Below are 144179 nucleotides of genomic sequence, written 5' to 3' on the forward strand. Positions count from 1 at the left end.
GGGACAGGAGAGTTGGGAGTGTTCTTCTCACAAGTGCACAATTACGCCTTTCACTGGACAGGTTCCTCAGCCTGCCTCTGCAGAGGGGGTTAAACACTCAGAGGAGCCATATGACTACTCAGACTCTGACTCTAGCAGCTCGGAGGACTATTGTTACTATCAGCGGCCCTACTGCGGGGCCTGTCATCACCCCTATGACTCCACAGACAGCCTCACCTCAGGGACCTCTGACAGTGAGGATGAGGACTTCTGCCACTCAGGACATCCTGTTGTGAACTTTAAAGTCGACCTTAAACCAACCTTTGTCTGAACAGACTGCACATACACTTTGTATTTGACGTGATGCTCTTGGTTTTGTTTGGATCTAATTAAATTATTTAGATATACAATATCTGTATTTTTTTTAAAGAAGGCTTTTATGCTCAGCAGGGCTGCATTTATTTGAAAAATATTTGAAAAATTATTAGAATGATTTCTGAAGGATCACGTGACACTGAAGACTGGAGTAATGATGCTGAAAATTCAGATTTGCATCACAGGAATACACTACATTTTAATATATATTAAAATAGAAAACAGTTATTTAAAAAAACTACTTTATAAAACATTACATGTACTAATTGTACATTAAAAATGCACTTCATACAGACTTGAATACACCTCTTATATGATCGATGTTTTATGTAAAACATGTTTAATAAAACTTACTTAGATATTTTTAACACTGTCTAAAATCAAAAATATCTTTTTTTTAAGTCATTTAAAAGTAGTTAAGTGGTATAATATATTATTATTTCTTAGCTAAATCATAAAAATAGTAAAAGATATAACAGAGACAAACTCTGTCAAGGTCAGTATTTATTTTTTAGATTTTTTAGTTCAGGTTTTCAGGCATCAAATTGAATCTGGAATACTGAAAAAATGTTTTACAAATGTGGAAATACATTCCGTTTACTTGATGATAAGGACAATTTTTAGAGATTTTTAGTCATAAAATTTATATTATGAAAAGGAAAATCTAAATTGAACAATAATGTACTGGGTCTCTTCTCTGATTAGCATAACTAATGAGCCATTTGAGTGAGTGGAGAGGGAAGATTTTGGTCTTTCCTGTGTCTGTTAAACAAAAAGGTATTTGTTTACACAAATTATTTCTTCTAGAAAGCTATTATTACACAGTTTTAGGAAAACCCATACACTTTTTATACATTTCAAAAATGTAATTCAAAAAATGTTAAAAATGTTATGACTGATTTTTACCATCCTATTTAGGTTAATTAATTTAGAAACACTGTGCAATTTAAAAGAGAGAATAGATAAGGAGGAAATATTCCATTGCAAATATTGTCAAAAAATAAATAAAATCAATCAGCTGTGAAGTTAGCTTTTAGTGTGTTTTGCATTGCATTTGAATTCTTATTACATTCCTTGATCATTTAAAATTGCTCTTATTTTAAAATATGCTAACGTAGAAATTAAATTTCTTTCCAATTGATAAACCTTTCTCTTACAATATTAAAATGCTTTATTTTGTGCTACAACATTACACAGTCGTCGCTTTGGTTAAATAAGTCTGTTTATAGTATTTATTTTTGCCTAGTCCTTTTTGTGTGTGAGTGCGTAGAGTTTTTTTTTAATAGATGATAATGTTTTATGTTTACCAAGACTTGATATATATTTCTTTATCTCCTTATTTATCTAATTTAAACTCTTAGGAGGCAATGTGACTGAAGAACTTGATCTGCATCATGTTATTTGTTCAAACAGTGTTTTTGAAACTGAATTATTTTTTGCATATATTGCATTTATGTAAATATTTTAGTGTGTGTGAATGTGTTTATATCTCTGTGTCCTTTTTGTAAACATGTTTTCTCTATGAACCTCCGTTTGTTATTGAATCTTTCTTAGCAAGGAATGAACATCTACAAACAAATGCATGAACATGATTGCATACGCATACTAAAAGACTGAATGGTGATGAGATGTGTGTTTATCATTGTTTGTGCCTGTGAATAAATGTGTGTACAACTGTATACATGTGTGCAAACACACATCCACTCATGCCCAAGGAAGTATTTGCATTAAGGAAAAAAGGAAACCGCAACTTGCATTACTTGCATCACTTGTTCTATTGCAGATGGAGGGCTATTTGTAAAACATCATTGTAAAATGTGCTCAAAGGAGCAAGAACAGTGTGGTAGCAGAAAAGAAGCACAGACATTGTGAAACATTCAGGATGTATGGTTGCACTGTAAATCTAAACCACAATAATGGTGATGGCTGGGGGAAAGGAAGAATCTGCCTATCTACAAAATGTAAATAAGCAATTATGTTGTATACTGTGTTATGCAAGCCCACTGCAGGAATGTGCAGTCATTCTTAGCTGAAATATGCCTATGTTATGTACATCATCCTTGCATTTGGATAGTTATACTTCTCTGCTATTTTAAGCAAAACGTGTTATGTCTAATGAAAACCTTCAGACACTTTGCTAATGCATAAGACTGCATTTAAGCTATCAGAATCAAAAAGAAAAAAAAATGGCAGAGAAGGTATTTAACAACACCCCAGTAAATAGTTTTACTGATTGTTCTTAATACGTCACAGGTCAAAGAATACACTGGTCAAAGGACAAAGTCAACGTGGTAGGATAGTTGCTCATCAAAGTCAGTGTTTACTATAAAAGTATAATGGAATGAACAAACTCATCTATTGATAAACTATTAATTTAAGTGTTTAAAACTGCCTCACATCTATCATCAACCTTCTAGTAATGTCATAGTTTGAACTGATGTTATAGTTCACCTAAAAATGAAATTTCTATCCATAATTAAGCATAAACGGTTCAACTGTAATTTTATGAAGCTATGAGAATATTTTTTGTGCGCAAGGAAAACAAAAATAATGACTTTATTTAACAATTTCTTCAGTCTTCTCTTCACAGACTGAAGAAACTGTTGAATGAAGCCATTATTTTTGTTTTCTTTGCACGCAAAAAGTAAATGGACACAAAGGTACACAGAGAAGACAATGTTGAATAAAGTTGTTTTTGTTTTCTTTGCACACAAAAAATATTCTTATAGATTCATAACATTACGGTTGAACCACTGATGTCACATGGACTGTTTTAATGATGTCCTTACTACCTTTCTGGGCCTTGGACGTGTCCTTCGAGTTGATGTCTGTGCAGGGTCGGAAAGCTCTCGGATTTCATCAAAAATATCTTAATTTGTGTTTTGTAGATGAACGAAGGTCTTACAGGTTTGGAACGACATGAGGAAGAGTAATTAATGACGGAATTTTCATTTTTGGGTGAACTGACCCTTTATAATGAAAATGGAACTGCTTGTAAGTAAAAGGTAGACACTTGCAAATGACATAGCAGTTTTGTTTTAACTAGGGAAGTTATAAGGTCACAGTAATTCTGCTGTCTTAGCATCACCTCTCTTTTCAGCACAAGATGCACATTCACTGCCAATCTAACTGAGATTTGCTGACCGAAGAATACCTATTGGATAAAAAGGAGTATACCTTGAATGCAAATACTTTTGTCTTTTGGATTTCAAAATTGTTTAGTTAGATAGTAAAACAGTGTTGCAAAAGATAGGCTATAAGGTTAGGCTAATAAGTGTTAAAGTCCATGTGAACCGTAACTTGCTACGATTCAGTATTGTTTTGATTGTATTCATCTTGTTAATTCTCCTGTGTAAATACAAAAGTTAAAATTCGTTCAGTTCATGGTTCAGCTTAAATCTTATTAATAACTTAGAACATGTATCTTCATTTTTACAGTTCAGAAAGCACATTACATTGCGCTGACAAGCTAATAAACTAATTAGAATCAAAAATGAACGGAAGACATATGTGACCCTGGACCACAAAACCAGTCTTATGTTGCACGGGTATATTTGTAGCAATACCCCAAAATACATTGGATGGGTCAAATTTATCTATTTTTCTTTTATGCCATTAGGATATTAAGTAAAGATCATGTTCCATGAAGATATTTTGTAAATTGCCCACCGTAAATACATCAAAATTAAATTTTTGATTAGTGATATGCATTGCTCAGAACTCATTTGGACAAATTTAAAGGTGATTTTCTCAATATTTACATTTTTTTGCACCACCAGATTCCAGATTTTCAAATAGTTGTATCTCAGCGAAATATTGTCCTATCCTAACAAACCATACATCAACGGAAATTGTTATTATTCTGCTTTCAGATTATGTATAAATCTCAATGTTGAGAAATTTACACTTATGACTGGTTTTGTGGTCCAGGGTCACATATGTGAGTGATTTGTAAATTACACTGTACCAATGGCAAAGCGTCAGGTCACAGAGTAGATCACAGGAGCTCAGCTGACTAGCAACAGTGCAGCTTGGTTACTTTTGCGCCGTTGATGCTTCTTCGCGATTGGTCCGTTTGTTTTCCTCAGTTGCTCTTATTGGGTGAGTTACAATCAGTCTTTCCAAGCACCCGCCCACTTTTGACTTCCGCGCGTCATCCGCGGTTGCAGAACACTGACAGATTGGCAAATTACACCATGTGTTCTGCGGACACACGCATTCGATTGGCTGAGTGTCTCGCCGTCGCCCCGCCCATCTACATGGAAAGGCGCCGGATTGGCTGGCTCCGACCTCCCCAGGCCTTCCTGCGCGTTCACATTTTCCGATTCTCGACGCAGGGATGTGGCGTAACCCCATCTGTGCTCTCGTTCAACCCTATTACAACTATCGCGCACATTACGCCGTGTACGTTCTTCGCTCGGAGTGACAAAGAGAACGAGCACAGACCGACGGCGAAGAAATAAAAAAGGAAATTTCTGAATTACCGTGGGGATTCTGATCACCGTTTCCTTTCGGAACCGCACGTTTGGCTCGTTTCTTGAACTCCCCGTGTACATACTGGATTTCTTATTTGGTCATCCGTGTGCATGGAGTTAAGTGGGTCGGAGCGGCCGAGGATATCTGTCTTGAAATTGGGCAATTGGAAAATTCTCATTCGTATCGTTGGTTAGAGCAAGGAAGCCGCCATGGCTGGTGCTACTGGATCGCTGAGTCTCCACCTCAGTATATGAGAGATACTGAATGGTGATGAAAAACCGCTCGAAATTGTCAGCGTTGTGAGGGTATTTTAGACACGGACTGTGTTCTTTGTGTAAATCTCTGTTCCAGTCAGAGAGAAAGAAAGAGACGAGGATCGGTGGGTTTTGTTCGAGGGAAACTGGGAAAGGGCCGATTTTAATGAGCACCTTAACGTTAATTGACGACCGAATTTGTCTGAGCTTTCATCGCCGAAGACGATACGAATAGTCAGAAAAACGTTCCTGAGGAAAATGATCTGAAAGCGACTGCGAGACCCTTGAGAGCTCACTGAAGAAAAAGATCGCGAGGGGACCCCGGACAGCCGAGTTGCTTTCGCCCATTTTCCTTATTATTTAAGTCGGAGACAAACTGCTTCTCGTGGGTCGAAACGGATTCGTTCAAGACAAACAAGCGTATTTTGCTCTGAGAGACGCGTGGGATTTCGGATTGGAAAATGTCCGGTCGGCCTAGAACCACCTCCTTCGCAGAAAGCTGCAAGCCAGTGCCGCAGCCGTCGGCATTCGGCAGCATGAAAGTCAGCAGTAAGTATCATTTTCGGACACCGGGAAATCTGCTTTCGGTGCTTTGGCGAGGCTGCTCGTGCCGCTGACCTTACCTGGTCGCTTTAACAACCTAGAATGGCGCATCTGTGATGCGAGTCAGGCACATGAGCTGAGATTTGAGTGCCTTCAAGTGTCACCTTTGGGTGAAATATGACGTGCCCCATTTTAAGTCTCTCAGCGTGCTTTATCCCACAGCTGAATCGATGTTAAGGCACTGCCATGGGCATGACTGACACTGGTTCAGGCCAGGTTGGTGGCGAGGGTACTTTTTCTCTCCGTTTTAATGTAAAGAAGGCATTGGTAGTCCAGAAGACTGAATCAGTCTGGAGATGAACAGCCACTGAGTCAAGGCTGTAGTTCGCTCTCTGACAGCAGCTTTTTTAAAAATTACCATGTTTTATATCAGGTACTTTTTATTCTTAGTTATCCAATAGTTATAATACAGACATTTTTTATTTGGTACTACAGGCTTATTTTAAATAGTGGCTAGCATGTTTTAATGTTTCTAGTATTTTAGACTAGTGACTTTTTCAATTTCTCCAATTAGTTATTTATTACATTGTACTAGTAATTATTCCTTGGCTACTAATGACAGGTAACAAATGGTAAATTTTGTAATTAATACTGTGGTTTAGTTGTGACTATTCACATCCAACTACTGTGTATCACTTTATTATATGTATTTATTATATCTGTTTATGAGACAGTAGTAACTATCATTAATGCCAGTAATAATTCTTATCTAGATTATTTTCTCCTCATATATAATGACTAATGAGAAATGCTGCTTTATCGTTCGTTTTTAATCTTGACTGGAAGATGTAGAAACTGTGTAATATAGGTCTAATTAATAGATGATAGTGTCTGTTTAAGCTATCGTTATAAGACCTGGAAAAGATACTAGATTTAAGTAGTTACAAGTAACTAAATAATACCAGTACCGGAATCTTATGTCACAATATGAGTAATTTTATTTTACACTAACAATATATATTATGATATGTTTTTTTAGTAGTATTTGCTTTAAAATAAGTTTTTAAAATGTTAAAAAGTCCACTTCAGTAGAACATCACATGAACGTAACCTAGACAAAGAATAATCTGAAATTGCTATCATTTGACAAATTTCTACAGGGCTATCATGTCTGCTGGTGTCATGCCCACCCTAAATACTTAGTATATAGTTATTAGTAAATCTGAAATAGAAATACATACCAGTCAGAGGTAAACAGTTGATAGTTTACACACCAATCCTAATAAAATTCAACTGGGAAAAAAAGGGATATGACAATTAGCAAAGGAAAAATAATTAATGAATAGGTATCAGTTACTGATTAAATAGATGCTAGCCATAATTGTAACAAGTAGTAGTATCTAATAAATAGTTACTAGGCATTATTGGAATTCTTTCTTGTAATTGGAAAAAGTAGAAGTAAAATATATGCTAGTTATATTAAAAGAATAAGTTTTGAAATGGCTTTCCATACACATCTTGTGATATGTCCCAAACTTTTTTGAAAATAAAACTCAAATTGTTTTGGGCTCTCCTGATTCTGTGGCTCTCTACAAGGGTTCATACCTTTCACCCCATTAGCTACGGCAAGCAGTGATCTATCCTTGATCCACCCTTTGTAACAAAAGCCATCACATGGTCACATCTTGTGTTTGTATTAATCATAATATGATTTTAAAGTGTATTTATTTCGCTGCGGAGACCCAGCGCACTCCTATTCACCCTTAACCAATTCTCCGTTCCATTACCTGTCTTGTACAATGTTTGAACTTTTTATTACTAAAGCGCCAGTTATTATATAAAATGTTTAGATAAAAGTGCTTTAAAAATGTCCAGACTGATAACACTGGAAGTTTCTTTTTAAATCAGGTTGAATTAAGTAGTGGTTCTTTAGCCAACCTCCTAAAACTACACACTTGACCCAAAAATGTTCACAAGCAGGAATCATCAGTAACATATAAATAGCTAATTTTAGTTTACCTCAACAGCCATTTCAGCCATAATGTGATGGATGTTGTTGTTATGGTGCTACAGCTGTGCCATCTGTTTTCAGACAGATGTCTTTTTGTACCCTCCTCTGTCATAGTAATAGAGATAGGAATGTGCCCATTCAGACATATTTTCTCAGACGTTATTGCTGTATGTCCAGCGTTACAACTTTTTTTGGTTCATTCACACTGCAACAATAGCAAGTTATTTTGGGATATAATGTAGTATTGTGTTGTTCACTCAAAGTCAACATGAAGTCAAAATCAACTCTATTCACTTTCTAAATGCATGTTCCTGATCTTATTGTGAAAGAGTCATTTGATAAATATTATTCCATAATCCATTTGTCTTGGCAATCTTTTATCAAAACGTAATTATGTGCTCTGCCCGTAAAACATCTTTACCTCTTAACTCCTCCCTGTAAATGTAGTGCCTACTTTTCCTGATCCAATCAACTATGGATTTTTTTTTTTTTTTTTGAGACTATTTTTTTTCACTTGGAAAGTCAGATTATGTAAAATTATTGTTGTGAACATTTCATATTGACTTTAAAGTACGAGATCAAATAATAGACTACTTCTCCAAAGTTCAAGGAACAAATTTAGTCAGACTTTCATCACTTGATTTTTATTTTTGCCTTTGTCATCTTTATTTTTCAATCTCATTTTGTGCTTATACGTTTAGTTCTTCATTGATTTTTATTGGGCCAATTGATTGGATTTGTGCACCTCGGAGTTTATTTATTTTTTTGCTGTCCAAAGCAGCATCCCACAGCAGGATAAAATGCTCTCTCTTCCGCCTCTCTCTGTGGATTCGGTTAGGTGGGTGTCACCTTTCACCCCACTCCATTATCATCTAGCTCTGTCAGCTTCTGAGGATGTGTTGAAGCTTTCCTGCACCCTCAGCACAACTCCTTGTATCTTTGCATGTGTACATCCATACTGTCTTTTGCAATCACAAGTAGCATTCAACAGTAACTGATAGACTGGAGGCACCATTGCTTCAGCAGCAGTTCAGAGAATGGAAACTTTGGTCTTCCCCAGTCCCCCCGACATATGTCGACATATTAAAATAACTCCAGAGATATATGACTTAAAGACCCCATAAAATCAAAAATTCTTGTCCAGGTCTGTTAGCTTTATACATTAGAGGTAGAGCAGTGCTCATAACAGCTTTTAGAAGGCAGTATTGTCCCTTTTTTTTCATTGGCATGATTATTAACACAGGGTGTTAAACAAAAGTCACACTAAGACATTATTGAAACAGGAGAGGACTTTATTTTTGTTCTGTCCTTCCTGTTTTAAAAGGAAATAGGTTAGCGCTGTACAGAAAATTGTGTATGCCAAACCGTTCATTGTGCGTATTGACTTACATTGTAACAAATAATAATGCATTTATTATTGCAAAATGCATACGGTACCTTAAAAGTTTGGTTGAGTAAAAAAACTGTAAATAATGTTGACTTTTAAATTCAAGTTGTGAAGTAGAAATCCCAAATTAGGTTTTTACAGTATGTTGCGTTGTATTTCAACAGGAAATTCATGTACATTGTTGAGCTCCTGCCACAATGTATGGAGCGCTTATGCGGGACCTAATGTTAGCTCTTTGTTCCTCAGAAGGAGTAAACCAGTGAAATGTGCTATTTTTGGTTGATTGACAGCGTGCTTCAGGAAGTTTACTGCAGTTCCCTTTGATGACACACCATTCATTCAGAAAAGCCACAGAAGTTCTCACAGCTTACATGATTAGCTTAGCCTTTGTCTCACACATCACAGGAGATCTTGTCTCTCAATCTTGTGAAACTGTCAACAGGAAGTAACTGTGCCTTACAGTCGGAGCAGTACTAAGTGTGATGCAAGGAAGCTTTTTTTTTAAAGTGCAGATATCAAAAACAAATATGAGCGGTTACACAATCCTAAGTAAATGGTGTAAAGATCAGGCTGCTTTTTAGTTTAGTACCTTAATTAAAAGTTAGCTTTATCTCCTTTGAGAACTGTACACCTTTATGTTAAACACCTAATTATGAAAGAGGACAGTTTAATAGCTTCTGGATTCATAATTTTGATTAATGATGTGAACAGTGCTGATGTGCTGATCATCATGTTAATGTTATGGCCAATAACTGATAAATAGAAAAAAAAATTATATAGTGTTATATATAAATTATTATAAATTATATAGTTGTCTAAATTAGTTAAAAATAAAATAGTAAATTTAGAAGTAACAACATTATTCCTAAATGAGAAGTTCACGTTCATTTTGAGCTTTAATAATGATTTATAAGGGTGGAAATCTTTAGGTAACTGCCTATTTTATATCGATTCTTGCGGTCACAATTCAATTTTTTGATTTTTAATCACAATTCAGTTTCTCATCACATTTTTGGTGCACAATGGACATCAAATTCACAAGTCTATCTATAGAAAATAAAAAATATTTAACATTTCCTATTACTAGGTATGTGCCTGAATCCGAATACTGTGTTTGAAAAGGGAATAATTACGAAAGGGAAAATATATATTTTCATGCTTTCTCTTGCAATTACATCGTTGGGTAATTATACTGTATAGCTATAATTAGCACGCATCAGGGAGCCGTTATTAATATGCTCGCTTTTTACTTTCGCCTACGAAATTTGCGATCGCATATAGGCTACTCTGTGTATACACGGAGCGTATGTTAGTCAGTGGTGTTCAGGATCTGCAAATCATTTGCCAGCGTCCTATCAGTCATCTCTCCTTACTCTGTTTATGTGGTAAATGGAATTTTATGTAATGTAATGTAATGGGCAACCGCTAGCAGGCAGCTAACCATGTCTCTTTAGTGGCTGCATAGAACACATTGTTCATTTTCTTTGCCTTTGCGGATTCGGGCACATCTGTACTTCCCATAATAACAAAAGATCAATAATTACTTGCCCTCGCTGAAAATGGGGCAGGATGTATTTGTTTTTCCTCCTCTACTGCTGTTGCTGTTTTGTTTTGACAACATCATGTTATTTTTATATTAACTAGAAGATCGATTTTTGAAATTTATGAATCGATGCAAATCGCTGGAAGACTGAATCGTGATTCAAATGTGAATTGTTTTTCCCCCACCCCTATTGATTTAACCATAGACTGTATAAAAAAAAAAAGATGGACGATGTGTCTAGAGAGTATATTTACTAAAGAAAAGTGTAGCCAAAACATTGCTGTATGGCTGCTGTCATCTTGCAAAAATGGCGTAATTTAGAGCTAGTCTGCCTAGTAGTGATCATGAAGTTCAGCCGCGATCAAAGTCCCATCCAAACTCCCGCAGACCAATTGCAAGATCACAACCATGACCACACCCCATGTTTATAAAATCAAATAACTCCCTAAAAGCGAACTTATTAGAAAGACAAACATTTGATCATAAACTTAATAAGAACTACCTAAAATGATGGAAGTAATCTTTAGGAAAAAAATTTTGAAGTGTAATTTGCTTAATGCTTTTCATAATAATTTGCTGTTTCACTGTGACACCTTGCTGGTCAAAATAGAGTAAATGCAAAAAAAAAAAAAAAAAAAAAAAAGCAATTTACTAATAATTGAATACCTTTAAATATTATGTGTAGGTAAAGTGTGTTCTTTTATCAATTTTCAGGGCTTCTTTTGTTTGTTCTATGGATGGCTTAGGTAAACAGGCCAATTAAAAACTATTAAAAGACTATTAGTAGAAAACTATTAGCCAATAATATTTGATCCTTCAGTTGTCTTATTGAAACGTCTACAAATTTATAATCTCACCCGAGATCAGATAGAAACTAGTGTTGTACAAAGTACAGACTTTGGTACCAGTCGATACTGAAATTTTAAAAACGTCCATTTCCCCGCTAACATTTGAACACTTTTGAGTGGATTCTTATGGCTCAGTATGGTACGCATTTATTTCTATTTCCATTTTTAGATATGAAGGGTACCAAAATAGCAAACCGTACTGCAGCACTTTTTTTGGTACCCTTCCATTGAGATAACTAGCACAGCAAAGTGTACCGAAAGGGCGGAGCTAAACCCACTGCAGAATGTTGATTGGTTGACTAGAATCGTCACAAGGGGATAAAGTGTCTCCTTCAATCGTTCCGCTATGCCGTTCATGCATGTTGGGCTTATTTACATCAGAGTGTGCAGACACAAAAAATATAACAGTGTATTCTGTAATTTCATATTTTCGCACAGACATTTCTCAGTGTCTGTTCTTGTGGACTTGTGAAACGTCATTGCCCAAAAACCCACATAATTTTCAAAATATTATGGTTATTGTGTCATGAAATGTGGTTTTAAGAGTTTTTCAGGCGAGAATGTAGTTGTTTAAAATGCAAATCTGCGGTTTATTTATAAAGATAAATATGAATATTTAAAAAAAATTGCAGTGCCGATTTCGGAGATTTGAGCTCCAGGCAATCACTCAGCTATTCCTACTGACTTCTGACGTCTTTGTAGTGATTAAACATGAGATACAATTTGTTTTGAGTATATCTAACAGGCAATCGTTGGTCTCATGAATCTATTAGTTGTTCCTGGTCATATCGTTTTGGCTAAGCACAAAGTTATGTTAACTTTATGTATTTTGAACTTTATCGTAATGCAGTGCTGACTTTGTAGTATACGTTTGACTAAATTATTTGCTTTTCTCTTTATTTCCTCTTATGTAAACCTTTAATACATCGTACTTACACTTTTATAATGGCCATTATTGTTCAAATGACATTTAACAAAAAGAGGCAGAGTTGTGCTTTATGTAAATTTTGGGAAACAGCTACAGTCGCAGTTTATTGCCGATCGCTACTTTCCGGCATACACTACGCCTATCAAGTAAATGCACTGTTGGTGGTGGAAATGCAAGCTGGATCTGGGTGTTCGGTCCCGAATCATACCGTACCATACCGTTCTGTACTGTACTGATCCATACCGCTCTGCAGAAACAAGCCATTAAACATCGCTGATTGGCAGTTGTGTTCATGTGCTCAACAGATAACACTGTGATTGGCTACAATGATCATCGCTTCACGCTCTTCACCGAGGCCTCACACAGAAGCACATGGGAGCATTTGAAAGACGCGTCTATCAGTGGATCGCTAATATATCCGCACATAGACGGAGCCGCTGACAGACACCTGCTTTCAAACGCTCCCGTGTGAGCGCTCGGTGAAGAGCGTGTTTAAGAATCCACCAAAATGTTAGCAGGAAATTGACATTTTTAAAATTTCAGTACCAGTGGTGAACCATTAAAATTTTAAAACACTTCGAAAGAGTAATGATGTAACAAAGCCTTGTTTACTGAAATCACATGACTTTGGCAGTTTGATACATGCTCCGAACCAGTGATTCAAAACAAAAGATTCCTAAAGGTTTTGAAGCTTCATGCAGCAGTGTTTCGAAAGCCCCATCGCTAACTTGGCTCAGGTGCGGCTCACTTGGATTTAACATTAAACAGTGTTATCAATTTTTTTTTTTTTTGATTAGGGGTAAAGAGTTTGATTAGGGGTAAAGAGTTCTTAGTCCAGACATAATGTAGCTTTCAATTGACTGGGTGGTCTGAAATGGAATTGACCCCTATTCTGCAAATTGCTACACGTAATGATAAGACAACTGGGGGGTGTACGGAAATTTCTATCAGCTGTTCCTTGCACACTGTATTCCTCTTGGTTGCATTTTCCTTTCCTGTAAAGTACTACACTGAGAGATTCGTAAAACCTCACAGTTGAACTAATTCCAGAAAGTATAATTTGCTAAGCAGTCTTTGCAGGATTTTTTTTGAGTAAGATTGAGTAAGGTCCCTCTAGGTATATTCTGTTGAGCGTATCAGGAAAGCGACTCAAGAAATACCAGGCTCCCACAGGACCATTTTACAGACTGCTTAAAGGCAAAAAGGGAAAATGCTGAGTGTAAATGCTACGTTACAGATATTCAGGCTCTCACACTCTTTTCTTAAACAGTTTGTTCCTTCTGTTAATTTACCCTATTCCTGGTCAACAATCATTCATGCTCATGTTAAAAAATACACAAATACAATTCCTATGTAGGTTAGTAGCCCAAAAGCTTAGCAGGTGCTGCAGATCCATACTCTTTGTTTTCTTGTTAGGTCTTATCTGAGGAAGTCTATTGATGTGTGACTTTGTCACCTTAGTAACAGAAATTAGAGTGGATTCCATTCGGCAGAGGTCTTGAAGACGAGAAAAGCCAGACGCCACATGCCAGCGATGATGTCGTCATACATCTGGTGTCAGTCTCAACAGACGTGCTCCAACAGGTTTTACGCAGGGTTTCTGTTTGGACAGATACACTGAAACCAAATGCTTCTCTCATTGACAATAAATTGTGGTTGTAGTAGGTTTGGAAGAAGGAAACCCGTGAGTCAGATATTACCTAGGGAGAGGAGAAGGGTGTGTTCTTCAAAAAGATGGACGTGGCAGTACTTTAGGCTGCGATGATGATATGGTAGGATATATTTCAAGGTAGGTTCAGACCAGGTCTCACAGTTCGATATTTCAGAGTTATACCCCTTCTTGCACACACACAAAATACTTTAGATGCACTGTCTTAATTTTTGTTTTTCCAATGAAGCGACCCTTATGCAAAACTTTAAGGGAACTCTGCTTAGTATGTGTTGTGTTCTTTTCTCCTGCACATGAAGAGATTTGCTCACGGCTTGTCTCCTTTACAAGCGTGCACACATGTGTGTGACTTGGCAGCTGATCTGAGGAGACTGCATTAGTGGTCGGCCGTAGCAGCTGGTTCTGAAGTGGGACGTGTGATTCTTCAGACCGCCTCCCCAACCCCCTCTTCTCAGTTTGTTTTCCGGAAAAGGCAGCTGTCCAGAGACAATGAGATCCTTGTTTAGCATTTAAAAGCCAGTGCACCGACCATATTATTGTGTAAATGGACGCAACGTTAATTTTACAGCATAAAGCCAAGCGTTTGGTGATTGTCTTTTTGGGTGTCTCTTTTTATCATGTTTGTGATTGATGGTTGTGTTCAATCACAAGAACATAGCAGGATCTAGTAAAGAATACTGTAAAACTAGTAAAGGCCTCAGAAGACATATGGCCTCAGGTAGCATTGTTCATCCTTCACAGTTAGGGTTGGCTATTATAGCTAAAATAAGTAATGTTGGGATAATTTTATGCATTTGCTCTGAAATGGTTTAAAACTATGTATTTTTTTAGATTATAAACCACAGGGCAACAGTCAGGAGCATTTTTGAATGATTAAATGAATTATTGATTCATTGAAACTGGCGGTTTGAGCTTGTTAACATAAACAAATGGAACTCCTAACATGTTTTTGCCACTCAAAAATGGTCAATCTCTGACACAAAACCAATTAAATGATCATCTTTAAGAAATCTTTGCACATTTATGTTGTATATTCAGAATATCAGTACATTTGGTATATCCGGAGTTTCTGTTTTACACCAATAATGTGTACTTGTAGCCAAAGTTTAAGCCACCTGCTTAGGATCACAGCCATTTCAGGCGAAATCTTCATCCAGGGGCCCCTTGCCGCTTTCCTATACCATGAGTTCAGAGAGAGTTGGGGGATGGGAGCTGAGAAGAAAAGGGGAAGAGGGAGCCATAAGCAGCGCCAGGGTGTGGCTCACTAAGCTGTACATATATAGTATGTGCTCTATATTGATTATTCTCCACACCCATTCTCTTTCCACACTTCTTTTATTTTCAATTTATGAACAACATTTTAAAATGCCATTCAGGCATGAAATGGTAGCTTTTTTTAAATATATAAAAGCATATGCAGGTGATAGAATAGCAAGATTTGAATGGTGTACAAGGTCATGTGATGCAACAGTACTGTATACTCCTACCAACGACAGTTTGTGTTGATGACCAGACCAGATAGCCTTCATTTCCAGGAAACTGTATGCTCTTTCTGAAAAAAAAAACTGTATGAAGATAACATATCTTAAGTTCAGAAAAGCATGCATTGTCCAGATATTATATAATATCACAAGTCAAGTGCACTTGCTGAAAACTAGCTAGCAGTAGATTTGAAGGACAGATATACAGTAATTTAGAGATACTAAACCTAATGCATTGCTCTTGAGCACATTTTGATGTTTGCTGAACACCTCAATGACCCTAATAAATGGATAATTCACACAACAATGGAAAATGCATTCTTGTGTACTCATCTCATCTATTGATATTTTATTTAGTTGCATCTGTGAGATGCAAAAGCAAATGTCATAATATTTGAGCTCATTTTATCCATACAGCAAAACTGGATGGAGACTTTTACTGTCAGAGGACTACAAATTATGCACTACAAATGTGCCGTATTCTATGTTTTCTTAAATCAACTTTCCACTCCCCTACTTGGCACAAGCTGATTGGTTCATGTTGCATACACAGCCAGTGAGCTTTCTGCTTTACATTTAAATGGCTGGTTAGCATCCACTAGAGCATTTTGCAGTGAGTTTTCAGAGTTACTCTGAAACCCTCCACCTCCCCAGCTCCACTGTATAGATCTGCTAGGGTTTATATATATATGCGACTTGTGCAGCAGCAGAATTCCGGTGTATGTATTGGCAGTAGCAAGTTCCTTGCTTTGCAGCAGCAGCAGTAATCTACAACAGCAGCAATGACCAACAGCAGATCTATGCTGCCAAGACCAAACACATTTGCATTGTTATATCTGTCATGGTAGAAATGCTGTTCTTTTAAATTTTCAAGTCAACAATGATTCTTGAAATAAAATGTACTATGATTTCCACAAATTATAAGGCGTCACAGCTGTTCCAACAATAGCTGCATTTCCATTACCTTTCGAATTGCGCAAATTGAAATTGTTAATTGAAAATAAGCCCAATAGAAAGATGTCAGTTTCGCAGAAACTCCCATATATTGCATAAAAGTTTTACGCTCGCATGAGGTGGTTTTTCAGGCAATTCGAAAAAGGAATTTTTCGCAAAACTGCAAAAGAAACAGGTCATCGTGCGTACATAAAAGTCACATGATCATTCATTAATGTACTATAACCTCAAAAATACACCTCGTAAGTGTCCATTAAAGCTTGAATAACCCCTGATTTCCATTGCACAAGTTTGCGGAGCTGATCGCGGCCACTCTAGTCAGTGCTTGTGTTTATATCGGGTGCGCTGTGGCTCGTTTTAGTTTCAGAAGCATCCTAGAATCAGCTCTCCACGCCACTTCTGTAAAGACAAATGCCTACATCTTCTACAATTGAAGTTTATGGCTAGTGCGGTGGTTTCAACATACGTAAACCTAAAAACATCCATCGTCATGACAAAAAAGGAATCTTTAGTTGCATAACGTTGGATAATGGAATCACTGTCATTTTGCAACTTTTTCTTGACATTTATAAAACGTTGCAAAAGTTTTGTGCAAATCTGTAATGGAAACGCACCTTTTGACAATATGAAATGTTTCTTGAGCAGCAAATCAGCATATTAGAATGATTTCTGATGGATCATGTGACACTGAAGGCTGGAGTAATGATGCTGAAAATTCTAATACAAACTGTCCATTTAAATGCAGTGGCCAAAACAGGTCCAGATCAGATTTGGGGTGTGTAGTATGTGCTTGATCCCAGCAGGGCCGTTTATCGTTGGGGATGACACTAATGCATGTCACGCATGAATGGCTGGTGATGGAACAGAATGCACTGAGAGCAAGTTACTATGCCAGAGAGATGTCACTGAATTTTTTGGGAAGATAAAGTCTTTGTGCAAGTCCAGGTTTTCAGTAATGTTGACTGCCATGTATATGAGAAGATAAAACAGCTCCTACTGCTGCCTGGAGATAAAAAGTGACGTCAGGAAATGATCTGACTTTGATCATAGATTTCTGGTTAAAGAGAAGTGAGATGTTTTTTTCTCATCATTGATGTTCTTATCACTGATGTTTCAGTCTTATCACAGAATGTGTTTCCCAAATGTCAATAAAGTGTGAGTGTTTCAGGGCTCCATAGAGGAATGAAATCATAGAGGAACATCTGTTGCATTTTGAAACCTAATTATTGCATAGATTGGCCTGTCGAAAGTCAATAACTTCAAGCGTACAGCAGTGTTATGTGCCTCAGTTATAGCGAAGCAGGTTATTGTTTTACATTTTGCAAACCTCACAAGATTTTGGCTTGTTCTGTATGTGGTCGTAGTTCTTGACTCCAAGTTGTGAGAGAAGTGGCACTTCAGTTACCGCTTACTTGATCTCAGCAGCTACACGGGAAGCATTTGGAAGTGTTTGACACCTGTGTAAACTTGTCTGTTGTCCCTTTAGCCTTTGTTATCTGTGTACACACCATAACTCTTAACATTTGGCATGGGGTCATAGGAACATCCTCATGTTTAGCGATGCTGTCTCTTCTCATTCGGCCTAATTCTGTTGGGAATATGAAGAGTCATGTAAAAATGGAGGACGTTTTGTCTCACAGAGATGGACCAGTTGATAAAATCTGCATTTCCAGCTCAGATTTTCAGCAGCAACCCAAATTATGGGCCAGTACATTCCACACATTTTCTCTTTCTCTCTCACTTCCCCCACCCACAATTCCCTGAATGACTTGAAAACCTTGGTACCCATTTTGAGATCTCTGCAATTTCCTTTGTAAAATGAAAAAAGACTTTGTAGGAGGTTGAATACGTTTTTCTCTTATGAAACAGTGGACAGACATAAAAAGATGAATGGAAAAACAAGGAATAGATTTTTTTTATTTTTTTTTTTTTGGACTGATGAGTATGATTGCACCTTTCACTTGAATTTAAGAATTGTACTTAATTCTCAAACATATGCTTATAATGTGATTCTTATATATATATGTAACTAGGGCTGCACCCTAATAGTCATCTAACCGCTAGTCGTCGAGAAAAGGCTTGGTCGACCAAAATTGTATTAGTTGCTGAAAAAAAAATTTCCACAGGAAGTGGTAAAGTCACGCAGTCCATGACGGACAGATCGTTAACGGCTGGTCTGTGTGGTTATATAGTACATCGGGCAGGACATCCAAACGCTCACCTATTATTCATCAACCTCAAATATGGCTTTTTATCTGAAAGATGTAGTAGCAACTTTACATGGCCGCTCAATCTAATGTTAACCTAGAAAAATGTGCACTATTGAAGAGTCTATTCAGAGTGTGGAAGCTGAATAATAGCACGCTCACTGCATGACAGATGAAGGTGCTGGTGCAGTCACTTGCTCTTAAAATACTCCTTCATTTTTGGTCATACAGAAAAAAGTAAGATATCTTTAGAATCTGTAAAGACTATACGTTTATTTGTGGGCACTCAGAATAACAACGAAACATTGCGCTTTTGTGAAATAATGAAAGCAGATAGGATGCGCTTTCTGCTGTCTCGCTGTCTGTGAACTTGAGAACTTCGAAGCTCTGTGTATTCTTGCCTTACAGACATGACAACTGAATCTATAGAGAGTGAAATGTCTACTTTCAAATGTACCAGTTCAAATAGAAAACAAATATTCTCAGACTATGTAATCTGTATTAAATATTCATACTGGTGTACTATTGTGGAGATGACAAGTCAGTGTCGCCGACTTTATCTCTTAAGCCGAAAACAAAGAAATCAGTTACTAAAACGTTAATGCAGTCTCCTTGCTGTTTTTCCCTGACACATTCATAATTATATTTGCAGGTGTGTTGTGACAAGCTTTTTTTGCGTGCGCTTCAGCTATGCAGGCAATTAAAGACTCATTACTATGATTTATATGGTTTATTAATAAACGTGCGACTAATAGTTGACTAATGTTTAAAATAAATGACTACTAGTAGAACATAAAAATCTTTTGTTGAAGGCAGCCTTATATGTAATATACAATATTCTGAAAGCTCACATATTGTGCACAGATCTTTGACTTTTGTCCTTGGCTTGGTGAGTTTAAAGTGATAGTTCACCAAAAATCAAGTCATCATCTACATTAGCTTATATCACTCCAAAACCAAATAATGTTTTTTGTTTATTTTTACAAATGCTGTTTAAGAGACATTACTCCAGTGGAAATTAAAGGGATAGATTATCTAAAAATGAAAATTCTGTAATTAATTACTCTCATGTTGTTCCAAACCTGTAAGACCTTTGTTCATCTTCAGAACTCAATTAAGATATTTTTGATGAAATCTGAGGGCTGAAGTTTTTAATTATCAATAATTAAATGCACATGTGAAACCTGAGCATGTGCGGTTTGTAAAATCATGGAGTTGATTCAGAATTGCAATTGATATATTGGCCCATCTTCACAATACACAGTATGTACCATTGGCTGTATGAATTGGCCTATTAATTTAGTCTTGTTACTTTCTGGACTGTGTTGTGATTTTGGAACGTTAAGCATTGCAGATGTCATTGTTTCCATTGCAAGCAGTGCTCTAAATTTAATCTTTTAAATCATTCATTATTTCACCACGTTAACTGAGATCCTCAGTTTTTGTGCCAGATAAATGCTGTTTTAATTGCAAAAGTAAATTATATCATCTGATTCATCTGATAGTTATGTATTTCTAAAGATATTGCCTGCTTACGTAGCTTCAATGTAGCTAGCTGCTTTGTTTCTGACTACCTTTTCAGTAGCTTGACTGAAATTGCTTTTAGCTTTACAAGATGAACTAAAAAAGTAGCTTCCCCAAACTTTACTGATGGTAAGAAGATTTTATGATGTTTACCTGCAGTACAGGTCTTGCGTTGCACGTTTTATGTTGGAGGTACAGCAGTGTGTTATTTAATAAAGAGCAGAGTCTGCGTTCCACTTACCTGATCTTTTCCATTCTGACACATTTCTCTCTTATCTGCTCAGAGCTGATTTATACACACACACATGCATGCAAACACACATTACTACACATCTTCAGCAGGGATAAAAAGTTGATTGCCACTGTTTAGTTTATCATGCCTTGAAGCAATGTTTACTTACGCTTGAGAGAAATTCAGATTGAGTTGCCAATCAAGTCTACGCTTTTCGTGTGGAAAGTCTTCCATATTTTTCATTCCTTTACACACTCTCAGATATATAAACAACACTAGCATACAAAGTGACACTATTACATACTGACATTGGTATTTAATAAAAACAACAAGATATGCATTGCAAATATTTCTAGTAGATATTAACAGTTGCTTCAGAATTTTAGAACCAACCCTGATTAGGGAACAAGAGGCTCTGACAAACACTGTAATCATATGTCTTCCCTTTAGCTCTGATTGTGGGTTCTGCTGTTTTGCTTTTTGTTCTTCATGGTAATTTTGGCTCATGGAGGTAGTGGAGCGTCCTGGACCTCTTCCCTGAACCGCTGCAGTTTCCTGTCTCGCTCTTATGTGTCTTTGTCTTTCGTCACGTGTTGAAATGTGACCATTGGATGACCCTGGTAGCAGAGACAGCCAATTTGAATTGTATAGTGTGTGTGTGTGGGTTTTACGTGAGAAGAAAGAAAGAGACGGAACAACTAGAGTTCAAGAATAATCTGCCGGTGTCTGGACAGACAGGGGGGCCAGAGGTTAGACAACTGTGTGTGTGGTTCATACGGATACTTGTCACGCACAGTATGGAGCATGGCATTAGTGAGCTGGTACAGATCAAAGTTTTGCGTGCGTTTGTGTGTGTGTTTGTCCTGTATCCCGCTGTTTCTCTGTGTGTCATTGCCCTGCAGTTAGACACCGGCTGTCTGTTAAACATCAACCAGAAATCTCACATCAACCCAGAGCCAAAAAGGGGCCTTCAACACAACATGCTCTAGAGCAACAAAGCAACCGGAAGTCATTGATTTTCCAATGATGGATGCAGATTTTCAACAGTGACTGTATGATTTTAAGATCCATCTTTTCACACTGTGGACAACTGAGGGACTCATATGCAACTATTACAGATGGTTCAAATGCTCACTGATGCTTTGGAAGGAAAAACGATGCATTAGGAGCAGAGGGGTGAAAACTGTATTTGAAGATGAAGGAAGATCAATTTGAACTTATTTTGTCTTCTGGGAAAAATGTAAGTATCTTCTGTAGCTTCTGAAGGGCGTTTTTCCTTCTGGAGCATCAGTGAGCGTTTGAACCTTCTGTAATAGTTGCATATGAGTCTCTCAGTTGTCCTCAGTGTGAAAAGATGGATCTCAAAATCACACAGTCATTGTTGGAAAGCATTCAAATACACAAAATGCTGAAAAACTAAATTTGTGGGACCTGAAGGATTTTTCTGAAGAACAGCAGGTAGTTTAGCTATTCAGGACAAACATGGGATTCATGAACAACTATCACTAAACAAAACAACACAGCTGTGGATCATTCAGGTAACACAGTATTAAGAATCAAGTGTATGTAAACTTTTGAACGGGGTCATTTTTATAAATTCAACTATTATTTTCTCTTGTGGACTATATGTAAACGTCTTTTATGTTAATTAAATTATTCAGGTCAGTACTAAATACAAAATTACATGCATTTTGTATGATCCCTCTTATTTTAGTAAAATGAACATTTTTAATGATTCTGACGGTGGTGTAAACTTTTGACTTCATATATAACTAACATCATATAAACACAGACGATCTTCTCTATAGTTTTAACGAAGGCAGAGGGAAAGAGCTTTAAACAAAATGGCAAGTCTCCTACATTTTACCACATCTTGAACTGTTTGAACAGCACTGGCAGATTGAAACACACACAGAGAAACTTAGGAATCTCTTGGTCTGGAAGTCACATGCGTGAAGGCTAGTCACAACAGCTCACTTCTGTCAAGTGGAAGAGGTGTTTTAAAAGGACTGAACATCCAAAACCCACTGAAAGTGCCACAACTGACAAATCAGTGTCGATATGAAAACTCAGTATGAAGGCAAGAAAAAACATACAAATAGCGACTTACCAAAATGCAACAAAAACACACTGGCATTCTGGTTACTTGGGCAGCCAGAACTAGGAATACAAGAACCAGTATAGCCCACAAATTTAGCAGTGTGAATGGGACTGATAAAATTTATCACCCTGCAAGAGAGATTTGGGTCATCTGGCAAACAGGTGGACAACTCACAGAATTAAGTGTGCTCAACACACAAACCCTCATATAATTCTGAATTCGCCTACAGCAAGTCCCAGACACTAAGACACGCATGATCATGAATTCACCCACATGCCATACGCAGACACTGTCTTCCGTTCTCTGCCCGATCTGGGTTTATTTATAGAGCAGGATTAAACATTAGCTGCAGTGGAGTGATGCAGACATGCCAGCGCCCTCAGTGAGAGATGCTGAGCTCTGATTGGCCCACTTGTAGTGAGGTCCTGAGTGATGACAAAGGCCAACAGACTACTGCCAAATTCACTAAAAACATGTCAGTTGAAAGAGTTACGTAAGGGGTAATGCACAGTCAGCTGCTCATTATGACCGAATAAACTGACGAAGGGTGATCAGGACCCTAATGAAGCATAGAGTCTTGTGTCATCCTGAAGGAGGTTATTGGGTATACAAGAGTTTGTTTTAAAAACTAGCTTGAAGGTATAGTATAATTCTGTCATTAATTACTCACCCTCATGTCGTTCCAAACCCGTAGGTCCTTCATTCATCTTCGAAACACAAATATATAAAGATATTTTTGATGAAATCTGAGAGCTTTCTGACCCTGCGTAGACAGCAGCGCAACTACCATGTTCAAGGCCCAGAAAGGTAGTAAGGACATCAATAAAATACTCCATGTGACATCAGTGGTTCAACCGTAATGTTATGAAGCTATGAGAATACTTTTTGTGTGCAAAGAAAACAAAAATAGCGACTCAACAATGTCTTCTCTGGGTACCTTTGTGTCCATTTGTTGTTCCTTTTTTACCTGCTGAGAGAAAAATGAAAAGAACAGTTGTGTTTGAATGCTATATTGAATACCAAAATTGAAGTTAGAACTGGACGCACATACACACAAAAACATTTTCAGTATGAATATGTGTACCGTTACACCTTACCATGCATAAATATCACACATTTACTTGTGCACAGTTTGGATGTGTGTCTGTGACTCTGATCTGTAATGTTAGAGAATTAGCATCTCTGTGTGGCTTTTTAAAAACTGTTTAATTGGCCTTTCCAGGTTTTTTGATCACAATATAAAAGTACCTCCGACGCTTTGATAAGGCAGATCTACTCTGTGATAAACAAAACAAAGCCTCTTCACATTTACAACAGTGTTTTGCCCATCAAATGTTTGTGTTCACTGTGAAACCAGTGCAGAAGAGATTTCTTCAAAACACACTCTTGACTTGAAATATAGTGGTGTGCTGAATATAGTGATCAAACAGATTGCTTGAACACAGAGTGAGATCGACATGTAAGTGCTATACGATTCTCTCTGTGAGCACAGGTAAAGACACGGATCATGGAGTAAACTCAGAAATATATATCATCCACAGTTCCTCATAGATTTTAAACTCCTACTCTTGACTACTAGGTGTTTGTAATCTGGTGTGTGTGCACATGTGAATTGATTTCTGGGTGTGTGTTCATTCATGTTCACTCTCAAAAGGGCCTTCCTCTCTTTGTGTCCTTTAGTTTTTTACTTCTCTAGCGCTCTGAACATCACATACCTCTGAGGTAACATCTAAACATGCCCCGCCACAGCCGGGAGCGATAAAGAGTTTACGTCAATGGAAAACGGGAGAGGAGAAGTGACTGAACGGATCACTTTACAGTCACTGATTGTTTAACCCATCGGTGGTACCATTTGTCACCAGAAGGGGTATAAGAAGAGATATTGATGTATTTCATCAACTGTAAAAGAAAGTACAGGCTATTTTGATTTCATGTGAATATTTTTATCAACATATTGTTTTGTTCACATGTTTTCTTTATTGTTGGCCATTTCTGGTGGGGTTTAACTGACCAGCTGAGCAAAAGTTTTCATTAATTACAGTCTTGACCAAGACTAAGGTGTATATTTTCACAATTTTTGTGATTTCAAAGATATTCGGTTGGTAAAATATATGTATACATTAACTTGTAAGTAGGGAATCATTTCTTTTTTTAGTAACACTTTACAATAAGTTACAATTAGTTAACATGAACTAAGAATGAACAATACAGCATTTATTAAATCTTAGCTTATGTTAATATCAGCATTTACTAATGCATTATTAAACATATCACAAGTTGTGTTTGTTAACATTAGATAATGCACTGTGAACTAACATAAACAATAAACGACTGTATTTTTATGACCGAACATTACCAAAGATTAATAAATAGTGCAATAAATGTATTGTTCATTGTTCGTTCATGTTAGTTAATACATTAACTAATGTTAACAAATGACACCTTATTGTAAAGCGTTACCTTTTTTGTTTTTGAAAGATATCTCTTATGCTCACCAATATCTTTGATCACAAATACGGTAAAACAAAAAAAAAAAACAGTAATATTATTATAATTTAAAACTGTTTTCTGTTTGCATATATATTTAAAGACATAATTTATTCCTGTGATGCAAAGCTGAATTTTCAGCATCACTTCTCCAGTCTTCAGAGTCACATGATCCTTCAGAAATTATTCTCATTTGCTGATTCTTAGTATTTACTGCAGTCTGCTTTTTTGTAAATATATTAAATTAAATTCCTCTGTTAAAAACAAGTACTGGTGTGTCAAAGCGCTGACTAAATTGGTCATTGTTACACATAGTGAATCTAGTTTCCTCTGTATTCAGGGAGAGGAATGGATATTTGAAGTGGTTTCTTGTCCTCTTGAATAAAGGGAAACCCCATGAACCAGTTTGACGAGATGTTTGTTCTGAGATCACGTTCGGCTTTAGCAGACGCTTCACGTCAGAATGTTGAATGGATAACATGAAAATTGTGTAATGAAGATCGTCTTACGTCCAGATCTTGAATCCTACATTAGACATTCCAGCAGATCCTCATTCCCACTTGTGCTGGCGTTCGCTCATGGCCATTTTATGGTGTTATTTTTGGAGTGTGTGAATGTCACCCTTGACACACTCTCCGCGTGCGTGTGTATTCGTGCAGATGAGTGGGTGAGTCTTTAGCAAGTGGGCCACAACATCTCTCAGGCTCAGAGACGTTTCAGTTGCCATGGAGATGGAGGGAAAGGGTCTGGATATCGGCACTGATTTCCTGGTATGACTTGAAATACAAGCTATCCTTTATATTTAATCATTTGGGAATATTTCAGTTAAGCTCAGTGTAAGTATGATATTAAAGGGAAAGTTCACTTTGAAGCTGCATTTAAACTACATTTTGGAAGTTCGAGCTCACAGGCACCAAATCAGTCCACTATATGGAGAGAAATCCTGAAATATTTTTATCAAAAAACTTAATTTCTTATTGACTGAAGAAAGAAAGACATGAACATCTTGGATAACAAGGGGGTTAGTAAATTGTCTGTAAATGTTTGTTCTGGAAGTGAACTAATCCTTTAAAGCATGATCACAAAAACCGGGATTCACTTTATTTTCACTTTCAGGCATATCTAAGTAATTTTGGGTATTACAAATTATCAGCTATGCACAGAAACTCTAATATATCCTATAAATAGCTTCATAACATTACAGTTGAACCATGGATGTCACATGGACTATTTTAACGATGTCCTTACTACCTTTCTGGGCCTTGAATGTGTCAGTTGCATTGCTGTCTATGAAGTCAGAAAGCTCAACATATCTACATTTTAGTTCTGAAGATGAATGAAGGTCTTACAGGTTTGGAACAACATGAGGGTGAGGAATTAATGACAGAATTGGGTGAACTGTCGCTTTAATGTAAATCGAATGTTTGGTCTTTGGGGACTAGATCTGCTGAGTCGCTTCTTCTAAATGTTGGGATCACAAAATTAAAAGAAAAGGTCGCTGCTCCTAAAGATAGGTAGATCCCCTGTAGCAGATCTAGGCAGGTGGTGCTGGGGAGGTGGTGGGATAAGATGAGGACACGCATGGCGTGCAGACATAGCATTCATTGAATTTGTCCTGGGTATATAGGTAAACGGTAAAGAGTATGTGAATCCGATTGGCTGAGAACACTGAACTGAATTAACCAATTAGAATGCAAGTAGTTTTATGGCTGAATTATATGTATACTGTATATACTAATGAGATGAGCTGACATTCACAGAATTCAGGTCTTTGTTCTTTGTGCATGAGCCGGCAGTCAGGATTCACTGACTCAGCCAAAGCTGCAGATTGACAGGCATGCTACAAATAATGATTAATGAGAATCTGCTGAAAAAAGTTATTGATTAAAAAAAACGATCGTGGGATTTTAAAACTCAATATTGGAAGGTTTAAACAAAGATCACAGTTAATCGGAAAATCGATGTCTTTGCCCAGCCCTAGCAGCATATCAATGCGGTTGGCATTGCCTGTCAGAGTCTCAGGTGGTGAGGGAGGAAATGTGGCTTGAGCTCCACTCTAGACTTGATTCTGTTCTTTAAAAAACACACTGCCACAACACAGTCTGACACTAACTGCAGATTTGGGAAATGATATGGAGGCCTGATTTGAGGCTTGTGGAGAAGTTGTTCGGTGGGGTTTATGTGGGTATGAGTGGGTTGAAGAGGCCCAAGACAATCGGAGGCTGTGCAGTTAACCTTTAACAGAATTAACAGGGACTTTGAACTGGAACTCAAAGAAGCTAATCCAGATAGTCACAACCATCTACTAATACTGGACCAGATCCCTCAATCGCATACATACATCATTGTACACACATGATTTGATTTTGTCCTAGGGACACAAGTGAGTCATTTTACATTAATTTTTATAATGGGAATCTGTTGACACATTTTTACCATTGCATAGTATATTCAGCCGAGTCCTAACTGTATTGTAAGAGGCAATGCATATAGTAAATATTTTTATAACTTCTTTAAATCTGTCCCTAATGTTCTAGATGAAGATAAACTAACGGCATTATGTTTTGGCCCACTGCACTCATTTCTCGGGTTTATTACCCTTCACAGCTCTGAACGAAAGAATAGTCACTCTGAAAACCTCACCACATCATGCTGAGGATTATATTTCACGTGCTATGTTTGCATTGTAAGCAATATAATCACTTTCATCCTAAGTCACCTGCTGAAGTAATCCTCCCAAGCGCCAAATATGCACTTTCTTTTATGCCGCTTTGGTGAGAACACATCTGCCAAGAAAAGTAATGTAAAATGCATAAGCTCAAGGTAGATTTTCTTTCAAGTTTTGCCTGTTAGCGTGTCCCAGTTTGGTCCTGATTTACAGAACAGCTCTGTTGGCCATTTAGATAAGCTGCCTTGGTTTTTCAATTAAAGGAATGGTTCACTCAGAAGATAAATTCTGTCATTTACTCTCCAAATGTGTGTGACTTTCATTCATCTGTGGAATACAAAAGAAGATGTTGAAGAATATCTTGGCCACTTTTTGTAGCATAATGAATGTTTGGTGAATGATACATTCATGAATTGAACTGACACAGCTCAAATAAGTGGCCCATAATGCAGTGGTTAAAAGGTTAGTTCACTTCCAGAATAAAAATTTCGGGATAATTTACACACCCCCATGTCAATCAAGATGTTCATGTCTTTCTTTTTTATCAGCTGGAAAGAAATTAAGGTTTTTGAGGAAAACATTCCAGGATTTTTCTCCATGTAGTGGATTTTAATGGTGGCCAGCGGGTTGAAGGTCCAAATTGCAGTTTCAGTCCAGCTTCAAAAGGCTCTACACGATCCCAGCCAAGGAATAAGGGTCTTACCTAGTGAAACAATCTGCCGTTTTCTTAAAAAAAAAAAAGTTTATATAATTTTTAACCACAAATGCTGATCTTTCACTAGCTCTGTAATGTGCGTCTATGATTTTATGCATTAAGTAATCACGTTTGGAAAGGTCATGTGCAGTTTGTTCTTCGTCTGTGTACTTCTGTTCCAAAAAAAGGTAGGGTAGGGTGAAAAACTTCTAAATGTTCTGACATCATTGTTTTAACCTTTTTTTGTAAAGGGTGTTTGACTTTCTTTGCACATTCGCTTTGTAAACACTGGGTCTGTACTTTCCCCACGTCATGTGTGACCGAGCATTTGTGGTTAAAAAGTATATAAATGTTTTGTTTTTTTGAAAATGACTGATTGTTTTACTAGATAAGACCCTTATTCCTCAGCTGGGGTCATGAAGAGCCCTTTGAAGCTGCATTGACACTGCAACTTGGACCTTCAACCCATTGACCCCCTTTGAAGTTCACTATATAGAGAAAAATCCTGGAATGTTTTCGTTAAAAACCTTAATTTCTTTTCGACTAAAAAAGGAAGTTCCTAGATAGTCCTAGACATTAAAAATTCAGGAGCTCTTAATGGAACTAAATGTCATGAAAATCATTCAGATTTAATGTTCCTTTCTTTTTCTTCTTTTTTTTTTTTTTTTTTTAATAAGTTTTTTAATAAGAAAATGGTTCTTGATTCTCAGCCTTAGTAATTAGGATGCAATGTGTAATGCTCAGGAAGTTGTTACTATTGAGACTTCATTGTGCTTTCCGGTTGCCTTTTTATTACCTGTTTGCAACTTCAGTCTCTAAGCCCCGTCTCTCTTTTTATCTGTCTGTAGGAGATAAAGATGGCAGTAAAGTGACCACAGTGGTGGCGACCCCTGGACAGGGACCTGACCGGCCGCAGGAGGTCAGCTACACTGACACCAAGGTCATCGGGAATGGCTCTTTTGGCGTGGTCTATCAGGCCAAACTCTGTGACTCAGGAGAACTGGTGGCCATTAAGAAAGTCCTTCAGGACAAGCGATTTAAGGTAAGACTGAGACATTCATCCCTTCTCGGTCCCTTGGCTGTATATAATGCTTTGGAGCTCAGATTTTTTTCTTAAGACCAGCTCAGGCTCTCTCATCAGAGTGCTTTTGACTCTGTTCCTATATCCCTATTTTTTTTAATGTCTGTTCTTTGAACAATTCCTTTATTTCTGTTCTTCAGTGTTACAGCTATCCTTTTATCTTTCATCTCTGTTATCTTACATTTGATCTCATTCCTTATTGTTTAACTTTTCTCTTAAATCTGTTTTAGCTGAACTCCATACTGATGTGCTCATACAGGCGTAATAAGTGAAATACTGTTTCCTAACCAGATACAATGCTAAGTTGTAGCGACATTTGCCTATCCACTCTGAACATGAAACTGCTGCTTGACAAGACACAACAACAGCAATTCGGAAGATATCCAGTGTTCAGTATATAGTTATGAGAAGCAGGGTTTTGAATTAAATTTCACAGCTGTTAGGCGATAAACATATACTGCCATACTGAAATTATGTTAGAGAAACCATATTAGTGACAGTCCTGCATTCGATGAGTAGACTTTGCTGTTTAATCTGGAGTAGAAGTGCACCTAAGTAAGAATGAAGGGTTAGATGACAGGCGTCATCGCTTTCACATATTGCAGCAGAAAAGTATGATTGACAGGAGAAGGATGTCACCCTTCCTGTGAGAGCGACACATAAATGCTGTTGTGCTGAGAGTGACTGTAAGATCCGATGGTGGTGTAAATGAAATCTAGGTCACTCACGTCAACGAGCGATTTTTGCTAGTGTGAAAAAGTTGACCTCGTCTCGCTGTGACAGCGACCAGCGTGGATGAGCCATGTCCGTCAGAGCTGCAGAGCATCCATGTGGTGTGTGTGAGACAGGATATGGTCACATATGAAGGACAGCGACCTGACAGAGATATTGACAATGTGTTCTGGTGTGTGTTTTGTCTGTGAAGCTGTAAGCCCTTTCCATTGTCAGTTTGTCGGGTCTCCTAGGCTGATAGAGGCTTTCTGTATAGGCATCATTTTAAGTCATCATTGGCATGTTTTCAACTGGAAGTTTGTTTCAAACTGTACAGGCATGATTATGCTGCCTTCTGGGCAAATTCTTTGTATTTTGAAGTAGAAGGCCTGTAAAAAAAATCTATTCAAGATAACAGATTAACCTAGTGAAATGTCAATTCTAAATTTGTAGTTCATTCAGTAGTAAGAAGTATGGTCCCATTTTATATTAGGTGTTCTTAACTAATATGTACTTGCTTCAGAAAGTAAGTGCAATGTACTTATTGTGTTCATATTGTATTACAAAGCACTTTTGCTGCTATTGAGGTGGGATACGGGTAAGGTTAGGCACAGTTTTGGTGGTATGCTGGGTTAAACACAGCCCAGCTCGGGTTATTTGGCAACCCAGCACTGGTTGAGTTAAATGTTTTTACCAAACATGCTGGGTTTTATTTAAGTCAACTATTGTTTAAAAATGATTATATTGCCAGTGTAGGGGAGTAACTATTTGCTTGTAACGGAATTATGTAATTTAGTTTCAATTAGTTACAGTTACTGAGAAAACATGTGTAATTAAATTACAGTTACTTTTGAAAATGTTAATGATTACAAAGGGGGTTACATCTGAATTTTTTTCACACACACCCACATACAGATTTAATTGACTTTTTCAAAATTGCATTGACTGCTCTAAAATTAAACACCAATGTTTCAGGAGTTTAGGACACAGAATAGGACACATGCTTATTCTTAACTGTTTTATTTCCTATTTGGGTTTATGCATACTTTATTTTTTTAAGATTGATTTTTTTTTCCCCCAAGGCATTGTTAGATGCCAGTGTTTCCTGTCATAATTAGGCAAACATTCGATTTCGAAACCAGTGTCATAGCTGTTAAACTATTTCTTGTTATGATTTCAAATCTGTATTTAACCTCAGAATGATCTCAAAGTAAATAAGAAATGTTAAGCCTGAATTTGTGGTGGCTGTGCTTTAACTTAAATTATTACACGGCTCTGTAGAATGCTTGATTCTGATTGGTCAGTCATGACATTCCAAGGTATGTTATTCCCTGATAACAACTGGTGAAACCTAAAAACTTCATCCGGGCAACTTAAGCCGGCGCTATATATAGTTTTTCTTGGTGGAAGCTTTGCGTTTGGTTAGCTAATAAAGTATTAAAACTCAATTCAATATTATGTGTACAATTTCTTAATTCTGTCAACTTGTCACTCGCTAGCAACTGATTTCTTCATGGAATCTTTTTGCGTTCAAATATTTCAACTCAGATCAGTGTTTTGTGTCTAATTATTTACTTTTGTGGCAAGCAGCTGTGTAATAAGTGGGATAATGTATATTCAGCCAGTTGTTATTGCAAAATAAAGATTTATATTATCCCTTACTTATTATAATCTTAATTCAAGTGATAAAGTCTGACAGTAATCATTGTTGAGCTACTGTAAGGTTAACTGGTGCCTGGTTTGAATCTTTTAAAATGGTTAACAGTTGAAAAAATTAGAAATTTACAAAAGTACATCACTGTACATCACAATATTGAAGTTGGTCGCAAGTTCCAGTTCACGCAAACATGCTAACACCAATCTCTGTTGAAATCAGTCGCAAGCCAAAAAACAATAGGTCATGCTCACTAATATTTACCAAGCAAAGTTTGGTAAACTTATCTTGAGAGACTAAAGAGTTTTTTTTAGAGAGTTTTTTTTCTCTAAGCTGCCACCTGTTGTTTCGGAAAATAGTGCAAAACATGTCAAGTATAAACACCCCTTGAACGCTGTGAGGTGCGTGCGTCATCTATGAAGCTGCACGTGATACTCGTGCTGTTATTTCTGTCATTTCTTTCCATCTTCCTTTCAATGGAGTTTGCTCCCTCTCCTGCTCAAAGCTCTTCCGAGAGAGGATCTGTATGTGTGAAGTGTGTCAGTATCTGTAGGAGTGTTTATCTGTATGACCTTCACCCTGCAACAAAAACACACATGTATATACATGATATTAGCATGTGAGAACAGTCCTACTATTCATTATCCCACAAGCACAAACTTCTTACTTTGACGTCAGTGGATATTTGCGTTATTAGCATATGTATAAAATAAAGAAAACATCCATATGCTGATTTTTTCAGCAGAAGCCAGTAATCAACACTGTTTTTAGGTTACGCAAATGCTTTTGTGATGTAATAGTGCAGCTGAAGTGATGTAATAGGGGCTTTTCAGAGGAATCAATCATTTTCCATGAAGTGATTGTGTTCTTGGCCATGTGTGCTTGAAGCAAAGGTACTGTTTGCTTTCTCCTCATCCAACTACAACTGTAATAGAGAGATGCGCCATAAACAGTAGCTAAAATATTCTATTTTTCTATCTGTTTATTTTAGCCATGATATTTTTCAGCCTCTCATTAAGATGGCATGACAAGACACGGGATGCCACAAAACGTACACTGAAAGATGTGAAAATGAACAAAGCGCGATCTGTGAGATCACAGAATAAGAACTGTTGAACTGTTGAGAGAGGTCATCATTTAGTTGATTGGAGCCCAGTGTGACAGACGCTGGCTGTAGTGGATGAAGTTGTGTGTGTAAATGGAGCGGCCTGATGAGAGTGACTGTATGCAGAGTTGGCAGTGACTAGTGTGTTCACAAATTACCACCCACCATGTGATTGTGAAGGAGTTACAGGCTAACAGAGTCACACACACACACAAGAACAAAGTTTGATTCCACACCCCTTTCTCTGTCCCCCCAGGTTGCTTTTCACAACTTCACTGTCGCAATGCCAGAATTCAGTATCAGTAATTTCACAATTATTTATACTATAGCAAAAACAAATATTATACTCACAACTTTAAATTTTACATCTTAAAAAATTATATTACTATAAAGTTTACAATAAATTTAGAACATGCATTCTCATATTTTCCTATTTATGTTTACATTGCTTCAGTCAATTTTCAAGTAGAAAGTAACTGATAACTACAAAAATGAAAGAATTAAATTAAGAGCACTTTCTTGTCAATAATATACAGCAGCAAGTCAATTAGGCTGCAATTACGGTAAATTGTATGACTACTACTGGTGTAACAGTACACAGATGTCATGGTTCGGTATGTACCTCAGCTTGAGGGTCACGGTTCGGTACAAAAGAAAAAAACAAATGTACTATGCTAGGTTTCTTTTCATTTATTTTAAACAGACAGTTAGTACAAATTACAATTTGTTCCACCTACATGTGAAAATACTAAATATTATATCAAATGAATGTCATATATAGGCTATAAAATCTGCAGTACATATATACATAAAAGGAATAAATACTTGAAATATTTTTAATTTAGCTAACTTATAGACAAGGGGAAAAAAACGGTGCGAACTGTAATGTAGCTTATATTTGCTGAGTTTCAGTTCAGTTTTGTGACAGAAAGGAAACTCAAATGACAGAAAGCGACATCCTATTTGTTTTTTAAGTTGATTTTGCTGGTATGAGGAAAGCTGAACAAACACAAAACATATCAGTTCCAGGCTTCTAGCATTGCTTACTTGACAGCGCAGTTGGTACTTTATCCAAGTAAAATACAGTGAACCAAAAGTCAGCTTGCGCACCTCACTGTGTCACCGTTAGAATGCAACTGAAGTTTAAAGCCTATAATTAACATAATAAGTTTAGCATTTGGATGCATCGCAAATATGGAAATGTTAGGGAATATTTGGATTTGTGCCGAATGAGAGAGTCGCGGGGAAGCAACAAGTTTATGTATGTGCGATCTCCGACAATGCGATCTCCGACTTCTCTCTCTCTCTCTGCGTGCATTTGTGTGCATCAGTTAAAGCAGCGCATTAATATAGAACAGTGATAGAACGGTAAACTGACTTGGAACTACCTGTGCATTAAACAGTTTTACTGTACAGACAGACCATGGAATAATCACGATTCATCGCATACAAAATAAAAGTTTGAGTTTACCTAATATATGTGTGTGGACTGTGTGTAATTATTATGTATATATAAATACACACAAATGAATGTATATATTTAAGAGAAATATGTTATTTATGTACAAAATATTTTATTTATATATAAATTATATAATAGTTATAATACATATACTTGTAAATATTTCTTAAATATATACATGAATGTGTTTGTATTTATATATACATAATAATTACACAGTACACACACATATATTAGGCAAACTCAAACTTTTGTTTTGTATGCGATTAATCTCGATTAATTGTTTGACAGCCTTAGTGGACACAGCCATCCTACAATGATAAAAATCCATGCACTCTTTTTTTTAATCCACGAAAAGTCATTTTGATTTTCTGAGCAGTGTGACATCATACTGATCAAGCCCTACCCACGACCTCTGACAGACTGTCCCATATTAGCATATTTCTGCCCTTAACTAGTCATATGCTGTCTGGCATATTCTCTGTGCTCATAGTGGCAACTCTCATAAGCAAAGCAGGTGTTTTGTAGTTAGATGTAAAAGTGAACATAAGAGTCTTCATTTTCTCCTGACAACCGAATTCGCAACCGAATACACAAAAAACGGAAGATAGGGGCGGGGTAAGCAGTAGCTCATTATCATTTGAAGAGACATGCACCAAAACGGGTCGTTGTGAACAGAGCTTTTTTTGACAAGGTAAAAAGGGTGTGGTTTTATATGACCATTGAGGAATTTTAACCAAAGTTTTTGCAGACATTTAATGAAGACCCTAAAGAATCAAACCAACTTGTGAAAAGTGACCACTATAACCAAGACCACCTTTTCAAGTAGACTTAGTTTTGTCAGTTTGCTTCACACCAAACAAACCAAACTCTAAGGTCAAACAGACACTGAATGTATTTGCCCTGCTATTTTCCAAAGTGACCGTGACCCTGACTAAACAAATCCTCAGAAGCCTTAAAGTTGTATCAGATATGAAGTCTTCCTGTATTTAATGCCCCGGCGTCATCTTCTTCTGCTCTCATTGTAAACAGAGGAAGCTTCTCTCTCAGGCACACACCATGTGGGTGGTTCTTTAAATAAAATTGTTGATTAGCCAGTTTCTCTCATGGAAGCCAGATGACACTGGTTGTTATGGTTACGGGCCATTTCAGTAGCTCTATTTTGGTCTATTATTCTGGTCAGATGTGGGTCAGAAACTGACCCAAGTCCTCTGAGCGAGGAACTCTCGAGGACTTTATTTGTTGCTATGTGTGTGTTTTATTTGAATGGCACTTCACATATATCAGTCGTTCTTACAGTTCTATTTCAGCAGGTTATTATTGGAATACATTAATGAATAAATGTAGAATGAATTTTTTCTCTACTGTTTTATCAAGTTGCCTAATTTTAAAACTTGAGTCTTATTTCACTTCTTTCTTGTTTTTGTTAAATCACAAGCCTTCAAAGGGACATCAATGATCCCATATGGCATCTTTGCAGTTTTTACACTTTTTCTGTAATGAGCGTATCTGATTTAAATACGGTAAAATGTGTTAAACTGAGCTCAGATTACTGCTATTGCTGAGTACTGTGCTCTACTAGCAGCTGAAAGTGTTAATAACTTATCAGACTGATTTCTTGTTTGTGTTTTCTTGCAGAACCGTGAGCTTCAGATCATGAGAAAACTGGACCACTGCAACATTGTGCGTCTGCGTTACTTCTTCTACTCCAGTGGAGATAAGGCAAGTGTCTCTGTTATATCGCTTCATCTTATGTTTAATCTCACAGTACATCACGGCATGTTTTTATGCCGTTATGCTGCCCTTTTCAGTGCTGTTTGTCTGAACTAGAACATTGCGAATATATAGTAAATATTAACAGTGTACTTGCAGTGAATTTTTTTGTGATATAAAATTAAGCGACATCATGTTGCAATAATTTTAGAGTGACTTTTTTTTTTTTTTAGCTGTGAATTTTTTTCTTAAAAACATGATGAGCGATGTTCCAACTGCAAAATCCAACTCTGATTTGAACAATGACAAAAAAAAAAAAAAAGTTTATGTGAACTGTTTTAAGTTCACTTAAATTAGAAGTTATTTTTTGAAGTCTAATAAATGTTCAGATTGATAGCTCTTAATTGTACTGTAATGTTGAATGGCTATAGTCAGTGGTTAAATATTAGTAAAAAAAAAAATTCTAGAGACATCAGTAATAATGGTATCAGTGATAAAAAAAAAAGATGCCATTAAACAAATATATATACACTACCGTTCAAAAGTTTGGGGTCAGTAAGACTTGTAATAGTCTTTAAAGAAGTCTCTTATGCTTATCAAGGCTGCATTTATTTGATTAAAAATATAGAAAAAAAACAGTAATATTGCAAAATGTTTTTACAATATAAAATAATGTTTTTTATTTTAACATATTTTAAAATGGAATTTATTCCTGTGATGAAAAGCTGAATTTTTATCAGCTGTTACTCCAGTCTTAAGTGTCACATGATCCTTCAGAAATCATTCTAATATGCAGATTTATTAGAATGATCAGTGTTGGATAATATCAACAGTTGTGCTGCCAAATTTTTTTGGAACCTGTGATTTTTTTTTTTCAGGATTCTTTCATGAATAACAAGTTCAAAAATACAGTGTTTATTCAAAATATAAATATTTTATAACAATGTAAATTATTTATTATTAACTTTTAATAAACTTTTAAACTTTTGAACGGTAGTGTATATATATATAAAAAAAAAAATATATATATATATATATATATATATATATATATATATATATATGTTTTTTCTACATTAATTTAAACATTTAATGTGAAATTATTGCAATATAAAAGTATATTTAAAAACTTTAATGTTAGAAGGGATTAATCGCGATTAATTTTAGAAAAAATGTGTGATTAATTAGATTTTTTTAATTGATTGACAGCACTAATAAAAATATACATTTAAAAGAATGGGAGAACCATTTTAATTAGATTTTACTGTATTTTGAGTATTTCAATAGATATTTTCAGTGTACTTTTAGAGAAAATGCATAAATATCAAAATATAAACACTACCGTTCAAAAGTTTGCGGTCAGTAATTTTAAAAATGTTTTTTAAAGAAATCTCTTATACTCACTAAGACATATATTTGATTAAAAAAAAAATGTAAGAACAGTAATATTGTGAAATATTATTAAAATAATTTCTTTTAAAACATCATTTATTTCTGTGATGGAAAACATCATTTTCAAATTTTCAGCATCATTACTCTTCAGTGTCACACTGAATTTGCTGATTTGCTGCTCAAGAAACATTTATTATTATTATTATTATTATTATTATTATCAGTGTTGAAAACAATAATTTTATATTATTATTATTATAATTATTATTATCATTTTCAGTGTTGAAAACAATAATTTTGTGGAAACAGTGATATCTTTTTTCAGGATGCTTTCATTAATAGACAGAATTTATTAAAAACAATAAAAGAAATCTTTTTCAACATTATAAATGTTTTTTCTGTGTCTTTTGATCAATTTAATGCATCCTTGTTGAGTAAAATTATTTCTTAAAAAAACCTTATTGACTCTAAACTTTTTAATGGTAAGGTATATGTATTAAATATAGAGAAAAAACTATAGTATGTGACCCTGGACCACAAAACCAGTCATAAGTCGCTTGGGTATATTTGTAGCAATAGCCAAAAAATACACTATGGGTCAAAATGATCAAAGTTTCTTTCATGCCAAAAATGATTAGGATATTAAGTAAAAATCATATTCCATGAAGATATTTTGTAAATTTACTGCCATAAATATATCAAAACTTAATTTATGTTAATAATATGCATTGCTAAGAACTTCATTTAAACAACAAAGGGGATTTTCTCAATATTTTGATGTTTTTGCACCCACAGATTCCAGATTTTCAAATTGTTGCATCTCGACCAAATATTTATTCAGCTTTCAGATGAAGTATACATCTCAATTAAAATAAAATGACCCTCATGGCTGGTTTTGTGGTCCAGGTTCACATATATATTATAATACTATAATAAGATTTTTTAACTATACCACCCAGCCCAACAATCGGCCATGCATCGGCCATGCATCTCTGTTTGTTAATCTCTAATGGAGTCTAATGGTGCCCAGATGCTGACCTGAGAGAAATCGACTCTGAGAACTTGTGCCCATGTGATTATCTGCTTTATCTGCTGGGCATATATAGACCTAACACACTCTGACTGATATTAAGAGACACACACACATAAATACTGTCAACACTGCAGCATCGCCTGACCACCAACCACACATCCACCTCTCCGTCTTCCTTGGTCTCGTTTATATCACACATCGTATACACAGACCTTTCCGACCTCTCGCCCACACCCATGACTTTGCAAAAACGCCTGACCACCATTTTTTTCTTCTCTGAGAAACACGCTTTTGAAATGTCAGTAGCTGGTTTCCGCTCACACGCCCACACGCTCGCCCCGGCCCCTCTGTAACCCAGAATCACAGAGCACCGGGGTAAAGGCTGACAGGCAGTGCATGGAGAACAGGTCCATAAAATAATTTAAAAAATCTAGAAAACTGGAACAAGGGCTGAAGGGGAGGGAAGAGAGAGAGATGATGAATGGTGTAAACAGACGGCCGTGTCCATGACGCTAATGATATGGCAACAGTCCACTTACAGAGAACAAACCCTTGACATCTGACCATCATCACTTTTATGTTAAAGGCCACTAGCTGTACTAAACTGGTGTGTTTTACCAAAAGCATCGTTAGCCAGCTATGGTCCCTGTATTTCCATAGTTTCAAACAAATGTTTCCAAAACAGCATCTCACAGTTGTTAAATCACAGCTCTTGACCTGTGGTTAGAAGCATAGTTTTTTGATAATATGGCATGTGGACTTCATGCTTATGCTTTTGTGCACAATAAGCTAGCTAACGTGCAGTACATACAATATTAACCATTCATAAAAGATGAATCACTGTCTGGCTATCTGAGATTTCAGTATGGGGATAGGATCATGATTTTCAGCAGCATTGCAGCGTACCATGAGTGCGTACTAGCATTGTTTCTTGCTTTTGGCATCTGATTGAGCACTTGGACACTGAAACGATGACGTGTGATGTCATAACTAGGGGTGTTGAAACTAATCGTTGCATCGATCCATCGCGATGCAGACGTGGACGATTCTGCAATAAACCATAATCGATTATAGCCTACTGACGTCAATCGCATATGCACTTGTCACGCGAGTATTAAAAATGCGCCCAGTATTTTTAAATCTGAGATCTAGGCACATTTTGGAGAATGCATGCCATGCACACATCTGAATCACAAACGCAGAGAACCACGGTGCGGATCCCCGCCCTGCGTCCGTTCTTGAACCGTTCTGTGCATTTCCACTGCAGAAAAGGCAGTTACAAACCGGAACTGACTTCTCTTTCACATCTTGCTACCAATATGCACAAAATTACATCAGTATCCTCCTAAACACAGCAGTTTTCGCATGTGTAACAGTATTTTTAGACCTACCTGCGGTCGGTGTTAAAGAGACAGCAGCCTAATAAACGTGCTGACTGTCATTAAAGAAGTTCACTTCCAGAACAAAAATTTACGGATAATTTACTCACCCCCATGCCATTCAAGATGTTCATGTCTTTCTTTTTTTCAGTTGTAAAGAAAGTATGTTTTTTTGTGGAAAACATTTCAGAAATGTTCTCCATATAGGACTTCTATGGTGCCCCTGAGTTTGAACTTCCAAAATGCAGTTTAAATGCAGCTTCAGAGAGCTCTAAATGTACTATACTTTTATATACTTTTCAACCTCAAATGCTCATCTTGTCTAGCTAGTTCAATAGAGTCAAGGTATGTCGAAAAACTCCCATCTCATTTTCTTTTCCAACTTCAAAATTGCCTTACATCGCTGTTTTAACTTTTTTTTTAAAGGGTGTTTGATCTTCTTTGCATGTTCACTTTGTAAACACTGGGTCAGTACTTCTGCAGCGATGTAGGATGATTTTAAAGTTGGAGGAGAAAATGAGATGGAAGTTTTTCGACCTAACCTAACTGTCTTGAATACAGAGAGTTCAGGCAGAGCTAGACAACACAAGCATTTGAGATAAAAATTATATAAATTGTAATTTTGTTTTAGAAAATAACCAATCGTTTCGCTAGATAAGACCCTTCTTCCTTGCCTGAGATCCTTTAGAGCCCTTTGAAGCTGCATTTAAACTGCATTTTGGAAGTTCAAAATCACTGGCACCATAGAAGTCCACTACATGGAGAAAAATCCTGTAATGTTTTCTTTACAGATGAAAAAAGACATGAACATCTTGGATGACAAGGGGGTGGGTAAATTATCTGTAAATGTTTGTTCTGGAAGTGAACTACTCCTTTAATGACAGTCAAAGAACAAAAGAAAATCATCTTTTATAACTTTAATGGTATTTTATTTATGAAAAGTAGACTTTTGATTTCTGCTATTCATTTGTTTGTTTGTCCCTAATTGTTTTTGCTTTGGTTTTTTTTGTTAAAACCATTGCTAAAAGTTCCTCTTGTAGTGTTCTGTATGCTTTGTAAAAAAGACACGGAATAAATATGTTTGACATCTAAATGTTTTTTTTAACCTTATTCATTTTATTTTTCAATGCAAAAGTAAGCTTATGGGCAAAACTTCTGGTTCATTAACCGCTGTAGGGAAATAACGAAAAGAATAACAACGTGCAGTAAAAGTAAAACTGTTTGCACTACAAACCAGTGTGTTTATAATTAAGATAATAGTTTAAAATAATATGGTAAGACGCACCAGTTTGCAATATCAAGCAGCAAAACCAGCTGTTTTGTAGAGCTAAAAATATCTGAAAGTAGATGCTAGACCCATTAAATTTACAAATGGCCGCACCCGCGTATGGGAAAAATAAGGTGGACAGGAATCGAAACCAGGGATCGATAAGAATAAGAATTGGAATCTAAATTAGAATCGATGAAATTTAAACGATACCCAATCCTAGTCATAACAGTAATATCTTTCATTCTATTTAAATATACATTGTATCAATTTATTTCAAAAAAGTGTGTTTGCCTTAAAATTTTAAGTTTAGTCAACTTGAAATATGAAGTTGTTCTAAGTGACAACTTGTATATTTGAGTTGACTAAACAAAATTAATTAATTAAAAAAAGCACAAACACTTAATTTTTTTAAGATTTACATTTCATTCTGTATATTTTAGTGTGTTGACAATCAGCACTTGCGATTAATCAAACATCAAATAAAGCAAAACATTAAGGCACAAAAATAGTTCCAGGAAAGTAGTCATTAAATGCCATGTTCGTTACAGCAGCATTACTGATAAATTACATTGTGGAGAAAGCTACTGACTGAATGTGCTGCATGCATATGAGAGTAAAGGGTACGCCAGTTACTGCAGGTTAATGTGATTTAAAAAGATGAATGCTTGTTCATGATAATGAATGATAATCGTATGACATTAATTGCAATCTCAAATGCAGAAGTGATTACTCCACCACATGCATTTGACATCATTAACAAAAGTCCTGTATTGTTGCCCCACTGTGGTTGAAATGATAGAGGTGATGTTACTTCGGTTTCAGGAAATAGTAAAGTCATTATTTACAGCCTGTTCACACCAAACCCAAATGTTCGTTGTGTGAACACTTGCCCCGCCAACAAATCAAGGTTTTCTTCTTCTGTGTCAGATTTTTAATTTGCTGAGTAATAAAAATACACCCGCACCTGTGATCGAACATTCTGTTCTAAATTATTGTGTTAAGTTATGATGTTGTTTGGCAACTGTAAACACTGTGCAGTAAGGAGCTGTTCACACCAAGGACAATAACTACAGTATAACTATGTCCATGATATTTTACAAATCACTTTAACTAGGGGTGTGGTATAATAAACAGAACATTATTGTATGTTTACGTGGACGGTAATATAGTTATCATTCTTAGTGGGAATGAGCTTTTACATAGAGTCTGTACCAGACAAAATTGGAGTACTGCAGATAAATCACTGCCATTATGATCAATGAAGCTGTCTACTCTGTAAACGTCTGTCTGCGACACAGTGCCATTAATGTTTCAGCACAATCTCCACCAGTGACACATTTTTACCATCGCCTGGTGTGCACCATCACACCGCCCAGCAGTCAGTCAGTAGACTGGTTAGCTTCTCTCTACTGTAATTTTAGCAGCTGCTCTGTGTTTTTTGTCTGGTGTAAACCACCATGAAATCAGAGCCCAGAGCGTCTCATGGAGAGATAAAACACAAAGATAGAGAGAGGAGGATGACGTAGGCCTGGAGAGGGAGAACGAGATTAAAATCAGGCTTAAAAGAAACTGTTCGGCAGAGATGAGGTGGCGTCATGTCTGGACGTGGTCTGTGCTCTCTCCAAACAACTTCCACTTCTGCTAAGTGGCACGATTAGTAGAAGTGTTGTTATACAATGCGGACAGTACTCAGCTCTGGAGCCCAACCTCAGACCCCTTTCAGTGACTCTCACTACAGTCACAGGCTCCGTTCCAAAACATAGTGAGCAGGCTTATTGTTCTGACTACATAGGCTTTTAAAGCAGCATCCTTAGTGAATTGGAACCTCATATGCAGGGTCTGACCTTTTACTAATTGCAACCCATGCTCATGAAAATACGTGTCTCTATATACACCGTAATTACGTACCTTACTGCACGTTTCGCAACAGTTTCAAAATGAAATGTCCAGACAGTGGAGCTGAAACACACATTCAATACATGAACGTGGCACGTTTTTATTACGTTAGTACAGGCACGTTTGCTGCATTTTTATTTATTTATTGTTTGAGGTACGTATTGTGACGCTTCAGAATTCAAATATCCAGGGAGTGTCGCTAAAGGTTAATGCTATATCGTGTTTGAAATATCCCCTACACCAAACCAAACCTTAACTGTACCCGATAGTGTCAACAAATACAAAAGTGATATAAAAACGCATTTGTTGATGCAGCCGTGCTATTTGAACTTTTGTTGAAACGTAGTTTCATTGGGTTTGTACTGGAGCTCTTCATCACTCAAGCGCAACGCCGTATCGCATGAGCTACCAAACAAACCTACTGAATTAGAAAACTCACACATGTGAAGCTGTACATGTGACGACAATGTTCAAAAGTATCAGTTTTCAAATCGTGCAGAATGTTAAAATTGTTTTGAAGTCATAACATATTCTGCAAATAACTGTGTGAAAATCAGGCTTTATTATACAAAGCTGTACCTGTAAATCATACAGTTTTACTGCCTCTAGTGTTCATTTCAACTGCAAACTGTAGTGATTTACACATACAGGTACATTTTTTCAGTTTTGCAGAAATGTACATAGAGGCACGTATTTCTAATGAGCCTATGTCGGCTTATTGTCACACCTTTATTTAGCATTTTTTTTTATTAATAATATTGTATTTTTGTCTGTATGACAGATTACTTATTTGTTTTCTCATTGCAAAATGTCTTAGTGACAAAGTAAGTCCTTCCCATGAAAATAAGAAGTGTTTAATTGTAAGAAATGTGCACTTGTAGTGTGTACTTGAAAACTTTAAAATATGTCCTTGCAGATAATATAATGTTTAAAAAAAAGCCGCTTAAGTGTACTTAAATAGAGTTCACTTTTAGCTCTGTCTCTTAACACACTTTAGTACACTTTTAAAAGTGCACTTTGTTGTGCTAAAGCATACAAAAGCACATGTGAAGTGCTTTATTATAATTTTAATTCTACTTTGTTATTTGAGATTATATGTAAAGTTAATATATTTTAAATTAATGTTATTAAAATTAATTTAATTAATAAATAGTTTGAAATTTGCAACATCATCATTACAAATAATTAGAAATATGTTTTATATATGTCTATGATTTATGATTTTATAATAGTATAGTATATTTTAGTTTACCATAAATGATTGTCAGTATTTAAAAAGATAGTTCACCCAAAAATGAGAATTCTGTTATTAATTACTCACCCTTGTGTCGTTCCAAACCCGTAAGACCTTCTTTCATCTTCAGAACACAAATTCAGATATTTTTGATGAAATCCAAGAGCTTTCTGACTTTGCATAGACAGCAATGCAACTAACACGTACAAGGCCCAGAAAAGTAGTAAGGTTATCGTTAAAATAGTCCATGTGACATCAGTGGTTCAACCTTAATTTTATAAAGCTGTGAGAATACTTTTTGTGCACAAAGAAAACAAACATAACGACTGCATTAAACAATTTCTTCTCTTCTGTGTCAGTCTTCTCCACATGTTAATATTGATCGCAGCATAATTTTCAAGCACCTATCACAAAAGATGTTATTTTCTTTTCTTTTTTTCTTTTTCTGCTGGCGTAATATGAGGAATATTCCATGTGTCTGGAGAGAAAATAAACTTTTTACATACACCTCATGTTATAAATTTGAAAGAAGAGGTGAGGGTAACAAGTTGTTTTATAAAATAATATATGGTTTGAATTCAAACCATTTTCAAAGGCAATTTCGAACTCACAATTGACACATGGAGAATGTTAATCATGCATCAAGCAATAAGTGGCTGATTTGAAATGGTGTGTGTCCTGCAAATGATCACTTGAAATGCTTGAGGGACTCGAGAAAAAAGCACATAAAACATTTGCCCACTTTTCTCTCACTTTATGTAAAATATTAAGTATAATTTTGATTGGAAAAAAGAAGGATAGGTCACTAGGTTTTCGAACGGAAATGTGTGTGTGGTTTTTATGTTAGCACGTTAAGCTCATCAAGCTGGACACTTTGTGTAACCGACAGAACATTAAAACCATCTATTTATGAATGGTGTCGGAGATGGTGTTACAGAGTCTCCAGAGATGGGTACTGACACATAAGGAGACTGCTGGGTCTTGACAACCACCAGCCATTACCCATGATCTCTCTCTGCCATACTTAGTGCCCACTGATTTTTCCTCACAGGGGAGCCACACAAGACCGGCACGGATGAGTCAAAAAATACATCGACATAGACGACTCAGACAAAAATAGGAATAGAGAGAGTGGTAGAGAGAGAGGCTCTCGTTGTGCCACATGGACCTCTGTATCTGTGTGAAACAAACTGATTTTTCACACGCTGCAGCTATGAAAAAATTCACATTTTTTTCAAACTTATCTCACACCTACACTTTTGTCCAAAGGTTTGGTATTACATTAGTACATTAGTATTAATGTATTAATGTATTCAACATTAATAAAATAAGATATGTATCTTGATCAGCAAATCAGCATATTAGAGTGATTTCTGATGGATCATGTGACACTGAAGAATGGAGTAATGATGCTGAAAATTCAGCTTTGCATTATAGAAATTAATTAAATTTTTAAAATATATTCAAACTGAAAACAGTTCTTTTAAACTATAACAATATTTCACAATATTACTGTTTTTTTTATTGCATTTTTATTAAAATAAAGAATTTGCAGCCTTGTTGAACATAAGACATTGATTTTCATGGCATTTGTTTGTAGTTTGATTATTGAACAAATGACTCTTATGAACAAGTTCCTTTCATCGAATCAGTCAAAGTGACTCTAGTTTCCGTTTCCCAAATTTCCAGTTTGATCTGTCTAATTAATAGAATAAGTTAACAATAATAGTACTGTTTAGTAGTTTTGTTTAGTCTTTATTACCCACTATTGAGGGTGAGTGATGCTTTTTTTTTAAAGTACTAAAAGAATCATTAAGGAATCTGAATCGTTTAGTTGAATCAGATTCAGAACTATTTATTTTCATCTCAAAAGATTTACATTTAACTTCATCCATGATTGTGGTACTGTTTTTCTAAACCAGTCTGGAGTTACACTAGATGCATTCACATGTACGTAGTTAGAATCTGTCTTGAATTTTCCTGGAATTTTTACACCCTTAGGTTGGTGCATATAGCGTCACCTCACTGTGCGTTTGGCTCTGACAGGAGCTGTTTGTGGACGAGACGGTAATAGCAGGGCCTGGGGACAGATGAGTCTCTACCTGTGGCTCCCTCACTAAGGGAGATGTTGACTACTGTGCCGTGAGCCATAGATCACCCAATCACACACTCACAATGTCATGTGACCACAAAGCAGCAGCCAATCAGATGGCGCTGTAATCTGACGGGAGCATCTCGGGAGCCAGTCGCCTCAGAGCTTCTCCGATCGACCATAATTGAGGAAGTGTTGCTGTTGCTGTAGCGAGGGTGGAGAGTGAGTCATCGCTACGACTAATTTTAGCTGCACTGCACAGTCAGGGGTGGTTTGGGTTTTTTTCCCGCATTTTTTTTTTAGGAAATCAAACATCTGTTATTAGAGACTACTTATCAATCAGAGTCAAAGCCGAGAAAGAAAATTGACTCTGCTAGAGAGAAACAGCGGCACTGACAAATTCATTGCATGCTTTGTGAAGAACAGCAATCACTGTGTCCTGGTGAAGTAGATTGTTGCTTGTAACCTGTATGTATGTAATTATTATACCAAAATAAGAGGGATCATACAAAATGCATGTTATTTTTTATTTAGTACTGACATGAATAAGATATTTGACATAAAAGACGGTTATATATATAGTCCACAAGAGAAAATAATAGTTGAATTTATTAAAATGACCCCCTGTATGATTTTGAGATCCATCTTTTCACACTGAGGATGACTGAGAGACTCAGTTGCAACTATTGCGGAAGGTTCAAACACAGATGTTCATGTCTTTCTGTCTTCAGTCGTAAAGAAATTATGGTTTTTGAGAAAAGCATTTCAGGATTTTTCTCCATATAATGGACCTCATTGGGGCCCCAATTTTGAACTTCCAAAAAGTAGTTTAAATGCAGCTTCAAAAGGCTCTAAACAATCTCAGCTGAGGAAGAAGGGTCTTATCTAGCGAAACAAACACTCATTTATTTCGAAAAATACAAATTTGTATAATTTTTAGCACTAAAGCTCATGTAGCACAGGCTCTGGGATGCGCGTCCACAATGCTACGAATTAGTAATGGGTCGTTCTTCAATGATTCTTTCATTTTGAACAAATCTTCAATGTGACTCGGAAAGAACAAGTCGTCTCGGCGGAGTGATTTGTTCAGTCGTGCATGCGCAACATCCTATCAGGTTCTGTACTGGAATTAGTTCATCTGTTTCGAGTCTTCGGGTTTTTCGAGTCATTTGGTCGTTCATCTTATGGGGCTGTCACATGATGAATGAACGACTCAAACCTGAAAACTTGTCAGATAAGAGGTGAGGTGAGCTAATCATAGACTAAAGACCCAGGTAAACAATGAATTAATCTTTTCTGTTTCTTATAGCATTATAGTTTAGTCTTGTTTGTAGTGTGATCAACATTTGTGTAAGTAGTAGATGTGTTAGGGAAGTAACACGTAACATTTTAATTATATTTTGCTAAAATGAATGAAATGACTCGAAAAAAAAGATTTGTTCATTTTGCTGAACAAGCCTCGAAGGTCAAGTCGGTAAAATGATCCGAACTTCCCATCACTACTACGAATCACGTGTAAGTTCATCGTCTGTGTACTGAGTATGGCGAAAAACTCCATCTTATTTTCTCCTACAGCTTGAGAGGAGGACATTGTTGTACCTTTTTGTTTGTAAACAGCGTTTGACTGACTTGCACTTTCTTAGTCTTTGCGCGTTCGCTTTGTAAACACTGGGTCTGTAGTTCCGTGTGACCTTTCAATGTGATTCAAGAGTACGTAGCGTTGTGAACGCGCATCCCAGAGCCTGTGCTACACAAGCTTTTGTGCTTAAAAAGTATTAAAAAAAATATTTTCCGAAAAAAAAAAAGACGATCGTTTCTCTAGATAAGACCCTTCTTCCTCGGCTGGGATCATTTAGAGCCCTTTGAAGCTGCATTTAAATTACATTTTGGAAGTTCAAAATCGGGGCACCAATGAAGTCCATTATATGGAGAAAAATCCTGAAATGCTTTCCTCAAAAACCATAATTTCCCCACGACCGAAGACAGAAAGACATGAACATCTTGGGGGGGTGAGTAAATTATTTGTAAATTGTTGTTCTGAAAGTGGACTTCTCCTTTAAGAGCCAGGGGGTGAAAACTTTTTAAAAATCAGGGTAAATTTAACTTATTTTGTCTTCGGGGAAACATGTAACTATCTTCTGTAACCTCTGAAGGGCAATACTAAATGAAAAAATATGATATTTGGGCAAAAATAAGAAAAATGTACACATCTCCATTCTGTTCAAAAGTTTTCACCCCCCAGCTCTTAATGTATCGTGTTTCCTTCTGGAGCATCAGTGAGTGTTTGAACCTTCTGTAATAGTGGCATATGAGTCTCTCAGTTGTCCTCAGTGTGAAAAGACGGATCTCAGAATCACACAGTCATTGTTGGAAAGGGTTAACAATATACAAAAACCAAAGAATTTGTGGGACCTGAAAAACACAGCTGTGGTCAGGTAACAACACACTATTAAGAATCAGTCATTTTTATAAATTCGACTATTATTTTCTCTTGTGGAGTATATGTAAATGTCTTTTATGTGAAATATGTTATTGAAGTCAGTACTAAATAAAAATTAACATGCATTTTGTATGTAATGTAATATGTATGTATGTATATATATATATATATATATATATATATATATATATATATATATATATGTAATATATAAATTGAATGTAATATGTATGTACATATATGTAATTATATATGTAATTATTTTTCAGATTTAATGTAGATTTTGATAAAGGAATAGTTTACAAAAACAAAGTTTGTCATCATTTACTTATCCGCATGTTGCTCCAAACTAATGAGTTTCATGCTCTTGTGAAACACCAAACAAGATACACTGCAAAACTTTTGCTGTTTTTAATAATAAGAATAGATGCTGTCAAACTCAAAAAAAAAAAAGAAAAAAGAAAAAAAAAAGCCAAGCTAAAAAAATGTACATGTCAAAAACAATACATAACTCAAAAAATGAAAAAGAAAAAAAAATGACCACATTATGGTACCATTATGCTCTTTTTTCTTCATTTTTCAACAGAATAATATTACAGTATATGCCATGAAATTGATGTAGATGATGACAGATGTTTCTTTTCTTTTTGTGGCTGAAAAAAACCCTTTATATTTCATATCTTATACATCTGACATTTTTTCATATTTATTTAAGTGTCTTTACATGTTTAGAGGAGTAAATTCTATTTATTTATTTTTAAGGTTTATTTTTTTGTTACTAGTAATTATTTTTCAGTTTTGATCCAGATATTAATAAAGGAATAGTTTACCAAAGCATGACCATTTTGTCATTTACTCACCTTCATTTCAAACTCAAACTTTTTTGTTCTTGTGAAATACCAAAGGAGATATATTACAAAACTTTTTGAGTGCTGTTTTTCATAATGTTTTTATTTTTGTACAATTTTATGTTACTTTTATATTTTATTTTTTCATTTATTCAACAAAAGAAAGTTGTATAGGTGATGGCAGAATTTTCATTTTTGGGTGAAAGAATCCCTTTCTGTTCTGTATCTCTATCTGTATCTTATTCTCATATTTAAGTATCTTCACAAGTTTAATATGAGGATTATGTCTGTTAGGTCACTTTGAGTCGTAACCTTTTATGTCATGCCTAAAGTAAATGAGCTCAGGCATGTCCGATCCAGCAGAAATAGACTCTCTCACAACCGAACTTGTGGAGGAAGGAAGAAGGGCATAATAGACAGGATGTGACATCAGACGTGGGGTCAGAGTGGGCCTGTAGGCCACCCTATTGAGCTCTTCCTTTTTTTTAGTTCTTCAGGAGGATGTGACTTCAATGTCTGAGCATGTATGTTATGTAAAGATGATGGCTTTCAGGCACGGTTCCACACAATGCATGGCAGTCAACGTCCACAATGACATCATGCTAAAGAATCGGCTGTTTTTGTGTCGTTTCCACAGCAGCTTTTTACAGTTCGCAAGCTCCAGTCGTGGAGATATATGTAGGGATGGTGCTTATGGGACATTTTTAGTATAGACATTGACTCAGAGTCATTATCCTCGTTCATACCGAGCTTGTTTTATATATAGATTCCCTAAAGTTATATACGTATGTGCTGTAAAGCCTGACACTTTTAACTCAGTGACTTAAAGTCTTTGCTTTCTTGTTCTCTGTCCACAGAAGGATGAGGTGTATCTGAATTTGGTTCTGGACTACGTCCCCGAGACCGTCTACAGAGTGGCGAGACACTACAGCCGTGCCAAGCAGACCCTTCCCATGGTTTATGTAAAGGTGCGGATTGTTCCTAATATGTGTTTGTGTGAGTGATGTGTACCTTATGAACGAAAACCATAGGTTTCGTTCCCGCTGGTGAGTATACGGGTCAGCTGGGTGTGTGTTGGCATTTGTCCCCCTCCTCCTGTGCAGTTTTGCGTCACAGGGTCTTGACTGCTGTGATGACGTCATCACTGCTTTGTGCCGCTATGTCCTGAGCTATATCCTTCCTGCTATTGGCAGGGTGCAACATAAATAGTATGTGGGAAAGGAGACCAGAGGCCATTTTCGCAGAATGGATGTCAATGGAAGAGAGGCTTCACTACGCTGAATTAACAGATTCTTAGAAGAAACGGCTGTCTGCTAATCTTCAACATGTTTTACACTAAACAATACTTTTGAATTGAACCATTTTTAGAGTTTCCCACGAAAAAATGCCATTTTATAAGAGAAGTCACTGACTTTTTGCGACAGGAGGGATTCAGCTTATGGCACATCTCATTCATTCCTGTGGTATCCGTAAATGGCGATTGAGTGTCACAAAACTCTTGACTGAAATTCTGTGACGTCAAAGCTGTAATGTGATTGGTTATTAAGGAACACGTGATCCAAGTTAGCCGTTACGCTTTCTCCAATAGTAAGTAATACAGACCCTCTCATGTTCCTATAGTAAGAAAATCTCTGGTTTCAGTCCTTCATTCTGATTGGTTGAGCTGCGTTCAAAGCTGTTATATATTACTCTACAAACATACACCTTTGTTTATGTCTGTGTGTTGCTTGGCAGCCACTTTGTTGCAAACAGCCGTTTCTGAGGAACTACATTGTCTGTCGGAGGAATACTGTTTTTATTTGTGAAACCTTACTACGTATATGGAATAACCGCTTTATAAAGCAATAAGCCATGTGAAGCCATGGTTTACAGTGAATTTATAACAGCTAAGGGGGCTTTAGGCACTCCGTCCCGCATCGTGCCTAACAACGCCCCTTTACCCTGCTGAAAAAACAGCTAAAACCAGCCTAAGCTGGTTGGCTGGTCTTAGCTGGTTTAAGCTGGAAGTAGTTGGTTTTAGCTGGTCTCCCAGCCTGGCTAGGCTGGTCAGGTTGGTTTAAACTGGTATACCAAGCTTTAAAATATTTTATCATAAACCACAAACAACAAGAAAAGTCGTGGTGCTTTTGAAAATTGTTGCGGACAGTATGAGGCCACTGATTTAATCACTGATTTAAATGACTATTTCAAAAAAGTATCATTATTTCCTTGCCATTATGTAAGGAAATACATAACAGTAGAGAAATAGCATTACACATCCTTACCTATTTACTTTCTTTTATTCGTGTAACAAAAAGTGCCCATTTTTGAAGAATTTTATGGCTGCTTTTTTGCATATAATGGATGTGAGAATCCTAAAAGTACTTCATATGACTCATGAACTGTATTCCAAGTCTTGGTGATGAACAGATCAAAAATCATTATTCTCTGATAATCTTTCCTTCTGTCAAAGATCTAAAAATGGACTAATGGATGCGATAAAATGCCAATGATGTCAGTGGTGCCATATTTGTCTTATATTATTTGCCATATTACTTATACAGAATAGTCAAATGGACTACTCATATGATCCTTATAGGTGCACTAAGCGATTTTTGCCAAACGATGTCGATATTTGAAAGCACGAAAACAAACATGCCCATACCCCAACAGGACCTCACCCCTATTTTGATATCTCCAGCCCACACTTACGTACACAACCCTGGCATAACGACAATCGTGGAAACAAGTGAAGATAACACATGCATATCAAACAAAAGCCAACACATGTAAATTGTGTGAAACGGAGCGAAATCAACGTTACTCACCTATCAAGAAAAAAAACACCACAACCTTGGTGTCCGCCTCCAGGCCTTCCCATTTATGTGGGTCTTACCTCTTTTCTGATCATAACCCTTCTTTTTAATGTTTATTCCTCTGATATTTTCCTTTTTTTATTTGCCATCTCTATCTATAGTCAATCTGCTAATATTTGCTTTTTTCTCGCTGTCATTACTAGACACGCCCCTTACTGTTGATTGGCTACAAGTGTGTTTTGGAACTCGGTTTGACACTGTGCAGAAAAAGTGTTTTTCAAATATTGCTTAGTGCACCTTTAAATAGCACTGTGATGGTTTTTAAGTCATTTTGGGTCTTGACAGCACCTGTCCCCATTTACTTTCATTATATGTAATAGAGGAGCCATTATATTGTACAAAAATTCACCTTCTGTGTTCCATGAAAAAAGTAATTTTGATGTAAAACAATGGATTTGGAGAATTCTCTGTAGAATTCCATTCAATCATTTGATATTAAGTGATGAAAAAGGCTAAATTGTATTCTAAATTTATAGGGTACATTTTTGTGACCTTTTTACGACTGCTTTACTAACCTCATGACTTCTGTGTATTTACTTTATCTTCCTCACTACAGTTATACATGTACCAGCTCTTCAGGAGTCTGGCCTACATCCATTCCTTTGGGATCTGCCATCGGGACATCAAACCGCAGAATCTTTTGCTGGACCCAGACACGGCCGTGCTCAAACTCTGTGACTTTGGCAGGTCAGTTAGTAATCTCTTGATAGCCAATTCATAGGAGACAATGGCATTTCTGATAACCTTTCAAAGGTCTAGTGCAGCCCCAGTGGATCTATGAAGTGAAAGCAACGCTTTACTGCATTTAACCTGATAATCCCATATTACACCTCACTAGAGGCCTCCAGATGGTCTCGCTATGCTCCAAGATATCTGTGCTGACTTCAGCCTTTTCATTTAGCCTGCTTTTCACAATTTTCTACTTAAGAATACTAGTGAAGATTTCAGGTGAAGTGATATTCAGGTATCCGATTCTCACTTGCCTTACATCTGTTGGCTGAAAACTAGGGCATGCGTTTCGGCCGTTTGTTAATGAATACCTTATACTGAGGACTTAGACAAAAATAATGCAAATTTTCCTTGAATGAGGACACCGATTAGCATCATTCTTCACTTCTACGCTGCCTTCTACACGGCCTTGAGATGCTTTTAAAAGGTTAGCAACTCGCTTGCCATCTAAACAAATGTCTTTAGAGTGCTTTGCTAAAACGCAGTGTAGACTGTATACTGCCAACAAGCTACAAAAGAGTGTACTGGTGATGAGAGATTGTTCAATCTGTCTTTTTGTTCACAGTGCTAAGCAGTTAGTACGTGGGGAGCCCAATGTTTCCTACATATGCTCACGGTACTACAGAGCCCCAGAACTCATCTTTGGAGCAACCGACTACACCTCCAGCATAGGTATATGAGCTTTAATCGTACCATGCAAATCATGCTTCAATAAACTACTCCTCTATTATGTTGCTATCACTTCTTATCATGATAAATACACAAATTCATGCCGAACACGAGCCTTGTGAAAAAGAAGTACATCTATAAATAGTATACTTAAGTGTGAACTGAATGTAATGTTTTTGGACACTTAATTGCATGTTAAATTACAGTTAAATAGAAATATATATTATAGTTTAAATTTATATTAAATGTAGTTAGTCAAACCATTTTATTTGACACTTAAGTACATTTTTATGTATAATTTAATTGTTAATTATGTCATCTTTAAAATATAGTTGAAGTGTACTGCTAAATCTACTGATAAGCATTGATGGTAAACTAAAATTATTTAAAAAAGCCATTAAAATTATAATCAAGTACTTTACATGTGCTTTGGAATGTTAGTCAATATATCAAAATAAGTGTACTGCTTTAAAGCAAGGCAAAATTTGATTAAAACAGTGACTTTTTAAAAAAATATATACAGTCAAAGTTTACATACACCTTGCAAAATCTGCAAATGAATCATGCAAAATTCATTATATTTTTTATTTAGTACTGACCTGAATAAGATATTTCACATAAAGTACATTAACATATAGTCCACAAGAGAGCAGTTGAATTTATAAAAATGACCACATTCAACACTTTACATACACTTGATTCTTAATACCGTGTTGTTACCTGAATGATCCACAGCTGTGTTTTTTTGATTTAGTGATAGTTGTTCATGAGTTTCTTGTTTGTCTTAAACAGTTAAACTGTCTGCTGTGCTTCAGAAAAATCCTTCAGGTCCCAAATTCTTTGTTTTTTTTGTGTATTTAAACACTTTCCAACAATGACTGTATGATTTTGAGATTCATCTTTTCACACTGAGGACAACTGAGGGACTCATATGCAACTATTACAGAAGGTTCAAATGCTCACTGATGCTTCAGCAGGAAAAATGATGCATTAGGAGCCGGAGGGTGAAAACTTTTTGAATTTGAAGATCAGGGTAAATTTATTATTTTCTCTTGTGGACTATATGTAAACATCTTTAATTTGAAATATCTTATTCAGGTCAGTACTAAATAAAAAATAACATGCATTTCGTATGATCTCTCTTAGTTTGGTAAAATAACATTTTACAGATTCTGCAAGGTGTATGTAAACTTTTGACTTCAACTGTGCTTTTAAGATTTCAAGTATACATTAAACACAATTAAATGCACATCTTTTTCACAAGAGAATACACTGATATATCAACCAGGTGAAAAATTGTGGGACTAGCAATAATCACACCAACTTGTTCGGTTAATATTCAATATCTACAGCCTAAATAATTCACATATGCATTTTTATCTGTATACTTTGGAGTAGATTTTGAGTAAATATTATGTAAAATTAATGTTTTAGTGATTTATTTATTTATTTTTCCCTCCATTTTTTTATTTACTATAATTCAGTTTGTTTTATATGTCAGAATATAGTGTCCACTTTGATCTCTAAATCTTGTGTCAGCCATTGAAAGTCAAATCAGTTGATTATTCGGTAACACTTTACAATAAGGGGTCTTTGTTAACATTAGCTAATGTATTAACTAACATGAACGAACAGTGAACAATACATTTATTACACTGTTTATTACTCTGTTAATTTTAGTTAAAAATACAGTCGTTCATTGTTTGTTCATGTAAGTTCACAGTGCATTAACTAATGGTAACAAACACAACTTGTGATTTTAATAATGCATCAGTAAATGTTGAAATTAACATTAAGATTAATAAATGCTGTAGAAGTGTTGTTCATTCTTAGTTCATGTTAACTAATGAACCTTATTGTAAAGTGTGACCGATCATTCATTTAGAGAATAGGCCCTGTACTGTACTGAAGGATCTCTTATCAACAACTAATGGATTTTTAGAGCATTGTTATGAGCCTTTGTTCGTATGACGTGTCATTGGTGATTTTGGAAGGACGTACAGTGAGTCCAGTAGGCACATAGTGTTTAGGATATGCTCTTGACCTCTGGCTAATAAGAATGTCCCGCTCAGCGTCGGCCCTCCCTCACTCTCTGCATCTCTCTGACCCGCTTTCTCTACAGACGTGTGGTCAGCTGGTTGCGTGCTAGCGGAACTGTTGCTAGGACAACCAATTTTCCCCGGCGACAGTGGCGTGGATCAGCTGGTGGAAATCATCAAGGTACTGGCGCCGCTACACCGCCGCTTCTGTCTGTGATTTAATCTCAGTGTTTGCATGACTTTGTAGGAAGAGCAACAATTGCAGCGTAACACTTAGTTGATGTTAGTCTGTAACCTTCAAATGTAAAAAGAAACAAGCTAGAATTAATTTTAATAAAATCAACTTTTACCTCTTAAGAAAAATAGTTCTAAACAGTACCAGAAAAGGGTTCTTCAGGCTGATACAGTTCTAAATAGAATCGTTACTACATGTAACATTCCTTTAAAGAACCATCTTTTTTTTGGAGTGTTGTATCTTAAAGTGCTGAAGAAACAGTTTGCTGTTATGTTGAGTGGTGTTTGTGTTTGTTTGTGCTCACAGGTGCTGGGCACTCCCACGCGGGAGCAGATTCGGGAAATGAACCCAAACTACACCGAGTTCAAATTCCCGCAGATTAAGGCCCATCCATGGACTAAGGTGAGTAAACAGGTACAGGTCAACAGTTTTACTACTTCTAGCACAGCCGCCTCCACCTCCGGCCGTCAGCTCGACTCATCGTCCTGGCTCCATTCCATTCACATCACCCATCTGCAGCACACAGGACTCGCAGACAGCATTTCATTTATTGTTCTTGTACACTCTACTTCTAAACTAATTAATGAAAGAAGGAACATTTCAGTCAGGATTGTGCCTGTATGTAGACTCTGCTGTAATGGTTAGCCAAGTGACCTTACAGTCTGTTCCCAATCCTAGTGAGCTGCCTACGTCGGAAGTCTGGTTCAGAAAAGGTAGGCGGAATAATTATGCTGCATCCTAAGATAGCTTGATATAGAAAGGAGAAGGCGATTCTATAATGCCTTGTGTCAAAAATATGCTTATATGGAAAGAGGAATTATAAATATGTATACTATAAATATTATGGATCATTCAATACAAAATAAAAATGAATAAGGCGGCTGCATGTTTAGACAGTTCACTAGGTTTTTGGAACAGAGCTGATGTCAGCCAGTGATGTCACATCCTCATGTCCATTTGAATTGAATGACCTCATCAGACATGCTCTACATTGCTTGCTGACTTCATTACACTTTTTACAACTGTTGTTTACTCTGTCGTCTAGCTTTTAGATTGTGGTATGCACTACTGTTCAAAAGTTTGGGGTTAGTATGATTTTTAAAAGCAGTTAGTACTTTTATTCAATTGATCGAAAGGATGTACCCGATTTCGAACACCCTGTTCGGAAAGTAAATGACGTGTACTACGGAACCCCTTAAGGGAATAGATACAAAATGGGAGGACAAAAAAATATATTTCAATGCTTTCTCTTTGACTACATCATTGGGTAATTATACTGTATATAAATTGCGGACATGAGGGAGCCGCTTTTAATATGCGGGACATTGAAATCGCTTTTAAATGCCTGCTCGCTTTTTCCTTTCACTTTCGAGATTCGCGATCACACGTACTCTGTGTATAGAGGGTTTGCACTTACGTCACAATTTGGTCAGTTACCCGGATGCGTGGCCATATTGGCGATACTCAGATGTAAACAACAGCATGGATTGCATGGTTAATGTACTACTGAATACATTGTTCTGCTAATTTATGCTGTGTAAACCATGGGAAAAATGTGTGGAAGCTGCTAAATTATATAGAGAAGAACTTATTAAGCAGGAAAAGGTGCAATATGGTGACAAACTAAAGTCAATAGGTGGTAAAAATACAGACAAGCAGTATTAATTAAAGGGATGGTTCACCTAAAAATGACACCCTCAAGGCATCCTAGGTGTATATGACTTCCTTCTTTCAGATGAATACAATTGGAGTTATATTAAAAATTATCCTGGCACTTTCAAGCTTTAGAATGGCAATAGGTGGGTGTTTCTCTTCATCAGTCAAAAACAAGTCCAATAAAGTGCATCCATCCATAATAAAAAGTGCCTCACACAGCTCTGGGGGGTGAATAAAGGCCTCCTGTAGCAAATCCATGAGTTTTTGTAAGAAAAATATCCATATTCAAAACATAAGAATCAATTTAATCTAGCTTGCTAGATTACGTTCCATGGAGATAGGTAAACACAGCACCGGTCATGAAATAGAAAATCAAAATGAGGATTTGTAAAGAAAAATGTCAGAAGATTTCCATATAAACCAAGAGGAGACTGGCTTAGCCAAAGTAAGGAAACTGCTTCCTTTGCTCCTGTAAACAAACGTTGGTTTGTGCTAGACTCACCAGCGCATACGCAACATCGACATCCTACGTCATCCGCCCGGAAGGCTTCCATGTACAACCAGTTGGCGCAAGCTAGATTAAAGTGATTATTATGTTTTGAATACAGATATTTTTCTTACAAAAATGCATCAGTTGTATGTATTCACCCCCTGGTGCTGCGTGAGGCACTTTTTATTATGGATGGATGCACTTTTTGGACTTGTTTTGGACTGATAAAGAGAAACACCCGCCTAATGGCATTCTAAAGCTTGAAAGTGCCAGGATAATTGGCAATGTTGTCAAGATTTTTGATCTGAAAATCCTGGTTCAGTTTGGCCAACCAAAAAAATCCCTTTTGTTCCTCAGACAGTTTTTTGCACTCTTCTCCTTGATTTGTTATGACTCTTGGCAAATGTAGTACACTTTTTATTATAAATGAATGCACTTTATTGGACTTGCTTTGAGCTGATGAAGAGAAACACCTGCCTATTGCTTGGAAGTGCCAGGAAAATTTTTAATATAACTGAATTGGATTTGTCTGAAAGAAGGACGTCATATAGAACTAGGATGCCTGGAGGGTGAGTAAATAATAAGGTAATTGTCATTTTTGGGTGAATTATCCCTTAAAGAAATTAGCCTAATATTTCCCCTACTTGACAAGAAATGAAAACAACAAACAAGAATGTTGTCAAGATTCTTGATCTGGAAATCCTGGTTCAGGTTGGTTAACCAAAAAACGTTTGTTTGCCTTTTGTTCCGCAGACAATTTTTTGCACTCTTCTCCTTGATTTGTTTTAACTTTTGGCAGTCTATAGTACTCCAAATGTTTTTCCTGGTCCGACCAATTAGTACAGCCCAAAACATGACAATACCCTGATAGCACATATACAGAGACGCAGCAATAATCAGCAAAATATGCAAGTTTTATTTGGTTCAGTGGCATTGTTTGTGTTCAGTGCCGCCAATAAGGCTGACTGATAGCGCGTCATGATAACACTCTATACTTTGAAGTACTTACCACACATTTGACAAGATTAGATGTTTGTCAGTGATGCTCAGAATCTGCAAATCATTTGCTATCGCCCTATCAGTCTTCTCTCCTTACTCTGTTTATGTGGTAAGTGAAGTTTTATGTACTGTAATGTAACAGGCTACCGCTAACAAGCCACTAACTATGTCCCTTTAGTGCCTCCATAGAATGCGTTATTTATTTTCCGTGCCTTTCCAAATACGGATGCACTATTTGGGCACATCCCTAAAAAATTATGTTCTTTTGAACTTTATTTGTCTAACAATTCTGAAAATGATCATGGTTTGCACAAAATATTAAGCATTAAGCAACTCTTTGAACACTGATAATAATATGAAATGTTTCTTGAGAAGCAAATCAGCATATTATAATGATTTCTGAAGGATCTTGTGACACTGAAGACTGGGGTAATGATGCTGAAAATTCAGCTTTGCATCACAGGAATAAATTGCGTTTCATTAAAATGTAATATGACCCCAAACTCTTGAACAGTAGTGTAGTGTTATGCCTTGCAACCGTAAATGTTGTCATGTACATCAAACTGAGCTTGCTGAGTCATTTGAAAATGCTGTTGAAGGACAGATGAACTGTTCCAGATGGACATGTTATAACTGGTAATAATCTTGGTACTTTTCTTTGGTATGATTAGAAGGGGAAGTCCACACAAACTAAAACTCATTTTTTATTCATTACTTTAAAACACAATTCATACTTAAAAATTATGATGCAGATCTCAAATTGATATTTTTGTGTGCCCGTTATACTAAAGCTATAGTTCACACTATAGTACGCATGAAGTATAATAGCAGGATTTCTCAGGTGCCCCCTGGTGGTCATTGTATGCAGTGCACAACTGAGCTGCAGGGTGTGTTTAGTCTTATCCTGCTTCCAACCAGACCCCTCCCTTCAACACAGTCTTACCTTCTGCACAGGATATGCCCCAATGCCTATGACTCAAACACCTCTGAAGGCTGAAATGCCTTCCTTTTCATCCGCTTCTTGTAAGCCAGAGCTTGAGCTTCAGTTGTTGTGTAATAATAATCAGATATAAACAAGTCTTATTTGAATTATTGCACTTCTTGAAGACTTGGCTACAAAAAGCATTTGAACATTTCATCCTTACTACACTGGAAAACGTATACAGCACCTTTAATACCCCATAATTGGGCATGATGTCATCCTGGGGCCTCATTTATAAAGCTGTGCATATAGTCATCCTAAATGTAATGTAAGGTAATTTCCTGAATGATTCATTGATGATTCAGTTTCTTCTGATTCATAAAACATACATAGCTAAAGGCATGTCACGGCTTTATTAATCGCATATCATGTGCATATGAAGTGATCATTTAGATGGAATTAAGAAAGCTTATGCAAAGTTACAATGTCACAATGTGTGATTATTAATTTAAAAAACAGTTTGTATGCACACTTTTTAATTATGTTATAATAATGCATTCTGTTAGTACAACATGGAACAAGGACACTGAGTGTTACGCAAAGTGTTATTGATGCGTATTTAAGGAAATGTACACCTTACTAATATACTCTTACTAAGCATCTGAAATGTCTCCGCAGGTGTTTCGGCCACGCACACCTCCTGAAGCCATCGCGTTGTGCTCGCGGCTCTTAGAGTACACGCCGACTGCTCGACTGACCCCGCTAGAGGCCTGCGCTCATTCCTTCTTTGATGAACTGCGGGATCCCAATGTTAAACTTCCTAATGGACGTGAGAAACCGTCCTTATTCAACTTCACAACTCAAGGTTTGATTTTGCATTTGCTTTTATGAAGAAATGTTCTGTCAAATGCAAGGTAATCAGCTTTTTGATGTTGTTTTGCAATCTGTTTTTTGTTTTATGACTCAGAGCTGTCCAGTAACCCATCCCTGGCCTCTATCCTAATTCCTGCTCATGCACGTAACCAGGCAGGAGCTTCTACCCCCACCAACGCCTCTGCCACTTCAGGTCAGTCTTCGTTTTGGACCTTGTGTGCTCATCTGACATCTCTTATATTTTGGATATAGCTCACTCTGATACAGTGTTCATATCACATATATAAGTAATTTTATTTCACAGTAACAATATGTATCACGATATAGTTATTTTTGCTTTAAATGAGGTCTTATGTTATCACAAAAAAATAATACTAGACTAAAAAAAAAAAAGAAAAGCACCTCAAGCTCACTGAAGAAACTAGTTTAAAGCAATAGGACAAACTATAGTAGAACAAAAAAAAAAGTAAGAAATGCTGTATAAAAACACTGCATATTCTTCGCTGTGTCAATTAAATATTTCTTATCAAAGTTACAAAAGTGATTTAGTCAAGATCAGTAAGAGATTTTCTCTCTTTTATTGTTTTATTTTACACGAATGACGGTCAGCAGAAATATTAGACCACTGTCACTTTAAGAGCTGCCCGGATTCAATATACTGTTGCACGTGTTTTCTTTCTCAGCTGTTTGCTTTCACTTAAGACCTAAATTACTGTGTTTACGAGGCAAAGACGGGCACTTTGACACATACAAGTGTGTTTATTTAACCATTCAAGGCCTAAAAATAACTGTCCAGTACTCTGGCACTCTATGAGCGCCGTCTTCACGTGTGCGCGCCTCTCTTACAGTAACAGTCTCTCAGACACAGCACGTGTATAGTGAAATGACTATCCTTTGCTGCTGATTGAATTTCGATGACTTAAAATCACTTGTTTTTAAACCACAACTCTTAAAATCTTTGATACGTTTTCGTGACCATGCAGCACAGCAACGTCATGTGAGTGTGTAACTGTGATAGGGACGATAGTCCAAAATCTCTACCGGTTGACAGTTTTCTATCCATTAATCCATGTCTACTGGTATATCGCCCAACCCTAGTTCATATGCATTATTATTTTTGTATAGCTGTTACAGTATTGCCTGTTTTATTATGTTTTTATTCATTGATGTATAAAACTGTCCAAATGTGCCAAGTTTTTAGCCATTTTTTTCATGTTTTTATTCTTGTTATTATATGATTTAAATAAACTTTTATACAATTTTCCAAAAAAATATTTACATTTAATAACTCTACAAACATCATGTGGTCTAACTATCTATCAAAAGTAATGACATATTTCCTTATCCGTCTTCATTTTCAAAAAAGGTTTTAAATTATTTTAAAAGGGATACTAAGGGGAGTTGCACCACATGACATGACATGACAACCAGTGTTGTTACTAAGTAAAACTGTTAAACTTATAATTTTTTTTTTCTTAATTGAAATAAAGCTAAAATAAAATATTAAAAAAATAGAAATGTATATAAAATATACACACTACCGCTCAAATTGATCAAAAATACAGCAAAAAAGTTATATTGTGAAATATCATTACGATGTAAAACAATGTTCTTCTGTTTTAATATACATTAAACATCAAATTAATTTCTGTGATCAAAGCTGAATTTTCAGCATCATTTCTCCAGTCTTCAGTGTCACATGATCCTTCAGAAATCATTCTAATATACTGATTTATTATCAGTGCTGGAAACAGTTGTGTTGCTTAATATCTTTTTGGAACCTGTGATACTTTTTTTCAGGATTCTGTGATAAAATAACAGCATTTATTTAAAATAGAAATCTTTTTAACAATTTACACTACTGTTTAAAAGTTTGGGGTCAGTACTTTTTTATTCTTTCTTTTTTTTGAAGAAATTAATACTTTTATTCACCAAGGATGTGTTAAATTAATAAAAATTGATAGCATAGATTTACATTGTTAGAAAAGATTTATATTTTGAATAAGTGCTGTTCTTTGTAACTTGTTATTCATCAAAGAATCCTGAAAAAAAGAATTACAGGTTCCAAAAAAAAAAAAAAAAAAAATGTAAATAATAAAAAGAGCAAAAAAACTTATTAAATATTATTAAACTTATTAAAAATTAAATACTGTGTTGGACCACAAAACCAGTCATAAGGGTAAATTTTCTTAAATTAAGATCATCTGAAATAATAACTGAATAAATACGCTTTCCATTGATGTATGGTTTGTTATGATAGGACAATATTTGGCTGAGATACAACTATTTGCAAATCTGGATTCTGAGGTTGCAAAAAAGAAAAAAAAAAAACACTTTAAAAATTGTCCAAATGAAGTTCTTTGCAGTGCATATTACTAATTAAAAATTAAGGTTTGATATAGTTACGGTAGGAAATTCACAAAATATCTTAACATAACATGATCTTTACGTAAAATCCTAATGATTTTTGCCGTAAAATAAAAAAAATCAATCATTTTGACCCATACAGTGTATTATTGGCTATTGCTACAAATATATCTGTGCTACTTAAGACTAGTTTTGTGGTCCAGGGTCACATAACAAAAAAATAAAAATAAAATTCATAGTAATACCTGAACTAAGCTTGCCTTGTTAAACTATTTTATATTTTAATAGACTTGGTAAGGGCCTTTAGGGCTCATTAATATTAATATTATGTCATTTTAGGTTTTGTTTTTTCTGCATTAAAATATAATGCTAAACTACTTTCTTTAATAAATTTATTTATTTGTGAATTTAAACAAAAATGTAATTGTATTGTATTTTGTATTTATTTATTTATAAAGAACTTTTCAGGCTACACTGTAACTCCAAAGTGCTGTACATCAAAAATAATTAAGAAAAAATGATATGATAAAAAACAAGACAACAAACATCAATAATAAATAACCCAGCAAACAGTTAAAATGCCAGAGTTTATCATACAAGATAATCTATGATTTGCATTTTGAATGTATTTTTGAAGACCCTCTTTCCTGACCTTCAAAACATGCAATATATATACTAATAAAAATGTTTTCTCTTTATGTCCAGATGCCAATAGTGGAGATCGCAGTCAGACCACAACTGCAGCCTCTGCCTCCGCCTCCAACACCTCAACCTGAGAGCCCCAGCCAATCAGACCTGACCCTGCCTCCGAGGCCACGCCCACCCCACTGCTCACCAGCTTAATGGGCAGGAAATGAGTCACGTACCCATCACTCTTATTCAGACTCCAAGAGCCAACCTTCATTTACGTCTTTTTTGTTTTTGTTTTTACAAAGTTCAAAATTACACGTGTGGAAAAGCCTCGTCGGGGGTAATTCACGAGAACGACAGACACAGGGAAAAAGAGAGAGAGCGGTGAGAAAACGGGTCAGGAAGGGGAAGGGGTTAAACCATAAAACCTGGTCCGTGACCAGCCGGAACTTTTTTTGTTGTTGTTGTTTCATTCTCAGAGGACAATCTTGTTACGTAAGCAATCCGGTAGCCAGATCCATCCACTTCCGTTTGCATTTGGGCTCCCCTTTCTCTCACCTGGACCGTCTCCTGCTACACATTCTGTCCCTTTACACTGTCCTGGGCCTTTAATCGCGCATGGCTTGAATTTGGTTGGGAGCACCCTATGTATACAGTACATATATATATGCATATAGTGTGTATATTCATATATATGTATATGTATTGGGTGAAAATGATGCAAGCACTCAAAACTAGAGGAAATATCGTATCTAATCGTATCTAACAAACACAAGGCACCGTACCAAGAGGTATAAATATAAAAAACGCATGTTCCAACTGCAAAGACAACAGAGGAATGCTCTGTTACAGGAGTTTTAAGTCATCTTGTTTTATAAAATGGGCGGGCTGTTGGGGAAGGCCAGACTCTTTGATTGACAGGTGAGACGTGCGTCTCCATCTCTGTGTTCTTGTATGATATATACATACACAGTTTATATATTACTTTGCATTATGTAAAATATATATATATATAGTTATATATAGAGCTATATCTAGCATCATCGGTTCTGAATCCATCAGTTTGTCAGCGCGGCGGCCAATTTCACCGCTGACTGAAGTGATACAGTATGTGTATGACTTAGGAGTCTGCTGGAGCTCTTTTCTAGCAAGCGTTTCGCTCTTCTCTGCTGTTTTCTGTTAGCCTGGTAGAATTAGAGATCACCTTCTGTCCTGATTTCCTCTCGTTATTTATTGTCCCGTGTGTGTCAGTGTCGTAGTGTTCAGATTCATTGTTCTGATCCACACAGCTAAGCATAAAGAACACATGAAGACGTGGCGCAGACTTCACAGAGACTGTGTTTGCGCTCCATTCGCAACGGCTGTGTTGTTTTAACCACTACTTTTTTCTCCGTCGTGTCTCGGCATACTTTCAACCTGCTTACGGAAAAATGTACTTTTTTCTTTCCCAAAATGTCTTAATACGCAAAGTATAGCAGTATGAGAAAACAACAGACGTGTATATACAGTACAGCACCGTTGCTCCTCACCAAATTCTGGCTTTTGCTTTTACTTTTTATGTTTTGTTTTGATTTTTTGTATAATTTGTGAGCGTGTGTGAGCGAGCGAGTGAGTTCTGCTATGTACATAAATAAGCTGACCTGAGAACTGTTAATGAGCGAAAACAAAGACGAGGGATTAAATGGATCAAAGAAAAAACAAAAAAAGATTAAAAACAGATTTAAAAGATCAGGGCATCAATGACCTGTTTGTTGGATACTGTAGACAAGGAGCTTTCTCCAGCCATATAGTTCAATCTTATCTGTACAGTAGGTGCCAGCTATATTATTGTAACTATAACTAGTAATGTATAGTGTATCTATAGTTTGGAGTGCCTTTGCTTCCATACACTTCCTGTCCCTTGACCACACCCACTTCCTGTCCACACACAAGACAGACCACACCCCTTCCGGTAACCCTCTGCAGGTGCTTTTAATTGGTCTGAACGACTGACAGCCGACAGCCACATTCGTGGCATTTCTGTAGATGTTTTTCCTCATTTTTTTGTTTTTGTGTGTGGAGGAAGTCACGTTCCTGTGGAGCCAATCACAATGTATGTTCTTACACTCGTTCCACTACCAAAGTGAACCAACTATGAGCGTGTTGTGATGTAACTGCGACATCCCAGGGGCAATAATAATGATTTCTTTGTGTTTTTGCTCGTTGGCCAGCTGACAGTACGCAGTAGAGATGTCACGTAGCACCCGCCGGACCCTCATCCCCGCACCCTCAGTGTAAAGCTTGCTTGTAAGATACGCGTTCATAGATGTGTTGCTTTCCACGAATGGTGTGACCACTTCTCGTGACTAAAGTTAGAGTAAAAATGTAAAGACACAAGGGTTAAAAACAATTACCAAAATAAAAAAAAGACAAAAAAATTGTTTTAAGGACTGTGGGCTAAATAAAGACTATCACATTACATACACTTATTGGGAAAAAAAAGTTGTCTTGATTTAAAATGGAAAAAAGGAAAAAAAAATACAACCTGTATAACATTAATATTACTTGAATGCCTCTGTTTGTGACTGAAATTTTTATTTTATTTTAAATATATTCTTTTTCTGTGAAGGTATGCTAAATGTCTCCTCTCCTTGTAAATATGTCCGTTTTGGTCCTTGGTGTGACTTGGATTCAGAGACTAGTTACCTGGTACTGTAATTTGCATTAAATAAAGAGTAGGATAGCTTGGAAATGACCCTGCATTTGCCACGTGTCTTTCTTTTCACAGCTCAAAATGTGGCTGACCTCAAATTGAGTCCATTTAGACTAAATTAAAGTGGAATTAAATGTCTCTCTTTTTTTCTTCACTCTTGTCTAAGATGTTTAAAGGTGATTTTGGTAAGTACCTGAATTCAAATAAAACATTTGAAATGTGTTTTAAGTAATGTAAGTTTTGTTTGGGGAAAAATGCATCTGTGTTACACATCGGATCTAAAGTTTGGGTCAATTTTGGGGCAGGAATTTGATTTACAGGTATGGAACGGAAGAAGAAAAATACATGCCTTTAATAGTTGAAATTATGACATACTTAAGTAATAAATACGACATAAAAAGTTGAAATTATGACTTTAAAAGTCAATTATGAGACAAAAAGTCACAATTATGACTTAAGTCATAATTACAAGATATATTTGCTGTTGAATGCAAATGATACAAGTAGGCCGGCGCCGAGAAAGGTAAGTGAAAAAAAAATCCCAAAACGAAGCCCGTATATCATTTCAAGTACGTTCATAATCCTGTAAAACGTTGTTGGGTGTTGACGTTAATAACCTAATAATATGGTTTCGTTAAATAATACAAAGGCTAATACAAAATTATGTACATTACATTTTATTACAAATGCCTCTAAAGGGCGCCAAAGACTTAATTGCTGTTGTTACACTTACAGGAGGATCAAATTCTTGTTTAATATTGACCAAACATTTAATTCAATTCAATTATCCAGTTAATCTTTCAAAAGAAATGCTACAGCCTTTATAATTTATTCAACAAAAACATGTGGACATGATAACCCTTGTCTAAATTATCCATGGTTTTATCATAGTAAAACTGCTTAATTTTCTTTTGTGTGATTTCTGAATGTCTGAGACAATAAAATCAGTCAGACAACTGTATTAAAAAATCATGGCAGCAGGCAGGGGCTTTCTAGGATTTTAAAACATCAGGGGTTAGTGGTGTTGGGTGGGAGCTCAAATCATGCTCACGTAAGATTTTGTTAGACACAGGTGGTTGAACCTGGGTCCGGGGGCATTAAACTGGGGGTTAAAGACCTTGTCACACTGTGAACAATAGTAAATAGTAATCACTGCAAATAGCAAACATATCAAAGTATTATAACAAAATTATAACTTTACAAAAATATGTTGGACAAATAAAATAATAAATTTGAAGATGTATTTATAACTGTAGCAAATATATATATTTGCATGCAAAAATAGGACCCTATTTTCCCCCAGATTTCTTTTTTTTTTTTTTTTTTTTTTCTAATTCTGTTTTGTTTTCATTTTTCTGGACTTCTTTTTAATGGTTCAATTTAATTTATTAATCAAAATGTTATTAATCATGTGTAATTAATTAAAACCATGAATCTTATACAATTTACCATCAATTTATCAACAGTTGTATGTAGCATGTCTGTTTAGTTGAATGCATAAAACAACTTTTATTTATTTTTACAATAGCCTTATGGAATTCTGTGTTGTGTATTGTTCTGGTTATCAAATGAAGGTATAAAATATTAATTAAATAGATCTTCTAATGAAAATTATATTTTATTTTTTACTATTCAAATTTAAAACAGAAATATTGTGTGAGGAATTTGTATACATTTTTATTAATTAATAGTAGTACTTTCACTTTGACGGGTTACCGTGAGGGAGGAATAAAGCATAAGGTAAGGCAGCAAATATGCAAATAAGACTGGAATTGGACTGTGTGTTTGTTTATATGCATTAATTGGAGCGTGAACAGTGAGAGATGTTGAGGCAGGTGCCACGCTAAATTGTGGCAGGTTTTGTCTTGTAATTATGACTTAAGTATATAATAATTTTGACTTTTTAAGGCATTATTTTTTATCTTACCTGGCGGAAATGGGCTTCCATAGACTGGTGATCTTGGGTCTATGATCTGACCAATCATAACGCAGAACCGCCATTTTTGTCCGACAAACAAGCCAGACAGGAGAGTAGATAAACGTCGGTGGACCTGAAATTGGAAAATTATGTGTACTAACATCATTCTGCGGTTGACACTAGATAACTTTATTCAGATTTTCATTCATGATTATTTCAGTTATATAACTAGTAAAGAGGAAGAAATTATCTGTTCACGAACTGAGGCGCTACAGTGATCTGCCACGACCAGTGTTGGGAAGGTTACTTTGGAAATGTAATAGGTTACAGATTACAAGTTACTTGATTTAAAATGTAATAAGTAGTGTAACTTTTCAATTACTTTATTAAAGTAATGTAACATTACTTTTAATTACTTTTTGATTACTTTTCTAAATTTCTAATATTTTCAACTGTTAATCATTTTAAAACATTTAAACCAGGCAGAGTTAACCTTACAGTAGCACTCAACACTGATTACTGTCAGACTTTCAAAATCCTTTATCACTTAAATTAAGATTATAATAAGTAAGGGATAATATACATCTTTATTTTGCGATAACAACTGGCTGAATGTACATTATCTCACTTATTACACAGCTGCTTGATAGATTATTTAGATGTTTTGTGTCAAAATGATTAGACACGAAACACTGATCTGAGTTGAAATATTTGAACGCAAAGCTTCCATGAAGAAATCAGTTGCTAGCAAACGGCAAGTTCAAACTAGACATTTTAGGGATACACTGCAGTCATACCAGTTTTCTTACAAAACATTTCATCACATAAATAATTAAGTAGTAGTACTAGTTTGTTAGTTATCTTGTAATCCATTACAATGTACCAAAAAAAATGGCAGCAGCAGCGTTTGTATGAAACAACAGAGCAAGTCCACGAGGCCAGGGTGACAGAATTAAGAAATTGTACAGATAATATTGAATTAAGCTTTATACATTAAGCTACATGCATATAGCACTGACTTAAGTTGCCCCAAAAGAGTCTGAGCTGTGTAATAATTTAATTAAAGCACAGCCACCACAAATTCAGACTTTTTTATTTGTTTACTTATTTTTTGGGGAATCGAACTCGGGTCACCGTGAGCGCAGTTGCGTTATACGTCATAACAAGATCATAACATAACATCATAACAAGAAATAGTTTAATAGCTATGATACTGGGTTTGAAATCAAATGTTTGCATAGTTATGACAGAAAACACTAGCATCTAACAATGCCTTGGAAAAAACAATCTTAAAAAATAAAGTTTATGCATAAACCCAAATAGGAAATAAAACAGTTATCGAATAAGCATGTGTCCTATTCTGTGTCCTAAACTCCTGAAACATTGGTGTCTCGTTTTAGAGCAGTCAATGCAATTTAAAAGAAGTCAACTGAATCTGTAAGTGGGGGTGGGTGTGTGAAAAAATTCAGATGTAATCCCCTTTGTAATCACTGGCATTTTTCATTTTCACTGACATATTTTTTATCAGTACCTGGAGCTAATTACAATTATGTTTATTTTGTAATTAAATTACGTAATTCTGTTACATGTAACCAGTTACTCCCCAACACTGGCCACGACACATCTAAGAGCCATGAAACGGTATTTATGGTTTAAATTTCTTAAATGACAAAATGTGAGAGCTGAAACTTTGCTTCATACGTAAAGTAACCTGCTCTGTCTTGTCTGTTGGTGCCTTGTCTGTCGCCGTGATGTGTTTTTTACTGATTTTGCGTGAGAGCTTCTAGAAAATAGACACAGTTACACAGTAAAAGATTCCACACACATTCTAATTCAATTTTAAATTTTATTTTCCTGAGAGGGTCATATACGTCTTACTTTGAAAATAACCACTGTAAAGACAGAAAACCTGAGTGTGTATTGTGTAATTAGTCATGTTGTGACGAGTTTCCTCGTCATATTGCAGGCAGGGTGAAACAACTGCTTAATCTACACATGCCAACACGAGGCATTTTAAATGAGTCTGTGCTTTATAGAGACATTTGACATCTGAATACTCTGCTTGTATTTGAATCAAATATGTGAAAGAGTCCTTTCCAAAAATACTGCACACCTAGTTTAAACCCTAAACATCTGCTCTACATTGTCATGTCACGTCACTAGCTCAGTCTTCACATTGATTGTCACTGTTAACTTTTTTAGCTTTATTGACGAAATGAACCAGTAAAAGGTCCAAATGACCTTTAAATGCTGTTCTGTTCAGTAAATATGCTTTAAACCCTGAATGTACTAAGTGAAAAAGGTTACGCTCACTGCTGAGCAAAGCATTTTAAAAGGCAGTCACTTCTAAAAAAGTGTCTGTGTGATGAACTCTCGCAGCCTGATAAAATTGCAGATTCTTCAGAACTGTAGACATTCATATGTTGCGCAAAATACAGCCTTGTTACTAATATAAAACATTCACAGCAGACATGAAATGACTAGCTAGCACAACTTTTTTTGACACCCAGCCACATATCAGAGCGAATCACATAAAACCTGACAAGAACATTTCCAGGTCCAAAGTCAAAAGACATATTTTGCATAAAAGTAAGCCTTTTTTTTCTCTCTCTCTCTCATTTTTTTCCTTAAAAAGTCCCATTCTCATTACTGTAATGAAAAATAATTATGAAAACGTAACAGAAAAAAGATTTTTGCATAAAAAGCCTATTTTCTCATTTCTGAATAGCAAAAACAATCACATTCTGATTACTGTAATAAAAATAATTGTGATAAAACTGTAACATTATAAAAACAAAAACCAAAACATCAGCATATTTTAAATATTTAATTATTATTATAATTCAATTAAATTTAATAATGCAATTAAAAAAAAAAATGAAAAATCACGTTATCATTAGTGTAATTAAATTCTAAATATTTGTGATTTAAATAATTAAATAATTGATGTTTTAAAAATAGGCTTAATTTATAATGCAAAACATGTTTTTTTTTTCAATAGGTAGAGTAAATTAAAACCTGATCATGTTCTTTATGAGATTCATAACTCCATTTACATTCTAGTCTGGCAAAAGTTTGAATCAAATGCAGCTACTCACATCTGACACTGACACTGATATTATATATATGAATATTTTTTATATATAATTTGAACACAACATACCTAGAAGCAGTTAACTTATACAACTATTTTGCTTTAAAAATGAACAATAAATAAACAGATTTATCAAGACAGACTATTAACACAAATGACTAGTATGTTTCATATAGTTTGTGATCTGTGCTGCCATAATAACATTCTCTCACACGGCATCTCCTCTCTACATACTGCAAACTGGGTAAAAATGTGAATCGAATCTCAGTCTAACCCCACATTTCAAGCTTCATTCGTGCAGTGAATGTAGGAGATAATATGTGCCATCCTACATCTGGTTATGAACCATAGAAATTGTTCTTTCGTGAAAAGATCCCGAAAAAGATTGCTTAAACACAATTACGTTTAGTAACACAATTATAAAAAAATAACGATTTCACAATCACTTTGTGCTGCAGTTCAGTAGTTCGTTATCAGTAGGCACAGTCCTTGTCCTTGCTAGTTTGGACTATATTTCAGTCCTTAGTGTCCTCAGATGAAGGTCAACACGGTTGCTGATAGCGAATTCAGGAGTTCAAGGCCAGTTAGTTGAGTCTCACGTGCTCTGTGAAGGCTTAGCAGTCTTTGCTTATTATTTCCAACAAAAGCGGAGACACATCCGGCTGAATGTCCTGGATTTTCAGCACTTGTTTCGTATACTCTTCATTCATAGTCCTCATCTCGGTCAGGCACGCCATGATCTTTGGGTAGAGCAGACTAGCAGGAGGAGAAGGTTTGGATGAAAGTGCAATCAAAGAACTTTTTTTTCCTAGTGAGACAGAAGCAAAAAATTCTTACTGTTTCTCCGGATCATTCCTCTTGGCCTCGATGTAGGTCTTCAGGGCGACAGCAATTATTTCCTGGTAGCGGTCGATCTCGCTGTGATGTGTCACACCGGGGCGATCTGTGGATGAAAACACACGTGAGAGGTGAAACAGCTGGCTGCGTGTGTTCGTGTGTATGTTGAGCTTCATTTTAAGTACCTGGTGAGAAGAGTGAGATGGCCTGCATCAGCACATACTCCTCTTCACGTAGGTGTAGCTTGCGCAGAGCGTAATGGAAATTCATCATAGGGTCCAGCAGGTGGCGCTGGAAACCAGCTGGTGGGCCGGGGAGGAATGAACATGGGAAAGGATAAAGTGTTGAGAAAGTGGCAAACTGTTGTATGATCTATTTGATCTATTTGTAAATGGCTTTAAATCATGCTGTGTGCTGCAAGGTCAAAAATTTACCCAAGATTTATTTATTGATGTTTCGATTCTAAGAGGAGAATCGTTTTTGGTTAACTGAAATAAAGCTGAAATCAAATGAAATGGAAACCTGCAATTAGTTAACTTAGACAAAACTGAAACAAAACTTAGAAATGCTGTTAAAATGTTGTTTAAAGTAAAAAAAAAGTTTAAAACTTGAATTAAAATGAAAGGTGATTAGCTTTTTATTCTGAAGAAAATTAAAGCTAAATAGAAATATTAAAAACTTTTAAAAACAATAAATTGCAAAATTAAGTTTAAATTAAAACTTTTTTCTACAATTACTAAAACTGAAATAAAAATAAAGAAAAAATGAATAATGAATAAAATGTCATTTGAAAACGGATTAACTAACATTACTAACACTAAAATGGAAATAAATTAAAGCTAAATAAAAATATTAAAAACAAAACGAATAAAATTGCAAATTTACATAAGATGCAGTTTAAAGCTTAAAATGAAAACTGATTAATTAACTACAATTACTAAAACTGAAGTGAAAAATAAATATAAAACTGAAAAACTAATAAAATGACAAATTAAATAAAATATTTAAAACTTAAATTTAAAATGAAAACTAATTAACTAAAATTACTACAACTAAAACTGAAATAAATCTAAAGCTAAACAGAAATTAAAAAAACGAATAAAATAGCAAAATTAAGTTTAAAATGAAAACTTTTACTAAAACTGAAATAAAAATAAAGAAAAACAAATAAAATGACAAATTAAATAAAATGTCATTTAAAACTTGATTTAAAATGAAAACTGATTAACTAAAATTACTAAAACTGAACTAAATTAAAGCTAAACAGAAATATAAAAATAAAAATAAATAAATTGCAAAATTAAGTTTAAATTAAAACTTTAAAAAATGAAAACTTAACTATAATTACTAAAACTGAAATAAAAATAAAGAAAAAATGAATAATGAATAAAATGTCATTTGAAACTTGAATTACAATGAAAACTGATTAACTAAAAAATGACTAACACTAAAATGGAAATAAATTAAAGCTAAATAGAAATATTAAAAACAAAACGAATAAAAACGACAAAACCACATGAAATAAATTAAATTAAATTAAAATGGATTAACTAAAACCAGAAATAGAAAACTAGAATTATAAAAGAAAAATCACAAAAATCATTTCTAAAACATGAAACCTGAATATAGATAGGTTTCATGTTTTAGAAATGATATGAAAAAATAACAAAAATGACAAATCACATAAAATGTAATTTAAAACTTAACTTTAAATTAAAATGAAAGCTAAAAAATGACTACAATTACTAAAACAGAAATTGAAGCTAAATACAAATATATATATAAAAAAAAAAAAAATTACAAAACAACATAAAATAGATTAAATGAACTTTTAGTTAATAAATTTAGAAATATTAACTAGAATAAAAAAACAGAAATATAAAAAACTAAGATAGATATTAGTTCAAACATTAAATCAAAACATTAATAAATAGAACAATAGTATAAATAATACTAAAATTACACTGAATGGATTGTGATTTTTTAACACAGGGGATTTAACAGACGTCTCAGGTATGATTCATTTATGCATTAAGTATTTGTATCAGTGTTAAAATATAAAAAGAAAGAAAAGTCACATATGAGAACTACTGACAAAGTCAGTGTGCACAGCTCAAATCATTCAATCAGTCTTAGAAGAATTAGATGAAAAATATTCATATTGAATCTGACTTTAGTAGCTTCAGTACTGCTGTCTTTTGTTACGCCAATGTTTCCATGTGATCTCCATTTAATCTGATTGAAGACTAGAAGCATGTGAGATGTACCAGGGATTTTATTTGTGACATTTCCTGGCTATGGCTGCCTCACGTCGACATGGTAAAGCAGTCACGTCTGTTTGTTTTAAAACAATGCAAGGGTTCATTAAAATAGAAGAGCTATTGTGAATGACAGCTGTATGAAATTGGTTGTCAGGGTGATGACATACAGTACCACATTCAATTCAGAGTTCAATTTAAGGCTTTTACAGCTGCCTCTCCAAGAGCAATTGGTCAGTACGTAATGAAATGCCACTTCTCCAGCTACTATGGAAACTTAGCCTTGAAAAGCAAATATAAAGAAAAAATCAAGGATGGATTGACGCTTTTAATAATGCCACCACAGGTTTTAATTATGTCACATACAGGTTGAAAGGGCTGTACTGATAATACAGTAAGCACTGAAAGTGCAATTTTAAATACTCCTAAAATACATAAATATACAATATTATTATGTGCTGCTGTGCCTTCAAGATTTATGGCCTAATTAACCTTTTGTATGTAAAATCAACTGTAATGTAGATTTACTGTTAGCTTAAATACAGTTTTGAAACAGAATCTATGTGAAGCCTGAATTACAAATTGTGACAGATTCATAAAACAGTCTGCACTGATGCACTATGAAAATGAGACCTTTTTAAAAAATACACTTCACCCACATAGCAAGGAACAGCACAGGGTTTGACAGATTTTCTCAATTAATTGTAGTGTTATCATCAGTTCACATGGTGTTAAAATACCATCGATCCTACTTCCTCCATATTACTTAACGACGATGAGTCGCGTTTCTGAATTTAGAACGGGTGTTGCTGACATGGAAATGTAGGAGATCACGAGTTCATATGTATTTGTCTGTTTGACAAAGTGTGTATTTTTATTCAGGAAGGACATATGCATTTTGTTTTTGAACATGGATAATGATAAATGTTTCTTGAGCAGCAAATCAGTATATTAGAATGATTTCTGAAGGATCATGTGACTTTGAAGACTGGAATCATGATGCTGAAAATTGAGCTTTGCATCACAGGAATAACATTTTACAATATATGCAAATAGAAACCAGTTATTTTAAAGTGTAATAGTATGTTTTCACTGAAAGTTTAATTTGTGATTTATGTAACGTCTTTCAATGCGTCATCTAAGTTCGTGCTATGGTGACATAAGTAAAGTATAAGGTGTCATGCTTGGCTAGTGACAGGTTCAGTCTTTCACACATGGGTTACAACGTTACCTGTTTCACTGCATTTCATCTGCCTGAACTCTTTGTGTTAACTTACATTCTTGCAGCGTGGCACTTAAAAAATGTCAAACTTATGTGTGAAAGGGTTACAAGTGAAGTGTTTCATTTCCACTAGCAGCAAAGGTAATGGTGTTGTTGCAGTGCAAGTAAAAACAATAAGCACTTGAATACCAAAACATTTGTAATTGGAACAATTTTCTGAGAGAAATATTGCATTTTCTGACAGAATTGCAAGGGTGCTAATATTTTTGGCCATGACTGTATACGGCTCATATTCGCGATCTCAAACATTCTCAAAACTATTGTTTTCAATGACTTCAAAGTCAATATTTTGATCACTGGCAGCTTATTCACCACATCCACCATCAAATAACTGTGCCATTTATATTTTATTGGGTACAGTAATTGCTCTGCAGTAAAGCCATTCAAACCAATTCAATTTTTGCTAATGATATTCTTTTGTTTTATGTCTGTGATAATTAGGATGTCACGTCATTATTGTTCATCAAACAGTGCCACCTTGAGGAATAAAGGTGAATTGGACATATTGAGTCATCAGACATTTACATTTTTTTGCGCAAGCAAAATACACTTACACTGTTACACACCTCAGGTCTATAGCGACCCTATAGACCAATTATAAACATTCGGGACGCGCGCGCATCATGGTTGCAGAAAACCCGGAAGAAATAGCCTTTATGGCTAGAGAATTACACGGATACAGTACAAAATAGTACGATTTTAAAAGATTATAGATATATTGATTAGATGTCATTTTCAAAATGTTCTCCGCATATTACAAGAGCTTGTCACCCAGCGATAAGCACTGTTATTCAACGAAACTGCTGTTAGATAGTGGTCTTACAAATCCGATACAGGGATGAGTTTTTTTTTTTTTTTTGTGGGCAGTCTATGGAGCTATGGCATAAAAGAAAAAAAAAAAAGGTAAATTTGATTTTATATTTCAAAGTTCTGACTTTATTCTCGAAATTCAGAGATTATATCTCACAGTTCTAATGAGGAAAAACAACTCGTCATTCTCTCTTTTCCCCTTGGCTCAGAAAAGGAGTTTATATCCTACATTTCTTTCTTTTTTCCCCCTTCAGAATTAACAAACTCACTAGTTTTGAGTTAAATCGAGTTATAAAGTCCGAATAAGGAGATGTAAACTTGCATTTGCAAGAAAAAAAAAGTCAGAATTGTAAGAATAAATAAATTCACGAGTTCGCCCTACAGACAATACTGAGGAATAAAATGTATGAGTATTTGGCTTGCTGTCTGGGGAGAGGGCTCCGAGCTCGGCCACTTAGCCCGGACCCCGCGCTTACACCCCCGAAGGGTTAATGGCAAGGAGTCGGGGTGGAGGAGGGATGCTGACGACTAGAGATGAGGAAGGTAAGGCTGTTTAGTTTATTTATGGGCGTCCTCCCGGGCTGGCGGGATGGACGTTGTGATTGCTGATGGTGAACTGGCCGAGTTAATTATCTGTGCGTGCTTCTCCCGAAATTTGTTAATAAAACATCACTAAATGTTATGTAAAAATGTTAATAGTAATAGGTTTAAATAATATTTCATGCTGTAGCTGTAGGGCTAATACAATTCGTCCCCTATGAACAGCATATGTGAATATTATGTAGACCTGTTGTTTAAATCAAATATATGCTTTAAAAGTAATCATAGCAATTTTCTTTGCTACAGTATTCTCTAAAAATGGTTTGCATTCCGATTTTGACATCAAAAGGCACAAAATGTTTTTTTTTTTTCTTTTATTCCATGGATTTTAGCTGTTTACCTCCACTTGTTACCAGTGTTTTTCTGAAATCACTATGTGCACGCAGCTGCAAGTGACGTCTACTCGAAATTGGTCCATACACTTTTTACAAAAAAAATGAATCAGTAAACATAGTCTTTTATATTTTGTTATTTTTTTCTTGATATATTGTTTATAATGAATAGATTGAGGAATACTAAGAAAGTAAAAAAAACGAAGGAGGGAGAGGGGAGTGAATGACGTCCCGGGTCACTAAAGACCCAAGGTATGCATTTAAGGGTTAAGTAAAGAAGAAAAAACGATCAGTTTATGTGTCGATTGCTCTAATAAAGCAATACAGTGATCTGTCACGACACATTGAATGTCTTAAAAAATGACAGCATTTTAAAGCTGAGACCTTGTTTCATACTAGAAGTAACCTGCTCTGGTTTGTCTGTCAGCGTGTTGTCAGTTTCCTCTTTGCTCCGCGTGTAGTGTGGGAACACCACTGTTTGTTGTACATAGCAACAGTAACTAAGGAGGGCGGGTTTTTGCGAAGGGTCAATTCTGAGAATTCTGAGATAGAAACTCGCAATTCTGACAAAATCGTGAACTAAAAAGTCAAATTACCTATTAAATGCTTTATTCCATGTTACATTATAAAAAAAGAGTAAACTCAGAACTCGCAATTACGAGTTTATAACAGTTTCAAAATATAAACTTTAAATTTCAAGAAAAAAGTCAGAATTGTGAGGAAAAAAGTTGCAAATACATTTATTATTATTATTATTTTATTTATTTATTTATTTTCATTTTTTGGCAGAAACAAGCTTCCATAGTCTGCATATTTCAGTGACATAAAAACCATAATTTTAAGGATAACTATTATCCTCCGTTTTACAAGATAAAATAAATCTCTGATGTCCCCAGAGTGTATAAGTTTAACCTCAAAATACCCGACAGATAAATGTTTTTTATAGTTTGTTAAAATTGCTACTTCTAAGGTATGAGCCAAAATGTGCTGTTTTTGTGTCTGTCCCTTCAAATGCAAATGAGTTGGTGCTCCCGCGCTGACATTGTATATCTCCAGCAGCTACAGCAATAAAACAGTAATGGCAGATTGCTGCATCTCACTCAGTTTCGTACGTAGGGAGAAATGTGGAATCATGTGGTCAGAGAGACTGTTTATGATTTATTGGGATTGTAAAAAAATTAGTGGGTGGATTTTTACCATTATAGGCTGGTTGTTTTCACACATTGCGGCCACACAATTGTGTACAAACACCTTATAAAAGTGATTTTTGCATAATAGGTTCCCTTTAAAAAAAGTTTGTTCACTGTAAAATAGGTCTGATATTTGAAGTCAACAATAAGCATGAAAGTTTAACTGACTTAATCTCATTTAAAGTAATGAAAATGGCAATAAACGCAGACTGACGCATGTACTAAGGGGGAAGTGTTTCCTGAAATGGCTTTATAGAACATTTTTAAAGAAAGCCTGGCTACTCTGTTCACTTTTTCCCTCAGATATTACTTGCTACTGCCACACTGCCTCCATCTCCCTCATTATCCTCAGATGCTGCCCTGCTGTGCGCCCAACACCTTTCTAGCGCTATAGGGGGTTGCTCCCACTCCTTCCTCCTGTGTTCTCCTCTTCCTCCTCTTAGCTGGAGTGTTATTTAGGTAACAGAGACCTTTTCAGTCTGTCGTCAAAGTGATCCTTTGTTTGTTCATGGTTACATGGCTTTCTTCCTCTTAAGCATTACAATGTATTGTACTTGCATTGTTCCCTGAGTGCAGTAAATGATAAAATGCCAATGCACATTACAAAACTCTACCTTTATCCCTGATCCAGAATAGCTAACCACTTATTTAGAAGTACACAAAAACCATGAAAACATTTGATTAGTAATACATTATCTGACCCTAGTGCTATGAAATGGTGGAAATGTATGCTTGCTGTAAATACTGTAGTGGATTTTTTTTTATAAATTACACACGAGAGCAATGCAGAAATATGGAGTAATGTGAACATATAGTGAACATGATGTGTCTCAGACAAGTCAAGACAAGGAAGAACTCATAATTTAGGGGTGTTGTTAAATTCCACTTTGTGTCGTGACATGTAGTTTACAGTTTCTGGGAAAACATTACAAATTACAGGATTTATGTGACTTATCCAGTCTGAATTTAGAGTCAGTAGCATCTGTTTTATAATTATTTTGTCTTTGTTTTTAGCTCAAGAATGTATAATGTAGTGTATAATGTAGTACATAATGTGAAACAGGTATGTGTTACTTTCAGTTTCTGTGAAGTAAAATGAAATAAAAGAAAATATAAAATGAAATAAAATAAAATAAAATAAAACATAAAATAAAAAAATTGCCTTTCATCTGTATTTTATAGAAATTAAAATAAATATAAATTATATATATATATATATATATATATATGTATGTGTGTGTGTGTGTATATATATATATATATACACACATATTTATATATATATATATATATATATATAATTTCTATACACTTAGTATTAAGTATGTAATAATAATACTTAATATAAAGTAATATAATTCTTAATATAAAGTACCATTTAAAAGTCTGGGGTCTGTAAGATTTTCATAAGTTTTTATTTTCTTATGCTCAAGGCTGCATTTTTAAATGGAAAAATAGAGTTAAAACAGTAATATTGTGAAATATCACTACAATTTTAAATAACTATTTATAGTGTTATCAATACAAAAAAAAATGTTTTTAATGAATTGTAAAATGAAATTTATTTCTGTGATCAAAGCTGGATTTTCAGCACCATTACTCCAGTATTCACTGTCACAAGATCTTTAGAAATCATTCTAATATGCTGATTTGCTGTTCAATAAACATTTCATTATTTTTGTGGAAACCTTTGAAAATTCAAAAGAACATTGTTTATTTGAAATGGAAATCTTTTGTGATTACAAATGTCACTTTTGACCAATTTAATGCATCCTTGCTAAATAATTCATGTATTTAATTCAAATTCATTAAAAAACTCAATCGTTTGAACAGCAGAGCATATGTAAGATTAATGGAGACCTGAGAAGACCCTCACCTCGCATGGCGTCATCCAGGCAGTACTGCACCGGGCCGCACTCCCAGATGCCCGTCACCTCATTAAAGAACATGTTGAAGTGGATCAGAATGATCTCAAAGGTGGCACCTTTCAGCAGTGCGATCTGGTCCTCTATGATTAGAGCCCTGTCATTCAAAACACAACAGCTTTATTATAATCTTGAATCTGTGACTAAAATAACACGAGCAAAAAACAGACTTGATAATCCTGTGAACCTGACAGACCTATGTAAACCTGATAATCAACCTTGTCTGATCACATGTGATCGAAACACCAGTGCAAAACGTCAGATGCAAAAGAGCCAGTATTCACCTGAACATTGCTAGCGTCTTGCTAAAGTTGATTATATTCTTAATCATGTGCGTGGTGAGGTCTGCAAAATGTGGCAGAGAGGTGAAAATGGTACTTTTATGTCGCTTCCTCTCTTTATTTTCAGCACTCTGAAAGCTGGAGGAAGGGGACGACGGGGAGAAGCAGCTGATAGTCCGTTGCATTGCATCTTCAGGCGGTGGTTTGTATATGAGCTTGCCGTTGTCTGTTTCTCGACCGTATTCAGACATGGATATCTGATCTCGATCTAAAGGCTGCAGAGATAAAACATGTGATAAAGACAGTGCTTATGCTCATGAAAACTCTCGGTAGATGTTAGCATGGTAATGGCTATGACAATGTTAATGTATTTGGTCTTGGAATAGCAGAACAGATCTGCTACTGATGCAAAGCAAGTATAGGAACTTGTATTGCCAATACACACTCAGATACGGTGCTGTGAGTATTTAAAACATAATGCTACTGCACAAGTAGCATATATAATAACCTGTAGCAGATCTATATAGGTGGAGCTGGGGAGGTGGTGGGTGTCAGAGTAACTCTGAAAGTGCACTGCGAAATGCTTTAGTGGATGCTAACTATCCATTTAAATGTAAAGCAGCAAGCTTATTGGCTGTGTATGCAACATGCAACACAACCAGACAGCTTGTGCCAAGTAATTTAACGCTGCGAATATCATCAGTTTGCATTAACAACCCATCAGCATGTGTCATCTAGAGTTTTATGACAACTTGGCATTTCTGTAACTGTCTGAATCTCAGTCAGACAGTTATAAAAAGGTAAATATATTACCCGGAACTGAACAAAGTTGGCGCAAGTCATGTCGAAGGTCTTGTGATGTGCACTGAGCAGCTCCTGTATGACAGTTTCCTGTTGAGGGGAGAGCATTACAGGCTCCTCCTGCATCCTCTTCCTCCTGATCTGCATCCTTCGCTTTTCCACGGCCTCATCCGACATGATCACTGATGAAAAGAACCACAGGAACCAAAGTGAAGGTTACATTCTCATACTTACCGTTGAGGTCAAAAGTTTACACCCCCCGTCAGAATCATTAAAAATGTTCATTATTTTAGCAAAATAAAAGGGATTTTACAAAATGCATGTTATTGTTTATTTAGTACTGACCTGAATTAGATATTTGACATAAAAGATGTTTACATATAGACTATAAGAGAAAGTATTAGTTTAATTTAAAAAAATGACCCCGTTCAAAAGTTTACATACACTTGATTCTTAATACTGTGTTGTTAGCTGAATAATCCACAGCTTTTTTTTTTTTTTTGTTTAGTTATAGTTGTTTATGAGTTTCTTGTTTGTCCTGAACAGTTACATGTAAACTGCCTGCTGTTCTTCAGAGAAAAAAAAAATATTTCAGGTCCCACAAATTCTTTGGTTTTTCCAGCATTTTTGTGTATTTAAACCCATTCCATCAATGATTGTATGATTTTGAACCGGGTCATTTTTATAAATTCAACTATTATTTTGTCTTGTGGACTATATATAAACATCTTTTATGTGAAATATTTTATTCAAGACAGTACTAAATAAACAATAACATGCATTTTGTAAGATCCCGCTTGTTTTGGTAAAATAATTAACATTTTTAATGATTCTGAAAGGGGAATGTAAACTTTTGACCTCAGTTGTAATTAGGTATAGACTACTGTTCAGAAGTTTGAGGTTGGTAAGATTTTGTATAAACACAATTAAACTTCAAACTTCAAAAATATCAAATAACCATTTTTTATTCGCATATATTTTAAAATGTAATTTATTTCTGTGAATTTTCAGCATCATTACTCCAGTCTTCAGTGTCACATGATCCTTCAGAAATTATTCTAATATGCTGATTTACTGCGCAAGATACATTTCTTATTATTATCAATGTTGAAATCAGTTGTGCTGCTTAATATTTTTGTGGAAACCATGATAAATTTTATCCCCTCATGATTCTTTGATGAATAGAAAGCCCAAAAGAAAAGCCCAATTTATTTGAAATCGATTTTACTGTATAAATGTCACTTTTGATCAATCAAATATTTCTTAAAAAAAAAAAAACTTTCCAACCCCAAACTTTTGAACAGTAGTGCATTACAAACTAACCATGCTTATTATATTATACGTGCAAGAAAATGAGCTAAGGACAACTGGGTTGTGGTAAGTGATAAGGTAAAAATCTGCAGTGCAGAACAAATTCAAGCATGTTTAATGCTGGTGTGAATGCACAATTATATATTAATATTGCAAGCGGTCTTGTTGCTTGACAACCATGTGCAGCCTAATTCAATCTGCAACTAATTACTTGGTGGAAGAACCGTTCATCATTCTGATTACTATTATTAGCCTAATAAAGGCAACCATTATTCAAACATTTGTCTCTTTCATCACATTGCCGTGAGCTCTGCATGAGAGCAGCCTTCTTAAGATTTGGGAACACGGAAAGTAAAGCTCAATTATACTTACGTTCCCTCTTCATGCCGATTGAGAGGCATTTCTGGAGTCGGCAGGACTGGCACTGTCTTCTGTTGGTCTTAGTGATGACACAGGCGTTCTGAAATGGGCAGCAGAGCTGTGCGGGTCGCTTCATGGCACGCCTTACAAACAAACACAGGCACATGCTAGAGTCAATGACTGTAGAAAAAGTAAGAAACCACTAGATAAGAGAACAACACTGAAAGGATAGTTCACTCAAAAATGAAAACTCTTAATTACCCTCATGTCCTTCCAAACCCATAAGACACAAAATAGGATATGTTTGATGAAAACCTAGAGCTTTCTGACCCTACATAAAGACAACAATGTAACCACCACATTCAAGGCCCAGAAAAGTTCACTGTAAAAAAACCCCAAAAACTATTTGTTGAGTCAACTTAAAATAATTTGTTACCCAGCTGTCTTAAAATTTTAAGTTCAGTCAAATCCAAAAAAAGTGTAGTCAACTTAAGCTATACTTAGTGACAACTTAGATATTTGAGTTCAACTTAAAATTTTAAGGCAGCTGGGTAACAAGCCCAGCTTTTAAGTTTAACAAACCAAATTGTTTTGTTTAGTCAACTCAAATATCTAAGTTGTCACTTAGTACAACTTAAAATTTCAAGTTGACTAAACAAAAATTTTAGGGCAGCAGGGTAACAAATTATTTTAAGTTGACTCAACAAATTGAGTTCTTTTGTTTTTTACAGTGAGGACATTGTTAAAATAGTCCATGTGGTTCAACCACAATGTCATGAAGCTACAAGAATACTTTTTGTGTGCAAAGAAAACAAAAATAATGACTTTATTCGGCATTTTTTGAACAACATGAGGGTGAGTAATTAACAACAGAATTTTCATTTTCGGGTGAACTATACATTTAACTTAATCAAAGGGCAATATTTATCTCTGGAATTGATTTTTCTAAGCGATTTTTACCTTCACAAGGACAAATCTTTTTTTTTGTAACTATAAAACACTGTCCATTTATTCTGTACATATATTTATTAAATTAAACTGAAACATAAATTCTCAATATAAACTATTTTTTAAAAATCTATTCAACATCAAGTAGCTGTATACTGCACTACAGAAAATATTAAACCATCATAAATGCTCTGAAAGTTCTGGTTGATTTGATATTTGAATAATTTCTTGGTCAAAAAAAGCAATTTCAGAACAAATCAGTCAGCCTACACTAAACTTAAACTAAATCTATGCCTTAACTAGCCTACAAAAGAATAAAATAGAATAGAATAGAATAGAATAGAATAGAATAGATCAAATGTTAGATCGCATATAAACAAAAGGTTATTTTTGGACCCATTCCTTTTAAATATCTGTGGCATTAATGTCCCAAGCCCTGGTTAAAGTGTTTGTTCTCCCAAAAATTAAATGTCTGTCATTATTTACTCACTCTCTTGACTTTACAAATCTGTATGATATTGTTTTAAAGAACTAATAGAAATATTTTAAAGGTGACATATCATGAAAATCTGACTTTTTCTGTGTTTAAGTGCATCTACCAACCTAGAAAACGTGAAAAAGGACAACCCGTAACTTTGTTTTGGTAAGACGTTTTTCTGCAAGCATGTGAAAAAACAAGCGCATCAGATGTCGTCCCCCAGGGTGATGTAAGGTAATCTTATTACAATATTACTGCCCCTTAAACTGCACGTTTCCACACACGGCACCACCATTTAGTTTTCCCAAGTGACAATAGTGTACCAGCTCTAACGCCATGGCAAAAGTTCAAGCAAAGCATGCTAACTGTCCTGTCTTTGGCTGCACAAACAAGCACTGAACACTATTTAGAGTCCCAGCCTCAGAGGAGACAAGAGAGCAGTGGATTTATTGACTGATTTACTGTATATTACACTGCTGCCACACAGATCTAATAGAAATGTGATTTCTTTTCTAGCTGTTTACCTTCACAGACTTAACCGACTGTTTTGTAACTCCTGTGTGTTTTTAACATAAACTTGTGTGTATTTGACAGTTTGAGTGCAATAAGACATGAAAGAGAACTTAGTTTAGTACTCACATGCTGTGTGACAGCCGCTTTCTGATCGTGTGCGCTCATAAAAATCAGAAGTTTGAACTAATATGGCTTTAAAACGCATGATTTCAGCACGATAGTCATGATAATCAAAACCGAACAGATGTTTTTTGGCAGAGTATCTGAGATATAAGGCACAGCTCTATTCTGGAAAAGGGAGCAGAGAACAGCAGCTCATTTACATTTATAGAGACGATGAAAACAGTGTGTTTCTGCTTCCACTCAAAATAGGCATTTTCAAAATTATATAATAAATTATCTGTGGGGTATTTTGAGATGAAATGTCACAGACACATTCTGGGGACACCCGAGACTTATATTACATGCTGTAAAAATGATGCACATAATTAAAGTCAATGGGGACCAAAACAACACTTCAAAAACATATTTTGTGTTCCAGAGAAGAAAAAAAAAAAAACTAAATAATGACATTTTTAATTTCTGAATGGACTATAGATTTAAAAGCAGCCCCTGCTGTCTATTAATTATAAAATCTGGCTGTATATGTACAAGAATGATCCAAAAACACAGCAATGTCAACTGTGGCTAATATTGTTTTCTGAAAAAAATCCTGAAAGCATTTTCATTTTCACATCTTTTGTACCAGTATAATTCTCATGTTTTTAAAAATGCTGAAAGCACCCCGGGAAACAAACAATTACTGTGTGACCGCAGTTGGACACACACAGTGTGTTATGAAGCGTGTGGGCTGGTCACCAATTCATATGTGCTACTGCACCCTATAATTATTTTCTTTTCCAAAGGTTGCTTTAAAAAATATATGCAAATCACGACAGACAAAAATTGAATGATGATTTAAACATTTTTAAAAGCTCTGCGTACATCCCGTTTCAAGTTCCTCAGTTTCATTTTTAATTTCTTCAGGCTTAATTAGGAAAAATACTGAACACTCTCTGGAAATATCTTGATGTCCTTTAAGTTTTCGCAGCCATAGAAGAACCATTTTGGATTCCCCAAAGGACCTTTCAGTCAAGACTTCCTTCTGTGCATTTGAAAGATTCAATGCATCTTAAAGTGGTCATCGGATGCCTATTTTCCACAAGTTTATATGATTCTTTAGGGTCTTAATGAAAAGTCTGTAACATACTTTGGTTAAAATTTCTCAATGGTAGTGTAAAACAATACCCTTTTACCTTGTCAAACGAGCCGTGCACTGTTTACTTTACCCACATTTAGCCGCTAAATTTGCTAACTAGCATGTTATTAGGAAAGGTGATTGCAAAGATTCTTAAAATAACCCTTATATTCACTTCTGCTGTAAGTGAAGCTGGATCACGAATGATTTGTGCGAACATAGACACATTTATGTAGATCGGGAGGCGCATTCCCTTCACAAACAATCTATTGTGGGAGTGACCTTTGTCTGTGTGATGTCACACAGACGAGAAACTGAGAAAGGCTCGATTTGAAAAAGGGGAAATTATTTTTAGAGATTAACTAAAAAACCACTGGGTGGATTTTTGTCATTATAGAATACAGGTGTACACACACTGCCAACACACATTTATGTTCAAACAACATGAAAAAGTGAACTTTGCATCCGATGACCCCTTTAAAGGCTCTTCACGGAACCATCAATGCCAAAACAGCCTTCATTTTTAAAAGTGTCCTGGGATAGTCGAGTCAACAGGATCAACTATTAAAGGTATAGTTCATCCAAAAATTACAATTCTGTCATCATTTAGTCATTTACTCCCTCTCACGGCTTGGACGTTTTTGCAGAACGTCTCAGTAGAAACAAAGTCAGGTTTGGAAGGACATGAGGGGGAGTAAATAATCCTCAATCACAATTCTTGTTGAAGGAGGGGAGGCTGGGAAAGATCAGTTTGCTCACTCACCTGAAGAAGCCTTTGCAGCCCTCACAGGTCATGGCGTTAAAGTGGTAGCCTGTTGATTTGTCACCGCATACTTGACAAATTTTAGGCTCGTCATCCTCCTCGGTTTCTTCCTCTGAACCACCACCGTGTCCCGAGTCGCCCAGGGGAGAAAGCTCCTCCATTTCTTTACTCATCCTGAGCTGAAGAAAGCACTGCAACAAAAGGCACACGTCACAATACCTCTCACATCCTCTCATTACCACTCGTGACGTCTCTACAAATAATGACTTCAAGTAGAGATGACTTGAATAGTGAATCATAAAATTGAAAATCAACATCCGAAATTATTTTGAAATTTCCTATGACTCCAAAAAAGAAATACGGTGACAGTAATGTATACAAATACCATTAAAAATACAGCATAGTGACCACAATCCTTATTATCACCTCATACTGTACTGCACTGCTGTTAATACCAGTTCCTGCTTTAATCTGAAGCTTTTGCACATCTTCATAATATTTGCACAACCGCAGCATCTGCCTCCGGCACACAATATCCAGATATTTTCATTGCCTCAGTACAGTATGGTAATATTTTGAATTGCCTTGGTCAACTCATTTCACACAAAACACCTTTGTGTCTGTTTAACGTTTGTCATACCTTTGCAAATTCATTCCTTGTATATACATATAAATGCACTACACATTACATAAAAGTTATATATGTATGTATGTATGTGTGTGTGTATACACCCTCTAGAGTACAGAATATAATAAATTTGTACAATGACAAAAAAAGAGCTTAAGGGAAAATAGTAACATCATTTTGTTTTTATATTTAAATTATGGTAATATGGTAAATATTTATACTGAAACAAGAGAGCCATTATAATCTATAAAACAAGGCAGTTGGTATGGATATTACACTTTCCATTTCTGTTAAGAAAAGAAATACTTTATGTTAAATGGTTATATGATTTCAGAAAAACAAAAAAACAAAAAAAAATTCTTGTTCAAATAGATTCACTTGTACATGAGTCATCACTAAATGCCTTTCTCCTTCACTTCTGTTAAGACAATACAATGACAATTTCAACAGTGTATTAAACTTACTAATATCACTTAAATGATTACATCTAAACCACCTTTCCAAACAACCTGTTTGAAGTCTTCAATAATAAAATTACAGTGCATAAATCCTATATCACTCATCACATAAACATTAGACAGTTGTAAGCAGACTGAGTCACTCCCGGCTGTGAATGCAAACGCAAAGCAGAGCAGGCTTTCAGAGTTCAGGAAACATACCCTTTGCATGATCCGTGTAGCGCAGAAATCAAGAGCGTGTCCTCCAGGGCAAGACCTTTATCCTAAATCAGCTATTGAAAGAACACGGCGAATGCACACACGACAATGCCAAACAAAGCTGAAATTACGTGTTGCCATGGTATCCACGTGGGACCACTAAGCATTGGTCAAGTCAGACTCCCTCTCTAAGCCATAACACTGAAGTGCCTGCAGCATAATAGTCTATATGGTTATTCGGTTTGTTGGGTGAAGGTTCCTTTATAATTTTTTTTCTCCCTGGGCATGGGGAGAAAAACACTTTGAGAGAAAAAAATTGATGTCTAATAACAAAATACACTTTTTCTTTCTTTTTCTTCCTATATTTTGAACAATGTATAAAATAAATTTTTTATCATAATGTATGAAACAGCAAATTTTTCTCAAGGATCATGTGACCCTGAAGATAGAAAATCCAGCTTTGCATCAAAGGAATAAATTTTATTTTAAAATATATTCAAATAGAAAACAGCTATTTTAAAGTTGAAGTCCACTTCCAGAACGACAATTTACAGATAATGTACTCACCCCCTTGTCATCCAAGATGTTCATGTCTTTCTTTCTTCAGTCGTAAAGAAATGTTTTTTGAGGAAAACATTTCAGGATATTTCTCCATATAATGGACTGATATGGTGCCCTGAGTCTGAACTTCCAAAATGCAGTTTAAATGTGGCTTCAAACAATACCAACTGCAGTTGTAAACAATCCCAGCCGAGAAAGAAGGGTCTTATCTAGCAAAACGATCGGTTACTTTCATAAAAATAATACAATTTATATACTTTTTAATGTTTTTTTAATGTATTCTGGCTCAGGACAGGCTAGGTCGGTACTTCTGCAGCGATATAGGATGATTTTGAAATGATTTTTGAGGTTGAGGGAGAAAATTTGCTAGATAAGACTCTTCTTGTTTGAACTTCCAAAATACAGTTTTAATGCAATAACTGCATAAATTCTAGATAAATTCTTATCTAGCGAAATGATCGGTTGTTTTCATTAAAAAAATACAATTTATATACTGTTTAATTTCAAATGCTTGTCTCATCTTACTCTGCCTGAACTCTGTTTTTTTCCGGTTCATGACATTTAGGGTAAGCCGAAAAACTCCCATCTCATGTTCTCCCTCAACTTCAAAATCGTCCTATATTGCTGTTTTACCTTTTTTTTGTTAAGGGTGTTTGATCTTTTTTGCATGTTCACTTTGTAAACACTGGGTTGGTACTTCTGCAGTGATGTAGGATGATTTTGAAATGAAAATACGGTTGGAGTTTTTCAACATACCCTAACTGTCTTGAGTCAGAATACAGAGTTCAGGCAGAGCAAGACAAGACGAGCGTTTGAGATTAAAAAGTATTGTATTTTTTTAAATTAAAATAACTGATTGCTTCGCCTTCTTTCTCGACTGGGATCATTTACAACTGCATTTGGGATCGTTTAAAGCTGCATTTAAATTGCATTTTGGAAGTTCAAAAAAAAAAAAAAATTAAAAATCCTGAAATGTTTTCCTCAAAAAAAAAAACATAATTTCTTTATGACTGAAGAAAGAAAGACATGAACATCTTGGATGACAAGGGGGTGAGTATCTGTAAATTGTTGTTCTGGAAGTGGACTTCTCCTTTAATATAAAGCATGTCTCAAACTGGATTATGCACTTGGCCCGCAGCAGCTTACTCTGTGCTCTCCGCTATTTTTCGGATGCACTCGTATTAAACTACTATATAACTACATACACGGTATTGCCACATACCATATTGCTTATAAAGAATGTTTTGATGTATTGTATGAACTCGATATACCACCCAGCCCTAAGGGACAGCTCGCTCAAAAATGAAAATGAACAAAAATTTGAGAGCGGTAACATAAAAGAGGAGTAAATAACGGCTTATTTTCAAATTGTTTATCACTCGAACTATAGCATGGCTTAAGAAAACTATAATATACCACACAATTGGCTACTTTTCGTAATTTGCTTTTAAAAAAAGCAGCTTCAGCATTCTGCTAAACTTCTTCTTTTGTGTTTTCCTTATAGGTTTATAACGACTTGAGGGTGACTAAAGAATAACAGCTTTTTCTTTCACTTCAGCAATCCTCTGCAAAACTGTGACTGTAATATTAATCCTTCACTGTCATCTCATTGATATAACGCAGCTTAACTGCCATTCAGCCTTGACTAGGCTCCTCAGGGTTTATTTTCTGTTGAAATGCACAAATATTTGCTTCCACACTACGGTACACAACCTATTTTGACCTATTTTCTGTTGCCTGGTGCAGATTAAAGTGTTTAAGGACATAAGCATAAAACCTTAATGCTAACAGTTGACGCAGATGAACTGTAAAAGGTCAGTACGAGTTCACTCTCTGGGTCCAAAGAGCAATAACCTGATGGTTAAGTAATGTGCTATTTTCTGAGAGTGTTTTTCTTTGCCTTCGTACAATCTGAATACAGGTTTGTCAGAAATAAGAGGAAGCTCTCAAGTGCTGATTCCTCCCCCCACTGCTCCAATTACCCTGCCTCTTATCCGCTCAATCTCTGCATTAGCAACGCCTCTAGCCTTTCACCGTTCACTTTCCCCGTGATTAACAACACTGTGGACCCACTACCCTCTGGATTGTTTAGGATTTGCATTGTGAAATTCAATTTTGGAACAATAGCTCTGAAAACCTGCAATTCTTCTCCAAATCCCAAATTCATCAAGGTAATGGGTAACGGGGTAAAAAACAAAATTAGTTAATCTGTGGTCATAAGTACACCCTGGGTTCAACTTTCAGGTCATATATACATATTTCTGTGCTTAATTAATATAGTGAACACATGAAACTGGGATGTGAGCATGTCTGGTCCTCAGCTGTGTAAATACATTTTGCTAATGCTCTATTGATCTGTCTTCTTACTACGTCACTGGAAAATGTCACACTGTGCATTGAGAGCATGTAAATTGTTGTCACAAAAAAAAAAAGTAATAACACATTTGTTGATTTGAATGAATGAACCATAAACCAAAACATAAAAATCTTTTTTTCTTCTTCATCAAAATGTATTGTTTCAGCTAATACAGTAAGATAACTCTTCATTTTAGGTCAAAACATCCACATGAGTCTATGAGTCCATCATGTTTAATTCAGTGATACTTACAGTTTTTTTGTAATTAATTGTGGAATTTGATAGCAATAAATTCATGTAGTCTTTAGTAATATATCACTAATGCAAGCATACTTAATTTACATCACTGGACTTCACATATATAGCACTTAATCTAGGTCAAGGACTGTTCATTTGCATGTCTAAAAGTCTTTTTATGCATATATCTTTATTGTTAATCAGTTAGTCAAGTATGCTTCCCTGTATATAATTTTAACCACTGGCTGACAAAGCATATTTAAGTGTTCATTATTCACAGAAACTGTGCACTGATTCACTGATTGAAGCCTTCCAATGAATTTCACGAAACATTTTCTCTGCTCTGATGACGTCATACTATACACCTAAGGACAAAAGGTTCCACTTTTAATAACGGTATTTTTTTTTTTTAAATGTAATACTGGGGTTTAGGAAAAATCATTCCAGGGAATATGAATTTTTATATTTAAGTGCATAATATGCACATTCAAAATGCTGCCAGGGAAAACTACCAGGAAGTTCAAAAATAAGTGCAATTATATAACCAGCTGTCAAACCTATTGAAATTCTTTTGTTGGGGAGGGGGAGGGGGAGAGAGACAGGAAGACAGAATATGAGAGAGAGAGAGAATTGACAGAGAACACTCACTAAAATCACATTAGGGGCAACATTAACAGCCTGCAGTGACATCCAGCTGCTTTAATAAAGTTGAAAATGCACTTAGTCATGTCATTACACATGAAAGGGTTGATACATTATAATTGTAATTTAAACTGGTATTAAAAGTGAAATTTAAGTAATTACACATTTAGCTTTTTTTTTTTTTTTTGCGAACACCCTGCATATTTTGGCCTATTAAATCTAGTAGTTAAGCAAAAGGGTCGTTTGTGTTGTTGTGATGTTTTTTTTTTTTTGTTTTGTTTTTTTTTGGAACACTGCATATTTTGGCCTATTAAATCTAGTAGTTAAGCAAAAGGGTCAGTTGTGTTGTTGTGATTTTTTTGTTTGTTTTATTTTTTATTTTTTTGCGAACACCCTGCATATTTTTGTGATGTAATGCTACATTTCTCCAAATCTGAAGGGGAAACAAACTCATCTACATCTTGGGTGGCCTATGGAGCCCCTAACAGGACATGGTGGTGGAAAAAAAAAAAGTCAGGGTGAGTGGAAAAATTCGGAGTGGGAGGAAAAATATTTTTTCACATTTTTTGGGCTCTGTCGCAAAACTTTTGCATTCCCTCTAGAAACTTTGCGCTTCCCTCACAAAACTTTTGCGTTCTCCCGAAAAGATATTTGCATTCCCTCACAAAACTTTTGCATTCCCTCGCAACAGTATTTGCATTCCCTCACTAAACGTTTGCGTTCTCCCACAAAGATATGTGCATTCCCTCTAGAAACTTTTGCGTTCTCTTTTGCGTAAAAGTAATGTATCACAGACATATCTGATGAATCCTTTCATAAACAAAGTAGGCAGAGTGTAAATAAGAGATTCATTGTGCAGTGTAGAGAGCTTTGTTGATGACAGAACTTTGTGAGATTGCAATGAGAGTGACAGCTTTTAATGATTTTTAAGGGAGTTTGTAAATGAGATATTGATTTAAAACAACAGTTAAATAAACAAGAAGTTAATATTAAGTGACTTACATTGTCTGACTACAACACTATTGCCTGATTTTGCTCCATTTTGTCATCAAAAATAGTTTGAAACAAAATCACAACTGAGCCGCTGCACATCTCCATTCAAACACAGCGGTGTTTTATGAATGAACTTGCATTTTTTAAACAAATCAAGTGAGTCAATGATTCAATATCCCATTCATAAATACAGTCACTTGCTTTATTCCTGAATGAATCAGCCATTCGAACGAATCGAATGAATGATTCAGTATTTAAATTGTGTGACTTGCCCCCACCTACTGGCATTTTTAGTTTCTTTTTTGAAGTATCTTTTCAGTTATTTAAATCATTTTTAATATTTCTGTATTCTTTTTATATTTAAAACTTTAATCCCAACATGAATTTAATTGCACACATGCCATATGAAAATACACCTACAAACCACTTAATTTTGTTAATAGTGATTTCACTTGATTGGAAACGTATTCTTATTCTGTTGTTTATGAGTTTATAATATATAAATTTGACAAAAGAACACTAGGAGCGTCATCAGAGTGGCTTTGTCGTTCCCATGACACTCAGTACATGTATTCATTTTAGTCAACTGCACACGAGAGCATAGTCACTGTTAAGTGTAAAAGCACATATAAATGGTTAAATATATGAATTGACATTGACATGACTGTACTATAGATTACACATAACACATACAACTGAGCCTGTACTGTAGACTAAATAAACTGAAGTTAAAACTAAATAAAGAAATGAATATTAAATATTTTAAAATATGATTATACAATATCTCAATGCCTTTTTTTTTCTCTCAAAATCACTTGATAAATCATTAACACGCTGAGAATGCAGGACAGTTAATCTTCAAAAGAATATTGGACCAATTTAAGTGCCATAATTTTGTTGTGGATGTTGTGTATCATTATTTGAAAGGCAATTTCAGTAATGATATATTTCCTTATGAAAAAGCAACGCTACTGAATGCCCAAACAACACAGCACTGCATTTGACAGCATACAACAGCATATTTAGCTAACTGCAACTAGGTCAACGTGTTAGAAACAGGCCAACAGTACAAACTGCACAAAGCATTCCTGGGATATTAACACCAACTGAAACAAATAGCAAATGCAATTTTTCTTCCTTTTTGTATTTAATTCAACCAGCTGTGATGCAGATTTCACAAGAAAGAATGGAGAATAACAAGAATAATGGAGAATAATGAGAAAGAAATTCAATAGAGAGCTGTACGTCGTCATTTACTTGCCCACATGTTATTTCAAAGCAGTATGACTTTGTTTTTTCAGGGAAGCACACAATATTTCTTTGAAGAATGGAACCAAACTAAATTGGAGTCCATTGTATGGACAACATTTCTTTTTTGTTTTTTTCAAAATATCTTCTTTTATGCTCCAAAGAACCTGTTTCAGAATGACATAAGGGTAAATTTAGGATATTATTAAGGGTGTCACGATCCTCCAAATCCTCGATTCGATTACATTTTCGATTCTAAAGTCACGGTTCGATTCGATTCTCGATTTAAAAAAGAAAAATTTGAAAGCACAAGCTATGCCATTTTAAGACTTTTATGCAATATAATAATATCTGACCTTTGTTCGCAATGTACCACACACTACATTAACAATATAATGTAACAATAACTTATATCTTCAGTCAATTGGAAACTTATACAAAATAACCTGCCATCTAATTTCTCTTTTGTAACTGCAGTTTTCTTCACAGATGAACACGGTATCACCGTAGCGGTGAGATGCGTTCTACTTGGGATTTCGTAGCGCGGTTCTAGCACGCTAATTAAATGCCTAAAACCGGAGTTTTCTACTACTGAATAAGGTCGCATGTCCGCGGCTATAAATACTCCTACCGCGCTTGTAATTGCCTTTGCACGTGTTGAGTTACTTGGAAGTTTTATTCCAAATGAAGACGGGAGAGTAGTTTGTGTTACACTTGTCGGTTTAACAGATAAATCTATGTTTTTGTGGTGCCTGCGGAGATGCCCTGCCATGTTAGTCGTGCTGCCGGTGGAATAATGTGATATACGTACATAGCAGAGCTTGCAAACTGTGTTTTTTTTGTCGACAACACGAACGTTGTCAACATAACTCACTGGAAATCCAAAATACTTCCACACCGGCGACTTCAGTGAAAGAGGAGGGGGGTTCAAGTTCTGTCGACGGGTCTCCTGCGTCTGCAGTTGCCATGCTATCTTTTGGCTGTTTGTTGTAGCTGTTAGATTGACTCGCAGCACTTCAACAAGCGTGTTTTTTTTTTTTTTTCGCTTGGCAAGCCAAGCTGACGTGACATGGGGGCGTGGCAGCATCGACGATTCCATTTTTTGATTCGATAATCGAGATTGAGCATGAATTTCGATCGATTTCGATTTAAAATCGAAATCGTGACACCCTTAGATATTATGGATTAAATTAATTTTATTTGACAATGCAATGTTTACTAATGACTTTAATGAACTGATATGTGAAAGCAATATCACATAAGAATGAATATCAGCACAGCTGTGATTACCTGCAGCTTCCTGCCTACAGTCAAATCATATTCAGAAGCACCCAGAATTCATTGTAAACAAATAAATATTAATAAACACATAAACCGCAGTAAGCACTGAACAACTGCTGTGCTAATGTTAATTGTAATGCAATATTGGGATACCTGCTGCGACTAAATGAGCTTAAGAAATGTGACAATTTATTAGAGTTAAATAATATTGCTTCGGAACACAAAATAAAATAACTGTGCACTAGCACTGCTTTAAAGTTAACCAGCTGCGCAGACGACTGGACTGGACTGGACTGACTAGTGTTTACAACAGTCAAGTTCGGCACAGATTTCACAGCCTCGGGAGTGTATGCACGCGCTGAACATATACAACTGCGGAATGACTGTTTATAGCATGTTGTAATGACAGCAGCCGTTTGTAAATCGATTTATTCGTCTCTTTATCTGACCTTCGAGTCCACGCCTCAAAAGTACAGTATGTTAAAATCCCGTCAAACACGCATCGTGCTGACATTCATTCCTGTAGTTTACAAGCGGCTGCATTTATTTGTGCTGCACGTTCAACAGTTGTTGCGTTGTCACTTCTTGCGATCTACTTTACTTTAGCAGCTAACGTTAAATAAAAATAACTGTACTTACCATGTCATATCAGCAGGACATTCACGTAATGCCTCAACATGACCGTGTCCACCGAGCTCCGACGTGACTCATGACACACCGAGTTTCGCATTTACTGACTTACAGTACTGATTTTAAAGAACGCATAGTACACAAGTGATCGAGCACCAACAGAGACTTACTTCCTGGTTACAGACGTCCTGAGAAGGACACGCTTGACGGAAAAACGAGCAAACATGTCATATGTCCTCGCTATAGACGCGAATGCAGTTGCTTGTTTTCCTAATTTCCAGAACGGTCAAAAGAGCAGACAGTCTGAAAGTCTAGAGGGAAGGGAAATAAAAGAAAACAACCAATCACAGGCGGGGCAAACTGAATGGAGCATTATGCAATTTGTTTATAGAAAATTATGCAACTACTGCTACTGCGGTATAGCCAGTATAGCCAATATCTATTGATATTCCTCAAGTACGCGTTTCACTATTAAACTTATGCCGGTAATTAAGCTTTATCTAATAAAAATACAGGCTTATAATTTTGTTGATCATTTTAGATTTAGTTTTAGTTCTACAACATAAATCACACAGTTGTACAGTTGTAAAGTGCGTTTTTAAAACTGTCAAAATTACCAAAGCAAGCAATTAAGAAATAGCGTGAATAAATAAATACATGAATAAATTACAGTACCAGTCAAAAGTTTTCGAACAGTAAGATTTTTAATGTTTTTTAAGTCTCGTCTGCTCACCAAGCCTGTATTTATTTGATCCAAAATACAGCAAAAGCTGTAATATTGTGAAATATTTGTACTATTTAAAATAACTGCTTTCTATTTGAACGTATTTTAAAATGTAATTTATTCCTGTGATCAAAGCTGAATTTTCAGCATCATTACTCCAGTCTTCAGTGTCACATGATCCTGTTATATGCTGTTCAACAGCGTTGGGGAAAGTTACTTTTAAAAGTAATGCATTACAGTTTTGCGTTACTCCCTGAAAAAGTAACTAATTACGTTACTTAGTTACTTTTAATGGAAAGTAATGTGTTACGTTACTTTTGTGTTATTTTTTTTAAATCTGGGCAGGGCTTGCTTCTTTGTTTTTATTATAAAACAATTGTAATGTAAAAACCCTTTTACACCAAAAGTGAAATTAATTCACCTCAGGCTGAAAAAAAAAAAAAACATTTATGCAGGAGTTCACTCTTCAGCTATAAAAAAAAATGAAGCACAAATGTTAGTTTATCTGAAGTAATTTTTGCTTATTAGTATGGTTGAATTGCATCATTGAAGGTCAGAAGCAAAGGCACAGGTTACTAAAATGGGATTAAATACATAAAAGATATTCGTTTCATTTAACATATTTAATTATTGCAGGGTCCTGCCATATTCTGAGTTTGCATTTCACTGTTTTTATTCATTCTGAGGAATACTGAATCTGTTTTTTGTGAGTGAGATGAATTAATGCATGTTCACATTTAGTCTAGAACTACAGTAACATCATGTTTACTCCCAAATTTCCCAACAGGAGACTTGTCAATCAATAAATGGGGAAAAAAGTAACTGCCGTTACTTATTTGAAAAAAGTAACTCAGATATTTTTTTAGAAATTCAAAAGTAATGCGTTACTTTACTAGTTACTTGAAAAAAGTTATATTATTACGTAACTCGGGTTACTTGTAATGCGTTACCCCCAACACTGCTGTTCAAGATTTTTAAATATAATTATCATCAATATTTAAAACAGTTCAGTACATTTTTTTCATGATTCTTTGAATAGAAAGATCCAAAGATCAGCATTTATCTAAAATAATAAAAGCTTTTGTAACATTATACACTATACCATTCAAAAGCTTGGAGTCAGTGTATATATATATTTTTTTTTCTTTTTTGGAAGAATATTATAGAAATGAATACTTTTACATAGCAAGGATGCCTTAAATTGATCAAAAGTGATGATAAAGGCATTTATAATGTTACAAAAGATTTCTATTTCAGATAAATGCTGTTCTTCTGAACGTTCTATTCATCAAAGAAACCTGAAGAAATCTACTCAGCTGTTTTCAACATAATAGTAATAATAGTTTATAATAATTTTTGAGCAGCAAATTACAGCATTGAAATTACAGAAGTAAATTACATTGTAAAATATATTTACATAGAAAAGGTTGTTTTAAATAGTAAAAATATTTTTTTTTATTTTTTAGAAGAGACTTCTTTAAAAAACATTACAAATCTTACTGTTCAAAAACTTTTGACACTTTTTTTGTGTTATTATAAATAATTTTTAAAAGATAACATAATTTTTAAATTCATTGTCAATAGTGTAGTGATGTATAAAATCACAAACTAAGGCCACAAATCGAACAGTTTCATTTAGTTTGGTCACAGCAAAAGGAGAAAGTGGCAGAGAAAGTACACACTTCATCTTTTACCTTTTATAGTCTTTCTTCACACTGCGTTTAGACAAGTGCAGAATTTGGAATAGCATACTATTACTATTTCTGCCAAAAAAAGTGAAGTTACACAAGACTTCAATTTTTCACACTGAAGATACTGATATTTCCTTTAAGAATGCTAAACTGTTTCCTTTTGCCTGTCTGTTCAGTTAGATGCATGGTGTTCTACGAAGTGGATTATACGGATGATCCAGATATTCAGACAGGTATGACTGTAGGATTGCAATTTGAGCTCTCATCAAGTAAAAGCTTTGAACAGGTTAGGTTCACAAACAATTTAAGTGGTTTAAGAAGGAACAGAAGATCTACAGATCCTCAATTGTGCTAAGCAAAAACAGACTAATAGGCCCGCTAAATCTCCCTCATCATTCTGTCTATCATTTCAGGAGATACAGCCCATTTCTAAGACAGGATCTAATGGAACTAATGGTCACTGAAAATACCACCCAGACTATTACTGGCTATACCTACCTGAAATTGTTCCAAATGATGGTCTTTTATGATTTTTTCCCCCCACAAATGAAAATGAAGATGTCTAAAAGCATTTGCTTTTAAACTACGCTTAAACTTTGCTTTTCGAGTTATCTACAGACTTTGATGTGTTCCATTAGTAAAGTGGAAAAAGTGGCACTTACTGAGAAATTAGATGCTGTTTTTATTGCGTAACCATTAACTTTGGACTCCAGCTGTTCCTTTAAATTTCATTCACTCATTCTGTCTCTACAAGTACGGTATAGAAAAAATCAAATCAAACAAATACAGTTTATAGGACTATTGTAAAAGTCAAGAATTTAATGTTTTGTATTACTGCTCGTAAGCTTAATCTGCATGTTTTCCATTCCCGTTTGGAGTGTCTGCTGTTGGATCACTGGTCAGACTGTTTTGTGTTGGTCCAGGGTCTCTTGGGGTCACAGTTCTGGGAACGGCTTCCTCTACTTGGCTGAGTATGTCATTCAGGACCGCTGAGGAGGCTCTGTCTGATGGAAATGGGGGCTGGGAGACCGCAGAAGATCCAGGGCTGCCACTGATGACTGAACGAGCTGCTTGCAGATGCCTTTTCTGACTCTGGCGAACTAAAAGAGAGGAGTGAAAAGTATGTTTTTAAAGGTTTTCAATTGATGGGCCAATATTGGGTCATATATCTGGTCTGACGGAGTGGCAGACAGAAAAAAAAAAAAACACTTCCAGATGCAAAAATTGGAAATTTATATGCATGGAGATTTGGGGGCACTTAAGGATTCATGCTTTTTTATTTGTATTGCCACCTAGAGTTAAGCAGGTGTTTATGTGCTTGCCTAGGTAACAGTTGGGATTTGGGACAATCCCACCATGTTTGAGGCAATTTACAATACAATTACAGTGCTTTTATGGCAGAAAAACAATGGGAAAAGAAAATAATCAAATCTGTACAACTAAAATGGTTAAATAGAACAGACATGCTGTTTTGGCACAAATTCAGCCAAATTTGGCAGATGCCAACATGGACAGATTGTGTAACATGCCCTTAGCCTCAAACCATGAACAAAGGTCAAAGAAAATATGACTAGATTAAATTTGGGTTTACTTGGAAGACATTATTTATGCCAAAAAGTGGTTTGTGTGAAGAATTATTGGTTGCATACATGTAGTAGTCGTTATATATTTATAAACAATTAAAATAATTTATGATTATTATTAATCAGAATTAATTTCAGTGCTGGGTCACCACTTGATGTCCTGGTTTCTAAAGCAAAACAGTTAACTGTTAGATCACATTAAACGCTGATGCAATAGTAAAAATGTATGTTGTGTAGTTTCAAGTAAAAGCCAGGCTCACAACAGAGTGGGTGTTATGACAGTTTTGAAACTTTTGTTTTATTCTGTTATCTGGTGATGGCCATTATCTGTCCTGTTGAACAGAGAAATGTCACACAAAGACACAAGTTTATGAGCCACAATTATTTAGACTACTTGTTCCTTTCTGATAATTTACATTGCTTTTTGTTCTCTATGAAGGAGTTATGGGTCACAAACCACTTTTAATGTATGGAAAGCTTTGTGTATTTTTGTTCTGCTTTTATGTTCCACAGATGAAAAAACCTCATACAGCATTGTAGAGCATGACAGTGAGTGACTGTAAATTTTTGGTTATTTAAGCTATCTCTAGTAAATCATTAATTTGAATGTAGTATGCAGGATAATTTCTTTTTTCGTTCTCTGTGTAAAGTCATGTGGTCAGAGTCAAGCTGTAGAGCTGAGACAGAGAGTTGTGTGTGCACATACTGCATTTGTATGAACAAGGTCTTTATTACACAGCAAATAATGGGGAAATAGGAAATTAAAACTGATTATGGGAAACAGCAAGGATTGAAAATATAACACAGGCCACATGGCTGCTGTGATTCATACACACACTGTACATATCAAACTCACAGGTTATTAAAATGTCAAGCTTAACAAGCTTGACAGATACGCCCTACTGGTAATGTGACAATTTACAGCATGAAAAGTTCTGCATGAGGCTTTTCAAATCTTGTAAGACGCTCATGGAGAGCATAAGAGAAAGCAGCAAGATGTTTGCATGAATGTCACTATATAAATAAACTCAAGTGCTGTGCTGAACTAGTCTAAAAAACAGTCTTCATTTTCGAATGAACTTTGTTCTCAATGTTTGTGTGCTCAGTAACCTCAGAAACTGGCCATGCTTTTATGCATGATCAGCTTTTATGGCAAAAAAAGGACAGTGTTAACTATTTATCCTCATTTCACTGAAATACAGTTGAAGTCAAAAGTTTACATACACCTTGCAGAATCTGCAAAGTGCTAATTATTTTACCAAAAATAAAAGGGATCATACAAAATGCATGTTATTTTTTATTTAGTACTGACTTGAGTAAGATATTTCACATAAAAGATGTTTACATATAGTCCACAAGAGAAAATAATAGTTGTACTTATAAAAATTACCCTGCTCAAAAGTCCTTAATACTGTGTTGTTACCTGAATGATCCACAGCTGTGTTTTTCAGGTAGGTTCTTTGGTTTTCAGCATTTCTGTGTATTTGAAAGCTTTCCAACAATGATTGTGATTTTGAGATTTTCACACTGAGGACAACTGAGGGACTCATGCAGTTATAACAGAAGGTTCAAACACTAACTGATGCTCCAGAAGGAAAACCAATGCATTAAGAGCCGGGGGGTGTAAACTTTTGAACAGAATGAAGATGTGTACATTTTTCTTATTTTGCCTAAAAATCATATGTATTTTTTCATTTAGTACTGCCCTTCAGAAGCTACAGAAGATACTTACATGTTTCCCAGAAGAAAAAATAAGTAAAATTTACCTTGATCTATGAATTCCAAAAAGTTTTCATCCCCCTTATGCTCTTAATGCATCGTGTTTCCTTCTGGAGCATCAGTGAGCGTTTGAACTTTCTGTAATAGTTGCATATGAGTCCCTTGGTTGTCCTCAGTGTGAAAATCTCAAAATCACAATCATACAGTCATTGTTGGAAAGCTGTCAAATAGAATTATTCATAATAATAATACTACTAATAACAAATATAGCTGCAAGCAGCAATTATGAGGCCAAGCACAATCAGAGGCAAAATAAGGAGCTAAGCATGACAGGGAGCGGCAGACCAACTGCAACGATGAGTAATTAAAGCCATTTTAGGATGATTTTAGTCAAATGCTGAAAAATTATAAATACAACCTCTAGTAATATGATTTAATAGGATATCACTTTTGACCAATAGGAGGCACGGTTATCAAATCAATGTGGTGTGCTCAGTGTAAGGAGACAATGGCACATACAAATTTTGGTGTCAAAATGTCAAAGCTTTGCTGAGATACAGCCTCAGACGTAGTCTGGCATCATGCCTTAAATTTGTTGCGCTGCTATACAAAACAGTTTTGTCTATCAACACAAAATCTGTAACTTTTTGTCAGCACAGTCTGACAAAGACTGAAGACTCAATCTTGGTGAAAATCAGACCAACAGTCGAGGAGGAGTTTGAAAAAGTAGGTTTTCAACATAAATCAAGATGGCAGACAAGAAATTTTGGTATTCATAATTGGTATCTACATTGTCGGCATGACCCGAAGAATATTTAGGGATCAGTTTCATTACAAAATGCTAATGCAATCAATAATTATTAGCATTTTTGGAAATTTCATTATTATTGGTTAATGAATGGTTTATTACTCTTGACCTATAGGTGGCGCTGTTTCCAAATTGATGTGGCATGGTCAGCATGAGGTGACATGATTGGCATGATTCCAGCAAATTCATTGATGTGTTAAAAAATAACCGTTTCACATTCGAGGAGTTTGAAAAAGTAGGTTTTCAACATGAATAAAAATGGTGAACAGGAAGTTTGGCTGACTAGAGCAAAATAGGTATCTATGTTCTCGGCGTGACCCAAGGAATATACTAAGACCACTTTCATTACAATAGGCCAATTTAATCATGTTATTAGTATTTTTTGGAACTTCTTTGTAACTTTTTGGCATGCTGCACCAAATCTAGAGAGACCGGTTTTGGGATTTTTGGCCAAACTAGTCAGAAGTTATACGCACAAATAATCATTTGTCAAATCTCCTGACCACTAGGTGGTGCTACTCAGAAACTGTGCTGGAAGCCTTAGGTCATGGTTGTTATAACACAGACCAAGTTTGGTGTCAATACACCAAACCGTTGCTGAGATATAGCCTCCCATCCATTTTTGCGTGCTCTTCGTCAAATTCGTTCAAGTGTTATTCGAGAATGGATTGACTAATCAACTTTCTTTCCACAACTTTTTGCCATCATGGTCTGAAGATGATCTGAGCCAAAATCAGACAAACTGTCTAGAACGAATTCGAAAAAGTAGTTTTTTAATTTTAGTGTTCATTCGAATCAGCATGAGCCAAGAGTTCAGATGAAGAATTTTCAGGATTCAGATGAAGAATTTTCCTTCTAGACCTTACGGTTCTAAAGTTATTAGCATAAACATGAGTGAAACTTTAGACAAGTGGTTGCATTAGAGACCCCAAACTTTTCTATGGTTAATGTTGAGACTGTCTTCTATCAGTGTGCCAAATTTCATAACTTTCCCGCAAGTGGTTCTATGGGCTAAAATTGACTCAAAGCAGAAGAAACGGAAGAAGATGAAGAAGGAGAAGGAAGAACAATAATAAGAATTTTAATGTATACAAGAGGTGCCTGAAGATGCAGTGGATTACATTTGTTTGTGAATGGAATGCACCTCCCGATCTACATATATCCGTCTATGTTGGCGCGAATCATTTGTGATCCAGCTTCACTTACAGCAGAAGTGACTATAAGGGTTTTTTAATGAATCTTTGCGATCGCCTTTTCTAATAACGTGCTACTTAGCAAGTTTAGCAGCTAAACGCGGCTAAATGCAGCTAAAGTAAACAGGCTCATCACTCCACAAAGAGAGGGGCGGGGCGGGGCGAGCAGAGCTCATTAACATTTACAAGCAGCCCTGACCAGAACAGGATGATTTTTGCAGAGCTGATTTTGGAAAGGTAAAAAGGGTGTTGTTTTACACTACCATTAAGAATTTTAAATCAAAGTATATTAAAGACTTTTCATTAAGATCCTAAAAGAATCATATCAACTTGTGGAAAACGGGCATCCAATGACCCCTTTAAAAGTTTTTTAATCAAATTGTAGGTTGATTTTTCCAAACTGTTGCTCTATTCGGTGACACTAGTGGTGTAGCAATTACACTATTTTAAATTTCTTCTAATAAGCTTGGAAAATATAACATTTACAGTTTACTTTTTTGTCCTTTGGAGCTTAACAGCCTTAATAAGCATCTCCTTTTAGCATGGTACATTCTGCTCCTTAAATCCATTCGTGCTCCACAGAAAAACAACATTGTACTTCTTTTAAATGGCACAAGGTTAAGTAGATAATAAAGTCAAGGACTAACTTGGCTTGGCTTGTAATAGCTTGGTATTTTACTGATTATCTACGTGATTGAATAACCCACCTCTTTCTTTGACAGCACTCTTCTGGACCTCAGGAATGAGGAATCTGTAGACAAGTTCTGCCACAATCTCTTCAGACTGCTGACTGTTCCTCCTGCACGTATACACAGACCAAGAAAGACAAAACATGAGGCGATTAGAGCAGATTGATTCTGTTTGTGACAAAGGAAATGCTCTGAAACAGCCAATGCTGGCAAGCCTCGCTGTAGGACACAATACAGTGATCTTTGTAACTTGGTAATACAATGTTTATTAGATTAGTTATATGCCAGCAAATACACAGTATCTGATTCTAGCGGCTTCCTACGGTTGTGCTGCCACATCTGACATCCATAATTTATTATTTATTGAGGGAAAGAATATATAGACACAGATTTCATACATATTTTATATTTCTTAGGCTGTAACTGTCTCGACATTTTGCCTTGCAGGATAAGCAAGTTCAAATGTCGCAGAGTTTTTAAACAGGCAGAGCACAATGGGTGGAAGTTGTCCTGTAGGCAATCCAGCATGTCTTTGTATATTTTATTTTCAAGACCTTCTGAAAGCGTAAGTGAGTCATCTTATGTACATCTTACATGCATTATTTGATCAGATTTTATTTTATATGGCCTTTACTAACTATTCAAGGGCATTATGAAAGTATTGAGAGTTCAAGGTAATAATAACAGAAGTTATTCAAATCAACATTGTTTGAGTCTATTCTCATGACATCCTTGGCAGCTAAACAATGATCTTGAATTTAATAAAACCTCTGACATATGCAACTGTCAGTGATAAACATGTCTTACAGCCTTTGAATGTCAGTACAGAGCTGATAACATCTTTCTTATTTTGAAATCTAAAGGCGCATTTATATATATTCATCCCTTTTCTGCAGGAGTGTTCAGTGAAGTGTTTTATTTTGATAATTCAATAAACTATTGACATTTCTGTTTAGTCTAGCATGGCTCTAGCATGGTTCATTGTCAACAATATGCAATCTAGCAGTGAGATTTTTAAACTGGTTTAATTAGATGTAACAGTACTCGAGACCAAGGACATACGTCTCCTCTATGGCATAGGTGATGTTGTTCAGCTCCTCAGCCTTGCGGTGAATCTCCTCTCTGGCCTGAGCATCAGCTGTCTGATTAATGGAGCCCAGGATGACATCCTCCAGATACATGTCTACTGTGTCCTGATGTACCTTGACCGCCTGATACCAAATGATATAAAGACAGATCTCAGATAGAAAAGGAGGACTGCAAAGCTGCCGGTTGCGGTACAAGATGAAATCGTGCACAATATGACTATAAACATAAGATGAATTTTAATTGCCTCGTGACATTATTGAAGAATTCTGTAGCAATGTGCTTTACCGAAGAAAATACACCATGCATTTACACTAACATAGACTACTGTTTAGACGTTTGAAGTCTCTTATGCTCACCAAGGCTGCATGCAATATATAATGGTAAAAAATAATTAAATAACTGTTTCTGTTTAAATATATTTTAAATTGTAATTTATTCCTTAAAGGATAAGTCCACTTCAAAAATTGACAGATAATGTACTCACCCCTTTTCATCCAAGATGTTCGTGTCTTTCTTTCTTCAGCCGTAAAGAAATTATATTTTGTTGAGGGAAACATTTCAGGGTTTTGTTCCATATAATGGACTGCTGTGGGTTCTACATGATCCCAGCCTATGAATAAGGATCTTATCTAGCAAAAAGATTGGTCATTTTCTTTAAAAAATAAGTATTTATATACTTTTTAACCACAAATGCTCATCTTGCACTAGCTCTGACTTAACGCCTTATGTAATCATGTTGGAAAAGCCACGTGCGGTCAGTTCTTCGTCTGTGTACTTCGGTTCAAAAAAGGTAGGGTGGGGTGAAAAAATCTCATTTTCCCCTCCAACTTCAAAATCATCTGACATCGCTGTTTTACCTTTTTTTTGAAAAGACTTTCTTTGCATGTTTGCTTTGTAAACACTGGGTCGGTACTACATCACGCTTGACCTTTCCAACGTGACTACGTAATGTCTAAGGTCAAGCTAGCGCAAGATGAGCATTTGTGGTGAAAAAGCATATAAATTTATATTTTTTAAGAAAATGACCAATCGTTTCGCTAGATAAGACCCTTATTCCTTGACTCGTGTAGAGCCTTTTTAAGCTGCATTGAAGCTGCGGTTTTGAAGTTAAACCATTGGGAACCACAATTATCAACCTACATTATCAGGAAATTTTAATTCTGCAAGTGAACTTATCCTTTAATTTTTACAAAGAAAGATCCTTTTGAATGGTATTGTCTGATTTTGTTAGGTAGAGGTAAGAGCACATTTATTGTAAATGGATGTTCTAGTGACCTGTTTAAATATCTCATCCTCCTCTCTGCGTCTCCTTTCCTCTATCTGTCTCCTTCCACTCTCCTCAGCCTCACGAATACGACGGTCTCTCTCAGCCAATAGAGTAAAGGCATGCATTCGCCTTTCCTCCTGCAGGCGGACCAACTCTTTAGATAGAAAGTCCAACATGTCCACTATCACCCCTCCAGAGAGGCCAGCTATATTGGACTCAATCTGAGAAGCCTTAGAGAAAGACAGCAGGAGAAAGAATAAGGAGAATTTATTAAGTTCAGTAACTGTGATATTAGAACTCATTACATTTATCAAAATCCATCATTACAACGTTTTTAACTTCAAGCTTCAACTTCCAGCTAAAATACAATTCAATCAATATCAAAAACATTGCTTGCTTCAGTGAAAACATCATCTGGTTTGACTCAGGAGAGAAATATGCACAGATCAAACAGTTTTCAAGTAAGAACAATCTGAAAACACTTCTAACAAATATGTTGGTGGATTTTGATATGAGACAACAACAGGATGGATTTTTCACTGGAAAAATTGACTCGTGGATCAATATTTTGGCTAAAAGTGATTGTTTCTTACAAACAAATAGCTTTTTACTTCACAAGACATTGATGATGGACTGGAGTGGTGTGGATTATTTGTGGACTATTGTGATGTTTTAACAGCTGCTTGGACTCTTGTTCTGATGGCACCCATTCACTACAGAAAAAGTGCAATGATAAACTAATGTAATGACGTAATGATAAATTTGCCCAAATGTGTTCTGATGAAGAAAGAAACTCATCCACATCTCAGATGAATACATTTTCAGCAAATTTTCATTTTTGGGTGAACTACTCCTTTAATATTAAAATATTCTCCACAAACTGTTAAGATCAGACTATAGCGATCAGTGACTTTGTTAAAAATAGCTTATTGTAGTTTTAACAGTTTTCACTGGGCGGAAGGTTTTGAGTTCTGAAAACTACAGAAAAAATAACATTTTTCATAATACAATGAACTTTCGTTTCAAAACAGGAAAATCTGTCTCTTCATGCTGAGCTGAAAGAGCCTGAAAGGATCAGTGGTACATGATAAAGCAGAACTGATCTTGTGAATGCCACAAGAACTGTATTTTGATTCTACAGAGATAAGTCCGTAGTTTTCTCAGTCAAAGTTCACTTGGTACAGCAGGTGCTTATTTTCATATCTTAAGCATTTATGTCTCCGTTCTTACTCTTTCAGATTGGGTGTCTCTCTGTCTCTGCAGGGCGAGTGTGACCTGTTTTTCCGCCTCCTTTTTGTCCTGTTCCTCCTTCTGCAGTGCGTGGGTGGTGCGCAGTTCTTGAATCAGTTCCAAACGTCTCTGTTTTCCCTCGAACATCTGACAACAATCAGATATCATTATCCATTCACATCGATCAGTTAGAAAAACACGCTCGACACTCTGGGCCTTACCTGATTCTGTGTGGATCTTCCTCTGAGCACTTTCTGCAGAAAGATAATGGCCAATTCCCTTTCCTCATCTCCCTGTTATAGACACAACATTTGATATCTCAGAATGATAGATGTGTCATACAATGAGAATTATAAAATAAATGTGACCCTGGACCACAAAAGTAAGTAGCATGGGTATATTTGCTGCAATAGCCAAAAATACACTGTATGGTTCAAAATTATTGATTTTTTTAATGCCAAAAATCATTAGGATATTAAGTAAAGATCATGTTCCATTAAGATTTTTTTATAAATTTTCTATCATAAATATATAGAAACATATGATTAGTAATATATATTGCTAAGAACTTCATTTGGACAACTTTACAGGCGATTTTCTCAATATTTTATTTTTTTATTTTTTGCACCCTCAGATTCCAGATTTTCAAATAGTTGTCCTATCTTAACAAACCACATATCAATGGAAGGCTTATTTTTTCTGCTTTTTTATTTTAAATGAGCCCTTATGACTGGTTTTGTGGTCCAGGGCCCGAAAGTAGTATCCTCAGATCACTTTAGAGTTGGGCCTTTGAGCACAATTTTACTATTGTGAAAACTAATGCACTTCAGAAAAGAGTAATTATTAAAGAAATACTATCATTTAAAAGAATGTTTGAGAAATTGCATGTCTTTTAGAAGTAGCACAAAGTACCAAAGTGAACCAAAATGTCTTTAAAATCAAAATTGAAGTGAATTAGTTATAGTTAATTATCATTTTGAGAAATCCGATAATTGTACACTACAAAAATACCAACATTGTTTGGCACAAACCTTTTTTTATCCTCATTATAACGAGTATGTGATGTGGTCTGGGTGGTGTCTTTTATTTTTGCTGACGCTATCAGAAAGTTCTGCAATCAAAATTTGGGTAGTGACCTGCTAGCTGAAAACCATTAGGTTAGAGAATCACAAAGGCGTGTTTATACCCACAGGCTACCCAAACCGCCCCTATACAGACACGTTTTGACTCGCAAACTGCACACTTTCTCACCAAAAGCCAGATCTTTCTAGAAGGAAGATGGAATAAACAAGGGCTGTACCTCTGGGGGGTCTTCCACTGCAGGGGTTGGAGGTCGTGGAACAGGTTTTTCCGTCTTAAAGAGGAACCGCAGTGGCTTCTTTTCCATCACACAACCCTTTTCCTCCTTCAGAGCCTAGTGGGAAAGGAGAGCTCAGGGGGATATATGTCACTTCATACACCTCCTCCCACATTCTGATTAAGTGTGAAAAGCACCCAGCTGCTCATTACCTGATGAGTCTTCATGAGCTCCAGTTCTCTGCGGGCTGAGCGTGAGATGAAGCCTTTAGTCACTTTAGGTCTTGGCGCTTTGATTCGAGGCTCCATGACAGATGGAGAAAGACCTGCCTCCAGTTCTAACAGACCTGAGAAACACAGAGATACAGTATTAAATCCATAGTCATTCAAATTTCAGCTATAACTTAAACAGGCTGTGCTTGTAAAATAACGTATTTAAAACTAAATAAAATGCATTTTATTTTTTTCTACATTTTTTCAGAAAAAAAAAAAAATCAAATTCTCAGGTCCATCAAATTCTTTTATTTTTTTTTCAGAATTTTTGTGTATTTGAACCATTTCCAACCAAACTGTATGATTTTAAGATCCATCTTTTCAAACTGAGGAAAACTGAGGGACTCAAATGCAACTATTACAAAATGTTCAAATGCTCACTGATGCTCCAGATGGAAAAACAATGTATTAAGAGCCAGGGGGTGAAAACTTTTTGAATTTAAAGATTGGGGTAAATTTAACTTCATTTGTCTTCTGGGAAACATGTAAGTATCTTCTGTAGCTTCTGAATAGCACTACTAAATGAAACAAAAATATATGATATTTAGGAAAAATATGAAAAATGTACACATCTTCATTCTGTTCAAAAGTTTGCACCCTTGGCTCTTAATGCATGTAATAAGTAAAACAAGGCAAGGGATTTTTATGGATAACATGTTCAAAAATAACTAAATAAATAATATCCAAACATATTGAACAAAGGAATATATTAGAATAAAAATGCCATTTACACATTAGTAAATATTTCTAAAAGTTAAAAAAAAAATAATTTACCAACAAACTTTACTGTATCCTAAATAGTTGTAAGGAAAACAACTTGTGCAAACAGAAGCAGACCTTCATACGTGCTAAGAAAGTGACTCTTGACCACGTTGCGGTTGGAATTTCGGTCAGGGATCTGGCCAATCCGTGAAAGAGGTGCATATGTCTGAAACCCATAATCTGAGTAATCCTTTATAATATCACGTCTCTCCAGCTTTCCCTCCACATTCCTCCGTTTTGCCAGCAGCTTACGCATTGCTGTGAAAAACAGGAAAACGATAGATAAAATGATGTCAGTTTTTGCATGCTTATTATCTCATAAATCAGGATAATCCAATGTAAACATATGTAAGATGGTTTAAAAACACAAATGTCCTGACAGCTCTTAATACAGGCTATGCTTCATTTAGTTCAAGATTTGAATAAGTGGTTTTGTAGGAATGATAGCTTTATATCATGCCTCCCAAAATATAGAATAAAAGACTGTAAGCACAGTTTTCCTTTTTGTGTGTACAGTGCCTTGCAAAAGTATTCATACTCCTTCATTTTTTTTATGTCTTATGTTGCAGCCTTATGTTAAACTGCTTTAAATTACTTTTTTCCACATCAATCTGCGCTCCATACAATATAATGACAAAGCACAAGATAGAATTGTGACAACTTTGCAAATGTATTAAAAATAAAACACTGAAATAACTACATTGCATAAGTATTCATACCCTTTTCTGGGACACTTGAAATTTAGCTCAGAAGCACTCATATCGCTTGTAAATGTTACTACACTTCGAGTGGAGTTAAAAGTGCAAATTCATGAATGAGTATGATTTGGAAAGGTGCACACCTCTCAATATAAGTACTGAAGTATCAGTTGCTCAGTTTGGCCAGGAGGCCAGCTCTAGGTAGAGTTCTAGGTGTTCCAAACGTCTTCCATTATGGATAATAGAGGCTACATACTTCTGTAAACCTGTAAAAGCAGAATTTTTATCTGAACTCTTCCCCAGATTTGTGTCTTGATGCAATCCTCTCTCTGAGCTCTACAGGCAGGTCTTTTGACCTCTGGGCTTGGTTTTTGCTCTAATATGCATTTCCAATTGTTATACCTTATACTGAGAGGTGTGTGCCTTTCCAAATCATACTCATTTGAATGAATTTGCCACAGTTTAACTCCACTTGAAGTGTGATAACATCTACAAGTGATATGAATGCTCCTGAACTAATTTTTAAGTGTCTCAGAAAAGGGAATGAATACTATATGAATACTTATGCATTGGAATCATTTTAGTTTTTTATTTCTAATAAATTTGCGAAGTTGTTACAAACCTGTTTTGTGCTTTGTCATTATAGTGTATGAAGTGTAGATTGATGTGGAAAAAAAGTCATTTAAAGCAGTTTAACATAAGACTGCAACATAACAAAAAGTGGTTATGAATACATATAATATATGAAACTTTGCAAGGCACTGTATGTAAACGTGGTAAAGCGAGTCATCTACTTTTTGGTCTGAAGAGATTGAAATGTATTTATGCTAAAGGTTATTTTATCAATGTTTTATGTAATACTAGAATATGATCAGCTAAAGACAAAAAGATGGTAAACCATCTAATAACAATAATAATAATAAAACAATGATAATAATATTTTTATAATAAAAATAAGTAATTTTTTAGAATAATAAATATTTATATTACTGCTGCAATTAAACTATTGCACTGCAATAGAAAAACTATAATAGTAATAATAATAATAATAATAAATTATAATAGTAATAATAATTCTTAATAATTTTAAAGTTATTAATTTTAGTGGAAAACCGCTGGGAGACCTTAAAGCTTCCCTTTTGTTGAGAAGATATATAGACCGGTTCCCAAAATTTTGGTGAGGACATTTGGGATGTGTGTTGTTTTTTGGGATGTGTCATGTTTTTCCAGTGCTTCATGCTTGAAACACTGAAAACTCTGGATCATGAGCTGCTCGCGTATAAATGAACACAGTGCAATACTCACTATGACACATCAGACTATATATTTAGGCTACGTAGTTAAACTGCAACTCCTTTGACCTTTTATAATCACACCAGCTACTAAGTAAAATAGCTTCATGTATTTGCCAACACTGATTTTAATTATATTTTGCTCTTGCCTAGGTGAGATGCAGGGATATTTACCACATAACCACTAGATGGCACTGCTAACTCATGCAGCACTGTCAGAAGCTATGGTATTTATGCATGAAATACAGGTATTTTAAATGTATTTAATTCAAAACAATTTTTTTTTTCTTTGGAATTAACGCAACTGATGTAGGTCACGCTTCAGGTCAGAAAGCACGGAAATTTGTATCAATATAGAAAAATCACATTCTTGTAGCATCTAGAGTATATGGTCAAAAAATGGGTCCTTCTGAGTGTTACATAGCCTAACTATGATTTATCTGACTTTGGCCTCACAAATGACGTAGTCATTGCGTATCTTCTTAAGTCGCGCCTCCTTCTCCTGCTGGTGCTGGGAAAAGCTCACATCCAGTCGATCCATCTTGACCTCCTCCTGCTTTTCCTCCCTCTGACGCAGAAGCTGGACCAGCAGGGTCAGCCGTGCCTCCTGCAGCCTAACAAAACACATGATAAACAGTCAACATAAATGTGTTTGTGTTTTGTAACAGTAAATTTAAAGGGTCCTATTATGCTCTTTTACAAAGTCTTAATTTTGTTTTGGGGGTGTATTAGAACATGCTTTCATGCTTGGTGGTTTCGAAAAATGCATTATTTTTAACATAATTTACATTATTACAATGCATTTCTTCCAGCCTGGCACAAATGGCTTGATTAGTTCCAGGTTTAATGAAGGCCCGCCTTCAGAAAAACAAAATGTGTTGTGATTGGTTAGCTGTCCCACTGCGTTGCGATTGGCAATGTGTTCTGATGTGTTCTATGTGAACAGCCCCTTCTTTAGACTTTGTTTTTGGTAAATATCCACCTTATTCAGCTCAAAGCATTTTGTTATGATGAGAAACCACTGCAAATAATGTGTGAGTGAACTATATATCTATATATATATAAGCAGTGCTCACTTTTCAATCTCCTTCTCTCTGAAGGCCCACTCCTTCCTCTCCATCTCCTCCATCATCCTTCTCCTCTTGTCCAGCTGAGAGAGGTCATTCAGCGGGGGCAGAGTTGCCTCCCAAGCTCTCTTTATTCTTGCCCTCTCAATCATCTCTACCTCTGCCAGCCCTGCAGGCAGCCCATGGCCTGAAAACAAACCACTGTTAGTCCTGTCTCTCTGCAACTGTTGGAACACAAACGCTTCAAGCTACACATGTGAAAGTGTGCACAACATTGTCTCATTGATAACCTGTATAGGAGCTGATTAGATAAGGCACCTGGTGAGAGACACTTATTATGTATTATTATTATTATTATATTATATGCTGTTTACCCCATGTGAGTGTGGCCAGTGTGAGCAGCTCAGGGGGGGCTGTCCCAGGACGAACTGCATAGTCTGGAGTGAAAGGGTCTGTTTGTGTCTCACTCTCACGATAATCAGTCTGAACTCCCACGCTCCGCTGGAACGGAGTGGGGGACCGCTTTTCATCTCCATCCGAAGCAGAAAGGAGGTCAGATCTGTGAGAATAGTGGGGAGACAGATGCATAGAAAGATAGCAGGAAAGTCCAGTTTTTGGTAGATCATAGGTATTGTATTAAACTTTATTAACAGAGTAGGGCTGAAGCACCGCTTGACTTACTTTGGCAAAGCAAATACAACATCAGGAGGAATCTGTTGAGCAAAAGGAATAAGAGGACTGCGAGAAAAAAAGAGGGAAGAAAGTGAAAGAGAAAAACATTATTATTTGTACACTTACAAGGGAACCCCAGGTAATAAGACTTGTATGGCTCAATATAATGTAAATGATAATCTCTTACTGCAATATGTAGAAGAAAACCCATGTTATTAAATGAGCTTCCAAATGACAGAGACAAGAAACGCTAGATGTCATCCTGGTAGGATGTAAACATGCCAATGCTTGTCATGACACCGCAGCCACTGAAGGAGTTTCACTCATTGGCATTTAGACTCCTTGTGGGGAAAAATCGATGGTACACCATTTGGTTTAAGCCTGTGCTTATATCCATCGCCACCTGTAAGCTCTTTCAGTAGCTGCGGTCATCGTATCGGTATTTTATTTTCCCAGTTGTGTTGCGGTAAAGACAGCAACAGGTAGCAGCAGTAGCTCACCTAGTGCAAACATTTCACGTCACTGAAATAAAGGCGCCCCCTATAGTCCAAAATATGTATAAAACGTGGATTTTTAAATAACGTAAATCTTTTGTGGGTTTTCTTCTTCATATTTCAGTAAGATACATCATTTGTGTTATATTAAGCCATGCAAGTCTCAATACCCAGGGTTCAATTTAACTGTCAAAAAAATTCTCAAAATGTTTAGTTAGTGTCATTCACACTCATTTTTCTATATATCATACCGTTTGAAAAACTTCCAGCGGTCCGTTCCTGTCACATCTGCATGGTTTGGTCTATGTATCTGAGACACAACCCTTACACAGACACAAAATTATAAAGGATTATTAATTCATATTAGCATATGCAGCATACACTATCACTCAAAAGTTTGGGGCCAGTATGTTTTTCCATTTGTTAAAAAATACAGTTATTCAGCAAGGATGCATTTCATTGATCAAGTGACAGTAAAGATATCTACAAAAGATCCCCATTTCACATAAATGCTATGCATTGAAGCATCTTGGAAAAAAGTAGCACTCTGTCCACAATAAGTGGCACAACTGTTTTTAACATTAATCTTAAGAATAAATGTTTCTTAAGCACCAAATCAGCATATTATAATTATTTCTGAAGGATCATGTGACACTGAAGCATGTAATGATGCTGAAAAATGAGCTTTGCATCACAGAAATAAATTTTAAAAACCATATATATATATATATATACAGTCATGGCCAATAATATTGGCACCCTTGCAATTCTGTTGAAAATGCAATCTTTCTCTCAGAAAATTGTTGCAAATGTTTTGGTACTCACATGTTTGCATTGGAACAACACAAAAAACAGAGAAGAAAAGTCAAATCTGATACAATTCCACACAGAACCCAAAAAATGCACTGGACAAAATTATTGGCACCCTTAACTTAACATTTGGTAGCACCCCCTTTGGAAAAAAATAACTGAAATCAATTGCTTCCTGTAACCATGAATGAGTTCTTACACCTCTCTACTGGAATTTTAGACCACTCTTCATTTGCAAACTGCTCCAGGTCATTCAGATTTGAAGGATGTCTTCTCCCATCTGCTGTTTTGAGATCTCTCCACAGGTGTTCTATGGGATTCAGATCTGGACTCATTGCTGGCCATTTCAGAACTCTCCAGCACTTTGTTTGTAACCATTCTGAGTGCTTTTTGAAGTGTGTTTCAGGTCATTGTCCTGTTGGAAGACCCATGACCTCTGGTCAGACGCAGCTTTCTGACACTGGCCACTATGTTGCAACCCAAAATTCTTTGGTAATCATCATTTTATGATACCGTTCACACAGTCAAGACATCCAGTGCCAGAAGCAGCAACCCCAAAACATCTTTGAACCATGTTTGACTGTTCGGACTGTGTCCTTTTCTTTGAAGGCCTCATTTCTTTTTCTGTAAACAATGCCACGATGTCCTTTACCAAAAAGCTTTGCTTTTGTCTCATCTGTCCACAGTACATTCTCCCAGAAGGATTGTGGTTTTGTCACATAAGTTTTGGCAAACTCCAGTCTTGCTTTTTTATGCAGTGGTGTCCTCCCGGGTCTCCTACCATAGCGTCCCTTTTCATTCAGATGGTGACGGATAGTGCGAGCTGACACTGTTGTACCCTGTGTCTGCAGATCAGCTTGAATTTGTTTGGAAGTTAATCGGGGTTCTTTATCCACCATTCAAACAATCCTTTGTTGTGATTTTTCATTAATTTTGCTCTTCCATCCACGTCCAGGGAGGTTACAGCTACAGTGCCATGGGCTGTACACCTTTTGATGATATTGCGCACAGTGGACACAGGAACATTAAGATGTCTGGAGATGGACTTTTATTGCCCACACCTGTTACTTGCCCCAGGTGAGTCTAAATACAAATTACAGGAGCATCACATGCTTGAAAAACAATTGTTTCTTACAATTTTGACAAGGTGCCAAAAATTTTGTCCAGTTTATTTCAGAGTTGTGTGAGAAATTTGATCAAGTTTGACTTTTCTTTTGTTTTTGTGTTGTTGCAGTGCAAACAAAAACAATATGCACGTGAATACCAAAACGTTTGCAAAAAAGAAAACTCTTAAAAAGAAAACTCAAATAAAGAAAACAGCTCAAGTCATAATGCAAAAAAAAAAGGTGGTAATAAAAATAGATTTATTTTCTTCATGAAAATCATTTCTTCGTTTTCCTGCGAGATTCATCTATCTAATATAATATTCATAAAGGACTATTGTCTTGTGTGCAGACTGGGTGAATCTTACCCTGTCAGTCGCTGCAGGGCCTGTCTCTTCTGTTCTGCATAGCCCCGCCAACGCCGATCAATGAACGCAGGCACAGGGTCAGTGGCTTCAAGGCGCAAGGTAAAACGGGGGTGATGTGGCAGATTACTAAACATGGAGTTAAACTCAGGGACCTTCCGCTGATAGAGACAAAACACAACTGTTTGTACTCTTAAAAGCTCATAACACACATTTTCATTATTTATTGTTGTGTTTATAATGTTTGAAGTACAGAACGAAATGCCTCTCCACTTTACTTTCTATAAAAGGATACATTTAATTTCTGGGAAAGAGGTTTTGAGTTCAGGAAGTTACTAAATGTTTTCATAGGACAATAAACCTTTATTTCCAAAGATCAGGGACATTTTCATTCCTCACTTTTCATTCCTTCATTCTTTTCTATATAACCGAATTACATCACAACACAGTAAACCTCAATGAGTCAATGGGAACTTTAGCTTAGCAAAGATTTCAACCTTGTTATCTCTTTGCCATTTGTGCAATTAAATATTTTCAGATAAATGTTTTTGTGTTCACCAGCAAAATTCTGAGAATACTAAGGGCATGAGATAAAAGAAAGGAATTTGTTCAGCTCTAAATTTCTCATAATTTTCATTTCTCACTAATGACCAGACTGCCATACACAAGAGAGAATTTATAATGTGATAATGACTGGCTGTACATTGTACAAAATGATAAAGGAGTAAAATAATAAGTAAATATAAGTAAAATAATAAATAAACTAAAATATTAATTTGAGTTGAAAGTGTGTGAGAAGAGACTGTGGGGTGATCTGAGAGACATGAAACTAGCACAATGTAGGAAACTGGCTGCCAGGGACAAATATCTATCTTACTATTTACTGATCATTATACCTAAATATATGACCACAGAATGCGGCGATTGGCCAATCAGAATCAAGTATTTCAGGGAGTCCTGTAATAATGCAAAATAACCACTTCACTGCTATTAATTTTAAGGATTACAAGCCAAGATATTCGCAATCATCTTTTTATTTCATGTTCCAAAATAAAGTGCTCAGTATCTCAGCATGTAATCTTTTTTGGGTACGCAGTAAATTAATTGCAAGTATTAGATTTTTTATTCATTTAGAAAAAAATATTTATAACTTGTAGTCTAATCACGCCACATGTGGATTGAAAAATGTGCTTGAGGTTTATATTAATTCACATAAAAAGTTTTTTTTTTTGTCATGACTTAAAGAAGCACACTTATTTTGATGTGTTGACTAACATACTAAAGCACATGTGTCTGGATTATAATTTGAATTGTAGTGTTTGTCAATATTATATTTAAAGTTCGTTACAAATGTGAAATTACAGATATATTTAATTATATTTAAAACATGTAAGTATGTTTTAGTTTAAAATAAATGCTTGTCAGTAAATCTGGCAATACACTTTATTCCAAAGACAATAATAGTAATTATGTAATTGCATGAAATTATATTATTAGTGTATTATTTCTGTAACAAGTACTATTTTTTAAAAGTATGCTAAATTGTAGGCTATTTTCCACAACTTTATTTGGACTATTTCAACACTGCAAACATGCATGTTTTGAAGCTTGTTACTTAAAATGTGTTTCTATGTGTTAACGTACTGTAAATCCTGTTTTGGCTAAATGTACTTCCTCTTGCCCAATCACAAGTCAGTCAGAGTTCATCAAACTTGAACTTAATTTCGCAGTGGAAAACGACACTGTTTTTGTGTTTTCCGGTTGCTAGTGTTTACACAGAAGTAGCAGCACAACATCTAACGTGACTGCAGTTCAAGGACTCGCTACATAAATGTGAAACATCTGATCTGAAACATTTTAGTACGCGAAGAGCTGTGGTGGGTCACTTTTGAGGGTCTTTCAACTTACCACTCGATCAACTGAGGCATGGGCTCGAAGGTTTTCCCTGGCATGATCCACATCAGCTGACAGTGTGTATACTGGGTCTAAAAACAACACCATCATACACAATTTAGCCTAATAATACAGCCTAGTTTCTTATAAGACCCGTATTAATGGTCAAATAAGCCAATGATTTGCAGCTCTAAAATGTTCACACGTAACTCACCGTACAAATAATCATACGTCCTCTGTTGTCTGAATCCCTTACCACTGCCCTCATTTTTCTTCTGATATGTGCGTGTCACAGAGACGCTCATGTTTGCTTTTAACAGGTATGTCTTTCATTTGTAAGAGATTGGGGTAATGGTTACCATGGAGATAGTAAACATCCGACCACGTCACTACCGCTATCACACCGCTAGGGGGCGGTCAAAACAAACCCACGACAATCCTCCAAATCCTCATACATCTCCAAAACATTTTTGGAGATTTTTGTTAATTTATTCATTCGTAATTAACATAAACTTGTGGATGCAGACAGACTGCATGATGTATCATGAACTTGCAGATATACTGTAAGGTAAACTGAACATCTTACTTTGTATTGATCAATCGGTTCATTTCTGGTATTTTTATTTTTTATTATTTTTTATTTAACAATATCAATTTACAAACTCCATTTCTGGTATGTGGTGCCCGACCTGTCTTAGATTTAAGCATATTCAAGTTATATGTTTATTTTAAAACATTTAAGATTTTAAACCATAATTTTTATATATATATATATATATATATATATATATATATATATATATATATATATATATATATATATTTATTTAGGTTGTATTCTTCAACGCGGAAGTAGGCCTGTCACATCGTGCAGTAAACGGTAAAACATAAGATAGATGTATTAAGATAATAATATATACGATAATATGTTAAGACACACCAATTTGCAATATCAAGCAGCAAAAACAGCTGTTTTGTACAGCTAAAAATAGCTGGATATGGATGAGACTCGACGTCAGACCGCTCTTACGGTAAAAATAAGGTGGATCAATTTATTTTTTTCAATTATTACATTTGTTTGAACATTTATAAATAAGATTTTAATTATGGTAATTTTAGTTTTTTTTTTTTAATCGGCCAAGGTATACATTTTTGTTATCATGTTGGCTGTGACAATACTAAAAAATGTTTAAAAATGTTATTTTATTTTATATTTTTTTTTTTTAAATCTTGGCTGTGAGTTGTTTTACATCCAAGTTTCTAACTGTCAAAAATGTGCAGTTGTCATTTTTGTGATGTTACAGTCTAACCTCACATCTAAGTATAGGCCACATATATTTTATTTTAAATGCTATCATTTAATTTTAATGTTGTGTAGTGTTTGTAAACAGCAACGCCATGGTGTGGCAGTACTAAATGGAATAATTTTCCAGTAGTTTTTTGAATAACAGTGCCTTAAGGTTTGAGTACTAAGTCATGACAAACATTTGAATAAGATCATGTGTGAGTTTATGAGAGTTCAGAATGTAATTTTGCAATATACTTAACATAATATGTTATATATAAGCAGTTTCACATTTACAGCACAGTTGTTCAGTGAATATCAATCACAACAGCATACAACCCCCTCAGTTTCACAGACAAGGCTTACAGTAAGCCTAGTCCCAGACTAAAATGTAAGTCTGAGCTGTTTCAACTGAAAGAAACTTGCACTGACTGATCTTAAAATGTATCAGTGCCTCTGTTTTGACTCAAGTAATGTTTTTTCCAAGGCTTGTTTATAAAAAATACTTAAATGTCCTAATTGAACTATGGCCTAATCCTGTCTGCTAAACCAGGCCTTGTGTGGTATTGCTTAAATATAACCTATCATGTAATTATATTACAAACTAACATTATAAACTCTCAGTTTTAAAGATGATTGTTTCGCCCTAAGAATAGCCAAGAATGGGTGATATCTCAATATATAAAAAAAAAACCAGTTTGCAGTGCACGTTTCTTGTCAACAGAGGTCGCCAAAACATGTTAAGCCCGTTATTTGCTTTTACCTAAAGAGGCCAATGAAAGAGAATACTCCCATATTCACCACAAATAGCTTACTTCCGCTTTGCGAAATATCTTGAGTGTCATTTGGTTTTGTAAAGTTTTGACGTTATACGAAATTCAGGTCTTATTTTCGTTCACTCGTTTTAATTTGTCCCGTTCACTGGATTTGGCCCTGCGTTTCTGTGACATTCTGATGTAGTGTTTTTGTCAATGTGATGAAGTTAAACTTTGCAAATGAGTCTTAAATCATGCTGTCTGAATCATACTAAACGTGCTAACATATAGAGTATATACCTTGATTCATAGGAAACTTTTATTACTCAGGTTGTTTGTCATATAGCTCAGGAGATTTGAACCTTCTGTTTACTGTAATAGTAATGTGTTAAAAGTTTCAAATGTTAATAGCGGAGTGCAGTTTGTGACATTGTTGAGATCTCTTTTAATACTATAGTATGTAAACTTAATACTAAAGTATATAATATCTATAGATGATGTAATACGTTTTTTCTTCCCTATGGAAACACCCTCATTGTTATAACACATCCTCAATAGTGAACTCATTGACTTATTATTATGACACAATTTCGAAATATTCATTGGTGTGAGAACAATAAACTTGCGGTCGTGTTTTTTTTAACAGCATGTGGTTAGGTTAGCCTGCAACTGATTCCAACCCCTGGTGGCAGAGAAGCATTAACTCTAATGGCTGCACTTGTCTGTTCTCGTGATAGAGTGAAGCTGAGAGGTGGTGTGATACATGCTCACACGTTCGCACATCAACCGAAAGTACCTTATGCTCCTCCATTACACTGCATTTCGCCGCAGATGATCTGATTTGCCGTAAATGACACAGACTTCACAGTAACATTTTAGTGGATCGTTTGTTTGTGGCTTGTGTTCTTAAGTTTGCACACATTAAATGTGTGTTCGTGTGGGTGTTCTTTTTTCTACAGGGAGAAACACATCAGAGCTACCAACAAACATTTATTTATTCAACACAGTACATTAAATATAATAAAGCATATTAATACATCACGTTTGGAAATTAAAACTTGTTTCAGAACATTCCCCATGTATTCAAAAATGACTGTACCAAGAGTTGTTAAGATATGAAAGTCTCCACTCAAAATAGCTACATTGAAATATGAGATCAAAAAAAAAAAAAAAAAAAAAAAAAACCTTTGTTCATCTACTATTCATCACATAACTAAATTGATACACTCTTCAAAATAAAGGCTCTTTCTTGGCCTCTGTGGTTTCATCAAGAACCTTTAACATCTTATAGAAGAAAGGTTTTTCAGATTATTTCAATGTTCTTCACACTTTTAACACTTGAAATAGTTAACACTGTGTCATTTTAAACCCCTGATAAACAAAATCCGGTTTTATCTTTCGTCTAGTTTGACACTGGTCATAATTTACATAGGGTTAACATTTAACCCTTGATATTCGTAAGCTGAAATTTCACACTTTGCATTCTTAAACTCTGTATTTTGCATATTTGCAGAGTCAGTGTTACTGATTGGATGAACGCAGCACACAACTTTTACATAATGATTTGCGCATCCTCTTATTTTTGCAGACTATACATGTTTGGAACCGTAATGTTTGGTTAACATTGCAAACACAGTGCTAACCCTGCTTCGCAGCAGGTTTCATAACCTGTAAACAGCAGTTTTAACACTGCTTCTAAATCACATGTGTGTAACATTCTTTATAAAATAGATAGTTATGGTTCTTGAGTCTGATTGGTTCAGCTGCATCTGAAGCCGTTGAAAATTACTCTATAAACAAACACCTTTGACCTTATTACATCAGTATCAATAGTCCTGCGTCAGGACTATTGATTTTATAATAAAGCAGTAAGTTCCAAGAAGTGGTTTACAGTGAATTCAGAACAACTACGGGGCACTGTTAGCCACTATACATATATTACCACTACGGATGTAACTATGCACAATGGGCTGGTTTAAAATTAAGATGATTCAAGTCAGTTGAGATGTTAAACGATACACTTGCGGGTGGGGGTTTATATGAATGTTTTTTTAAGGGGAACTGACTCTTCAGGAAAGTTTAGATGGTATTTTCCTTTCATCTTGACTCTGTAAAATGCATATTAAAGTTGTTTGTAAGTGCAGCACTTACAAAGGAAATGCTAGCGCCGCCTACAGTCATAGAGTGAAAAAAAAAAAAAAACACAATAGAAATCGTATCGTGCAACCATTAATTATATAGACCCATTTGGAGTAGACGTCACAGTTACGTCACTTGCATGCGTGCATAGTGGTTGCAGAAAACTGCTACTATTGCTCTACTTTTAAAGCATAAATTTGATTTAAACAATAGGTCTACATAATATTCACATATGCTGTTCATAGGGGACGTATTGTATTAGCCCTACACTTACAGCATGAAATATTATATAAACCTATTACCTATAACATTTTTACATAACATTTATTTATTTTATCTCACAATTCTGACTTTTTTTCTTGCAAATGCAAGTTTATATCTCCTAATTCAGACTTTATAACTCAATTTAACTCAAAAATAGTGAGTTTGTCAATTCTGAGGGGGGAAAAAAGCCAGAAGTGTGGGATATAAACTCCTATTCTCAGCCAAGGGGAAAAGACAGAATGAAATAAATCAAATTGACCTTTTTTATTCTTTTATTCCATGGCTCCATAGACTGCCACTTAAAAAACGTCATTTTCTGTCACCAGATAGGCTCCGCCCACAAAAAAACATCATGCTTGTTTTGTATCTGTAAGACTATCCTACCATCTAACATATCGCTGGGCATTTTGAAAATGACATCTAATCAATATAATCTATGGTCTTTTTAAATTTAACTATTTGGACCGTATCCGTGTAATTCTGTAGCTGTAAAGGCTATCTCTACACTGTAAAAAATAAAAAAAAACACAATTTGTTGAGTCAACTTAAAATAATTTGTTACCCTGCTGCCTTAAAATTTTAAGGTCAGTCAACTAAAATAAGTTTAGTCAACTTGAAATGTTACATTGTACTAAGTAACAACTTAGATATTAATGTCTGCTAAACTTAACAGATTGGTAATCCAGCTGCCTTAAAATTTTAAGTTGATTCAACTCAAATATCTAAGTTGTCACTTAGTATAATGTAACATTTCAAGTTAAATAAACTGTTTTTGAGTTGACTGAACTTAAAATTTTAAGGCAGCCAGGTTACAAATTATTTTAGGTTGACTCAACAAGTTGTTTTTTACAGTATACGGGGTTTTCTGCAATCATGATGCACACACATCCTGAATGTTTACAAACCTATATTCAAGAATTAGCCCACACATCCCGAATGTTTGAAACCTGGATTCAAGAATTTGCTTTTTATTATAGGGCAACTATAAAGGAGAGTTTAATAGTTCTAATAAACCTTAATTTCAGAAAAATATGAATTCAGTAATTAGGAGCCTGCAATATAATGGAATAATAATATTGTTAAATGCAAGTTTTCAAAAGTATAATTTGTTTTTGTCCATTATTTATTGATAAATTCCTTATTCCAATTGCCCTAACCCCAGCAAAACATTTATGAGGGACTGTGTGGGTCAGATGGGCTGCATTTTAGCACCATGGCAATTCGTACATATTTTACAAAGTGGCTAACTCATACGGATGATCTACACCTAACCCCGCCTCTAAACATACCCGTCTCTGGGGTTTAGACAGATCATACAAAATTGTACAGGTGAGGTTGTACGAATTTGTATGAATTGGTCATGAGATAGCATTGCCTTAAGAGAGCTGTATATGCTCAAACATTGTTGCTGCTTCTGTTTGCTTTTACTTTATATATCTGGTGTTAATGTATTTATTATTTTAATGTGTTGTAGCCTGGAATATTTAGTGTGTATACTTCTTGTATCTCTGTGTTGATTTGATAAAAAAAAAAAAAAAAAAAAAAAAAAAAAAGATTATTGTAGAAAACATTGTGGCACCAAGATAGGCTACTGGGCGGCCCTTGGGTTTGTTATGGCCCCAGGGCCCTATGTGTTCTTAATTCGGGCCTGGGGGAAGGGTTGCCAGGTCTGTGAAACAAAACCAGCCTAGCCCAAAGCTAGCCCAATCACGTTTTTCACAGTTTCCCCTCTGTTGGAATAGCGTTCCAGGCGGTCAGAGAGATATCGCTTTAGCCTGCTGACTAAAAAACAATGCGGCTCAACCAATCAGAATCAAGGACCAGAACTGTCTGTTTTCTACAAACCGGGTTTACAACAACCTTAACCTGGTTTAAGCACAGTGTGAAAAGGGGATGTTGAATCCTCATTTTCCAGAAGTTGGTATGATTCAGGGTCTTGGTGAAATGTCTGCAACATACTTTGGTTAAAATTCCTCAATGTTTGTGTAAAACAACACCCTTTTTACCTTGTCAGAAACAGCTCTGTTCACAGTGACCCGTTTCAGGTCTCTTTAAATAATAATGAGCTGCTGCTCATTCCACCCCTATCTTCCATTTTTTGTGTGTTTGGTGGCGCATTACCATCAAAAACAAAACGAATCCACTGCGTCCTCAGTGACTCTGATGTTCATAAGACTCTCATGTTCACTCTTACATCCAACTACAAAACACCTGCATTTCTTACAAGACCTTGTTGTCGCTACAGCTGCTTGAGCGACTTTTGCATCACTGTGAAAACCCCCATTTGAAACAGTTGGATGAGGGTATTTAAATATAAATGTGAGCTATGAAGGAGCAGCCACTGAGCAACACATTTTTCCTATGACCTACTTTAGCAAAGGTGATTTCTGGGACGATTCCTCAGACTGTGCAGATGTGAGTTGCTCCCACTCATATAGTATACAGTATATAAGTAATATTTTATTTTTTAATGTATTTAAAGTACAAGCGTGTGTTGATGCATCTCCAACATTGACACACTTTTTATTGTACACGTAATATTCCTTGATATCTTGTGTGGCAATCAAAACCGAGCTTAAACTAAAAACCACGCATTGAGACATAAAGGACCCCAGAAGACCACAGTTGTACATTCATGTCTAAGATGAGGAAACCACAGTAAAATGCAGAGGCCTGTTGGCCTCATATAATTTTTCTGTATTATGATTCCCAGTTGAACTTCCTCAGCTAGTTGCTGCACACTCATTCTCAAGCGCTTTCAGAGCGATGAGTGTTCCTGCCGAACTAATAATAGCCCCACTAATAATAAGTGGAATTTTTTCATTGTGTAATCATAGGACATACTGGCAAGGTCAAATCAACTTCTTGTTTGGTTCAAGCTCTTTTCGGAGCTAATGCAGCAAAATCAGCAGAGAGGTAAACAATGAACTCTCAAGAGCTGATGGGTGTTTGTGTGAGGGGAAGGTGTTGAGAATGGGTTTTGTTATATGTCAGCGGAAAAAGGTCACTTCTGATTGCATTGCAGATTGCAAAGAGTGTGCTTTTTCTAATCTGTAGCATTTCATCAGACATTTCACCACACCAACACACATTTGATCTGACAACGGCTAATATCCATATGTGATTGGAGTGGGGCATGGCTAACCACATCCTGTGTGTCTGCATCTGTCTGAACTATGCACAACATCTGCACAGGAATTAACTGACTGTGCTATTTTTCATAACCCCGTTTGAAATGCAAGAGTTGTCCAGCAACTGCAATTCAGTTACATATACGCCGAAACTTGAGAATTGGCCAAATTCAGCCTACTGAGATACGAAAAATACGGAGGTTAGTAAAACCAGTACCACATATGTTGAATTCAAAAATATATTTATATTTTTGAAAAAATCTTTTTTTTTTTTTTTGGCTAAAGTGTTGTTTTGGACCCCATTGACTTCAATTGCATGGGCATACAGCGGCCAAAGTATCATATCTTTACACAAAAATTAAGTCAAACAGTTTTGAAGCAACATGATAGTGAATAAATAGTTAAAGAGTATTATTTTATTTTATTTATTTATTTATTTGTTTGTTTTATTTATTTATTTATTTATTTTTGTGAACTATGTCTTTAATACCTTTCCAGTAGCTTATTTATTTATTTGTTTGTTTGTTTGCTTGAGTTATCACATCTGGATTCTTAATTTATTGAATTATTTTTTTATTTTAATACAAATTGTTGGCATTGGTGCTTATACATCTCAAAAGCTTAGCTACAGATAACTGTAAAAATGGAGGACCTCTGTACTCATTTTAACATAAGCTTAGATGGCTCAAAAAGGACAGACGCAAAAACACACAAAACCATGTTTAATACTGTCATTGCTAAGCCGTTTGTTTTCTTTGTTGAAATGGGCTATTTTTCTTACTGCTATTAACTGTAAGATCATCTAAAGCCGTCTTTCTGCTGTCGCTGACATTTACATGCGACTGTCACATTTCGCCCTGCATCGCGTGAGTCGAACAAGACGTTCAAATCTATTATGAAACAGCCGTTGTCCCCCACTTAATCATCATGAATGAATAATGAATGTATGCAAATAGCCACACAAAATATGAATGACTAACAAAAAACAGCAGATTTTCTAGGGCTAATCCACGTAAATACTTATTTAGCAATTATAAAATAATAATTCTAGACGTATTAATTAATAACCCCCCATTTTACAGAAATAGTGTTTAAAAATGAATGATTTAGTGTAAAAATATTGGTACTTTTTACTTAGTTCTAATAGTTTTTATTAGAATACACTTCACATCTGATCTGGTGGTCACATATTCAACACATCTAAAAGCTCACACTGCCCTGCAGGAAAAAAAAAAAATAAATAAATAAACATGGCAATGGTTTTACTGGTTATAATAGGAATTGTGCAGGTTTTAATGGAAACTGTAATGGTGCCTGTTGGTTTCTATTGGTAACTGATCACCTTCTTTTGGTGGCTTGTTAAAACTACTAAATCCTCATGAAATATGTCCCAAAACACACTATAGAAAACCATTTTTTTAATGGTTAAAAATGGATGGTTTGTAATGTTTGTAGTGGTATTTGTAGTGGAAAGTATTAGAATTTCTGTGACGGCTTCTATTTATTTATCTATTTATTTTTAGTTTTATTTTTTCAGTGGGGTGGTTCCATACACATGATTGTAACTCCATACTGTTGATCTGTCGATTGGTGGACATAGTAAAGGTAACAGTATGGCAATAAAATAATTTACAGTGCCTTGCAAAAGTATTCATATATTTAGTATTCATATATTTTCATGTTTTGTTCTGTCGCTACCTTACGTTAAACTGCTTTAAATAACTTTTTTTCCTCTTCAGTCTACACTCCATACACCGTAATGACAAAGCAAAAACAGAATTGTTACAACTTCATACATTTTTTACAAATAAAAAACTGAAATAAGTACATTGCATAAGAATTAATACCCTTAACTGAGTACTTAGCTAAAGCACATTTACAGCCTCAAGTCTTTCTGGGTGTGATGCAACAAGATTTGCACATCAACATTTGGCAATTATCTGCCATTCTTCTTCTCACCTCTTCACCTCTCTAGCTCTGTCAGCTTGGATGGGATCTGGCAGATATTTTTAGGTTTCTCCAGCGGGGCTCAACGCTAAGGATTTTTTCTACTGGCCTGGTCGGGCCAGTGTTTCAACTTTTTACTAGCCCGGTCAAATTTTTCACTGGCCCTGCCACAAAAAATAAATAAATAAATAAAATAAACAATTGTTGCTGTTAATATTGTTTTGACCCATGTTATCTTTTATTTTAATAAATAAACTTATATGACATCAAAATTTTATATACCAATTAAATTGTACAGTTCTCGATTCCAATTTCAATATCACAGCAAAACCTACTAGCCTAACAAATATTAAGTTCAAACATTACTTGTTTGTTCAAAAGTTATTTTATTACCATTATTTTATTACAAATAAAACAATGCTTTCAGTCTCTGCCAGCAGCTGGCGGTTATGGACTAATGATTAGGGGTGGGAATCTTCAGGCATCTCGAACCGATCCGATTCTGGGAGTCAAGATCCGATTCCAAAACGATTCTTGATCTACATTTCCGATTTTTATTTTTAACAAAATTGCAGTTTATTTGCTTTTTGTTTATAATTGGAATTTCTGTATGTCAGTACTGCCATCTTAAAAGCAGGGGTGTGAATCTTCATTGGTTTCATGATTCAATTCCATTTTCATTATCAACTCAATATCACTATGCATCACACTCTCAGTTTTCAATATTTCCACCACGTCACTAGCGCGCACACGTGCCACATGGAAAAACAAGCCCAGAATTGATTCTGAAATATTCAGAATCGTTTAAGAGAGAATCACGATGCATCGGAGAATCGATTTTTTTCTCCCACCCCTACACTGTAAAAAACAATTTGTTGAGTCAACTTAAAATAATTTGTAACCTGGCTGCCTTAAAATTTTAAGTTCAGTCAACTCAAAAAAAGTTTATTTAACTTTAAATGTTAAATTATACTAAGTGACAACTTAGATATTTGAGTTGAATCAACTTAAAATTATAAGGCAGCTGGGTTACTTACCCATCTGTTAAGTTTAGCAAACACAAATATCTAAGTTGTTACCTAGTACAACTTAACATTTCAAGTTGACTAAACCTATTTTAGTTGACTGAACTTAAAATTTTAAGGCAGCAGGGTAACAAATTATTGTAAGCTGATTCAACAAATTGTGTTTTTTATTTTTACAGTGTACTAATAATACAGCGTTCCCCTGATTACCGCTGTAAACAAAGCAGCGCAGTGATTATGAACGTAAATGACGACCACTATGTTCATTATTACATCCAGCAACACAACACCTCAATCGCTCAATCTGAGATATTCTTGTCTAACATCCCTGCTCTGGCATCAAAACAAAGAGGGCGGACTGTGACAGGTGATCTGAGGTAAAACACTCATGTCAATCAACTATCATGGGAGAGGCCTCTGTTGGTGTGACGCTACAACGACAGGCATCTGAGAACGGCTTGATTTGAAAAAGGGGATATTATTTTTACAGATTAATTAAAAACCACTGCATGGATTTTTATCATTATAGGGTAGATTTGTACATACACTGTCAACACACATTAATGTTCAAACAACATGTAAAAGTGATCTTAGCATCCGATGACCCCTTTAAGCTGTAGCTGTGTAATTAGCCTAATAATGTACAGGTATAGCCACACTGTCATTATTAAAAATGAACCCCTTCACGGTAAAAATGTCTTGATCAGCCTTTTAAGATTCATTTTGTGCTTGTGACTTTGTAGTGATCCCCTACTTAACGTTAGCAAAGAATGAATAGAAATGAAACAGCCTCTTTCGTAGGTTTGTAGATTATAAAGTCACATAATCTCATCATTCTGACAGCTAAATAAAACAAAATTAACCAGTAAATAATCGCCATCAACACATCACACACTGCCAAACTGCAAACTTCTTGCACAAAGAAAACGCTTTCACATGACAGCCGTGGTTACCAAGACAGGAAGTCAGCATTTTCATGTGGGAGAAGATATGAAATTCTAAAAAAATGGAGGAGTGTACAACAGCGTCACACTGCTGAAGGAAACAAAAGGAGGAGAATTCAGACAAGTGAAAAGAGAATGAGATTGATAGAGAGATAAGCAGATGTGAAAAACATTTCAAACTCCACAAATCAGCATGTGTTACTTCATCCTCGAGACTTGGATTAAGTCAGTCTAAATATTTTTATTTATTTGTAGTAAGGAAAAAGAATACATAACATTTTAGAATTGCTTTTGAAAATGGCACTTTGAAGGTACGTTTACTACAAGTGCGTTGAAGTGCGCATAATCCGTGAGTATAGCAATAAAGGACGTTTAAAGGTCAGAGACAAGAAGTCTGACCAAAGGTTTGTAGCGATGGCGAATAGTTGGACATTAACGGTGATCGTCCTCCTGAGTGTCTTTATGGCAAGAAGTCAAACAAGAGGTGAGTTCACATCTTTTTTTTTTTTGGTACTCTTTAGTCCTCTTCGTACGCAGATGATGCGGCCTTCTGGCCTAACATCGTCTTTGTCTGATAGCGATACTTTTTACCTACTGTCTTTTTCTAAGGGCATTTCATACATTTATAAGTGTTTCTAAGAATGTCCAAGCACTTGCTTTATGGTTAATGGCATTATTTAAATCATTCAAAGAATACTGAAAGCATTAAGTAAATCTTTATGGGTTAGTAGCAGTTGCTCATTTGGTTATAAGTCTATTTTTATATGTTTCCACTCAGAATGGTAGATGAGAAATCTGTTCTCTCACGTGCATGTGATGGCTTAGTGTTTGTTTCTATCTGTGTTTGTTGCTATTTTGAGAGGACATGCCATGACGAAGCGCTCTTCCTCTCTGGGGGGATTCTTAGGGGGATATGAGTTGCTGAGGTTTTTGAGGCTGACAGATGCATCTGAAAAGAAACTGTAAATCTAGTGCAAGACCTTAGAGCAGTTTACATGGAACTAAATGACATTTAAATTGTGACTGTTGGCAATAATGCTGTTTAATGTGGTAGCTGGTGTGGTGTGGCAGCCGTTGTTTTAGGCCAGGTGTTCAAACTGCATATTCTTCCAAATTAGGCCTCATTTTTCTTGTGCTACAATAATGAAAACAAGTCTTCGTTTAATCTGTGGGCAATATTGTACACCTCTGATTAACATTAACAAGAAATATGACCAGTAAATGTAATAGAAGCTACTAAAACTTTAATATATCACACTTTTGTGTAATGGAAATGAACTGTATTTCTCACTCGAGTGAATGATTGTGTTTGCATGTGCTGAGCCTCACATTAACCTGTTACTAACACGCTGTGCCGCTAACTGTCCTAGGAGATCAAGACACTGTTTCACATCAGAATCAAGCTTCTGTGATTGAAAAACTGACAGGTCAGACAACGTACACTTTTGTTGATTTATTTATATCTATTTGTGTAAATACACTGGCATTTTTAATGAATAGGGTACAAAATAAAAACAGAAACTATTCTAAAATCCATTAATTGCCATACTTTTTATAACATTTTTTAAAACTTTTGACTATTTTACATGCATTAGATTTTTTGAACTAGCTGCTTCTCATGTGGAAATAAAACACCATCTAATATGTGACCCAGGACCACAAAACCAATCGTAAGGTACATTTTTTAAAAAAAATTGAGATTTATACAACATCTGAAAGCTGAATAAGCTTTGATGTATGGTTTGTTAGGATAGGACCATATTTGGCCGAGATACAACTATTTGAATATATGGAATCTGAGGGTGCACAAAACTCTAAATATTGAAAGAATCACCTTTAAAGTTCAAAATGAAGTTCTTAGCAATGCATATTACTAATCAAAAAATAAGTTTTGATATATTTATAGTAGGAAATTTACAAAATATCTTCATGGAACATGATTTTTACTTAATATCCTAATGATTTTTGGCATAAAAGAAAAATCAATAATTTTGAACCATACAATGTATTGTTGGCTATTGCTATAAATATACCTGTGCTACTCATGACTGGTTTTGTGGTCCAGGGTCACATATGATGAAGAATGGCTCCATTTGTTAACATTAGTTGACTATATTAGTTAACATGAACTAACAATGGAATTTATTAATTTTATTAAACATTTATTAATCTCAGTTCATATTAATTTCAACATTTACTAATACTGTACATTATTAAAATCCAGTTTTATCCAGGTAGTTTTATTTGCTAACATGAACTAACAATAAACTTAACAATTAACAGTTGTGCATTTATTAATTAATGATGTTAACAAAGACTAATACATATTGTAATAAATATATTACTTAATGCATTAAGTAATATTAACTGATAAACCTTATTGTAAACGTAACGGTAACACCTTACAGTAAGGTGTCATTTGTTAACATTAGTTAATGTATTAACTAACATGACCGAACAATGAACAATACATTTATTACACTGTTTATTAATCTTTGTTAATGTTAGTTAATAAAATACAGTCATTCATTGTTGGTTCATGTTAGTTCACAGTGCATTAACTGATGTTTAAAAAACACAACTTGTGATTTTATTAATGCATTTGTAAATGCTGAAATTAACATGAACTAGGATTAATAAATGCTGTAGAACTATTGTTCAGTTCATGTTAACTAATGAACCTAATTGTAAAGTATTTCCAAATTAACATTATATAGTAAACTGTATTGATGAAAGTACCAACTGTGACCAGTCTATTGTCGGAATTGAACAGCTGTACATGTTGGAACTATTTTAGGGTAAAAGAAGGAAATGACACACCAAAGGATAAAACTAGTCTGGCATGGCAGGGAGAGATAAGTTTAGTGTATAAAGAAAAAAGACTAAATGTGTCACATTTTATTTTAACTGTCAAAAGTTTGTTATATTTGTTTGTTAGTTTTTATAGTTTTTATATTGTGTAAACAGACATTTTATTCTAATCCAATATTTAATCAAATTTTGTACAGTTTATCAAGTTATTTATTTATTTTTGCAGTTTTCACAGAGCAGACCTTTATTTCGGGCAGAAATGTGACTTTACAGTGTGGCAATGTCACTGATGTCAAATGGAAAGAATTAATTTATATTGTCTGGAACATCAGCCTGCAAGGCAGGAAATGCTGGCTTGGTTTGTCACCCAAGCTGGACAACACATGTAATGATGGAAAGAGGCTGTACAACACCTCAGATGGAGTTTCCTTATTCATTCCCAAGATTTCAATAGAAGATGAAGGATTTTACTCTTGTGATGTATCATATAAAGGAGGAAGCTATGCTGTAAATGTGACTGTAAATGGTGAGTACAAACACAATTTATTGTAAAACTATTGCAAAAACTTAAAATGTTTACATTAACATCACAGGTTATGTATAATCTGATGTTATCTAGTTTCATTCAGTGATAAACTAATTATATCTCTCATTGTTCCACTGTAGTCATGAGCTACTGATGCCTTAAATACATTGTGCACGCACACACACACACACACACACACACACGCATGAATAGCTTTTTGAACTGATATCATACTGATTAATTAAATTAAAGTTCTTTGTTTTTAGTTAACCAACTTACCACAAGGCTGGAAAGTGAAAACAGTCTAAGGATTGCTATCTGTAGTTCCACATCTAAAAAGACAGAACCCACTCTTCATTGGGAACCTGCCTTAAACTATTCCTCCAATAACAGTTCTGTCAAGAATGGCACATCTTTTATAGTGGTTAATCGATTATATCTGCCGAATGAGGTCAACATCAGTGAGCTCACCTGTGTGGCCACATACAAATCTGAGTCCGGCTCTGTGCAGCAGAATAGCACACTTCATCTCACAACAGGTTAGTACACTGAGTTGACAATTAATTTCATAAGTGGATCAGTAGTAATTTTTATGTCCTATTGAGATGGATTTTTAGAAATCAAATTTCTAAAATCAGATTTTGCTTTTTTTTTTTTGACCATAGCTGTCATTTATTTTAGCTGCTTTTCTAATGCATTTAATGTATAGATATTCACCTGTGTCAGCTTTTCAATCAAAAACTATGAAAAGTTATAAACATATTAATTATTGCATTGTTTTAAAACTCATGATCTAAAAAAGGGTAATAATAATAATAAACCTACTAATATTTATTATTTACATATGAATCATACAAATTTTTACGCTACACTATGCTTTTTAACGCGGTTCATCACTTCCACAATGAACAACAGTTTCCCCCTAAAAAGTTTTATCAAAAGTCAGAAACAACAGTGTTCCATATTAATCATGAGATGATGCAATATGTAAAGAAAATAAATGAATGTAAATTATATATATATATATATATATGTATATATATAAATCAAGGTATTTTACACAAAACATCAAAACATGATTTGAGAGGTTTTTGAGAAAAAAGGCCAATATACCTGCTATATGCATGTAATATACACTGTTGGACAACATGATTTGAGAAATGTTTGAGAAAAGAAATGACACAATTATTGTTATATGCATGGATATACATTGTTGGACAACATGATTTGAAACGTTTTTGAGAAAAAACTACAAAATTCTTTTTTTATTCATGTAAAATATAATGTTGGACAACATGATTTGAGAAGTTTATGATAAAAAAAGGACAATTATTGTTATGTGTATGTATTTACACTGTTGGACAACATGATTTAAGAAGTTTTTGAGGAAAAAAAAGACAAAATTCTTGTTATGTACATGTATATACATTGTTGGACAACATGATTTGAGACGTTTTTGAGAAAAAAAGGGACAAAATTCTTGTCATATGCATGGATATACATTGTTGGACAACATGATTTGAAATGTTTTTGAGAAAAAAAAAACTACTAAAATTTTGTTTTATGCATGTAAAATACAATTTTGGACAACATGATTTGAGAAGTTTATGAGAAAAAAGGACAATTATTGTTATATGCATATATATATACTTTCGGACAACATGATTTGAGAAATGTTTGAGAAAAAAAGGACAAAATTATTGTTATATACATGGATATACATTGTTGGACAACATGATTTGAAAAGTTTTTGAGAAAAAACTACAAAATTCTTTTTTTATTCATGTAAAATACAATGTTGGACAACATGATTTGAGAAGTTTATGAGAAAAAAAAAGACAAAATTCTTGTTATATGGATGTATATATGCTGTTGGACAACATAATTTTAGAAGATTTTGAAAAACAAAAGGACAAAATTCTTGTTATATGCATGTATTTACACTGTTGGGCAACATGATTTGAAAAGCTTTTGAGAAAAAAAGGGACAGAATTCTTGTTATATGCATGTATATATACTGTTGGACACATAATTTTAGAAGATTTTGAAAAACAAAAGGACAAAATTAAACTAGTTAGAATGTGAAAAGTGTTTTTTTTTTCTTTTCAAGAGAGGTTACTTTCTAAATATCCACATGTCCGCCAATAATTTAAGAAAAACTGGTGAAATATGGAGCAAACTTGGAGCAAAATGTTTTTTTAATGGACAGCACAAAACATATAGAGTGAATAAACTCTCATACAGCACATCAATTAGTTCCTTTCTTTTTTTTTTCTTTTTTTTTTGCCTATCTTGCACTGTAACATTTATTATATTACGAAGTAAAAAAATCCTCTCTCTTCACAGGTCCAAAAGACATAAAGCCCTCATTTCTACTGGAAACGATTGCCATAACAGTTGGTTCTGTTTGTTTTATTCTTGTATCTCTGGCCATGGTTTACATTCTACGCAGAAAGCTTTATGACTTAAGGTGGGATGATTTATTACGTTGATTCAGCGCTGTTACTTTGCGTAGTACAATGACTAATTGATAGACAAATATCTTACCGGCATCTGTTTGTCTTTGCTTTGTCTTTTTAGTGCACTGAAGATGCTTTGCTGCAAATCCAAAATCTCAACGACACCCGAAGACAAACCACCCCAGGTAAGACATTTCTATCAAACCCTGTTTTGTATACACCAAACTGCATTATTCATTAAATAGAGCGTAATTTTCAATAATTCAGTGTGTATCCATTGTAAAAGTGCTTTGTGTGTCTCACTGAAGCATATGTCTGTGTGTACGAAGCCTGCTGATGTTGAAGAGGTGGAACCCTATGCAAGTTACATACAGAGAGTCAACTCCATCTACAACTCGTCAGCTGAACTCTTCAACGCTTGAGAGACACTCACTTTTCATGATGAAACAGGATACCAGAGCAAAGATATGTCTGTGGTCAAAATTACACATGAAAAACAATACTAGTGGAAAAATAGTCATCTCAAGAGAGCATCCCCGAAGCAAAAAGAGCCTGAGTGAGGAGCAAAAGTCACAATGAGTCAAAAGATGAAAGGTGATGACAAAGGAACATTTGTCTTAGTATGTGATGAGGAATAACTGGGACAACTTCAGCGTCAGCGATATCACTAATATGTAGATTTGTAGACAACGAGCCTGGTTAGAAATGAATCATTTAAAAAAATATAATTTGTACATATTTATAGAGTGTGAGCAAACAATGTTTTCCTTGATAAATACTAACCAGACCTAATGTAGAGAACTTATTTTACATTGCACATAATTCAAACTATGTAAATAAAAAAGATTATTGTAATTGTCAGTATTGCATTTGTTCTTATAGTTTGGGTTTACTTTGAGTTTAATATACAGTAGAAACTCTTTTTAAACCTCTGGAATCATTCATTTAGGATGAAACCCCCTCCGAACACCAAGAAAAACACTGTTGAAAAGAAATATAGTACATCCATTTCACAAATTGTTTCATAAATTACTATATAATTATGGTCTTCAGTCAGTTTTGAGCATCTGAGCAGTCCAAAATAGGCTTTTCACATCAGTCACAAACGGTCAGTGTTAAATAAGAAGTGACTTGTACCGGTACCTGTACAGATCCACCTCCTCGAGGAGATTGTGGTTGGTTGTTTGTTATAAAAATGCAACTGTGTGAGATTTGTGGTCAAGCCGTGGATTCAGACCCTCTAGTCCCCTCTAGTCATTTGTCCCCCTCAGAAAAACTCTCACATTGTCCCCTTCATTCAGTGTGATTCAGTGTTTAGGGGAACTATGTGGAAACTTAGGGGTAACTGTACACCTATCTGAATTCTTGTCACTGGAAAGGAAAGATCAGGTACGCCCTCAGATATCACACAGATACTCCTGCAGAAACTGAAACTGGTGGGATGTCATCGCCTTTTTTTTCTTTTGGCTTTAATGATTTTGTCGCGGGGTTCCCCAAGAACTATGACAGTGTGAATTTTCATTCGATCCAAATTTAGATCTTACAGCTTTGTAACTTTGTTCTACGGTCACACTCTACATAGCGTCCAACATGACAAGTATATTGCTCCCTCTGGTGGTTGTTTTTGGGAGCATTATCTCATTGAAACGCCACAGGAATAGTTTTCAAACAGCTGATAAAAACATTAATGGACTCCGGTTCATCAATTACATCCTGATGATGGGCTTGTTGATTATAAGCAAGGAGCTTTTTACTTCAAAAGACGTTCATTGTTGGACAATCGTGTGGATTACTTGTGGAGTATTGTGGTGTTTTTATCAGTTGTTTGGACTTTCATTCTGACGGCACCCATTCACAGAGGCTCTATCGGTGAACAAGACGTGATGCTAAATTTCTCCAAATCTGTTTCGATGAAGAAACAAACTCAAATTACAAACTACAAATTGGGTGGCCTGAGGGTGAGTAAATATTCCGAATATTTTCATTTTTGTGTGAACTATTCGTTAGAGGTGTAAAGCATGCAAAAAGTTAAATAAGTGAGTAAGTAAATAAATAAAAGTTGTTTAAACATGTCTATTATTACTGCCTAGAAAAAAAGTTGCAGTTCACTGAACATGTTGGGTAGATTACTTACGAATTGTAATCCATTACTGATTCCAAATTACATGACAAAAATTGTAGTTAGCAACATAATCCATTACATTACACATTTCAGGTAATATAATCACAGTACTTTTATTACTTTTGACCTCGTTTATCACATTGATTTAAATAGGATAATATATCGTATTCACATTAAAATACAAAGAGTAAGAGAATATATTCAATTTGTTTGTTATTAACATCATGAAGTGCATTAAACATTATGTTACATCAAGGTTTCCCAAACTGGAGTTTGTGAAGGAACTGCAGGGGGGTTGTGAGTTTAATGTAAATCTAATAATTAATTAAATCAAGAAAAAGTTAAATGAACATAAATCATTTTAAAAGCAATCAAAATTAAAAACTTAATAAGAAAATAAAATAGTGTTATATGTGTTTACCTGCCTGTCATGTGACCATAACCAATGTCAGAGAACCAGTGAGCATGCAAATGTGATACTTAATTACATTTTTTGTAAAATCTCAGGTGTACTTCAAGTAAATATATTAGGTGAAAGCCTAACATTGAAAACATAGAAATGCATTGTTAAATAACCTACAGATAATTAAAATTAATGTGTTCAACAGTATTTGATGCAATGTTTTTATATATATATATATATATATATATATATATATATATATATATTATATCATTATATAATTGAGTCTTGTCTGAATGTATGAGGTTTTATTGTGTTTAGTTTACTTGTTGCCCAACATTACTAGAATTTTAGTTTGGATAAAAGCAATAAAATAAATAAATAAATATTGATTTAAAAGGGTTTGGTAATGTGTGTTTGAAACCATCATACAACACAGCTAGAGAAATCACATATGTGTAAATGGACCTGTAGTTACTGAGAATGTGTCCACTAGCTTTGCTTTTTCACCCAAGTTTTTCGGCTAGATGCATCTTTGAACTGAGTAAATGTAATTACATTTTCTCTATGTTCTATACAACACTGTAAATTAGTCATTTGCCATATCAAACACATTTGACTCATCTTTAATGTACTTAAGTAGTCACCTGATTACTACTGTTTAAAATTTTAGTTTTCATCACTGAAAAAATATAAATTTCTCTTGAGTTTTATTATACAGATCACTTTATATATCACACATACATAAAATAAGAGAGACATAATATGCACTTTTATTCACTGTGCACATAGATGAAGGTAGTAATTACTCAAAATGCTTTAAAATATCAAAAGTCATTAACATATTTTACTTCACATTGACAAAAATAGCTGAATGTAATAATAATTTAAACAAATCCCAAATAAATAAAAAACTTAAAAAGCGAATTATCATTGCAACCTATACAAAGCTGACAAGCTGTTAAAGTTGTGCTTGTGTATCTCAGGTGTCCATTCCAGCTGAATGTGCTGAATTCCGCCACGTGAGCATCTCAGCGCTCAGCCCATGAGCACATAATCATCTGAACTGTCCTCGGTGATTGTGTGCTTGACCGTGTTTGTTGTGTTTTGAGGGAGCTTTACAACAGCATAATCACAGTCGTTGTCATCCACGTCTCGGACAGGTCTGTTTGGACTGATGTTACCGTGGTCAATGGAGGCATAGAGCACATCTTCTGTCTGTGGGTCAGAGAGAAAACACAAGCATGTGAATTATGCAAAGGAAATCTTCAAACTTCAGTATCAGTTGCATTAATGTTTGAACAAGGTCATGGAAAATCATGTTTACTGCATGTATAACAATGGAGTACTGTCAGAGAAACTGTACACTTTGGGCAAGAATCAAACTGACTCAAACAAGCATATTTGTTTTAACAAGTTTGTTTAAAACTTCTGATTCAAATTAGGCCAAAGGTATGTTTTTATGTAACTATCTGAAAATAAAATAAAATAAAATAATACAAATAAGAATGGCTTCTTCCTTAAAAAAGAAAGAAAGAAGCATTAAATCTATATTTTATTTTATGTTTTTAAGAAACATAGACTTGACTTAAACAGAAAATGAGATGACTAATAATTATAATAATCATATATAAAGTAATACAAATAATAATAAAAATAAAATAATAAATAATAAAAACATAATTAAAAAAAACACACAAAATGATCAGCACAATGAATGAATCATTGTCATTATGTAATCAATACATCCTTCATGACTATGTCTTTCATGAAGGCTTGAGGTCAGAAAAGTTCACTTTAATGTGGCAATATTCTACATAAGTACACTACCAGTCAAAAGATTAAAGGTTTACGTCAGTCTCTTCTGCTCACCAAGCCTCCATTTATTTGATGCAAAGTACAGCAAAAACAGTACAATTCTGAAATATTTGTACTATTTAAAATAACTGTTTTCTTAGTTATAAACAGTTGCTTATAACTGTTTTCTATTAGAATATATTTCAAAATGTAATTTATTCCTGTGATTTTTAAAGCTGAATTTTAGCATCATTACTCCAGTCACATGATCCTTCAGAAATCATTCTAATATTCTGATTTGCTGCTCAAAAAAACATTTATTATTATTATTATGTTGAAAACAGCTGAGTAGAATAATATTGAGTAGAAAATATTGAATTTTTGAATGGTTTAGTGTAAAATGTTACAAAAGCTTTTATTTCAGATAAATGCTGATCTTTGGATCTTTCTATTCATCAAAGAATCCTGAAAAAATTTACTCAACTGTTTTAAATATTGATAACAATAATAAAGAATATTTCTTGAACAGCAAATCAGCATATTAGAATGATTTCTGTAGGATCATGTGACACTGAAGACTTGAGTAATGATGCTGAAAATTTAGCTTTGATCACAGAAATAAATGACATTTTAAAATATATTCAAATAGAAAAATTTGCTGTATTTTAGATCAAATAAATGCAGGCCTGGTGAGCAGAAAAGACTTCTTTAAAAAACATTTAAAATCTTACTGTTTAATAATTGAGTCTTGTCTGAATGTATGTGGTTTTATTGTGTTTACTTGTTATCCAACATTACTGGAATTTTAGTTTGGAGAAACTGTTTTAAATACTGATAACAATAATAAAGAATATATCTTGAACAGCAAATCAGCATGAATGATTTCTGAAGGATCATGTGACACTGAAGACTGGAGTAATGATGCTGAAAATTTAGCTTTGATCATAGGAATAAATTACATTTTAAAATATACTCAAATAGTAAAAAATTGCAGGCTTGGTGAGCAGAAAAGACTTCTTTAAAAAACATTAAAAATCTTCCTGTTCAAAAACGTTTGACTGGCAAAATGTACGTTTTTCTAAAGTATTAGTTATTTTATGAAGTTGAATGTGATTGCACTGAAAGATTCTATTTGGTGCATCCATATTTCCTTTAAATGCATAAGCATCTTAGAACTTAAAGTTCAAAGTCATTTGCTTTGACACACTTTCCTGCCTGGATGCTATTTCTGTCTCATTGCGAGCATCATTTGGAGAAACAGGAAAAACCAATGTGACTAAATGATTATCATTTGAATATTACAGTAAAGAGACTCATTCAGAGCAGACATAATGAAGCCCTAAAATGCAAAACAAGTAAACCCATCAACCGTTTTGTTTTTTTTGGATGGAACAACTTTGAAAGCCAAAAACACCTGTACTGAAACTGACATATCATCTAAACTAACGCCTCCTTGTTTTAACACGATGCTATCAGGAGTGTGAATCTCAACATCAATACTAAAAATATAAGAGCTACACGAAAACAAATGGTTTAATACTGAATAAGCAGTCTAATAACATGACTAATTTGTATTCGTACCTTTGTGTCTGCTGCTGTTTCAGTCTGATGGCCATTATCTGCTCCATAAAACATAGAAGTACATATCACTGAACAGTGTATCCATTCACTGTATGCAATAATTATCATAGCTTTGCCTAAATGTACAACATCACAAAACTGAAACAATTTAATTAGCCATCAGCTACAGAAGTGCACACAGTAAAACATTTAGTGTGAACCACATCAACTTTGACGTAAAATTGAACGCATGCTTGCATACTGTGTCAAAAGTCTGCTAAACCATGTAAGAAGATACTTCCTTATTAATGCATTGCATTAGCTTCTTTATCAGAATATATCATCTGAATAATTTGCTTACCAGTGTTTTCAGGTTTTTTCTTTCTGAGGATAAAAATAAAATATGTAAATTATATAAAGTCACATACAGTTTTCCATTTCAGAAACATTAAAGTAATTAGCCGTAGACTCTGACACTATCACAATAAGCAATATAGTTGTTAGATTACTTTTTAAGTCTCAACCAAAAATCCAAAAACAGAAATTAAATACTGCTAGTGCTTGATCTCAGTGCATAATATCAATTTATTCAGATGACCTACCTTCGGTTGCAACTTAAGAAGCTTCCCATAGTTCCAACAAGCTCAATATGGTTTTATGCCGTGGTATAAATATTGAAGCTACAACCACAAACTGCAAACTGCTAAAGCAGTGTGGTCTGAACCCAGAGTTTCTAACCTGCCAATCAGACAGAAGAAAAGAAACAAGAGAGGGATGGAGAGAGTGATTCAGTATAAAGCGGTCAAACAACAGACTGCCTCTATTTCACTTGTATTTCCTGTGTTCTGTGGCTTTCATTTGCCTTCGAGTGCATGACACGAAGACATGCTCATTTTCATGTGTTTGCGTTCACACGCCTATTAGTGGTCATCCTGCTGTCTTCTATCTGAATAATGTGTGCATGTACTTGTTTAGCCTACATTGTGAGGACCAAATGTCAAGTAAGTGGTTAGTAAATCGTGAAACATCTGACACTGTGGAGCAATTTTGTTGGCCCCCTCAAGGAAAACAGCATATAAATCATACAAAAGTGTGTGTGTGTTTGTGTATTCCGCGACAGCTTTTCTCTGACAGATCTGCTCTATTTTTTCTCTACTCTCTTCTACGTCATTTTATGCAAATAGCTGTGACCAGGAATACATTGTCTGACATATTCTTTCACTTCCAAATGTCTGAAACTAATTTTACCCGTATCTTCACAGATATGACACGATCGGTTTCTGACAGTTGATGCGC

At 35.2% G+C, this 144179-nt stretch overlaps 6 protein-coding genes across 14 annotated transcripts in view; 3 read left to right on the plus strand and 3 right to left on the minus strand.

Annotated features, from left to right (window-relative positions):
- The window catches only part of gpr156 (G protein-coupled receptor 156), a 21268-nt gene extending 19388 nt beyond the window's left edge, over positions 1-1880 (plus strand). For both annotated transcript variants that reach the window (XM_051118416.1, XM_051118415.1), the window contains one exon: positions 1-1880. This exon is cut by the window's left edge and continues 983 nt beyond it. In XM_051118416.1, coding sequence (XP_050974373.1) covers positions 1-310 — 310 coding nt within the window. In that variant the 3' untranslated portion in view covers positions 311-1880.
- Positions 1881-4729: 2849 nt separating this feature from the next.
- Positions 4730-66869, plus strand: gsk3ba (glycogen synthase kinase 3 beta, genome duplicate a). 2 transcript variants are annotated; one of them, XM_051118875.1, is made up of 11 exons: positions 4730-5633; positions 29210-29403; positions 36013-36096; positions 50529-50639; positions 53083-53213; positions 53821-53927; positions 56047-56144; positions 56505-56612; positions 60944-61130; positions 61233-61331; positions 64211-66869. In XM_051118875.1, exons 1-11 carry the CDS (start codon positions 5546-5548, stop codon positions 64279-64281), a joined length of 1278 nt encoding a protein of 425 aa, XP_050974832.1. In that variant the 5' UTR covers positions 4730-5545; the 3' UTR covers positions 64282-66869. The 2 variants fall into 2 exon arrangements, with proteins under 2 accessions (XP_050974832.1, XP_050974833.1); XM_051118876.1 differs by having other exon boundaries at positions 4732-5633; positions 56505-56600.
- A 3702-nt stretch (positions 66870-70571) lies between these two features.
- nr1i2 (nuclear receptor subfamily 1, group I, member 2) lies at positions 70572-97286 on the minus strand. The gene is made up of 9 exons (XM_051118845.1): positions 97007-97286; positions 87766-87956; positions 83839-83969; positions 82168-82337; positions 81358-81629; positions 81025-81170; positions 72862-72978; positions 72677-72782; positions 70572-72595 (listed from the first exon to the last, which is right to left on the minus strand). The coding sequence occupies exons 1-9, from the start codon at positions 97007-97009 to the stop codon at positions 72454-72456; spliced, it is 1278 nt and encodes a 425-aa protein (XP_050974802.1). The 5' UTR covers positions 97010-97286; the 3' UTR covers positions 70572-72453.
- Positions 97185-120063, minus strand: cfap91 (cilia and flagella associated protein 91). Of its 2 annotated transcripts, XR_007828391.1 has the most exons (18): positions 119930-120063; positions 119731-119807; positions 117826-117983; positions 115796-115867; positions 115060-115116; positions 114753-114937; positions 114388-114565; positions 113768-113925; positions 111397-111579; positions 110500-110633; positions 110291-110404; positions 109212-109283; positions 108991-109137; positions 107769-107990; positions 106467-106615; positions 105423-105514; positions 100075-100512; positions 97185-97308 (listed from the first exon to the last, which is right to left on the minus strand). XR_007828391.1 is itself a non-coding variant. In XM_051118844.1 (17 exons), exons 1-17 carry the CDS (start codon positions 120018-120020, stop codon positions 100259-100261), a joined length of 2343 nt encoding a protein of 780 aa, XP_050974801.1. In that variant the 5' UTR covers positions 120021-120063; the 3' UTR covers positions 99273-100258. The 2 variants fall into 2 exon arrangements, 1 of the variants encoding a protein (XP_050974801.1); XM_051118844.1 differs by lacking the exon at positions 97185-97308 and having other exon boundaries at positions 99273-100512.
- Positions 120064-131191: 11128 nt separating this feature from the next.
- Positions 131192-137471, plus strand: si:ch211-214p13.9 (cell surface glycoprotein CD200 receptor 1). Of its 3 annotated transcripts, none has more exons than XM_051118406.1 (7): positions 131193-131689; positions 132576-132632; positions 134243-134542; positions 134809-135081; positions 136889-137012; positions 137123-137186; positions 137331-137471. In XM_051118406.1, the coding sequence occupies exons 1-7, from the start codon at positions 131620-131622 to the stop codon at positions 137421-137423; spliced, it is 981 nt and encodes a 326-aa protein (XP_050974363.1). In that variant the 5' UTR covers positions 131193-131619; the 3' UTR covers positions 137424-137471. The 3 variants fall into 3 exon arrangements, with proteins under 3 accessions (XP_050974364.1, XP_050974363.1, XP_050974362.1); XM_051118405.1 differs by having other exon boundaries at positions 131194-131689; positions 137310-137471; XM_051118407.1 differs by lacking the exon at positions 132576-132632 and having other exon boundaries at positions 131192-131689; positions 137310-137471.
- Positions 137472-140219: 2748 nt separating this feature from the next.
- si:ch211-214p13.7 (uncharacterized) overlaps positions 140220-144179 on the minus strand; it is a 7782-nt gene continuing 3822 nt past the window's right edge. For 3 of the 4 annotated variants that reach the window (XM_051119563.1, XM_051119565.1, XM_051119564.1), the window contains exons 2-5: positions 143486-143621; positions 143245-143267; positions 142905-142942; positions 140220-140744 (exon numbers count right to left, since the gene is read on the minus strand). In XM_051119563.1, coding sequence (XP_050975520.1) covers positions 140565-140744; positions 142905-142942; positions 143245-143267; positions 143486-143514 — 270 coding nt within the window. In that variant the 5' untranslated portion in view covers positions 143515-143621 and the 3' untranslated portion in view covers positions 140220-140564. Of the gene's footprint in view, positions 140745-142904; positions 142943-143244; positions 143268-143485; positions 143686-144179 lie in introns of those variants that run through there. The other variant, XM_051119562.1, reaches the window with a different exon arrangement.

Source organism: Labeo rohita, chromosome 9 (assembly GCF_022985175.1).
Source record: "Labeo rohita strain BAU-BD-2019 chromosome 9, IGBB_LRoh.1.0, whole genome shotgun sequence".
Lineage (NCBI taxonomy): Eukaryota > Metazoa > Chordata > Actinopteri > Cypriniformes > Cyprinidae > Labeo > Labeo rohita.

Bases quoted from the DNA above. Each gene is read 5' to 3' on its own strand.
- cfap91 (XM_051118844.1), bottom strand. From the start codon at position 120,020: ATGAGCGTCTCTGTGACACGCACATATCAGAAGAAAAATGAGGGCAGT. The intron at 119,808-119,929 runs GTGAGTTACGTG...TGTTGTTTTTAG, and splicing joins GACGTATGATTATTTGTACG to ACCCAGTATACACACTGTCA. The intron at 109,138-109,211 runs GTAAGGCCCAGA...GATTGTTGTCAG, and splicing joins GAAGATCCACACAGAATCAG to ATGTTCGAGGGAAAACAGAG.
- gsk3ba (XM_051118875.1), top strand. From the start codon at position 5,546: ATGTCCGGTCGGCCTAGAACCACCTCCTTCGCAGAAAGCTGCAAGCCA. The intron at 53,214-53,820 runs GTCAGTTAGTAA...TTTTGTTCACAG, and splicing joins AAACTCTGTGACTTTGGCAG to TGCTAAGCAGTTAGTACGTG. The intron at 61,131-61,232 runs GTTTGATTTTGC...TTTATGACTCAG, and splicing joins ATTCAACTTCACAACTCAAG to AGCTGTCCAGTAACCCATCC.
- si:ch211-214p13.9 (XM_051118405.1), top strand. From the start codon at position 131,620: ATGGCGAATAGTTGGACATTAACGGTGATCGTCCTCCTGAGTGTCTTT. The intron at 137,013-137,122 runs GTGGGATGATTT...TTGTCTTTTTAG, and splicing joins AGAAAGCTTTATGACTTAAG to TGCACTGAAGATGCTTTGCT. The intron at 137,187-137,309 runs GTAAGACATTTC...GTCTCACTGAAG, and splicing joins CCGAAGACAAACCACCCCAG to CATATGTCTGTGTGTACGAA.
- nr1i2 (XM_051118845.1), bottom strand. The intron at 83,970-87,765 runs GTGAGTGAGCAA...TTTGTTTGTAAG, and splicing joins GGCTGCAAAGGCTTCTTCAG to GCGTGCCATGAAGCGACCCG. The intron at 81,171-81,357 runs GTGAATACTGGC...TTTGAATGACAG, and splicing joins AAGACGCTAGCAATGTTCAG to GGCTCTAATCATAGAGGACC.